This window comes from Pipistrellus hanaki, assembly GCF_964339955.1.
Source record: "Pipistrellus hanaki genome assembly, chromosome: 3".
Classification (NCBI taxonomy): Eukaryota; Metazoa; Chordata; class Mammalia; order Chiroptera; family Vespertilionidae; genus Pipistrellus; species Pipistrellus hanaki.
In genome coordinates, this window is record NC_140505.1 from 170,582,650 (window position 1) to 170,691,437 (window position 108,788).

Genomic DNA, 108,788 nt, shown 5'->3' on the forward strand with positions numbered 1-108,788 from the left:
CAATTACCATCTCCATCATCATTGTTCTCGTGGCCACTGGCATCATCTTCAAGTTCTGGTAAGCTGTGGGGATGAGGGCGCTAGCAGTTGGGAACTGGATGCTTGGCTGGAAGGAGGGAAGGAGCAAGGGCAGCAGTTTTGCTGGGGGTGGGATAGGGGTGGTAGATTAAGGCAAGACCTTGGGGAAAGGTAGTTAAGGATTTGGGTGGGGGGAGACAGGGAGAAACCTGGGCACATTCCTTCTCCAGGGACATCCAAGGATAAGGGGAGAGGTGGGGGAGGGGGTATTCTGTGTGCTAGGGCTTTGATGGGCATTCCTTGTCCCCATTTCCTCCAAGACTGAGAGCAATGGCCCAGTCTGCAGAGCCCCTTCTTAGGGCACCTGGGAATCTGGAGCTTGCTCTGCCTGTATTTAATAATGGGTCACCCAGTCCTTCACACTTTACTGAGAGAATCATTAAAGTGTTCAGGTCATTAGCTGACTTTGAACTAGAACTAAACCTGCCAAGGTGCTAGCTGAGGAGAGAATCGCTCCCCAGGCGGCGATTCCGGGGGGGGGGGGGGGGGGGGGGGGGGGGGGGGGGGGGGGGGGGGGGCGGGGGGCGGAGGGATTCTACCTGTTGGTGGGGAGGAAATACTAACTCTGTGGATCTGGACCAGGTTGGGAGGATGGTTTAGATCCCAGCGTCCCAGGGGGACAGGGTGGGAGAAGTGGTTTTACGGACACTTGGTTTCAGACTTAGTGAAGGGAACTGTTAGAGGCCTGTTTCACAGCCATAGGACCTTAGGGGTGCCTAAGGGAGGCTGGGGGTGACCAACCTTGCAGGCTCAGGATGGGGGCCTAAGTGTGTGAGAGAACCTCTTTCCTTCCGGTGCATCAGCTGGGACCGCAGCCAGAAGCGGCGCAGGCCCTCAGGACAGCAAGGTGCCCTGAGGCAGGAGGAGAGCCAGCAGCCGCTGACAGACCTGTCCCCGGCCGGGGTCACTGTGCTGGGGGCCTTCGGGGATTCGCCAACCCCCACCCCTGACCACGAGGAGCCCCGAGGGGGACCCCGGCTTGGGCCTGGGATGCCCCAGCCCAAAGGGGCTCCGGCCTTCCAGTTGAACCGGTGAGGGCAAAACGATGGAGGGCGGGGAAGGGCGGACGTTTAGGTCTCTGGAGCTGTGGTTGGGGGCGCTCCCTCCTGGGTGGGTGGGAAGGAGGTAGGCCTGGCCCTCCCAGAGCCCCTGGCTCTCCTTCCCAACCTGGTCCCTGGCCCTCCCAAGGAGCCTGGACCCCTCCTCTCTGGGGGGACCCTTCCTTCTCCTGCTCTGTGGATCTCTGTCCTATTCTCATGCTGCCATTTAACTCCAACTCCACCCTCTTAGCCTTGACTCCCTTTGTCTTGGACTCCCCTTTCAATTCTGGCTTACCCCTTGTTTCCTGACTGCGCCCTTTCCCTCTTCCTCTCAGGATTCCCCTGGTGAATCTGTGATGCCCATCAATGTTGGGGTGCCACCAAGCAGGAGGCCAAGGGGCCGGCATAGCCACCATCCCACTGAGGGTAGGGCAGCTGTGGGAGCTGGGGCTGCAGGTGCTCCTGGCCTCTGCCCTGGCACACCACCCTGGAACACTCACTGGCCCTGTAGGCAATCCCATCTGTTCACCCTCCTTTAAGTGGGGCCTCTGGTTTCTGGTGCCCCGTCCCCACCCTTGCACACTCACATGAAAGCCTTGCACACTCACCTCCACCCTCACGTGCCATTGCACACACTCATGCTCTTGTGCAGCCAGCCTTCTGCACCCTCTCCCCATCCACCTCTCTCTCCTCTGCTGACCCCCTCACATTCTCCCTTTTGTTTCTCATTTTTCATTCTCTCTTCTTCCCACATTTCATGCTCATCTCAGTCACTCAGTGGTCAGTGGGCGACTTCACCGTTCCTCTCACATGCATTTCCTGGCCCCATGCTGTGCTGCGTGTTGTGCTTACGTTCTCCCTCATGAACACCCACTGATCTGTTTTCTGGGGCTCCTGCATGCTGCCCCAGAGGTGGGTGGGAGGTGAGCTGGGGACTCCCTGTGCCCCCATCTGTCATGGCCCATCCTGTTCTACGTCATGCGTTTCACTGTCTCCCTCACTCCACTCCACGGGTGATCTCATACCCCGGGGGCTCCCATAAGGATGAGGGTAGTAAGGCCCCACACTTCTCCCCCACCCCACTGCTAAGTTCTGTTGTCTGGGAGATGGGTTTTGGGGAGTCACCTGCTGCACTACCCAAGAAAGGGGCTCCCATTTGCCCTGCCCTTCCTCCTAAGCCCCTTTTGTCTTATCTGTCCTGGCTGTCTGTGTGTGTGTCACTCTCTGGAATTCAGAGCCCCCTGAGCCGGTCCTCCACTTCCCAGCCTCTCTAAGGGCCTCCTTAATTCCACTGAGGCTGCCAGGGAATGGAGCCAGCTGGTTCAAGGCCATTGGGAGCTCTACCTCCCAAGTTTTCCCTCCCCTTGGGCTCCTTCACATCTCTCCTTCCCTCCCTCCTTTGTTCTCCCACTCTCCCTCCTTTTGTCCCCCTGCCCCCAAGTTTGTCCCTATTTTTCATAATTTTTTCCACCTTCCTTCTTCCTCTCTTACCTGGCTCCTATGCTGTGATATATATTTTTGTATTATCTCTTTCTTCTTGTGGTGATAATCTTGAATTCTTGTGGGATGTAAGTTTCAAAATTTTCAAATAAAGCCTTTGCAAGATACCTGAGTCCCCTGATTCTGTCTTATGAGCCCCGTAGAGTGGGCGTGAGGAGAGGTGATGGGCAGCCAAGAGGGAGAAAGAGGATGAACCGGGTATGTGACTGGCCTACTCTGACCTGGAGTTGGGATCCATGGGCTTTAACTTAGGACTAGCTAGAAGGAAGGGAAACGAAGAGAGCAGTCCTGATCAGGAGCAGACAGAGCAAGAGAAACTGGAAGAATAGCTTGCCTGTTACTTGCCAGTGCAGGTCAAGAGAGACCATGTGAAAGGAGACAAAATAAGGGCAAATTACATAGAAGGACAGGCCATGGAGAAGCAAGAAAATGAAGAGAGAGCTGGTAAGACAGATGGAGGGTGAAAGGTGAAAGAAAAGTGAGCAATGGGAAAGAGGCTGCCTTGCTTGGTTTATTTTCAGCCATGTTCCCTAACCTGTCCCCCAAAAGCTGTGTAGCATTAGAAGCCCTGTATTAACTCATTAGCTTCCCCTACCCTGCTTTCTCTGATAGGGTGTGGAGGTGGAATCAAGGGGTGTGTTTGGGGGGAGGGGAACCAAGCTGCCCAGCTGGGATCAGTCACCTCTGAGCCCCCAATTCTAGGTTTGGCTCTTGTAACAACCCTGCAAAAGCCCACACACACATCAGCCTCTCAGCTGTTGCTAGGCTCCGTTGCCATGGTAACCACCCAGGTCCCATTTCTCTCCCCACCCCCATCCGTTCCCCCTTTGCTCCCTGGAAATGGGGAGCTCCAGGGAGGACCGGAGACTGGAATATGCCAAAAGACATCTGGGCTGCCCCGGGCTGTGTATGCATACATGTGTTTATATTTGTAGCTCTGATTAGGAATGTACATGGGTTGGTAGGTGTGTGTTTTAGGTGTCGGGGAGCTTGACTGTGGGCTCAGGGTAGTAAGACTGAGTCCATGCAGTGCACAAAAGTTAGTGGGGGAGGAGGCAGCATATTTCTCAGGAGCAGAGCAGAGTGTGCATCCGGGATGTCAGGCTCCCTAAGAAAAAGACAGACTGTGACAGAGGGAAGAAGCGGAGGGGGGTCAAGGAGTGATCAACCAACTAAAAGCAGAGGTACAAAGCAAGCTGCTGATGAGGGCTCAGAGGCAACGCCGTGGGGCCTGAGGAGATCCCAGTGGGTAGCTGGTGGGTGGGATGGCTGGATGGGACCTGAGGGTCTGGAAGAGGCGCTGATGGGAGGGGTTGGAAGCAGTGAGAGAGGAATCCTGGAGGATGGGAGAGGAAGCCTCATTAACCTTTCTCTTCTTTCCCCACAGGAATCTAGTCCTTGTCAGGTGCAGGGAGGGGGAAGCACAGGACGGAAGGGGAAGGAGCTCAAGTGCCTGGAGAGCACACTCAGCTCTGTCACCTTCAGCAACTGTCTCTTCAGAGGGACAGTGTGACCCTGTGGCTCATCCATATGCAAAAGGCACACATGAAGGCCCCTGATGAACAGGGAATTAATTATTGCCTGATTAGACTGCTGTTTCTCTAAATTTAAATATATTAAAATACACCAGAAAAATACTGGAAATTCTCACCTGTTCCCTCTCCCTGAATGCTCCCTTCCCTATGGAAAGTCAGGTGGAGAGACAGAGGAGAAAGGAGACATCCTAGTCTTCTGAGTTGTCCTAAAGGAATTGCCCCAAAGAAATCACACTGCCATGCTAACCAGGAATAGGCTTGAGCCCACAGGGAACAGATCCTAACCTTTCTCTCACGGAGTTGAAAAGGAAACGATGGGACCTTGGAGGCCCTCAGAAGGCTGCCAATAAATGGTAGAGCAGAGTCATTGCATACTGACAGACGAAGAGCATGAACAATGACTATCCTATCCTTTTGGTTCTTGGATCGCAGGCACTACGGGGACCAGGGTCTCTGTTCACTGTACTTTCTTTGCCTCCCGAGCTGTGTGCATCAAGTGACTCAGCCAGGCTTCTCTTAAGCATTTTTCTGAAATGCTTACCATTGTGGCGTAGACCAAACCAGTAATGGGGAAGCCCCCAGGAGGAGGGATCTCCCAGGCAGAGAGCTCAGGGAGGGTGTGGAAGTGATTCAAGATGGTAACAGTGTGCCAGCTGGAAAGCCCCACGCTAAAATTAACAACCCTCCTCCCTCTACACCCCACATTTATCTCTCTAAAGCTTTCTCCAAGTTCAAGGAACCTAAGATTTGCTTCTTAGAGCAAGAGCAGGACTGACAGTTGCAGACCCTGAGGCCCAGGGAGTGTCGGTTAATGTAAAGAGGAAAAGAACTAGGAGAGAACCAGGACTTATAGTGAGGACTGCTTCTTTGCTCCCACTTTTTCTCTCAGCCCCCAAATTCAACACTTCTCAAATCATTGATCTATAACTCATTCAGCAACTGGGTCTGGTCACATCTGAGCTCTTAAGACGCTTACCCTGCTAGCTGTTGCTACCAGGTTAATACAGACAGTGCAGACCTCCAAAAGGTGAAAAGAATATGACATACTTTAAAAAAAAAAAAAAAAAGATATGAAAAGCAACAGAGTAAAGAATTTGGGCGGGAAGATGGGGTGGGTGGGAGGTAACCAACCAAAGATAACAGGGTGGTAAAGGCCTGGGGTTGGGGGTAGGGCAGGCTGGAGGGGTCAGTGGGGGGGGGGGGAGGGAGGTACATATGTAATACTTTCAACAATAAAGGTTAATTTTGTAAAAATTATACACAAATAATTACAGGCCAAAAATACATATGTTTTAAACATTTGTGTTTATTTTTAGATGTTCTTTTCTAGTTCATTGCTGTGATCTTGGGGGGAGGGGGAAATCACCTAAATCTTCAGTCTTATTTTCATTATTTGTAAAATGGGCATTTTAGTTATTTTGGGGTTATTTTGCCCTCTAACCCAGGGGCTGTTTCTGTTAGTAGGGGGGACTTCAATTCTGTTTCGCCAAGAGCTGAATCAGGGTGCAGGCTAGTGGCAGCATTCATTTACTCAAATACCATACATAGTCCCTCCTTATCTGCAGGGGATAAGTTCTAAGACCCCCAGGGGATGGTACGGAAATACACACACACACACAAAATGTGTGTATTTTTCCTATACATACACATACACACCTTTTTCTTTTAAATTTTTTTTTTGTTGATTTCAGAGAGGAAGAGAGAAACATCAGTGATGAGAGAAAATCATTAATCGGCTGCCTCCTGTATGCCCGACTGGGGATTGAGCCTGCAACCCGGTTATGTGCCCTGACTGGAATCGAAACATGACCTCCTGGTTCATAGGTCAACGCTCAACCACTGAGCCTTGCAGGCTGGGCCATATATACCTTTTCACTTAAAGGAATCACTTCCTGGCTTTTGAATTGCCATATCTAAGTTGCCAGCACCACCACTCTGGGGCTTTGGGCATTTATTAAGTAACATAAGGGTTACTTGAACACAAGCACTGCAGTACCTCCACAGTCAATCCGATAACCAAGATGGCTACTAAGGAACTAATGAGAGTGAAGAAAAGGTACATCTTGGAGAGCATGGACAAAGGGATGAGTCATGTCCCAGACTCAGCTGGATGGCTGGAGATTTCATCACACTACTGTGAAAGGCACATAATTTAAAAGTTATGAATTGTTCATTTCTGGAATTTCCCACTTAATATTTTTGGACCACAGTTGACCAAGTGTAACGGAAACAGCGGAAAGCAAAACTGAGTGACTGCTGAATAATTATTCAGCATCTACTACGTGCTCAGCAAAGCAGCAGGAAGATACTGTGTATGAGACAATTTCTTCCCCGAGGAGCCGGCAACCTTGCTGAAGAGTCACATATATGAAACAGATAAAACAGCAACGAAAGGTACAGACTAAATGCTGTAGGAATTCAGAGCAAAGCACTGGTATGGGTTGGAGCAATCAGGGAAGGCTTCCTGAAAGAGTTCATATTAAGTGTTCATTTATGCAACAAACATTTACTGACCACTAACTAAATGCCAGGCTCTGAGGATACAGCAGCAAACAATTCAAAGAGCTCGCCCTCACGAAGCCGAAATTCTAGTGGAAAGAGATGGAAACAATACAATGTCAGGTAGTGATGAGTGCCATGTGTAAAAGCAAAGCATGGAGACAAAGATGTGGACGTGGGCAAAAAGAACCTAGAGACCAAAGCAGAGAGTAAGGGGTGTGGTCAGGGAAGGATCGTATTTTTTGTTGTTAATCTTTGATGGAGAATACTTTCCCATTTTTATTTTTATTTTTTGGGGGGTGGGGGGGAAGTGGAAGAGAGAGGGAAAGACAAGAAACATCGATGTGAGATAAACTCATGGATTGGTTGCCTCCAGCAAGAGCCCAGGCCAGAGCCCGGGCGGGGGAGGAGCCTGCAACCAAGGTAGGTGCCCTTGGTCGGATTCGAACTCCGGACCCTTGGGTCAGCAGACCTACGCAGCGAGGGCAGCGAGGGCGGGGTGGCATTTTGATGACTGTGTTCTTACTCTCTGGGCCTAAGTAAGAACCTCAGAAAACGGACACATCCAGTCCTTACCCGCATATTCAAAGCACTGAAATATTCTTGAGAATACCATTAAAAAACAATAACTTTCTACATCGCCTGTTCCCACACCGAGGTAAGAGAGACGAGACCCTGGTCTTGAAGAATCCGTGCCCCCCCCCCTCCCCCAACCCCCCCCCCCCCCCCCCCGCTCGTACCTTGATGCATAATTCATGAACCTGTCGCGATCCCACCCTCCCACTTCCCCAGAAGCCCCTTCCGGAAGCCGGGGGCCCGCCGGGCGTTCGGGGAGGAAGGCTCCGCTTCTGCCCTCAGCAGAACCCGCCTTCACTTCCGTTGTGGCGTCACATCCACGGAGGGTTCCACCGGGTCCCGGAGCCGAAGCCACTTCCGCCCCTCCTCGGCGTCACTCGTCCTCTGGATTCCTGGCGCGAGCGGCGCCGGAAGTGCCCTACCGTTTCCGGAAGTGACTCGACCTTTGCATTTCCCCCCCCTTCCTTTCCCAATTGCGGGCCCCCCCTTACATTGCCTTTTCCCTCCCTCCCCCCCTTTTTCGTTTCCGTCGCTCCCGCCTTCTCTCGGTGGCTGCTCCACTTGGACCGTGCGTGGGGGGGAGGGGGGAGGGGGCGTGGAGGAATTGGGGTTCTCAGGAGCACTAGCGGCAGCACCACTTCCGGGTGAGTGTTCGGGGGAGGGAGGGCGGTGGAAAGGGGGCCACCCACTGCCCGGAGCCCCCGCCCTGCGGGTGTCTCGCACGCACTCCGTGTGAGTGCGTGGGTCTGTCTCGCGCCCAAAGTGCGTGCCCGCGCGCTCCACCGCGCGCCCCCCCTCCCCTCGCCCCCTGCGGCCCTCCCGCCCCAATCGGCGCCCTCCTCCCGCAGCCGACGCCGCCCCTCCCGCGCTCTGGCGCCGCCGCTGCCGTCGCCGCTGGGTGAGTCTCGCGCCGCTGCAGCCGGCGCGCGCCGAGCTCTCTGCTCCTCCCCCCTCCCCTTCTCGCTGTGGGGGGGCGTGGAAGGGGGGGCTTCACGGTGTGACTGTACGTGTGTCCGTCCCGGAACCGGAAGTGGTTGTGGCGGAGCGGGCGATGCGGAGGAATGGGGGGGCTTAGGGGGCGGGTGTCTGTGTGGTGGGTGGCAGAGTTCAGCTCCCTGGAGGAGGAGGAGGGACGTCCCAAAAGAAGGGTCTTGGATGAAGGGGTGGGCGGCGACCTCGGGAGAAAGCTGCCAGGGGCTGTTTCAAGGGAGCCGAGGTGTTGGGGGGACAGCTGGGGTCTCCAGTAGATAGACCACTGTGCAGCCTGAGGGAGGTACTTCTTGGTGCAAGGCCTTTGGTAGGCAGGGGCGAAGTGGAGGGGGGAGACCAGAGGAAGTGGCTGGGCCTGAACTGGCACGGTGCCTGACACAAGGGCTTGTGCATCCCCCTAGTCCCCAGCTTTCCCTCTGAGCCAGTCCTTAGGGCAGGGACCTTTCTCTTCCAACTCTTCTGTTCCCTGGCCCCTGGTTACCTGTGGCCCTGAGGATCCAAGAAGAATCAGTGTCCCCTTCAGGAGTGGAACCCAGACACTGGTGATAGAGATCATCTCAGTATCTGGGAGTTAGATTTATTTCCCTTGTCTCTGCATAGGGGTGGCACTGCACTCCTGCTATTATATCCTTGCTCTTTTGGATTGTTGGCTGGGGGTCCACCTGCCTTGGGGACTGACAGCTGACAGTCAAAGAATTCCTCCACAGTTCTCTGGTGTCTGCACCCTTAACTGGCCCGTGTAACCCAGACAATTTGTTTACAGAAAGTTCAGGAGCCCTGGAAAGGAGAAAGAATAAAACAACAGGAGGAAGAGAGAGAGAGGGTAAGACAATTTTGGGTTCATGGTTTTTCTGGTTTTTGGGTGGAGAAGGGGTCATAATAAAATAGGTTTCTTTGGGAGACAGTAGCACAGAATTCTTTAAGTAATAGTAATTGTAATACTGGTGTTTGCTGTGTGTGGGGGGGAATCAACCTTTTTCTACTACCTCTTGGGAGTACACAGGAAGTTTTTGTGTAAAAAGTTGTCTCTGTCCCCATCACCTTCCATTTCCACCAGTACTCATCAGGAATGAATTATGAAATGTGCATGTGAAATTGTGGAGTAGCGCCGCACTGCATTCATCCAAAGGAGAAACTTAGGGACAAATATAGTTGTTAGTATAGTTCTTGTGGCATAGCTTATTAAGTTGCTTTCCAATATTTGGAACCAGCAGAGTTGAGTTCAGAGTGGGGTCCATATCCTCAATATTACAGCTTAGTATTTGGAATGGGTCTGTTGAGTGAGTGAATCTATGGCAGTTATCTGAATTTGATATGACAGGGTGTCATTTTCAGGAAAAAACAGGCTCATAGTTTGAAGTGGGTAAAACTGTATGAAGAATTCAAAATACAAGATTTGATGGTGATAGAGGTTTAGGTAGCCTGAAAACGACAATGTATTGATTCAAAAGAGTTTTGAGTTCAGAGCTTATAATCCTAGAGATGTGTCTCCTAAGAATCAATTCCAGGCTGGTTTGTAAAATGTGTTTCCCATAGGTTTCTGAGCCAGGTTCATGATTAAATATTATTATAGGTGCATATTCCCTGAACCCCATCCTTTTTCCCCCCTGCCTCATATTGCCTACATCCATTATTTATAGTGGAATGGGCAGGGCAAGGGGCACCACTGAATTGTTCTTCCCCCAGGATACGGGATATGGTGGTCCAGCAGTGCCCAGGGGAGATGGTGATGGCCCAGAATGCCAGCTCTGTGGTGGTAGTGATCCTGTTGGACTCAAATAGATTTGGTGTGATGGTCTTTTCCAATAAAATTGGGATAAACCTGTTCAGAGTTATTTTGTACTTGGGAGAGTTTACAGGTAGTAGGAAGGCCGCAAATTCTTTTGGGACAGTCTTTGAATGTCCTTAGGACCTGAGAAAAAGACTTTGTCTGCTTACTGAGTTAAAAATGGTTCTCTGTTTCTTCACTTCAGGCCCTTAACTAATATTGCAACCTTTCTGCAGTTATGCATTTTGGAACAGTTTTGCTCAATGGAAGTGTCTGAGATCTGTGAGTCAAGTTCTTTCTGTAGTTGAATTTGAATTGATTGTTCTTTGCATCTCTATTTCTTGTAAGTGCTTCTGGTTGGTGATTACTGAGCTGGAGGCTATAGAACTGATATTTTGGGTTAGTTCCTTTGTAATTATGTGGTCTTTATATAATTTCCACTAATTGTTCCTAATAGTTCTCATCACACGGAAATATTTCTCTTTGATCCTTTCAGGAGTACTCGGAGCATTTTTTTTTTTTTTCTGTTTTGTGCTGCCTCTATTCCGTAATTATATGTTGTGTGAATTTTTTTAAAGGGGTTTATTCTGTTCCATCCTTTACCCAAATAAACACTTACCGTGTTTCCCCGCAAATAAGACATCCTCTGAAAATAAGACCTACTTACAGGTTTCCTTCTGAGTGAAATATAAGGCACCCCCTGAAAATAAGCCCCCCCCCCAAGCTAAACATGAGAGATTTGGTCCACTGATTCTGAAAGAAATGGAGTCACAAGAAATTCACTAGGAAATTCAGGAATTGGATTGTTATGATGATGTTCCAGAAGATGATGACATGATTGTCATTGAATAAATGAGTAAATTCTTCTTTTTTTTTTTTTTAAATATATTTTATTGATTTTACACAGAGAAGAATTGAGAGGGATAGAGAGTTAGAAACGTCAATGAGAGAGAAACATCGACCAGCTGCCTCCTGCACACCCCCCACTGGGGACGTGCCCACAACCAATGTACATGCCCTTGACCGGAATCGAACCCGGGACCCTTCAGTCCCCAGGCTGACGCTCTTCCACTGAGCCAAACCGGCTTCGGCTAAATGAGTAAATTCTTGATATTGTAGGATTCACAGTTTGTCTGGTTTGTGTTGACAACTACCATACTACCGTACCATATACAGGTAATAAATTTCCTTTATTTTCATTTAACAATAAATATGTACCATATTCTTTTTTATGGAAAAATAAGACATCCCCTGAAAATAAGACTTAGCACAAGTTTGGGAGCAAAAATTAATATAAGACACTGTCTTATTTTCGGGGAAACAGGGTAGTAGAGTTATAAGTTATTCAGTCATCCACCGATGATCCTAAAATTAGATTCCAGAAGTCTTGATTCCTAGGTGGTTGGTGTCTTTCATGATTTTTCTAAAGGTTGTGTTAAGAAAATATTATTTATCTGAAATAAGAAAATCATGCACTATTTGAAAAACAGCAAAAGATAGTAACTACCGGGAAAGAGGTGGTGGTCTTCATCATGTATACAAAAACCACATGATGGGGGCAGTGACATCTTTTTTTTTTTTTTTTTTTTAATATATTTTATTGATTTTATACAGAGAGGAAGGGAGAGAGAGAGAGTTAGAAACATCGATGAGAGAGTCATCGATCAGCTGCCTCTTGCACACCCCCTACTGGGGATATGCCCGCAACCAAGGTACATGCCCTTGACCGGAATCGAACCTGGGGCCCTTCAGTCCCCAAGCCAACGCTCTATCCATTGAGCCAAACCGGTCCAGGTGGCAGTGACATCTTTATTCCTGGATGGCTGGTAGCACCGTGGAAGGATGGACAGATGGATAGAGCTCTGGTGTAAGAGTTCAAGTCCTACTATGTGTTTCATGGATGCTATGTAATACTGCCTTTTTCTTCATTGTCTCAGTGCTTCCAAGATTTCTTTTGAGATTGAAAAAGAACTAAATATGTAGTTCCTTGAACCTCTTGAAAGGAAAGTACTGTCCAACTTAATTATAGTAAACCTCCCTTCTTATTAACAGTGCAGTGGTAAAGTTGAAATTAGAACCCAGATTTTTCAATCTGCCAATATACTTCTCCCCACTTACTGTGTTTTTCCTTCTTTCCTACTCTTTGGGACTATACTAGAAGTTTTCTCAGTCTAGGGTAAACCATTGTTGTTTTAGTATATTTGCATAGTCATCAAACCGCTGCTCTGTAGAGATGAGATTTCCTCATAGTATCATTGGATTTCTTAAGGTTTCGGACTGTTAATTTATGCCTGCTTGGGTGTCAGGATAGTTTGCTGAGAGTTTCATGCCAGAAAGAGTTAAGAGGATAAGTGGTAAAGTAAACAGGTATTTGAGTGGTCTTGTCCCAGGGGCCCCATTTATATGTATTTCTGATATGAGCCTTCTTGATTCTCCGTTTGATCTCATTTCAGGGATACAGAGTTTTAAGTTAGCCTTTTCAGAACAGCATTATAGCATGTATTAGGTGTCATTATACAGGCAAATATTGCTTGTAGTTGGCCTAGAAGTACTCTCCATGAACTCCCATTTTGGGCTGACATTTTTATCAGAAGTCCACAGAGCACATTTATCATTTTGTTCTAGGACCAGCTGTGGTCTGATCTTCAGCTTTGTTCTCCTAGGAACCAAAGCAGAGTGATAGATTGGGTATCCATGGAAGTGGAGGGGCCCCTCTAGACAGCCTGGCCTTTTTACTCAGACTCCATAATTCTAAAATCAGTTATTGTGGCTAAGTTTTCACAGGTTGTGGACAGAGAATATCATCTTTAATTGCTGTCATCAGAACTTCATTTTTTAAAACATTAATGAGAACTACCTGAAAAATGCATAGTCCATTCCTGGAAATATTCTTAATTTTATTTCGTGAATCAAATCACGGTGACAGAGAATATGTACTTCAGTTGTGTGGTTTTGAACCCCTTTCCCTAACTTGCTCTGTAATTTACTGTTTGCCTCCAGTTTCCTTGTTTGAAAAAACGGGATTACAGAACTCTGCTTAATAGGATTGTTAAATGGTGTGAAGTTGTGAAGTGCTTAGAACAGTATCTTGAACACACTAAGCACTTATAGATGTCAGTGGTGACGGTGGTGGTGATATTGTCCTCCACATCACTTTATATGCCCCCTCGTTCCCTCAGAAACTGCTTCACCCGAGTCACTTGCAGGGCAATATGAATAGATACCATCTTTGTCACAGGAATCCTATGTGAGGACATTCATATTTTCAGGCTCTCAGCTCCTCCCTAAAATTTCACGTCCGTAATGTGTTTATTTCTTTGAGTCTTTAGAGGGGTGTTATGTATTAGACCCTCCTTTCTTTTACTCTCCAGCCTGATTCTCTACTACTTTTCTTTTATACATCACCACTCTTGCTATTTCGTTTCTCTCAGCTGGAATGTTAAGACACAGTGGGGTTGTGAGTTAAGATTTGAACCCCTTGCAGTTGAATGTGTGGAGTCCACTGTCATTCAGTTGATTAAATATGGAGTTTCTTCCTGGGTGAGGAGTCCTGTGTTAGAGACTCTGGAGAAGGTTGGCAAGATTGGCTCCCCTAAACTAATTTGATTGTTTCTTGATTTCTCTTCCCTGAGGAGGACCTGAGGCCCCTAATGCTGGGAGGAAAGGGGCAGCACCTGTTTTGGAGACTGTCTGGCTTTGTTGTATTTTATAACTCAGGGAGCAGGATTTACCCGCAATCAATCCTCGGTCATTTAATATTGAGCTTCATTTGTGTGAAGCTGTTGTCACAGATTTGGTGCATTGCCTCTCTCCCTTGCTACTGTTTAGGAAAAAGTAGGCTGAAATTCAATTCTTCTTCCCTTTATAGGATTTATGAAAATTGAGGGTGCTGTTTAGTAGAGCAAAAAACGTGATGAGACTTCTGGAGAAAGATAAGGACAGGGTGACTTTTAGAGAGAGATCCTTGATGCCGCACTTTTGTTGAAGATCTTCCATATTTCCTTAGTCACTAAGTAGTTGAAACCAAGTTTCTGTGCTCAGTCTACCCTCCAGGTTTTAGTATCTCTGGCATCTGCTGCCAGCATTTCCTCTGCAGGACCTGTAGTTGTAGGTCACAGGTCCTTTCCCACCTGAAGCGTGGCTGCTCTTGGCTCAGAGTGATCATGTTTATTTCCTGCTGTTACTTGTTTCCACCTTCTACCAGTCTCATTCTCCCTCTTCACCTGCTTTCTCCTGGGCTGGATCTTCCCTGGTCCAGAATTTTGGGAAGCTGCTCTTGACCAACATACTGTCAATAAAGCCTTTCTAGAAGTGACCAGAATGTAAAAATGAGTGAGTGGTGAGATGCCTCGGTTCTTTACTCATCTGTGACTTGCAATGTGATTCTGAATGATTCTTTTTCTTGATTATTCTTCACTCCCAGTGTTTTAAGCTTAATTATCATCTCTGTATAGAGAAGAATCAAGTTCTGAAGTTCAAACTCTCAGAAACCTACTGCTTGAGAACTACAGAGCAGGAGCTTTGTATATGTGTTCTGGCCCACTGTTGTCCCTATTCTGAATCCCTTTAGGTGGAAATCTGGGGTTCTCTGCTACTGCTGGTGCTAGGACCCCTTATTTATTTATTTATTTATTTATTTATTTATTTATTTATTTATTTTTTAATATTTTATTGATTGTGTACAGAGAGGAAGGGAGAGAGATAGAGAGTTAGAAACATCGATGAACGAGAATCATCAATCAGCTGCCTCTTGCACACCCCCTACTGGGGATATGCCCGCAACCAAGGTACATGCCCTTGACCGGAATCGAACCCGGGACCCTTTAGTCCCCAAGCCGACGCTCTATCCATTGAGCCAAACCGGTCTCGGCTAGGATCCCTTTTTAAACTGGTAACTCCTAGGGTTCTCACTGCTCAGTCCAACATGTGTGGTGTCCAGTGTAGCACCATGGATGTTCTTAGATCTTGGGATCAGTGTGGTGTGGTCCCCAGGTGTCATATAGTACACAAAAAATACCTTAATTTTGATTTCTGCCATTTCATTCTTTAATTCCCTTGGGCATTTTGTGTTCTGGCCTAGAACCTTTTCAAGCTTCCTAGAACTATAGATGTGTCACTTGAAACTCAGAAATGTTTTATTTCAAGGAAGGAGAATTTAAGGAATAAAGGAAAAGAGGAACAGTGATAGGTACCCTGCTGGAGTACCTATGGAGTTTCTTCCTGGGTGATGAGTCCCGTGTTAGAGTCTCTGGAGAGGTCCGAGATGTGATCCCTGCCTCCTGAGAGAGTTGGCAAGATTGGATCCCCTAAACTAATTTGATTTACCTTGCCTGAGGAGGACCTGAGGCTAGTCAGTAGTTTGCTTTGTGGGACTTTGGGCATATCCCTTTCCCTCTCATGACATCAGTTTCTTTTCTTTCTTTCTTTTTTCCCCCAGTAAAGGAAAGTAATACCAGTTCTGTTTTCTTGGGATACGTGAAACATTCTGTGGGTAACTGAGATATGTATAAATTCTTTCATCAGCATCTTAACTAGGATAGCCTCTGTTGGACAGGAGTATAGCGCTGAGTGGTTCTGGCCAATGGGACTAATATGCTAGATCTTAAGATCTTGACCACTAATTCCCAGCCATGTTGTCAAAGAAGAAATCAGGAACTCCTCATCTCCACTTCTCCATTGCTAAGCTTCAGATTTATTCCTGAATGTGATGTGGTCTTTCTTTCTCCAGGTAGAATGGAAGAATCTCACTTCAATTCTAACCCGTACTTCTGGCCTTCGATCCCCACAGTCTCAGGACAGGTAGGTGGGGTTTGCTTTTTTGCTCCTCCCCCATGGTGTACTTTTTTCAACTCTGGGTAGTAAGTTCTACTTGCTACTTGGAAACTGAAGCAGGTGGAGACTGAAGCAAGACAAACCACCTGCTTTTTCATCAGGTCCCCATCACTGAGAATTGTATAGTGTTTCTGTTTGGCTTCTCTCTGGAAACACAAAGATAATAACTATCATTCCTTGATATCCAAGGAGGACAAACAATGCTAAGTGCTTAGGGAGCAGACAAAATCAGACTCTTCCTTAAGAGGCCACTTCCCTCCCCTCCTATTTATTTATTTGTTTATTTATTTATTTATCATTATAGTTGACACATTAGTTTTATTTTATTTTTTTATTTATTTTATTTATTTTTTTATTTTATTAAATTATTATCTGTGTACATATTTTACCATTGGCCCCCCCCTCCCATACAGACATATTAGTTTTAGGTGTACATCATAGTGATTAGACATGTATGTAATTTACAAAGTGACCTCCTACTCCCCATAAGTCTAGTACTCATCTGGCACCATTTATAAGTTATTTTATTATATTATTGACCATATTCCCTATGCTGTACTTTATATCCATAGCTATTTTTATTACTGGCAACTTGTACTTCTTAGTGCTCTTTACCTTTTTTTGCTCGTTCCCCTACTCGTGACCATCAATTGGTTTTCTTCCCTTTCCATTTCTTTCAGATTGAGAACACGATGTTCATCAACAAGATGAAGGATCAGCTGTTGCCAGAGAAGGGCTGTGGGCTGGCTCCACCCCACTACCCCACCTTGTTGACAGTGCCTGCCTCAGTGTCCCTGCCCTCAGGCATCAGTATGGACACAGAGTCCAAGTCAGACCAGCTGACCCCACATAGCCAGGCATCCGTTACCCAGAATATCACGGTGGTCCCTGTGCCGTCTACAGGACTAATGACTGCTGGTGAGCAACCCTGCTCTTCTCCAATCTGAGGTGTTGATCTTCCGTGATCAGTACCCCAGGCTGGAGGGCTCCAACAACATGGGGAGTGGGGAATGTGTTTGATTACTCAATCAGATTTTTATTAAGAGCCTACTGTGTGCCTAGCAATGCTCTAGGCATTGTGGGGGATACAAAGAAGTAGAAGATGCGGTCCCTGCCTTTGAGGAGGTGACATTCTTTCCTTCTCTGAATCAAGGAGTCTCCTGTTCTCAGAGGTGGAGAAGAGAAGGGAGTCAATCAAGGGGTAAATCTCACTGTTACTGGGGTTGGGGCGGGGACAGGGGTTAGGAGACCATTATTTTTGTACAGGGTTTGGGGTTTCCTGTATACTCGGGGCTGGGGAGGTGGTAAGGGTTCAATTAGACAATGGTCTGGGGAAATGAAATAGGATGAGGATCAGAACTGGACAACATGACACCATCTCCTTTTTCTCCCGATCCTAGGTCCTGGTTTGGTAATCACGTCCCCCTCAGGCTCCCTTGTGACCACAGCCTCATCCGCTCAGACCTTCCCCATTTCGGCTCCCATGATTGTCTCAGCTCTTCCCCCTGGCTCACAAGCCCTGCAGGTGGTCCCTGACCTCTCCAAGAAGGTATCATCAACCCTAACAGAGGAAGGAGGCGGCGGCGGTGGAGGTGGAGGTGGCAGTGTGGCCCCAAAGCCCCACCGGGGCCGGAAGAAGAAGCGGATGTTGGAATCGGGGTTGCCCGAGATGAACGACCCTTACGTCCTCTCCCCTGAGGATGACGATGACCATCAGAAAGACGGCAAGACCTATAGGTATGAGTCATCCTGGGGCAGGATGGGGTGAGGATCCCTGTCTCAGCTTCCCTACCCTATCTGTGTCTTGCCCCTAATCAGCCTGTATGCTCTGCCAGCTTTCCACCTCAGATCCACATGCATGTCAGGTATTTTGCCACGGGGCAGGAAGGCAGAGCTTCTAGCACTTCTCTGGTGCCTTTTCCCCCAGGATGGAGACCCTTTGGGGTCATCAGCATTGAGTTATTTTTGAGTGGCATAATGGAGGTCTTTCTTGTAATGAGGCTTTAGATTGGGTTTGAGATTCTATCTCCAGCTCCTTTTTGCTTTCTGCATTTTCCATTCCCATTTTTCCAAGAAACCTTTCTGGTAAGCCCCTCACCAGTATACCATCCACTGGTTTTTGAGCCATATTTGTGCATTGAGCCAGCCTGACCCTGCATGGTTGGGATAGTGGGAGGGGTCTATATAAAAAGGTGGGAGGAATAAAATGCCTCCCTTCCCCCACTTACGCTTATAAAATGACAGCTTACTCTCTGATTCATGGAAGTCGTTTTGATTCTTTACTGCCTTTAAGTTATCCATGGCCAAAACGCATTATATTTGCATGTGATAATGTACAAAAAAAGAATTACATAAGCAAACTCTCCTGTCCTTTGAACATTGGAAATCTTTTAATTCCCTGCAGACCTAGCAAGGACCCTAGTGGGTTTGGGGAGTTTGGTCCCAGTGTTTAGAGTAGGATAACCACTGCCACAGCTTTGACGCAGACAGGGGCAGATATGCATGGCTGGGAGACTGGGTCTGTCCTTAGTGTACCGAGATGGGCAATGTTGTTCCCATTTTAGGAGCGAAGGGAACTGCGGCACAGGAAATGGACAGAGCCTTGGGCTCATGGATTCAGTTCCCGGCTCCACCACGAACTTGCTGTGTGACCCTGGGCAAGTCCTTTTCCCCTCTCTGGGCCTCAGTTTCCTCATCTATAAAATGGGGAGAATTCTTGTTTTTTCCTCCCATTTGTTGGGAGTTTATATATATCAGATAAGATTTGAAATGTTGGGAACTTCAAAAGAAATAAAAGTAGTTAGCATTTATTATTGTGTTGTACACTTTTGTAGAGAGCAGCTACCAACTACAGAGACTTTAAATCCCTCTTTGTAAGTGAAAATGAGGGGAGTGTTGCTATGCAGAAAGTGTAGAGCACTACAGAATTCAGTTTATAATCTGAAAGTTCATTGCAGCTTTATTATTACAGGTATATCCCACTTTATACAATAAAAGTGTTCCTGGAAAATGTTTACATCATTTCATATTATAAAGGTACCTGATAAGTTTGATTAATTTAAAGGCATTATTTTATATATCATTTCATAAAATGAAAGTCCCTCTTAAATCTATTTTGTAGAAATCTGGATTTTTATGTATTTGCTTAGAGTGAGGTCACTGTGACATGGAGGTTCACCTATACAGAACTGGCTGTGTTAGAAGTAGTGGGGGGAGGGCGTGTTCTCTGGCACCCTATGGAACCCTTCACATGGGCCAGGGTCCTCTGATCCTGCCAAGGCTTTCTCGTTTGTTAGTTTTTTGGACCCACATTAAAGCTACCTCTGGACTTCCCAAATTGTCTCTATGGAAAGAAATGTGTATACACAATTAGAAGGAAGCCCTGGTGGGATTTTCTACACCCTCCATGTTTTTTGAATTCTTGACGTCCCTATTCCTAGGTGACTAAAGAGAACTCTGAAATTTAAGGGCAACTAATTACATTCTACAATAGATGGACAGGATTTCTTCAGAAACTCAGAACTCTGAAGTTCCAGTGAATCTTTTTAATCACAAAGAATCCCTCTTTCGATGCATATGTGGGTCAACCACATCCATTCCTCTGGCAGGTGGCATTTGGCTGTGTTGGGGGAATTGGGTTCTGTTTCTCTGGACAGGTCAACTTATTTCTGACTAAAGAGTTCCTATCTGTAAAATGGAAGGTCAGTCATGGCCCTCATCTGTCTTGTGGGACTGTTTTGAGGAAAAATCAGAGAATTTGAAATAGTTTTTGAGCATCTTAGGGAGAAAAAAATGGGATGATAATCCAGAATAGTTGTTGTAAGCAAGGCCATTGTATTTCATGCCTCCAAAGGGGCACCTTTCTCTTGTTGAATATGAATGGTGCCCCCTGGAGCTTATGCACCCTGTTATAGGGGGTGCTGGCTTTTCTCTGCCCTGTTAACTATTCACTGCCATAACTCTCCTAAATCAGATTTCTTTTCGACTACCCGACACTGCAGTAAAGGACTTGTATTCTTATTTAGCTTCATAAGATTTCATAGTTGGAAATACTTTAATGGTCACCTATGCTGTCTCTTCCCTAAGCTTTAGTTCTCTCAACATCCTGGAAGATGACTGTCCAACCTTTCCTTGATACCTCTAGTGTGAGGAACCTTTAAATTAGGCTGAAATCATAGCTTTGTAGTAAATAACTGTTTGTCCTTTGGCACATTACTTAACCTTTCTGAGCTTTTGTGTTCTTTTCTATGAATCAGGGTTAATACTTCTAGCTTGTTGTGAGGGTGGAAACAAGTTCCCTGGCAATATCAGGCACAGCAACAGATGGCAAACTTTTATTATCATCATCATTATACTTAGTACCTTTTGAGAATTCTGGTTATGTTGCCAGTCCATTATCGATTAATTTAAGATTTTCGGATTCTTGTCTAGTTGAAAACTTTGATGGTTATTTCTTTTTTTACAATTAGTTTCATATTAAGGATGTAAACAGCACTCATATATACTACCATGTTTCCCCAAAAATAAGACATCCTCCGAAAATAAGACCTAGCGCAACTTTGGGAGAAAAAATTAATATAAGACATTGTCTTATTTTCGGGGAATCAGGGTAGCTAAATGAGTTAAAATGAATGTATTGTTCCACTTTTAAGAAGTTTAGCAACTAAGGGGAATTATTTTATAACTTTAATTCACTTCCCCTCCCAAGTGGCAATGTGTCCAGTTCCTAACCTCAGTCTTAGTGAAACTATAGTAGCATGAACACAACCATCACATTGATGCTGTTAACATTAATGCAGTTTTGTTATTTTAAAAGATATTTTTATTGATTTTTAACCGGAAAGGGAGGAGGAGAGAAACATTGATGTAAGAGTGAAACATCGATCGGCTATCTCCTGCATGTCCCCTAGTGGGGATGGAGCCCGAGCCCAGGCTTGTGCCCTGACTAGGAATCCCACTGGCAACCTTTTGGTGCACTGGATGACACTCAACTAATTGATCCATACCAGCCAGCCCAATGCAGTTTTATTATTAGAGAATACTGGCTTACTTTTGACTGTTCTGTCTGCTGGCCCTTGTAGGGCAGATATTTAATTTATCTCTCTATTTACAGACCAGAACATTAAGGTCTGGATTGATGAGCAATCCTATAACTGAACCCTGAGTAGAGAGTCTAGGTATCCAGATTTCCTGTGGGGTGTCTTCCATTGGCTCTGTCCCTTAGACTGTGCTACCTATAAGCAGAACCTCCACGTCTCTAGAATGGTTGGGCATCCCAGAGATTGGTTAATTGGTAACTTAGTTTCCTTCAAGTTATCAAGTAGCTAGAGAAAACGAAATTGGCCTTAATGATTAGAATTTTAATAGAAGCATTAATAGAAACCATACCCCAGCTAACAGTGATATCTTTTTCTCTGAGGAGCTCAGAGTTCTTTGTAGCCTTGATCTCAGTTATTCTCCAGAGATTCTCCTAGAACCAGGAAAAAGTAGAAATCCCTCACCCCATCCCAGGCCCTCTTACAGTGATAAATTGGGAGGACCCAAAGAAGAGGGATTTGTCCCAGTTACCTGGCTTCTAGGTTATTGCCCTTTCTACCAGTCTTCGTTGTGCACTGGTGACTTGTTTAGAAATGTTAGGGTTCTAGCTCACATAGAAACACCGTTTATCCATTAATGTCGGAATAGTTGTGGTCTGTCTTCAGAGGCCTTCTTACTTGGTATTGTTGGACAGTTGCAGAGCAGGAAGATTACCAACTCAGGGGATGAATAAAAGTGTATTCAGATTCTATTGTTGTCAACCCAAAGTGCTAATGTTGGCTCCATGTGTGAGGAAAGGGGAAAGGCTTAGCACAGAAGCTTGGTGTTTTGCAAATCTGTTTCTCCTACCTATTTGAGGGACACAACCCACTTCTAACAGATACCTTGGCTCATTGCAAAAATGGTTTTTACTTGATTGCCTACAAGGTGGGGGTGGTTGGCTCGTGAAACATCAGATACAGGATGGAGGCTAGATAAACATGAGTTGGAAAAGCCCCTCCCAAGTAGTGAAATTCTAATACTTCCCCACCCCCATCCCTCTAGAAATCGTGGCAAAAAGGAAATAGGAGAAAATCTGAGAGAAGATGGGAAAGGAGACCAGGGTATTCTAGCCAGTTTGTCCTCATCATTTCAGGAGCTTGAGGAATATCTGATGGATGTACTTTTTATGGGGAATTGAAGGAAAGAGTTCTTTAAAATTAAAATTACAGGCAGAAGGAAAACAGAAGTTAGCTGATGATCCTAGCCCAGCGAAATTCACATCAGCCAAAGCCCATAATAAGATTTTCCTGTCTTCCTTGGTTGAATTCTTGTTTTTGTACACACTTGGCAATCCAATTTTTCAGCAAATATGTATTGAGTATTTGTATTGTACTGGGCTGTGTTAGAAGCTTCGACTATAAAAATAAATAAAACAGCTCCTCCTCTCATGGACCTTACAATGTAGTTGGAATAAGAGAGAGATCAGAAAGGTTGGCTTCTTTGGAAGTGGAGGGGAGGGTTCAGCAATGCCCTCTCGGTGGGAAAGGTTCTAACTGCTGCCCTCACTTGGCCCAGGTGCCGGATGTGCTCACTGACATTCTACTCAAAGTCGGAGATGCAGATCCACTCCAAGTCACACACCGAGACCAAGCCCCACAAGTGCCCACATTGTTCCAAGACCTTCGCCAACAGCTCCTACCTGGCCCAGCACATCCGTATCCACTCAGGGGCTAAGCCCTACAGTTGTAACTTCTGTGAGAAATCCTTCCGCCAGCTATCTCACCTCCAGCAGCACACCCGGTAAGGCTGCTCTTGATTTTACCCACTACCTGGCCTTGAACCCTCCATCCTGAGACCATGTTGCCTGTGCCTATTGCTCTCTCCACACGTTTCCTTTTCAGTTTTGCCCTTTGCGAGCCTCAATTCTCTCCCATTACTGTTTGTGAAAATTAAACTATGTCTTAGGAGTTTGGTGTGGGGGGCCTGGAAAATTGTGGTCTTCAATCCCAAAGTCTGGAACGATTTTTGTGGTTTCTCTCTGTGTCTGTGTTTGGAAATCTTCTGCAGAGCAGGCCCTGCATTTACTATATGCTTCAGTTCAGAGCCAAGGTGTGCATTCAACTTCAGGTCCATGGGGAACAGGCGGTATTGGTCTTTGTTCAAATTACAGTGTGGAAGCAGGGTATCTGTGGTGAGTGTGTAACCTTAGCACCAAACGGAGGGTTGACGAAACAAATCTTTAAGGCTACCAGGAACCAGGGGTTGCAGCTCTTCATCATCTCACTGCCATTCTAGCCACCGACTTAAGATGAGCAACAACCTAGATCTTGGTGTCCTCGTCATTAGCCTCTCCAGGCCGGATGTGTTTGGGAGGAGGGAGGAGGGGGTGTTCTCATCCCTCGAGCAACATCATTTCACCCAGCAGAGAGCTGAGCCCGTGGTATCGAACTGCTTCCTCCTCCCCCCTTCCTTCCTCTCCTCTCCGGCAGGATCCACTCTAAGATGCACACGGAGACCATCAAGCCCCACAAGTGCCCGCACTGCTCCAAGAGCTTCGCCAACACCTCCTACCTGGCTCAGCACCTCCGTATCCACTCGGGGGCCAAGCCCTACAACTGTTCCTACTGCCAGAAGGCCTTCCGCCAGCTCTCCCACCTCCAGCAGCACACACGGTAAGGGAGAGTGGCGGGCTACTGCCCCCGCCCTGCTGGCATGCCCTCCCCACCCCCGCCCCGGACACACACAACAACCCGCATGCGGGGGGCGGGGGAGAAACCTGGCTGGAGGAGAGACCTGGCTGGAGGAGAACACGACTGGCGTCTGGGAAGAAGAACAAGCAGCAACATGGAGCTTGAAAAATACATGGATGCTCAGAGAGAGCCTTTCTGAGGCAAAAGCTACATTGGGGAGATGCAGTGAATGATATTCCTGGATGCATGGGAGGAAGAGATTGATCTGGAGCAGAGACAACTTTATTTTCCTCATTTCCTTCCTTGAGAATACCCATGCACACATCTTGCAAGGTTTTCTCCTTGATGCCGAAGCTGGGGCATTTGAAGATGTTACCTCTAGTCCTTAGAACACTGCTTATGAATGGGAGATACAGACTTTAGCTGGGTACCAGCCTGGTGACAAAACAACAAGCAAGCTCCAAGGGATGCCAGGAGTAGAGAACAAAACCAAACATGTCTTAAATCTTAAAGAGCCACAAACAGTGAAAAAGCTCATACTTCGTAAGGATGTCTACTGTTCGTACCATGAATTGGAGTGACTAGGAGAAAGTGAGCCTGCCAACTAGAATTGATGTCATTTAATGTATCTCACGTTGAAGTGGAGTTCAAGACTCTTAATAGACACCTGGCTGCTTCTGGATGTGGTGATCTTAAAGTGGTCCGACACCTTGCTTTGTGAAGAGGAGTCCGGCTTTCCTCACAAGGAGACACATCCTGTGATGCTTTCAAGAGTTTATACCAGACGTCCAGAAAACCACCTGGTCACGAAGATGGTTCTGAAGTCCCTAATGAGGAGATGTTCATGCACCATCAAGTCCTTGGCTCATTTCAGTGGAGGACCCTGTAGAGATTGGAAAAGAGGTCAAATTGATACTAAACTAGACATTTCCTGCCATTAGGGGGCTGTACTGGGAAAAGCCTGAAGGAGTTTGTATAAGTATTCATATCACATACTTTCCGCAATTATCATAACTGTATTTTTCTTTGACAATAGGACTTTTCTCTGGGAGTAGTGCTTGAAGTTGAAGAGATAGTTTCTTTTTTTTTTTTTTTTTTTTTTTAATATATTTTATTGATATTTTACAGAGAGGAAGGGAGAGAGAGAGAGAGAGCTAGGAATGTCGATGAGAGAGAAGCATCGACCAGCTGCCTCTTGCACACCCCCTACTGGGGATATGCCCGCAACCAAGGTACATGCCCTTGACCGGAATCGAACCCGGGACCTTTCAGTCCCCAAGCCGACGCTCTATCCATTGAGCCAAACCGGTTTCGGCTGAAGAGATAGTTTCTAATTGGATAGTGGGGCCAAGGAAAAAGTGTTACGTGTTTCTTTTTTCCCTACCATTGTGTTCACCTTATGTTTCTGCGCATTCATCAGAGACAGTTACTGTAAGGGCTTTCTTGTATACCAGATTGTGACTGCCTGTCCCGGGGCTGCTGTGCCACCCATCCCTCCTCCCCCAGCAGAGAGGAGCCCATCTTGAGCTGAGTGATGGCAGGCAGTGAGCAGAAATCAGGCACTACAGCCTGACCCGTGTCAGAGAGCAGCTGAGGTATCCTGGAGACCCATCTCGTACTACTCCCACTCCTATGGGAGGGCAGGAGTGTCCTTGAGGAGGCTTGTTAAAGAGCCAATCCCCAAGTGGCCTTGCTGACATCCTTTTCCTTTCTTGTTTTCTCATCCCGTGCAGAATCCACACCGGTGATAGACCATACAAATGTGTACACCCAGGCTGTGAGAAAGCCTTCACACAGCTCTCCAATCTGCAGGTAAACTTTCCTCCTTCAGCATGAGGCCTTGACTTTAAGACTCGGGGTCGAAATGCCATTTGACTAATATAGCAGTTCTCAAATGTCTTCAGGACCCCTTCGCACTTGTAGTAGTTATTGAGGAACCCAAAGAGCTTTTGTTGATGTGGGTAATATCTATCTACATAGATACCGTGAAACTGAAAAACTGGAGAAGATGTTTAGTAGTTCATTTAAAAAATAGCAAACCCATTGCAAAAACACAAACAGCATTCCCAAACACACACACACACACACCCAAAAATTTAGTGAGAAGAATTACATTTTTCCACATTTCTTTAATATATGGCTTACCAGAAGATGGCTAGATTCTCGTGTCTGCTGTGTTCAATCTATTACAATATTATGCATCATTTAATCACACAGTCATGAGAGAATTAAAGTGAAAAGGCCAACATTATTATTTTGAAAATACTTTTGACCTTATAGACAGATCCCCTAAAAAGGTCTTGGTATCCCCTAACAATCCCATACCTCACTTTGAGAACCACTGGACTAGTGGGACCAAGCATATTCATCATTCTAACTTTCAGGATCCTGGTCTATGCTGCATGAGGTATGCTTCTTCCCTTAGCCTGTGGCTCCTAAAGTTTCATAGGAAGCAATTTCTACTGCTTTCAGAAGGAGAGAGAACCTGGGAGGCAAGAGGGAAAAGTCTAATACACTCATCCTCATTTCTGCCAATTTTCTCAGTCCCATAGACGGCAGCACAACAAAGATAAACCCTTCAAGTGCCACAACTGTCATCGGGCGTACACAGACGCAGCCTCACTAGAGGTGCACCTATCTACGCATACGGTGAAGCATGCCAAGGTGTACACCTGTACTATCTGTAGTCGGGCATATACGTCGGTGAGTGCTCAGTGTCTTCTCTTTCCTTTCTCATAGGCCTGTAGTCTAGAATCCACTTCACCTCATCTTTCTGGATAAAGACCTGTTGCAGTGAATCTGCTGTTTCCCTAGCTCCAACTTACAGAATCAGACAGAACAAAAACTAAACAGACCCATAGCTGAAGAATTTAGGGGATGCCTGATTTCTTAAGCCTACAGAGATCATTAAGCAATGATTCTTCATTTTACTTGAACATAAGGCAAAATAAAGCCACTTGAGAATTTGGGAGGAGAAAGATTTCAGTTACGTATTTCCATTAGACTCTAGAAAAGGGTTTTAAAGTTGTTCCATTCGAAGATGTTTGAGAAAATGACAGCCTTTTCCTGTGCCAATCAAATGTCCATGATGACTCTAAAGGTGTGGTCACCAACCTTTTGAACCTCACGGACCACCAGTGGTCCGGGGACCACCGGTTGGCAACTGCTGCTCTAAAGGACCCCCCCTTTCTAGCCAGTAGTGAGCCCTGAAAGTGGCTCGTGGGGTGAACTTGCCTATGGCTTCAGAATATATCTGAGTGTAAATACTGCTTTATTTAAACTAAGAGCCCAGGATGCTAGTTATATGTAACTTCTTTCCTTTTCTTTTCCCCTCTCAACTCTTTTTTACCATCTCTCCCAGGAAACGTACCTTATGAAACATATGCGCAAACACAACCCTCCTGATCTCCAGCAACAAGTGCAGGCAGCGGCAGCAGCGGCAGCAGTGGCCCAGGCCCAGGCCCAGGCCCAGGCCCAGGCCCAGGCTCAGGCTCACGCCCAGGCTCACGCCCAAGCCCAAGCCCAAGCTCAAGCCCAGGCTCAATCCCAAGTCCAGGCTTCCCAGGCATCGCAACAGCAGCAGCAGCAGCAGCAACCACAGCCACCACACTTCCAGTCCCCTGGGGCAGCCCCCCAGGGTGGGGGTGGTGGGGACAGCAACCCCAACCCTCCACCCCAGTGTTCTTTTGACCTGACCCCCTATAAGACGGCGGAGCATCATAAGGACATCTGCCTCACTGTCACCACCAGCACCATCCAGGTGGAGCACCTGGCCAGCTCCTAGAGACCTGTGCTGCCACCGCCCTGGGAGGAGGGAGAGGAAGCTCTGGTCTCCTCTCACTTCTCTTGGTGGGAAACGTCTTCTTCCTTGGCAGGCCTTGGCTCCACCTCCTTGGGCCTCAGGCACAGCCTTCCTTCACAGGATACCATCCTTATTCTCACCTCCTCTTCAAAAGGATCATCCGCCCTCCTGATTGGCAAAGGAATACTGAGCTGGTAGTGTAATCCAGCAGCCTCCCTCCTAAGCAAAGCTTTTAAAAATTGGGAGTTGGTGCTCAAGGGGGGGATTTGCTATGACCTCATAGAAACGTTTCCATTATGGGCACTTACTCTCTCCCCTTACCCTCATAACCTTCAAAGTTGAGGCTGATAGAAGACTAGAGGCTGGCCCTCCCGGATACCACAGAGAAGAAAGCCCTAAATGCAACCAGCCTCCTCTTCCAATCTTGCCTGTGTAAGAACAGAAGTTTCTCATGTGCCCTGACCACTGGGAGCCATTTCCCCCTCATGGTCTCACTTCAGTTTCTACCTAATGCTGGAGGAAGGAGATCTGGGTGGGGGTCAGACTCCCTGTATTTGTAAAGGGGCATGAGCTGAGATGTGGTCCCCAAGGGGCCGGTGATCCCCAAATGGTCGAGGGTGGCTTGGAAATGTGGGACATGGTTTTCCTTGGAGCTTCTTCCCTTCTCTGCCAACCAAGGCCCTGTACTTAGCATCCCCGTCCCAAAACTTAAGGAGCTGTGGGAGCTTTGTGAAATTCCGAACAAAGGAGTGTTGCACAGAAGGGAAAGTTCAGGGCAAACACAAGGACTGGACTTAGCTTCCTAGGTGCCACGGTCAGTTGCTGGACACGGATTTATATATAAATATATATATATATATATAAGTATATATATACCCACTCATCACGGCCATTTTTGTTGTAACCATTTCTGTGTTTATAAATGCATTATCGCTGAGAATTTTCATATTTGATCTTTTGTTTATTTTTGTCCCTTTCTTACCTCCCCCCCCCTGTCTTCTGACCAGTGACATTTTTATTTTCCTTTATCCTTTTTTTTTTCCTCCCCCCCAATCATGGCAGATTTCAGAGAAAAGAAAATTGAAAAAAAAAAATAGGAAACCAGTTGTTATAAAGCAATTTAAAATGAAGAAAAAACTTATGTACAAACCAAGGGATGTTTTTAGAGCCTTGTATAGAAATAAATTCATGTAAAAGGATCAGAGGCAGTGGAGCTACTGATGTGAGTGAGCACGGGAAAAGCTATTTGAAGAGATGTTAAAGGCCAGGACTAAGAGTTTACACTAGAGTTTTTATATGTGAAGAACGAATGCTGTGTGATGAGACTATCCCCAGCCACAGATGGGTCTAGCTTTGATATTTCTGAAGTGAAATCTTGGTTGATGAGATTTTCTACATACAAATCTTATGGGGACTGCATTGCCTAAATATGTGACAGCAAGGTTTCACTTGTGTTTAGACCACTAAGCTTATCAAAGAATAGTAAGCATGGCCTTTGGAAAGGACCTTGTACTCCTGCCTGAACATCAGTGGGCTCAGTGCTAATTCCATTTGGCATGTGTCTATATACATGTATCTTCATTATGCTATGGCACCTAAAATCATAGGTTTCCAGTGGTGGGAACCAAAACCGGGATTGAATAACATTGCAGGACAGTTTTCTGATGGTTAGAAAACCTGGACATTGGCCCTGGCTCTTCCATCAACCAGCAGGGGTCCTCAAACTTTTTAAAGTGGAGGCCAGATCACAGTCCCTCAGAGAGCTGGAGGGCCGGACTATATGAACTACTAATTCCTACTGTAACACCTTGGCTGCGCTCACTGCCCAAAAAACCTGGCGGGCAGGATCAGACTCCCCTGGGGGCTGCATGTGGCCCGCGGGCCGTAGTTTGAAGACCCCTGATCAACCAGTGTTGGCCAAGATCCATCTTCAGCTGTTAAATTAAGGGATTGGACTAGACTATCTCCAAGATTCCTTTCTGAGAATTAAACAAAAAACCTTTAAGCCCTAGCCAGTTTGGCTCAGTGAGCAAAGTTGGCCTGCGGACTGAAGGGTCACAGGTTCGATTCCAAAAAAGGGCATATACCTCAGTTGCAGGCTCCATCCCCAGTTGGGGCAAGTGTGGGAAGCAACCAATTGATGTGTCTCACATAGTTTATGGCTCTCCCCATCCCACTCTTAAAAAAAAAAAAAAAAAGGAAAAATATCCTTGAGTGCAGATTTAAAAACCAACAAAAAACCTTTAAGCACTGAAAGTGTGAAAAAGTTCCCACACCTGATAACATTGCTATCCTCTGGGACTGCTGGACAATGGTGCTCATTACTCAATGGCGTGAGATACTCAATGAAATTGACCCACTTGATTTATGGTTCACTCTTTTGTGTGGGTATCCAAGATAGTCTCTGTCTGTGGTGTGACATAATGCATATCACAGAATCAAATATGCCAGTACTGGTTAGCTTCCTGAGTATTAACTTCTTCCCCAGCCCCAGCTCTCACCAACAGTTGAAAAGACCTCTGTAGCCTTACCTTCATCACAGGTATTAGAACCAGAATCTACTTTTTTAAAAATGATAATGCTCTATGAAGTGGGTACTGTAGTTCTCATAAGAAAGGAAATAGGCACAATTTAAATTACTTGTCCAGGGGCATGACGCTTCAGAGTGAAGTCCAGGTTGAGTTGCCACATCTTACTGCATGCTCAGTAGAGAATGTGGGGTTTCACCTTATACTTTTTTCACATATTTTGGTCTAAATTATGTGGTTGAAAACCTGTTTCATTAAAAACCTACTATGTAACATTGATAATCCTCAAGAATGTATGAGTTAGGAGTGACATTGATCTCCAAAATATTGTCTTATGTCACCATTAGGTTATGGATTTTGAGTTCTGTTTCACTAATGTGGTGGCAGCCCGATTGCTTTCCATGCTGATGAAAAGCATAGTTTTAACTGTACTGTAGTTGAGTAGGGTGATAGCTGGCGTCTAATTGGCCCAGTTGTGACAGCTCCATGTTCCAATCTTTTCAGAATCCTGGTGCTAGTTTACATCATATATAAACTCGAATAAAAAGGGAGACAAAAACAAAAGGGGAAGGTCATTTTATGTGAGAATGTATTTGAATGTAAAATAGACAAGAATCCTGACCAAAAAAAAGTGTCGATAATGATAGATTTATTGTGAGGATTATAGACTTGTATGTATAAGCAAAGTTGATATGCAATCTACTTTTTCCATGTTAAAAAAAAATCCTGGCGAGTTGGAATCCGTGTGAGTGAACACAAATGCCGATGTTTTAATCTCGTAATTCTCAATTTGCCTCCCCAACTTCCTTAAGAAACTAGCAACCTTAGAGGAAGTTCTGACTCCGCTGGGATCAGCTCTGGTCACCAGATTTCTATTTTGCAAAAGGGACGAATGATCCCGCAGGTGCTGGAAAAGGGATATGTGTGGAAAATAATCCAAGAGACAGGTTTTTGTGGGTGGTTTTCGTTTGTTTTACCTCAAGACTGCACATGCCCGTTTTGGAGGGAGAAAAAGTTCGATAGAGGATGCAAAATGGCGATCCCCAGTGACGTCAGGACTGCCCCGGGCGGTCGCGTATGGGGCTCAGTGAGGGCGGAAGCGGGCTCCGCCGCTTCAGGCGCCTCTGCGGGCGGCCCGGATACTGACGCTGGAGGACTGGAGGACGAGTGCGGCCTGCGGGCGGCTGTGTCCCGGCCGGTAAGCTACTAAGGGCGGAAGTTCTCCTCTTAAGGGCGGAAGGGCCCAAACCCAAGAATAATAGCTTCGGCGCTTGTCGCGTTTCAGGCACTTCCGGGGTGGATCGGAAGTTGCTTTGTTTTGCTTCAAGATGGCCGCGGGGATGTATTTGGAACATTATCTGGACAGTAAGAGCAGTCTGGAGGAGGGGGTCAGGGGTCACCGAGTGGTGGGGCGGGGGTCGGGGCCGAGGAGGTCTAAGGCCCCGAGGTCCCGGTGGTGAGAAGGTCACAATTGGGAAGGGCTTCCGGGAGAGAAATCCTGAAGGGTGTGAAGAAAGAGGGGGCGGGGCAGCAGGGTCGAACCCTGGCTTTTGGTGTAAGATGAGGGAGGGGCTGCGCGTTGGGGCTGGGGCTTGTGGCTTGAAGAGGAAATATTTGCTGGCCCCATCTTCAGGGTCTCCAACCTCTGGGTATATATTTTTTTTCTCAAAAAATCATTCCAAATCTTTCTTCCTTTTTGCAGAATATAAATCTGGTCGTTTTAGCATATCACTCTGCCATTTGGAGCAGCGACAAAGATCTCGAGGCTCCTCCGCTTAGTTCTTTCTCAGGAATGGTTTCTCGTGGGGATGGGGGCTTATGAGTGACCACTGTCAGATGATGAACTGGAAGGTTTCTCTTCTTGGAGTAAAGATCCAATCCCCATCAAATGGAAATCTAGTGTTATATTTATACCGTTTATGTAACCCACCCCTTCACAAAGCCTGTGTTGGGAGTCATTCAACCATTCGTTCATCGATTCCTTTATTGAGGGTTTGCTATGGTTCAGACATAGTGGCAGGTACTGGGGATATAAAAAAACTAATAAGACACCCGTTACCCTCAAGTGCTCATAGTCTAGTAGGAAACAGATTCTGCTAATAAATATAAAAATGTGGCAAGTGGAATACTAAAAATATGTTAAAAAGACTCTTGGTAACAGTGGAGAAGCTAGTGATCTACCAGAAGAGTCTTGAAGGTTGAATATTTTGTCATGTGGAAAGAGAATGGGAGTTGCAGGTTGGGAAAAGCATCAGCAAAGGTGATGGGTTTGTGGCAAGGTTAGGGAAAAGGGAGGTCAAGAGTGTTTCCTATGTAAGACTCCAAGGTGAAAGAATGGGAACTGAGACTGGAGAAAGCGGCGGGGCTACCAAGGTCTTTTTAAAGCCAAGCTAAGAAATTTGCACTTTAGTGAGGAATCAACAAATTGTTTTAAATGGAGTGATTTTTATAAAGGAAAACAACTGATAAATGGTCAATTGGAGCATGATAGTCTTTGAAATAGGGAGATCAATTAGAGATAACAGTCCAGCTCAGAGATGAGAACCTTATCTCAGGGGGTGACAGAAATATTTAGGAGTTAAATATGACAGGACTGACTGAATGAGTAAAAGGGATAAGAGAGAAGGAAAGATCTAAGGTGACTTCTTAATTTGCTGTTTGGAAAGTAAAATAGGTAGTATGTCATCAACAAGATATGAAATTCAGGAGTAGCAGCAATATGCTTAATTCAATGTAGACTTAAGTATAGGAATGGTCATTGTATCCATAAGAATGAATGAGCTCGAGATCACTCAGAAAAAAACAAGTGAGAAAATGAGAAGGCTTGAGAGTAACCTCAAGAAAACATTAACATGTAAGGGACAGGCTTTGAAAACACCAGTGTGGGAATTACCAGTAAGTATATGATAAGAGATTCAGAATCCTAAGAGGAAGTAAGTTACTCAGATGAGGAAGATGGCACCAACTGTTGTAGATAAATAGGATAGGACTGATAACACCATTTGCTTTCATAAGTCATTGGTGACTTAAAGTAATCTCAGTAAACTGGTGATACCAGATCTGAGGTTATAAATTAAAGCAGTGGAGGCATTTTAAAATTTGAAGTATAGTCATGCAAAGAGATTTTTCTTTTATAGGCGAGACTTAAGAATTCATGCATTTCTACAAGTATTTATTGAGGATCCTCATATGCAAACCATAGTTCTAAACACTAGAGAAGAAGGAGAAGACAAGCATGTCCAGCCCTTCTGGAAAGCTGAAGAGACAAATATAAAAAAATTAATTACACAATTATTTAATGATAATTGGATAAGTGCAAAGTATAGAGATAGAATAACTTGACAGCAAAATTCAGGCACTTACTTGAGTATGGGAGAGTCGGGGTTGAACTGAATTTTGAAGAATAAACAGGAAGTTAACAGGCTGAGAGCTATGGTGGAGGTGGAATGAAAAAGACCAGGTGGTACATTCCAGGCACAGAGAGCAGCATGTAGGAAGCCAAGAGGCAAGAAGATTGCTGGCAAATTCCAGGCAGTCAGAGAAGGCCAGTATGATCAGAGCAGAGAGCACAGAGGAGGACTGACATGAATTAAGGCTGGTGTGAGGTAAGCAAGGGCCGGAAAGTGCAGAACAGGACTAGGAATCGTGCTATAGAAAGTTACTATTAGGTAAGTGACTTGATCAGATTTGCATTTGGCTCAGTGGTAGAGCGTCGGTCTGCGGACTGAAAGGTCCCAGGTTCGATTCCGGTCAAGGGCAGGCATGTACCTGAGTTGCGGGCACATCCCCAGTAGGGGGTGTGCAAGAGGCAGCTGGTCTATGTTTCTATCTCTCTATATGTCTCCCTTCCTCTCTGTAAAAAATCAATAAAATATATAGTTTTTTAAAAAGATTTGCATTTTAAAAAATATATATTTTATTGATATTGTACAGAGAGAAAGGGAGAGAGATAGAGAGTTAGAAACATTGATGAGAGTCATCGATCAGCTGCCTCTTGCACACCCCCTACTGGGGATATGCCCGCAACCAAGGTATATGCCCTTGACCAGAATCGAACCCGGGACCCTTCAGTCCCCAAGCCCCCCAAGCCGACGCTCTATCCATTGAGCCAAACCGGTTTCGGCAAGATTTGCATTTTTTAAAGGAACAGTCGGGCTACTATATGGAGAACAGATTGGAAGTGAGTATGTGATGAGTAGTGGAGGATACCAGGAGGATATTTGTACGTTGAGAGAAAGGAGCTTGGAGGCAGAAATTGAAAATAAGGGAAAGTGAAGAGCTAATTTGTAGAGTCACTGAAGGGGGAAAGAATTGAAAAGCTGTGCAGAGATGGAGAGGTTAGTTGTAGAGAGAGGCAGACACAGCCTCTTCTGAGGAAGGAGTGATGAATGCTGTCCCAGAGCCAATGGTTCAAAGGAGGGGAATTTGAGAACTGTTGTGTACTTTCAAAACAGCTATAAGGCCTATGAAGTCCAGTGAGTTTCAGTTACCCCTCTTCTTCCTAGGTATTGAAAACCTCCCCTTTGAACTCCAGAGAAACTTTCAGCTCATGAGAGACCTGGACCAAAGGACAGAGGGTATGTACAGAGTAAGGAGTCCATGTGAATATTGAGTGTATGTGCTATTTCTTTTTCTGTTCTGTGTTACCCTGTCATCTGGTCTGATCTGAAGAGCTCTGGCTTCTCTCTTTTTTTATTCTCTTGCATTTCTTAAAATGAGAGTAATGGTGATCTGCATTTCTATATCAGCCTTTCCGTAACAAATGGAATATTGCAACAATGCCTCAAGAATTCAGAGATGCTGTGTTCTTTATATCTTCCTCAAGAAGAATTCAACAAACTAAAAGCCCACACTAGAATCATGTCTGTTCTCCGTGTTTAATATATTTATAGGAAGGCGAAACTCTTTCTACTCCATTGTTAACGTAACTGTCACAAAATGCAGTGTGGCTTCAGACTGCAACTCACGTTGGTAGACAGGAGCTTTGCTGTATCACAAGTTCTTAAAGAGAGAGAAAGGAAAAAAGAAGAAAAAATTAATGTCAGGATCTCTACACTGTATTCTTCAACCTTACAGAAGCACTAGATACCATCTGTGGCCTTCCTTGGAAGTTGAACAAGTTTGGCTGCATTGAGGCATTCACTGGGAGCCTGAGGCTACACTGCAGTGGTCAGGTTGGTCTCTTCAGAGTCAAAGGTGTCTGTTGGAGCTATCCCACACACCTGCTAAAGAATATATAGGTCTTGTCTTCCATTCTTATGAAACCATGCTCAAGAATGTAACGTGCTGATAATACCGAAAACTGTAACTTAAGTTACTCTGGGTAAGTTTACTCGAAAAGGTGAACATCATCTGAAATCTGGATATATGCCCTTAAGAACTGCCTGCTGAATTCTGAGAACCAGCTTGCTCTCTTTGTAATACAGTTCCAACTCTTTCTCTTGCACAGAAAGGCCACTTGGAGATTATCAAAATTATTCTTCAGCTTCTTCCAAAGGCCTCGAAGAAATGGGGCATAAGCATAGTGTGTGCGCAGTCTTTCCTGTTCTCTGTTGCTGCACTGTTAGTCATGCTTCTGTCTCCTTTTTGTCGACATTTTTTTTTTATGAGTCCTATCAAACATTAGGCAGTAGATACCTATAGTCTGTGTCTTGGGACATCACCAGCCTTCCAATATTAAAATGTTTGGAGCAATATATGTAAGATAACAAACAGAAAAAAAGTGATGAGAACTATAAGCAAGTTGCAAATGATGAGCAAAAAAGGGTGGACAGTAAGTAGAAGAATTGTTATGTCTCATTTTAAATGATGAGCCATAAATGCACAGACCTGGAAGCCAGCAGCAGCAGATAACCCAATCTGTTTACAGCACTTAGCGCTGTCATGGCATATTTTTGTGACAAAAAACCTTAAAATTTTGGCTTTTAAGACAAAAATTCATTCAAGAAGCAGCAACAAGCTCTGCAAAGAAACATCTTCAGACAGCAACAAAAACATAATTTGTATTAGTGCAGTAGGCAAAGGATCCTCATTATGTTTCAGTAATTTAAGTTCCAACTCTGATAGCAAAGTTTGCAGCACCTGAAGGCACCTTTAAAACAAATATTGTCGATTTGTATTACTTGAGTACATGGCACAGTATCTATGAACGCTCAGTACGTTTTAGTTCAAAGGTTATGGTCAATGGAAAAGGTCCAAGGAAGAAGAGGAAGAAGTGTGTATCACCTAGCTACTCGGGCCATTGTGACCAGGCAGGCCTCTCTCTGTTGTAGACCTGAAGGCTGAAATTGACAAGTTGGCCACTGAGTATATGAGTAGCGCCCGCAACCTGAGCTCCGAAGAAAAATTGGCCCTTCTCAAACAGATCCAGGAAGCCTATGGCAAGTGCAAGGAATTTGGTGACGACAAAGTGCAGCTTGCCATGCAGACCTATGAGATGGTATGGCCCTGTTCATGGCTCCCCACACCTCCCGTCTATTCCTCAGGGTCCTAGACCCCTCCTTCATCTGTGTTGGGATCTGTTTTGGGTCTGGGAGATTCATAAAATCTGCCTTCGCCTAAAATCTGTTTTCTTTCACTGGAACCAGCCTTGTACCTCTATTTCTTCCTTTCCACCCAGGTGGACAAACACATTCGGCGACTGGACACAGACCTGGCTCGTTTTGAGGCTGATTTGAAGGAGAAGCAGATTGAGTCAAGTGACTATGACAGCTCTTCCAGCAAAGGCAAAAAGAGTGAGGAGGGGGGTGGGCTCTGAGAAGCGGGTCGAGGATTCAGAGAGAGAAGAAGCCAGCTCTTCAGCTCGGAGGGAGGGGTACCAGGTTGGAAAGAGGAGGAAGAAGGAGGACTTAACCTGTCTTTCTGTCTCCCTGCCTTTTGCCTGTCTCCTCTTCCCTAGAAGGCCGAACTCAAAAGGAGAAGAAAGCTGCCCGTGCTCGTTCTAAAGGGAAAAACTCGGATGAAGAAGCCCCCAAGGCTGCCCAGAAGAAGCTAAAACTTGTACGCACGTGAGTTATCAGGGAGCCAAATGACATCCTCTTCTCTCCCATGGCCCTTCTCCCACCCTGCACTGCCCCTTGCCACTTCCTCTGTCCTCTTCAGGGCTCTCCATAGACCTCCCACCTGTTCCTCAGGGTCCTAGACCCCTCCTTTCTTCTCCTTACCATTTTGTTATCTGCTGGACAGAGAGAAGCAGCACCAAATCACTTGCCCACCAGGATCTCCTTTGACCACCTCTGAGCCTCAAGTAGTAGCTTCCCTTCCTGCAGATGACACGTGCTTTTCCTCTTGGTATACAGAAGTCCTGAGTATGGGATGCCCTCAGTGACCTTTGGCAGTGTCCACCCCTCTGATGTGCTGGATATGCCTGTGGATCCCAACGAACCCACCTATTGCCTTTGTCACCAGGTCTCCTACGGAGAGATGATTGGCTGTGACAATCCTGATGTGAGAACAATTTTGCCTCAGGATGGCGGGTTCTGGGGACATGAGGTAGAAACAAGAGAGGGGAAAAATGGTTAAATAGTGGGACATCAGGATAGGAAGAAGGTGTTTGGGGTTTTGGGCCTTGGGACCTGTAAGAATTCTTCAAAGGAATGGGATAGGGGAACATTCGTGAGGAATTTATGAAGGGGGGCTTCTTTTTCCCCTCTGTCCCACCCTGCCTTGACTTCCGCTGCTTCCATCTTTTCTAGTGTTCCATCGAGTGGTTCCACTTTGCCTGTGTGGGGCTGACAACCAAGCCTCGGGGGAAATGGTAAGTGAGAGAGTTGTGGTAGGAGCTGGACTGCCCCTATGCTGAATGGCAAGAGGGCATTCTTCCTTTCACTCACTTTCTGCCTCCCCTTCTCTATCATGTTCTATTTGTTTCTTAGGTTTTGCCCACGCTGTTCCCAAGAACGGAAGAAGAAATAGATAAGGGCTTTGAATTCTGACATAGTTTCTTCCACATCCCCTGACCTGGACTAGCGGGGAGAGGAATGCCTGTGCTGGGCCAGAGGGTTCAGGGAGAAGTGAATGGTGCAGTGTTGCCATCCTTTCTCCTCCCCTGTCCCCACTACTGGTGCTGAGGCTGCATTCAGAGCCTAGTAGAGAGGAATTCCGTAGCCACTAAGGGTATATGCTCTCATCCAGCCCTCCCCCTTCAGAAGGAAGTGGTCTTGCCCGCTGTCCTTTGCCTCCATGCTGAGGTAGGTGCTGTATTTCCAAGGGATGGTCCTCTTTACCCCCCTGGCTTTGTATTTAAGGACTGGGGCAATGGCATGGGGGCACTCCCCCAACCCTCCTGATTCCCCCACCCTGTGAGGGGCTATGGTATATAAACTTTCATTGTTATCTTCCTTTTTCCATGGTGGGGGCTCCCCCAGCTTATCTGGGCTGTAGCCCTACTTGAAGGGCCACCCCTTCCTCTGTGCCAAGAGGCTTTGTCCTGGCCTTGTGAATGGGAGAGGGGGCAAGGTGGAATGCAAATAAGCCACATGTAAAGGAACTTGGGTAGGTGAATAAAAGCTATACCCATTGGCCTGCTGTGTTTTTTATAAGGATACCATTTTAGTATATGTGCTAAGCGTTTATTTATTTACTTACTTACTTTTGCATTTCTGGGTTGGAGAAGGGGTGAGAGGATGACATGCCAAAAAATCAAGACACAATAGGGAACCAGAAGGGAATGAGAATCCACAACTTCTCAACTTGGAAAGGACAAAGCTGACTGGCTGGGTGGGGTGTGTCTCAGACTAGGGTTTTCCACTGGGAAACCACTTCCCTATACTGAGCTCCCCACACCTGACCCTTACTCTTCGTTTCTCCTTTCGGCTCATATCTTACCTGGAGAATTCCTCTCTGGTTCCTATCCAGGTAGGCCCTGACTTTGTTTTGTATATTCCATGTTTGCTACCCCATAACCCTGCCTATACTTACATTTAGACCTCACTACCTAATAGGGCAATTTGTTTCTCAAAGCACGTTTTTGCATTTTTATACACCAATAATGAACTACCAGAAAGAAAAACTAAGAAGACAATCCCATTTGTAATTACATTAAAAAAGCAACACCCAGCTGAAACTGGTTTGGCTCAGTGGATAGAGCCTGGGGACTAAAAGGCCCAGGTTCGATTCCGGTCAAGGGCATGTACCTTGGTTGCAGGCACATCCCCAGTAGGGGGTGTGCAAGAGGCAGCTGGTCGATGATTCTCTCTCATCGCGATGTTTCTAACTCTATCCCTCTCTCTTCCTCTCTGTAAAAAAATCAATAAAATTTTTTTTTTTTTTTTTTAAAAAGCAACACCCAAACACTAGGAATAAACTTAACCAAGGATGTAAAAGACCTATACTTGGAAAATTGTAAGAAATTGAAGAAGATGAAAATAAATATGGAAGCATGTACCATGTTCATGAGTAGAAAGAACGTCACTAAAAATTTAGACTACCCAAAGCAATCTATAGGGTCAACACAATTTCTGTTAAGATACCTATGGTATATATCACAGAACTAAAAATTAATATGAAACCACAAAAGAACCTGAATAGCAACAGCAATCTTGAGAAAGAACAAACTTGGAGGAATCACACTACCTCATATCAAAGTATACTACAAAGCCATAGTAATCAAAACAGCATGTTACTTTAAAAAAAAATAATAATAGTTGAGCCTAGCCAGTGTGGCTCAGTTTGTTGAGCGTGGTCCCATGCACCAGGAGGTAGGTCACTGGTTCAATTCCAGCTCAGGGCACATGCCCAGGTTGTGGGTTCAGTCCCAAGTAGGGGAGGATGCAGTAAAATTTTGAACATTTCATGTAGTAATATTGTTTGTGATATATCTCCTTGGGCAAAGGAAACAAAAGAAAAAAGCAAATGAGACCACATCAAACTTAAAAGGTTTGGCATAGCAAACGAAGCCATCAACAAAGTAAAAACATAACCCACTGAATGGAGAACATATGCACCAATAAGGGGACATACAGATGGCCAATAGACATATGAAAAAAATGCTCAGTGTCACTAATAATCAAGAAATACAAATAAAAAACAGTAGAGATATCACCTCACACCTGTCAAATGGCTGTCATCAGTAAATCAACAAAAAGTGTTGGCAAGGATGTGGAGAAATGAGAACCCTTGTTCACTGTTGGTGGGAATGCCAATTGGTGCTGCCACTGTGGATATTAGAGGGCGTTTCCTCAAAAACTAAAATGAAACTGTCTTATGATCCAGTGATTCCACTTCTGAGAATATATCTGAAGGAACCTGAAACACTAATTCGAAAATAAACATGCACCCATGTGTTCACGGCAACATTATTTACAATAGCTAAGATTTGGAAGCAGCCCAAGTGCCAGCCATGGATGAGTGGATAAAGTAGCTGCGGCACATTTACACAATGTAATATTTGGCCGTAAAAAAGAAGGGAATCTTGCCCTGGCTGGTGGTGGTAAGTGATTAGAGCATCTGTCCATGTACGGAAGGATCTCAGGTTCAGTTCCTGGTCAAGGGCATGTACCTGGGTTGTTAATTCACTCCCCACTCTCCTAGTCTGGGCCCATTGTGAGGCAACCAATTGGTGTGTCTCACATCAATATTTTCCTTCCTCCCTCCCCGTCCCTTCCTCCCTCATTTCACTCTCTCTGAAAAGCAATGGAAAAAATATCCTCTGGTAAATATTAACAAAAGAAAAAAGAAGGAGCTGAAAAGGGTTTAGCTCAGTGGATAGAGCGTCAGCCTGCGGACTGAAGAGTCCCAGGTTCAATTCCCGTCAAGGGCATGTATAATACCTTGGTTGTGGGCACATCCCCAGTAGGGGGCGTGCAAGAGGCAACTGATCGAGGACTCTCATCAATGTTTCTAACTCTATCTCTCTCCCTTCCTCTCTGTAAAAAATCAATTAAAAAAAAAAAAAGAAGAAGAAGAAGAAGAAGGAAATTTTACCTTTTGCGACAGCATGGATGGACCTGGAGAGTATTATGCTAAGTGAAATCAGCCAGTTAGAGAAAGACAAATACCATATGATCTCACTTATATGTAGAATCTAATGAACAAAATAAACAAAAAATTGAAACAGACTTATAGATACAGAGTTCAGACTGACAGCTGTCAGAGGGAAGGGGATTGGGGACTGGGTGAAAAAGGCAGGCGGGGGATTAAGCTGGGGGGGGAGTACAGACAACAGTATGGTGATTACAAGAGGAAAAAAGGGGTGTAGAGGGTGAAGGATGGGTAAATGGTGACGAAAAGAGACTTAACTTGGGGTAGTAAACACACATTGGAACCTATTTAATTTTGTTAAACAACTAGAGGCCCGATGCAAGAAGATTCCTTCCCCTGGCTGCCGGCACCGGCTTCACTCTGGCCAGAGCTGCCATTCTGCCTTCACTCTGGCCCGGAGACACCTTTACACCTCCCCATGCTGCCCAGAAGCCTGGAGCAGCTGGGGCTGTGCGGAATGCCCTGGCCGCTCGGCACCTGTGTATGCAAATTAACCCATCTTTTTATTCTTTTTAATATATTTTATTGATTTTTTACAGAGAGGAAGGGAGAGGGATAGAGAGCTAGAAATATCAATGAGAGAAAAACATCAATCAGCTGCCTCCTGCACACCTCCTACTGGGAATGTGCCACAACCAAGGTACATGCCCTTGACCGGAATCAAACCTGGGACCCTTCAGTCTGCAGGCCAACGCACTGTCCACTGAGCCAAATTGGTTAGGGCCCACCATCTTTGTTGGGTTAATTTGCATACTCACTCCTGATTGGCTGGTGGGCATTGTGAAGGTATGATGAATTTGCATCTTAGTGTAGATGTCACCCCAATAAAGTCATTAAAAAATGTTAAAAGATATTTGAAAAAACACACACCGATTTTCCTCTAAGACCAAGATAAGCACAATATCTCAGACATTAGATGTCAACAGCCTGTTGGGCAGTCCAGTTTCATGTGTTCATTTTACTGCCATTTACTGAATGCCAGCCATGTGTCAGAAGAATAAGCTATGCCATCCCTGAGATCCCAAAGCCCACAGTCCAGGAAGGAAAACCAGACATGTAAGCAAACAATGGGAATATGTTGGAAGTGCATACTGCAATAACAGTGAACATGAAACCTACAGCAACATACAGGAGAAAATTCTCCCTTAGTAACCTTCTGGAGATATTTTATATTCGTTCCTGTGAATAGGGACTTTTTACTCACTGATATAGCTCAGGCACCTAAAGGAAAATGCCTAGCACCTATAATTAGTAGATGCCTAAAAGATATTTGGTTTTGTGCTAAAAATAAAAAAAGGAAAAAAAAAGAAAAAAGAAAAAAAAAACGTTACAGCGTCTGTGGTACCTTAATCATGATCCTCTCGAACTGGAATTGGACATGTGAGGACTCCTACGTCAGTTTCGGAGGCCCCGCCCCTGGGCATTTGTGACGTCAGAGCGCCCCTCTTCTCCAGGTCCCCTGGCCGCACCCGCTGGCTCTCTCTGGGTTGGCCCGTTAGAGGCCGCTTTGATCCAGGGAACGCGGGCGGATTGTCTGGGGCCATGAGGAAGCTCCGCGCAGGCTTCCTCCTCTCACTCCTGAAGGGTGAGGGGTTCCCATCTCCCAGTCTCTCCCTCCCTCCCGGCCAGGCCCCCCGCCCCCGGCCCCCCAGGACCCTCCCTTTACTGATTGGGAAACGTTTCTCACGGTGGATCTTCCCCCCACAGCTTCGGACCTGTTCTCCTCCCCATCTCCCCAGGGCTCACCTTTGCCTCTGTCCCTGGCCCCATCCCCAGACACCCCCCACCCTCAGATGCCAATTCACACGGGGCCCCGCTGGCCAGCGTGGGTCCATCCCGGGCCAGGAGCGGGTTCTGGAGTTCGGTCCGTCCACCATCCGTCTGTTCCCCGCCCCGCAGTGCTGCTCTGGCCTCCAGCTGCCCCAAGCGAGGATTCAGATCTGACCTCCACCCCCGGGAGCCCTCTCTCTCCCGCCGAATACGAACACTTCTTCTCACTGCTGACCCCCACCTGGAAGGCAGAGACCACCTGCCGGCTGAGGGCAACCCACGGCTGCCGGAACCCCACGCTCGTCCAGCTGGATCAATACGAGAACCACGGCTTGGTGCCCGACGGTGAGGGCCCGCCTCCCGGGGCAGATCTGTGCTCCTTGGAGACTGGGAAGGGTCTAGGACCCTGCGCCCATATTCTCCACTCTCCAGGCCCAAGACACCCACCGCCCTCAGGCGGGAGGTCCCCCTGTGTGTTCACCTTCTGCACCCCTGCCCCTTCCCAGGTGCTGTGTGCTCCGACCTCCCTTATGCCTCCTGGTTTGAGTCCTTCTGCCAGTTTACTCAGTACCGTTGCTCCAACCACGTCTACTACGCCAAGGCGAGTCCCAGGACAAAGATGGGTCCGGTGTCGCAGGACAAAGGGGGAGGCAGTGGCAGTAAGAAGCTGAGGAGGGCCATCCTGAGGGCTTTCTTCCCTGCCACTTTGCCAATCACTTACCCAGATTATGTGTGAATGCAGACTCCCTTTGGGCATTCAGATGGTCAGGTCACTCCTGTTACTGCAAGAAAAGGAGGGGAGAGGCAAAAAGATAAGCCCTTCCATTCTTCTAACAGTTGGCGATTCATTCAGATCACACATTAAAGACCAAAGACAGAGTTGTGTGTCCAAGACATGGAGTTTTATCTTGCAGGGGAACCCTTTCTCAGGTGTAGAGGGTCCCACCAGGGACCATGTGCCTTCATCCCTGCTCAGGAACTGTGAGAGGAGGCAGCCCGGAAGAGGGCCTGAGGAGGAAGTTGGAGTAAGGCATTCCTTTGGCAAAGGCATCCCCACATCCCTTCTCTTCTTGCAGAGAGTCCGATGCTCCCAGCCAGTCTCAATTCTCTCACCGAACACTGGCACGGAGATAGAGTCTTCTACGGAAGCACAGCCCACCATAATGGCCTCCCCGGAGCCATCCCACAACACAGGTGAGACCCTCCCTACCTAGGAGACTCCCAGCCACTCCTATAAATCCCAGAGTCCAGATTATAAGGCCTCCGTGGTAGGGATACGGGAAGAAAGGGTGGGAGATGGACACAGGCAGCTCTTTACGTAACGGAGAAACTGCCTTTCAGCAATAGAAGTTAGAGCTGTCCTGTCCCAGAATGTATTCTGGCATTCCTTCCCAGTCTGCCCCGACTCCATTTCTCCCAGCTCCCCAAAAACATTCCTGGGACTTTTGTAAGCTAACGTCTTCAGTCTAGAAAGGATTAGTTGCCAACTATTCAGGATATGTGCTATTTCCTCCGCGAGAGGAACAGCAGGTAGAATTGGAGGTGGCGGTTAAAGAGGGGCGCTGGATAGGGAGGTGGGAAGGTTTCCAACCACCAACCCCACAATCACCATGGTAATAATTATTTTTTATATTTGTATTATTTTCGGTGTCCTCTGTACTTGACTGTGTGAATAATTTGGACTGCGGCTGCTTTCTTCTGCCTTGGCGTTTATGTGTGTGTCGCTCTGAACAAAAACACTCAGAGGCCAGAAAGCTGACTGCCCCGTTCCTTTTCTTTCTTGGTCCCTCCCAAACTCTGCGGCAGCCACAGAACGGCAGGCCTTCCAGCCCTGGCCCGAATTGCTCAAGAACAACGTGGAGGAGCTGCTGCAAGCCTCCTTGTCCCTGGGAGGCCCAGAGCAAGGGTCAGGCTCCAAGCAGGACCAAAGGCAGGAGCGCCAACAGGAGCAAGGACAGAAACATAAACAGGAGGAAGAGCATGAACAGGAAGAACAGGAGGAGGAGGAAGAGGAGGAGGAGGAGGAGGAGGAGGAGGAGGAGGAGGAGGAGGAGGAGGAAGAGGAGGAAGAAGAGGAGGAGCAGGAGGAACAGGATGAAGAGGCGGGGAAGGGAGAGGAAGGGAAGGGGAAGCAGGCGGCGGAAGGACAGGGGATAGGGGAGAGACTGCATGCCTTGTATGGGCTGCAGTCAGACTCAGAGCCCAAGCACCAGGCTGGTTTGTCTTCCAACCCTTTGCCCTTCACTGCCCGGATGCGGGAAGTGAAGTCTACGCCTCTGATGATGGAGCACATGCAGGAGCTCATTCAATCTGCCCAGGAAAGGGATGAAATGAGGGCTGTCTTTGAGGAAGGATCTGCTTCGAGAAACCAAAACTCTGGCAGGTACAGGAAATTCTGACTCCTCTCCTGGCCCTACCTTTCCCGCCGCCGTCTTCGGGAATGAGAAGCCCACTTTCCAACTCTGACCTCTAGACCCACTCACGCCTGCTTGGGCTTCAGGCGCACCTAGTGACTGCCTGCCTCACCTGCTCTGTGGCCATCATTGGTTTAAGTCCTGCCTCAGATGTCCATTTCCTACCTGGCTCATTCCTAGTGGAATGAGTCTTGTACCTGGAGTTACCGGGCTCGAGTGCTGGTCTTGCTTATGGCCTTGATAAACATTGCAATTTTGAGGACGTTACTTCCCCTTTTTGAACCTCAGTTCCTCATTTTTTATTTTTTTTAATATATTTTATTGATTTTCTTACAGAGAGGAAGAGAGAGGGATAGAGAGTTAGAAACATCGATGAGAGAGAATCATCGATCAGCTGCCTCTTGCACACCCCCCACTGGAGACGTGCCCGCAGCCAAGGTACATGCCCTTGACCGGAATCGAACCCAGGACCTTTCAGTCCGCAGGCTGACGCTCTATCCACTGAGCCAAACCGGTTTTGGCTCAGTTCCTCATTTTTTAAAAGGAGGCTGTTTGTCCAGAGGCCTCTAGGGCCCCATCCAGCATGCTGAATGTGTGTGACCACGAACAGAGTCTGAGGGGAAGGAGAGAGAATGGATGTGGCTTTCTTCCCCACCAACCAGGCCTGGTCTCCTTGCAGCCTCCTGGAGCTGCCCCACGTGGAGGCCTTACTGGTGATGTGCTATTCCATTGTGGAGAACACCTGCATCATGACCCCCACAGCCAGGGCCTGGCAGCACTTGGAGAATGAAATCCTTGGTTTCGGGAAGACGGTAGGCCCAGCATGCTGTTTAATGAATACATGCTCACTGGGCATCCTCTGGGCCTGGAACTGTTAGGCCTTGGGAGTGGGGTGATGGGCAGGGATACAGACAGCATGAGGCATCACCAGCGAGGTCCTCTTCCAGTGGGAATCCCTTCTTTGGAAGGACATCTCCAGCTCACCTTAAAGGAGGAAATCTCAAGACTAGCCAGGAATCCATTCCAATTCAGAATTCATTTATTTTTTTAAAAATATTTTTTTATTTATTTCAGAGAGGAAGAGAGAGGGAAAGAGAGATAGAAACATCAATGATGAGAGAATCATCAATCAGCTGCCTTCTGCAGGCCCCCTGCTGGGGACCGAGCCCACAACCCAGGCATGTGCCCTTGATCAGAATCAAACCCGGGACCCTTTAGTCCGCAGGCTAACGCTCTGAGCCAAACCGGCTAGTGCCAGAATTCATTCTTCAGCTCTTTGAGTTGTTAGGCTTGAGTCATACTCTCATCCAGTCACCATCTTCAAACCTTGGCTTTACCGTAGATGCAGCTCTCCTTTCCAAATGGGCATAGAAGCCATTCCAGGGATCTGTAGAGAAATTCCAGTCTCAATGTGTCCTCACCACCCAGCAAGTCCTATTACCAGGAGCATACCCTTTAGGTTTTTAAGTAATACAAGTTAGCAAACATCTGTTGGGAGTTGGTATGCTATCTATTCATCCATTTTGTGCAACAAATATTGATTGGTCACCAACTCTGAACAGGTATTTGAGATGTTAGCGATGAGCACGATAGATCTAATCATCATGGGGCTCTTGAAGTCCTCGCGGGAGAGGCAGACGAGGAAACAGGCAGAACAGTGTGACAGGAGAAACGCTGTGATGGACCAATACAAAGTGCAGAGAGAGCGGAAGGGGATACCTGTCTGTGTTTGGGAAGATCAGAAAATGCTTCTTAGAGGAACTGATGTTTACACTGAAACCCGGAGAGAAAGGAAGTTAACCGGGCCAAAGAAAGGCCTTGGTAGAAGCTTCCTGCCAGAGGGAATAGCATCTGCAAAATCTGTGAGGCAAGAAAGAGATTTCATGAGGGATCAGAATGAGCACATTGCTCCTGGCCTTAAAGAACCTGGAGCCCACAGAGGACTCGGCAGCATTACAAAAGGAGTGTGGCAGGTGTTGGGGAGAGGTTTTTGAGTGCAGGTGGTTGAGGAGTCATGGAGAGCCCACTGGATTTTAGGGCCTGATTAAGGGAACCGTAAGGAGCTCGTTTTGCCTGGAGCAAAGCAGGAGGGGATAGAGTCAAATAAACAGTAAGGGTCATAACATGAAAAATCCCAGGTGGCAGTCTGAAGCCTTTGGATTTAATTTGGTAGGAAAAGGGAATTTAGTAACCATGTTTTGGTGAGAGACATGACTGTGCCTCCTTTATGAGCTGCTATGCAGAGTAAACAAGGGGATTTTTTGCACCACGGTGTGCTGCACCCATGGGTGGAGGAGGAGGAGGAGGGGAGGATGGGATTGACTGCGGATTTCTTGAGAAGACCGAGGGAGCTCAGTCAGGGCAAAGAATCTAGCCAGGAGATTGGTAGCTCCACTCTAAAGAATGTCTTCCAGGAACTTGGAGGTCTAAACCTAGTATAGGTTTTGTTTTTTGTTTTGTTTTGTTTTGTTTTTTAGACTTCATCAAAAGTTTCTAGTATAGGTTTTGAAGTTAGAAGGACTGGATCTATGTCCCACCTCCACCGTTTATAAGGCATATGGTTTTGAACAAGTTAGTCTCACTGAGCTTGTTTCCTTGCCAAATGGAGATACTATGAGTATCTGTGCTAGTGCAGGGCTCTTGGGGGAACTAAATGAGATGATAGCGTTTACTAGGTGCTTAGCCCTGTGTGAACCCTTTGTGACTATTATCACTATCATTAGGAAAGAGAGGAAAGGGGAACGTTGGGAGTTCTATCCAGATAGTCTTAAGTGAGAGGTGGTTGTAGGTCACCTGATGGTGGGTAGCTGTCAGGCACCTGGCAATCAAGGATTTGGAGCTTGGGAAAGAGATCAGCACTGGTGATAAAGATCTGGGTGCCACTTGCAGAGAGATGAAGATCACCTGGGAGTAGAGAAATCATCCAGGAGGAGGGTGAAGAAGTAGAGCGCTGAGGAGAGGAACCCTCGGGGAGGGGGGCAGGGAGAAAAGCTTTCGGAAGAGCCTGGATGCAAAGGCATTGTGGGAACTGCTCTGGAGGGCGGAGGTGTGGGACCGTCTCAGCCTTCACCTCTTCACCGCATTCCCGCCTCAGGTCTGTGACAGCCTTGGGCGGCACCACCTCGCTGTCTGTCCCCTCTGCGCCTTCTGCTCCCTGAAGCTGGAGCAGTGCCACTCGGAGACCAACCTGCAGCGGCAGCACTGTGACGCCTCCCACAAAACGTCCTTCATGAGCCCCTTCCTCTCATCCCAGAGCATGGCCGTTGGCATCCAGGTACCTAGCCAGCTGGGCAGCCTCCGTGGGGGAGGCCTCAGGCTCTGGACATCTACCCAGAAGGGAGACTTGCAGGGGGAGCCGGGATTCACACCTCTCCCCCATCCCCTCTGCCACAGGTGGGGACTGCAAAATCGGGCCGCTATTACGGGCTGGATTTTTACGGCGGGCTCCGCCTGGACTTCTGGTGTGCCCTGCTGGCCACGAAGGGCTGTGAAGACACCAGAGTCGCTGGCTGGCTCCAGGCTGAGTTCCTCAGCTTCCAGGATGGGGATTTCCCCACCAAGGTCAGAACCTTTCCCCAAAGCTCAACCCCACCTCCCTCACCCCCATTCCTGCTGGTCGTTTGCTCCAGGCAGCCCAGGATGTAAAAAAGGGGATTTGGGCCCCTGGCTTCTGAGAACCAGTCCTCACTAAACTGGCTGCCTCTCTTCCAGAGACCGACCACACACACACACACACACACACACATACACACATACACATACACACACATACACATACACACACACACACACACACACACACACACACACGAGCAGGATTGTGTTTGGCAAAGAAGGTAGGGTTTGGGAGTGGTGAGAGAGCAAGCGCAGGACTGGGAGGCAGGAGACAGGGCTTCTGGTCCCAGCTCTGCCAGTTACCTGCCAAGGGGCTTTGGCCAGCTTTCTTCCCACTCTGGGCCAGTTATACTCATCCCTACAACAGATGGCTAGGTGATGGGTGAAGGGCCACCCTCCCCTGATCCAGTGCTTCCCTGCCTCGGTCTGACAGTCTCCTCCCCTAACCCTTCCAGTGCTTTTCCTGCCCAGTGGCATTACTGTCTCCCCTTCTCCCCAAATTACCTTCTCTGTGGAACTCCCTGTTGTACCTGAGAGCCAGGCCCCTCCTTTCTGTGGTTTAACGGGAAATCAAGACCCTGAAAAGTAGGGGCAGCTTGAGAAAGGGCTGGTCATGCCGAAACCGGTTTGGCTCAGTGGATGGAGCGTCGGCCTGTGGACTGAAGGGTCCCGGGTTCGATTCCGGTCAAGGGCATGTACCTTAGCTGCGGACACATTCCCAGTAGGGGGTGTGCAAGAGGCAGCTGATTGATGATTCTCTCTCATAGATGTTTCTAACTCTCTATCCCTCTCTCTTCCTCTCTGTAAAAAAGTCAATAACATACATATATATTTTTTTAAATTACCTTTAAAAAAAAGAGAGAAAGGGCTGGTCACTGAACTGAGGGGCCCCTGCCCAGACCTTCTCCCTGGGCCACTAGACCTGGAAGAGGTCTCTGAGATCATCTCTGCTGCATCCCTGAGCTTGTAGATGGGGAGGCAAGGTCAACAGAGGGAAGGGATCCAGCCGAGGTCACACATTAGATGGTTCTACCCTCCCCCTCACTTGCCCATCACTAGGAGGCTCCCTGAGGCTGGCTCATGAATTGGCTCCCTTCCAATGTTCCGCAGCCTTAGTGCCCCCTTCCTCATTCCCCATTCCTCGGCCATTTTACCAGCAACGGAACAACGGGGAAGCCATCCCCCACCCTCCGGCTCCCAGCTTCTTCCCACTGACTGAACGGTGACTGCGGGTGGGATGGGAACGGCAGGGGGGACAAAGGCCTGTTCCTCGGAGAGGGGCACCCCCAGTGTGGAAGGTCTGGTTCCGAAAGGCCACACCCCTGCCCGTGGTTCTCTCGCCACCGCGGGCACTCTCTGGAGGGTTGGTGTCTCTTAAGGCTTCTGACATCTCCCCACCTTCCCATCCCTGGCTCCTGGCTTAGATTTGTGACACAGACTATGTGCAGTACCCAAACTACTGTGCCTTCAAAAGCCAACAGTGTCTGAAGAGAAACCAGGATCAGAAGGTGAGCCCGTCACCGTGTCCCCTCCCCCCTCCCACCAGCCCCTCTAAATCCGTCACCCTGGCTGGGGGTCCTTTCTGGGCCACACCCTAGCTCCTGCTCCACCCAGCTGGGATGCGGAGAGCAGTTTCCTACTTGCCTCTCAGGGCAGGGGCCTCCGCCAGAGAGAGCACTTGCTCTCCTCCACTCCCCCAGCCTTGGAGTAAGAGGAGAGGCGAGGGCCCTGAGGGCACCACAGGAAGAAGCTCGGCTGGGCTGGGAATTAGATGTTGAGGTTTCAGTTTTGCCTTCTGCTCTTACTCACCGAGAAGTCTGGGATAAGTCACTTCCTTCCCTTAGCCTCAGCCTCCTGATTTCTGAAAGGGGGAGGGGCCCCTTGGTGTGTCTGGCCACTAGAAAAACCCACATCTGAGTTTCCTCCTTCCCTCTACTGCCCTGTGCCCATGCCTGCCTGCCCCTGGTTCTCCGGGGACTTCTGACACCTGCCCACCTCCACGCCGCTGGCTCCTTGCTCTGTAACTCAGACTGTGTGTGTACCCGATCCCCCTGTAGGTATCCCGCATGAGATGTCTGAAGAACGAGAGTTACAATATCTTGACCCCAGCCAAAAGCGAGGACCTTGTGCTTCGATGGAGCCAGGAGTTCAGCACCTTGACTCTAAGCCAAGCTGGATGAGCTGGGCTTCTGTCTCCACCCCAACCCATTCTGTCCACACTCTCCATTGCTCTCTTACTCCACTCGCCATCGGTTTGCATCCAGGCTGCCCCTTTTGTGTCTCCTACCTGGTCCCTACTCACGTTTTCTCCTTGGGTCAGGGCAGGAGCCCCGGAAAGCGATGGGAACTCCCCCCGCCTTAAAGGATGTCTTTGCATAAAGTGTTTTATTTTCAACGTATGTGGCCTATGTTGGTTAGGATCCTATCCTCAGCACTGCCACAGTGCCCCATGGGGATCAACTCACCCCCACACACACACACCCTTGCCCAGGGGCTTATGGACCCGTCTGTAGGAGAGAGAATCTCATGGGAATGATGCTTAGGGAAGCAACCATTTGCTGGAAGAAGAGGCCCTAAAAATCAGGGAGTTGGATTAAAGAAGACCACAGCTAGGGCTCAGGGATTCTGTGGACCAGGAGGCCATGTGTGTCTTCATCTTGAATGATGTTCTTATCACTTTCTCTTCCTTCCTCTCTGAAATATATATATACACACACACAAATAGAATAGTACTAGAGGCTTGGTGCATGAAATTCGTGCACTCAGTAGTGAGGGTCCCTGTTTGGCCTGTGCCCTATCGCAGTGAGGGAGTCCTCAGGGATGGCCTAAGCTGTCAGTCAGACATCCTTAGCACTGCCAGAGGCAGCCATGGCCACTGCACTCGCCAGCTGTGAGCCAGGTTTCTGGTTAAGTGGTGCTGCCCCTGTGGGAGTGCACTGACCACCTGGGACAGCTCCTGCAGTGAGCATCTGTCCCCTGGTGGTCAGTGCACATCGTAGCGACTGGCCCTTCTGCTGTTTGGTCGATTTGCATATTAGCCTTTTCTAATATAGGATAATTCACCCCTATGCTTCACCCAGCTTCCCTCATCAACACATGGTCGATCTTTCAATGACATGTTCAAGGATCTGAGAAGACCTGTAATAGAGAAACCTGTTTAAGCCAGCATTTTCCAACCTCACTTGACCACAATATCCTTTTTCATTCAACCATTCAAAAACGTGAACTTATTTTTGTGTATTGAGCATGGGCAACTTGTCCAGCCCTGTTGATACAGAAGACAAGGCACAGAAAAGAGGGGCTGTCATCTGAGCTCTGCCCAGCCCCCCAGACCCCCCAACCCCCAGCCTAGGCAAGAGACAGAGGCAAGGAGGAACAGCCCAGCCTGGTACCCGCTGTGGTGGAGAGGCTATGCACACTCTGTAGTGAGAGTGGGCCCAGCAGCAGCCCTGGCGTGTAGGGAGGCCCTAGGCAAGGGGAGGTACAAAGCCACAGGTGGCAAAAGCAAAGCCACCTGCAGGGATCTGAAAGAGAGACACCCAGAGGGAACTGGAGAGAAAAAAAAAGGAGAGGCTGGTGATTAGTCATCGAATCAGTGGGTGGGTGAGCCAGTTAGGCTTCCCGGAAACTGTGGGGAGTATGTGGGCGATGGGCGATGGGCGGGGGACGGGGGAGGGGGGGCAGACATTAGTTGGCCCAGAGTTGGGGTTACATTAAGTGCCATTATCTGCTGGGGTTTCTTCTCTGGCCGGGCTGTGAAGACTGCTGAAGGCACTGCTTCCTCCTTTCTCTTCCTGCGAGTGGAGTGCAGTGCAGGGTTGGGTGAGTGCACGGAGCTGGAATCTGTTGAGATTTGCCCAGGTGGGTGTGTCCCCACCCGCCCCAGGAGCAGGTCCTTCCAGCCCAGCCCAGCGCAGAGCAGACAGCAGAAGCCAGCTTGGGGCAGCGGCAGAGCTCAACGGGGAACACAGGTATGGGGGTGTCACGGGTGGGCTTGAACCTCATGGGGGCATAAGGGGCCGCACCCCACTTTTAGAAATGGAGTATGTGGGTGGGGATGGAGGTGAGAGGGCCAGAAAACCTTTTGAACAGAGTGAAAAGCTAACAGGGGCTGCCGCAGGCAGAGAGACCGTCCCAGACAGAACACAGCCTAGAGGGCCCCTCTGAAGTGCGAAGCCCCACACGGGGGCATCTCGGGAGGCTGTTTCTCCCCTTTACCCGTGAGGTCCACTGTCAGGCTGAGCCCTGGGCTTCCCACGACCAATGAGGAGAGTCCTCTGGGATTGATTTCCAACCTTGTCCCATTCTCAGTTAGTACTTAACCCCTGATGCCCACTCACCTCCCAGGGCCAGCCCCTCCTAGATGAAAACAAACTTATCTGATTAAACTCCCTGAGTGGATTCACTGGCACAAATGTGTTCTTACGGTGATTCTTCCTAGCTAACCAAGGGGTATATCTATCTTTCTATCTATCATCTATCTGCATTGATTTTAGAGAGGAAGGGGGGGGAGAGAGAAAACACATTGATTTGTTGTTCCACTTATGCATTTATTAATGCATTCTTGTATTGCATCAATACAAGAGATTGAACTGGAGATTGAACCCATAACCTTGGTGTACACTCTAACCAACTGACCTACCGGCCAAGGCCTCCAAGAGGTTTTTTTCATGGAGTCTTTGAAAAACACTGCCTTAACCCAATGCATTGAACTCTATAAAAGGATTAGACAAAATTATTTCTAATGCCCCTATAGCTATGTTAGAATGTGGCTCATGGGTGGCATGAAGGAGATGCAATTTCAGATACCGAGCACAGGTGGGGGAAATATTTGAGGGTGGGCAAGGCTTTATGATACCTTTGTCTCACATCAATGAGGGCAGCCGCCTACCTGTTATCTATGCTTATGGGGGGCCTCCCTGAGAGAAGGGGACCTACCCCCCCTCCCCCAATTGTATCTCGAGCTCCTTTTAGGGAGCTGAAATTGTAGCCCTAAGGGGAGATGGAGGCAAGGCTTGAGGGGGAAACAGAATCTTATCCCCGTAAGCCTCGCCTCCTGGCCACTCAGACACTAGAGCCCAGCTCTGCCTGCCTGTGTCTGATGCTGTCAGCTCTCCCCACGCTGCTGCCCGCCGTGTACACCCCAACACAGGCCCCCGGGGGAAGAGACGGTAGAAAGGGTGAGGGCAGAAGCCAGTGGCGCATACTCAGTGCTGGCGGGAGTTCAGGGTGAGGTCAACAAGGCTGGAAGGCTGCAGGAGACTCTCTGAGGCAGGCAGGACCCTGCCAGGCTGATAAGCAAGGTGAGAGGCATGCCTACACTCTGAGCCCAGGGCCAGGACAGCTCCTCAGTGATTTCTCTTGATTGGGACTTGACTTCCTGTTTCTCCAGCTCTTGAAAGCAGGGTGGAGAGAGAGGTGCAGGTGGGGAGGTGACACCACACGTTGAGGAAACTCATTACTGAGCTGTCGGCCGCCTTTCCTTTCTGCCTTTCCCCAGAAAGCAATGGGAGGGATGAGGTCAGAACACCTGGGACAGGAGGAGACATAACTGGGGATGATGCAGGGAAGGCAGCGGGAGACAGGCTCAGGGTGGGGGCAGGCATTTTGGCTGCAGCAAGCAGAGCAGGCCTGACCCCGGGAGGAGGGTAGATGGAGATGGGACAGGGCAATCCCTCGGGGTCTGTGCCAGGGAGGTGCCTGTCCTTGGGAAGAGCATGGTCCCTGGGTTAGGATGAGGCCATCTGCTCGCTCAGGTGACCTCGAACTGTCTCCGCACACAGAGCCCTCAGACCCAGGACAAGCTGACGAGCAGGATTCACCTGTGTCCCTAAGGCAGCTCTGGGGCAGGTCTTTTCACAGAGCCTTTGGGTTGGGTTGGGCTTCTTGTCAGAGGCTTGGCCGTTTGGATCCGTGTGGGGAGTCTGAATAGACAGACACCGAGAGGCCTTTACAATGAAGCCGGCTGCTGGGGCGCATCCTCCCCATGCTGCCTGAGCCCAGCTGACGAGGCAGGTTAGAGCACACACTGCGTAGCGCAAGCATGTCAAACTCGCGGCCTGCACGCGGCCCACAATGAATGTTTTTGCGGCCCAGCCAAGATAACGGTGTGTAAGAAACGTTTTAATAAACATTTCGTAACTTGTGTTTTACCATATCCTGCTATACATAATCATTAATAACAACAACGTTTGCTAACGACTGATTACTGTAATCGTATTGCATTCATTTCCCTTATGCACAAGTGCATCTTTTCTCTCTTAACACGAGCAGCGAATGTTTTAGCCGATTGCCACGTCATTAGTCTTGGACTGACTTGTTTGGCGTGCGCAATAGGAAATATTTTGCTTTCGGAGAACAAAAATAGGTTTATTTGCGTTACGCTTAGTAAATTGTGGAGTTATGCAGTGTCTGGTAAGTTAATGTTCAAGAAAAAATATTACATTTTATCAAAATGTTCTATTGTTTTATGTTAACGATGACTCGTTTATCTCAGCCCTTTGTATTCAGTATGTCTCTATCAGAATAAACCTACATTTCTATGAAAATGGAAGTTTTTTATGTTTTGTTTTGTTTTTTTTTGCGGCCCACCTAAACTTAAACCTTGTTCATTGGGCCCGTCTTAGCCTTTGAGTTTGACATGCTTGGTGCAGCAGGTGGGACACACTGACAGGCTGGGACTTCAGAGTCTAAAATGAGGTTGGGATTATTCCAGAGCAGGTCTCCTGGGACAGGGAGGATGGGGATCTCTGAGATTCCTACCTTTCAAACTTCTGAAAGATGTGAATTAATTACTAAGAAGAAGAGGTGGAGAGAGAGCAAGGCATTTGACGAATGTGTGGGAGGGAAAGGGGAGAGGAGCTTGGAGGGGGTAGCAGAAAAGAAAGCTGGACAAAGAGGAGATATTTCTTTCCCGTCCCTGCCTCCTCCATGTCCCACATCACATATTTGTCTTCGGCTCTTGTCTGTGCTGTTGGTCAGATGCCAGAAGGGTGGGTACGCTGGCGAGTTCTGTGTATCGGGGAGAAGGAATGATCAGGATCTAGGCTCCTGCCCACTTTTACTCTCTCCTTCTTACTTCCTGCCCGTGGCAGAAAATAGCCCTGTCCCTCGCACTTATCTCAGCACAGAGCAGCGCCCAGCCCAGCTCAGAGGACAATGGGACAGGTCTGAGAGGCCCTACTGACAGGAGGAAGGAACCTGGGTCTGGAGGTGCACAGGGGAGGCTGAAGGACAGGGACACAGGGAGGAGGGACGTGGCTGCACATGCGGGTGTGAGTGTGCGGTGGGCGGGAGATGTGGGGAGGCCCAGCCTCTGGTGCCTCGATGTGTTTGGTGCCGCTTTGTCCTTCAGGGACGTGGCGCTGGGATCTGTTCGTGCACTTCCGTGTAGCATGTGCTCCTGAAGCTGCCTGACTCTGTCGGTGCAAGGACACGGTCCCTAAGGCAGGGGCTGTGTCTGCCCTTCCTCCTGGAGCTGTCTGTCTGTCTGTCCGTGCCTCCATGCATGTGTGAGTTACAGGGTGCGCAGCGACATGTAACTCACAAAGGAGGGACACGTTACCAGGAATCTGATGTTCCCCATCCACGCCTGTCGAGGTGGCTGAGCCTACCCGGGCCTCCGTGTCCTGTCCCTCCTCCCCTGTGAAATGAAACCCCGATGTCTGGTCTTTTCTGGGTTGGCTGCTGTTTCTTTACTTCCTGCGTCTCCCCTGCAACCCAACCTCTTCCTCATGGCAGGGCTGGGGAGAGGCCCAGGCTGCCCCTTTCCCACATCTAGAACCCTCCTTCCGTTTCCTGCGCGCCTCCTCTTGGCCTATTTTCCATCTTGTCATCCGGCCTGGCAGGGTGCCCATTCAGCTCCACTGAGGGGAGCCTCAGGGAAGCGGGCGGATGGGGTGGGGACCAGGGCAGGGGCCTGGCAGCTTTTAATGCTCAGCCTGGGCCATTCCGGGTAAATCTGTCAGGCAGGGGTGACTTTTTGGCAAATAGGTTCCACTACAGAGAAACCCAAGGACGCCCTTCTTTTGGAGCAGGAGCATTAGCATCAGCTAGAGGGTTCCTAACTTTACCTTTAAATAACAGCTCATGTCACACATTTTGGTCTGTTCATTGGTGTAACTTTGTCAACGGAAAGACTTGCAATTTTGGGGGAATAACTATTCATTCACTCTTTCAGCGTCTAGTAGGGGCCTCCTAATTGTAAGGAGTATTGATTGTCCACGTAATGGTTACGAATGATAAAGTGGCCGAAACCGGTTTGGCTCAGTGGATAGAGCAGGGGTCCTCAAACTTTTTAAAGTGGGGGCCAGATCACGGTCCCTCAGAGAGGACTATATGAACTACTAATTCCTACTGTAACACCTCGGCTGCGCTCACTGCCCAAAAAACCTGGCAGGCCGGATCAGACTCCTCTGCGGGCCGCATGTGGCCCGCGGGCCGTAGTTTGAAGACCCCTGGGATAGAGCATCAGCCTGCGGACTGAAGGGTCCCGGGTTCGATTCCAGTCAAGGGCATGTACCTTGGTTGCGGGCACATCCCCAGTAGGGGGTGTGGCAAGAGGCAGCTGATCGATGATTCTCATCGATGTTTCTAACTCTCTATCCCTCTCCTTTCTGCTCTGTAAAAAAAAATCAATAATATATATATATGATAAAGTGTGAACTGTTACTAAAATTTTAATGCAACCTGTTTCCAAACAGGCCTTTTAAGGGGCATGATCTACTAAGTGAGTTATACATGTGGACAAGATAGTCAAAAACGTGATAATAAGAAGTGGTTAGTTGTAAAAATATATATCTATGAAAAAGAAGAAGAAGAAGTGGTTAGTTGTGGTTAGCTGACTGATTTGATATATAACAGACGATGGGGGAGGGGGCAGATAGCCTGCCAGCAGGAATGAATTCCACAAGGGCCTGCTAAGTAGAGAGATGAGGTGTGAGCACACTTGGGAAGAAAAGTCTGTGAAAGTTGTGGTCCCATCCTGGGATCTTACCATCTAGTTGGGGAAATGGAACAAATAGACACAATACAACCCATGGAGTTCAAAGCAGCAAGCTAAGTGCTTAAGTAGATGAGTGGAAATTGTAAGGAGGGGCTTATTTGTGTGTGTGTGTGTGTGTGTGTGTGTGTGTGTGTGTGAAAGACAGGTGAGCACATGTTACCAGTGTTTGAAGTGGGAGAAAAAGAAAGATTATTCCATTAGGCACATGAGGAAGTAAAACCATTTCTCTATGGGCACAGATTTCACATCGGCATCTGTAAGGGACCAGGAGCTCTGTGCAGCCTCCACCCTCATCTCTCACCATCCACTCTTATTGGAAGTAGCACCAGCTTGGACTTTGGAGCCCGGAAGTCCTGAGATTGAGTCCTGACTTCGCTCCTCACTGACTGAGCTCTTGAGCTGTTTCCTTGCCTGTAAAAATGAGGATAGCCGAAACCAGTTTGGCTCAGTGGATAGAGTGTCGGTCTGTGGACTGAAAGGTCCAGGTTCGATTCTGGTTAAGGGCATGTACCTTGGTTGCGGGCACATGCCCACCCAGTAGGGGGTGTGCAGGAGGCAGCTGATCAATGTTTCTCTCTCATCGATGTTTCTAGCTCTCTATCCCTCTCTCTTCTTCTCTGTAAAAAATCAATAAAATATATATTTTTTTAAAATGAGGATAAACACGGACCTCCAAGGGCTGTTGGAAGGATTAAATACTGTGCATATAAAATACCCCAGGATATGGTGAACAATCAGTAAATGACAGCTGTTTCACTCAACATTTATTGACATTGACGTAGGTGCTGACAATACAAAGATGAGTAAGTCACAGTCAATAGCCCTTCCCACAAGGAGCTCACAGTCTAGTGGGAGGTGCAGATAAAGAACAGCTCATTACAGTACGGGCACGGCGGACGGGAACAGCTATGATAAACCTAGGCACGCAGGGGAAGCGCCAGTGATGGACCACATCTGCCTTGAAGGGAGGGACTCAGGAATGGCCTCACAGTCCTAAGAGGTGACTGAGTTTGTCCGTTGGAGAGTGGGAGGGGGCTCATTAAATCAAGAGGAAACAGCATGAAAACACAAGGTATGTGCAAATGATTAGTTTGGTGTAACTGGAGCAAAGGAGCATGGGAGATGGGGCATGTGTCAGGAACAGAGCCTGGTTTTATTTGCTTTTCTGCCCCAGTTAGTGTTATTTTCCTTGTTGAAATGGGTATTTTGGAGAGGAAGTGTTTCTTTAAAAAAAAACAACAACACACTATTTATTTATTTATTTATAATATACAAAACAATCAGTCTCTATGCAGTCTCCAATTTCGGTCCTCAGGCATCAGGGTTCTCTCCTGTGAGTTTTTCATTGATTATTCAGGAAGTTTTTCTGCATTTTAGTTGTAATACCAGTTTGTTCCTGGGAGCATGTCCATGCAGCATCCACTTACTCTGCCACCATTTTTATTCCTAGAAAGTGTTTCTTTATTCTCTTTAACTGTCCTACACCTCGCACAAGTCCTAAACTGCAGTTCATAGTGGTTGCAGGGAGAACAAATGAACAAAAAACCCACAAGAAAACTTGTGGCAGTCAGGTTTACAATGTAGTTTCATATGCATTCAAGCAGTTCCTCTGGAAAGGAGTAAGCCCAGCATCTTAGGAGAACTGCTCAGGGTCTCCGCACAGCTTTGCTCCCTAAGATGGCATGTGGATGCTCATATTCATAGCATTTATTCACAATAGCCAGCAGGTAGAAAAACCCAAGGAACTATTGACAGGTGGGTGAATAAAGAAGAGGTGATATACAGACATATGAACATATTACTCAGCCATGACAAACAATGCAATTTGACACATACTACAACATGGATGGACCTTGAAAACTTTTGCTACGTGAAATAAGCCAGACCCAAAGAAACACGACTCCACCCATGCGAGGTATCTGGAATGAGCAAATGCACAGACACAGAAAGTAGAATAGAGGTCACCAGTGGCTGGAGGGCAGGGGTGGTGGCGGAATGGGCAGTTACTATGTCATGGGTATAAAGCTGCTGTTTGGGATGGTGAAAAGGTTCCGGTGATGGTTACACAACATGGTGAAGGTACTTAATGCCACTGAATTGTACACTTCAAGATGGTGACAAGGGTACATAACTAAGTTAGGCATATTTCCCCACAAACACACAACATAGATGGCATCTGGCCTCGTCATGTCAAGGAAGGTGGGATCCTGAGACCATGCCCTGTCGTCTGCCTCCTCTACCTCTTTTTTTTTTTTTTTTTTAATATATTTTATTGATTTTTTACAGAGAGGAGGAGAGAGGGATAGAGAGCTAGAAATGTCGATGAGAGAGAAACATCAACCAGCTGCCTCTTGCACACCCCCTTCCGGGGATGTGCCCGCAACCAATGTACATGCCCTTGACCTGAATCGAACCTGGGACCTTTCAGTCCGCAGACCGACGCTCTACCACTGAACCAAACCGGTGTCGGCTGGCTCCTCTACCTCTTAACTATGTCCTTTGTCTGCCGGCTGTTGCCTCAGACAGTCTCATCAGTGTCCATGGGACTTTCTCACCTTGCTGCCTGGGCTTAGGGTCCCGCTGGGTCTCTCACTAACAAACAGCCACCTCTCCCTATCACAGAACCCCAGCTGGGGCGTTCCCTAGTCCAGCAGACACCAGCCTTTCGGACCTCACGGACCACTGGGCGGGGACCACTGCCTCGTCAGATCCTCCAGGGGAAAAGCTCAACCCCCAGAGCCTTGCCCTGCCTGCAGGGCTGTGTTGGTGTGTGGTCAGCCCCGGAGAGCCCTGTTATATTATTTCCCACACTTTACAGATGAAGAAACTTAGAGGTCAGCTCAGAGGCAGACCCAGGGCGCTCTGAGTGCAAGCCCAGCCCACACAGGAGCCAAGTGGGTGTGAGGAGTGAGGATGGGATTTTGTACTGCACTTGGGAGCTTGAACTTTATTCTTTAGATAGAAGGGAACCAGCAGAACACCTGTTCCAGGGGAGGAGCTCCATAGCACCTGACATGATACCTGTTTGCTTGCACTTTATGACCTGTTTCTCCCAGTGGATTGAAAGTTGAAAGTAAACGGGGGCAAGGCCTTTGTTTTGTTCACTGCTGTGAACATGCCTGAGAAAGCCTAAACACTTTATATATATACAGTAGTCTTATTTAATCCAAAAACCTATGAGCTCCATTCCTCGACCCCGACTCCACCCCCAGATAAAGAAAAACTTCAGCCGAGACCGGTTTGGCTCAGTGGATAGAGGTCGGCCTGCGGACTGAAAGGTCCTGGGTTCAATTCCGGTCAAGGGCATGTACCTTGGTTGCGGGCATATCCCCAGTAGGGGGTGTGCAAGAGGCAGCTGATCGATGACTCTCTCTCATCGATGTTTCTAACTCTCTATCTCTCTCCCTTCCTCCCTGTACAAAATCAATAAAATATATTTAAAAAAAAAAAAAAAAAGAAAAGAAAAGAAAAGAAAATAAACTTCAGCCCTAACCAGTTTGGCTCAGTGGATAGAGCGTCGGCCTGCAGACTGAAGGGTCCCAGGTTTGATTCTGGTCAAGGGCATGTACCTTGGTTGTAGCTACATCCCCAGTAGGAGGTGTGCAGTAGGCAGCTGATGTATGTTTCTCTCTCATCAATGTTTCTGATTCTCTATCCCTCTCCTTTCCTCTCTGTAAAAGATCAAATATATATATTAATGAACTTCAGAGAGATTAAGTCATTTTTCTGACAACTAAAGTTAAGTGAACTGGCTGAAACCGGTTTAGCTCAGTGGTAGAGCATCCGTCTGGGGACTGAAAGGTCCCGGGTTCGATTCCGGCCAGGGGCATGTACGTTGGTTGTGGGCACATCCCCAGTAGGGGGTGTGCAAGAGGCAGCTGGTTGATATTTCTCTCTCATCGATGTTTCTAGCTCTCTATCTCTCTCCCTTCCTCTCTGTAAAGAAATCAATAAAATATATTTAAAAAAAAAAAAGTTAACATTGTATTTAAAAAAAAAACAAAACATTTAGGTGAACTGGCAAAGCCAGGATTGAAACCCAGACAATCTTGCCCTAGCCAGTGGTCGGCAAACTGCGGCTCGCAAGCCACATGCGGCTTGCAAGCCACGTTTGCTGCTCTGTTGACTAATGAGTTTGCCGACCACTGCTAGGGAAAAACACATAAGCATTTTAATAATGTACTAATGTCTTTAACCTGAAGTCAAAACTTCTAGGTAAGAGTAATGCCTTAGCAAACTCATTAGTCAACAGAGCGGCATGTGGCTTGCGAGCCGCAGTTTGCCAACCACTGCCCTAGCCGGTCTGGCTCAGTGGATAGAGCGTCAGTCTGCACACGCAGGGGTACCAGGTTCTATTCTGGTCAAGGGCACATGTGGGGGGTTGAGGCTGGGTCCCCAGTGGGAGGTGTGCAGGAGGCAGCCCATCAATGATTCCCTCTCATCATTGATGTTTCTATCTCTCTCTTCTCCTTTCTTCTCTGAAATCAGAGAGAGAGAGAGAGAGAGAGAGAGAGAGAGAGAGAGAGAGAGAACTGCTATACAGCCCTGTTGCAAAAAGCTACTCTGGTGGGGAAAAGGCTTGAGGCTGAGAAGATTCAAGAGGCCAGCCAGTTTAGCTAGATACACATCTGTCCTCCACCCTGGCCTTGCATAACGGTGACTTTTGGTTTGCCTTCCTATTCCAGGTCTCCAGACGACGAAGCCCTGACCCAAGGCACCCTCCCCCTGGCAGCCACCTGCCCTGCAGCCATCACCCACCTTCTCCAGCCCTACCTCTGCTGGCTTTGGGACTGACTGTCTCCATGCAGCCTCCAGGCCCTGCCCTGGAGAGGAGGACTGCCATGTCAGGACCTTGGTGTGCCCCATGAGGCCCCCGAGGCTAGCTCCCCGGCACACCCTGGCACGATGTTGGCCAACTTCTCCGCGAACGCTTCCACCAACAGCTCCGATCCCCCGTGCCCTGACTACCGGGCCACGCACCGGCTGCACATGGTGGTGTACAGCCTGGTGCTCCTCCTGGGGCTCCCGCTCAACGCGCTGGCCCTCTGGGTCTTCCTGCGCGCGCTGCGCGTGCACTCCGTGGTGAGCGTGTACATGTGCAACCTGGCGGCCAGCGACCTGCTCTTCACCCTGTCGCTGCCCGTGCGCCTGTCCTACTACGCGCTGCACCACTGGCCCTTCCCGGACCTCCTGTGCCAGACGGCGGGCGCCATCTTCCAGATGAACCTGTACGGCAGCTGCATCTTCCTGACGCTCATCAACGTGGACCGCTACGCGGCCGTGGTGCACCCGCTGCGGCTGCGCCACCTGCGGCGGCCCCGCGTGGCGCGGCTGCTGTGCCTGGGCGTGTGGGCGCTCATCCTGGTGTTCGCCGTGCCCACGATGCTCGTGCACAAGCCAGCGTCCTGCAGCTACGGCGGCCTCCCGGTGCGCCTGTGCTTCGAGAGTTTCGGCGACAAGCTGTGGAAGAGCCGGCTGCTGCCGCTCGTGCTGCTGGCCGAGGCGCTGGGCTTCCTGCTGCCGCTCGTGGCCGTGCTCTACTCGTCGGGCCGCGTCTTCTGGACCCTGGCGCGGCCCGACGCCACGCAGAGCCGCCGCCGGCGGAAGACGGTGCGCCTCCTGCTGGTCAACCTGGTCATCTTCCTGCTGTGCTTCGTGCCCTACAACACCACGCTGGCCGTGTACGGGCTGCTGCGGGGCGACCTGGTGGCGGCCAGCCCCGCCGCCCGCGACCAGGTGCGCGGGGTGCTGATGGTGATGGTGCTGCTGGCGGGCGCCAACAGCGTGCTCGACCCGCTGGTGTACTACTTCAGCGCCGAGGGCTTCCGCAACACCCTGCGCGGCCTGGGCTCGCCCCTCGGGCCCCGGACCTCGGCCTCCAACGGGGACGGAGGGACGCTCGCCCAGCTGCCCCGGGAGGTCACCCCCACCGGCAGGCCCGCCGCCTCCAGCCAAGGACTGATCAGGCATTCCAGTCCCCGGACGCCCATCCCCGACGATTCTGTCCTCTAAACGAACACGGGGGCCCCAGTTACACCCACCTCCACCCCCTGGCGCACCTCTCGCACTGGAAAACGTGCGGGAGGGCCGTGGATCAGACACTTGGATTTTTCTGGGTGGCAACTCCAACTCAAACATGCAGAAGGAGCCAAGTGTGGGAGCAAGGGGCACGGGGAAGGAAGGTGTGCTGGTTGAAATGTCTTCTTCAAGTTAGTGGTGATGATGAGCCTGGAAAAGACCCCTTCCCCAGCCTATAGGCAGCGGTGGTGCTGGGAGCCTGCCAAGGCAGGGGCAGAGGAATGGGTGAAATGCCTTGCAGGGGACTCGAAACACTGCCCAACACTAGTCGATGTAGCAGAAAAATGGATGTCCTGGTTTTAGACTGGCCTCCGCAGGCTTAGGGCCGTAGGTGCCACCCACATTTCATTCCCACCTGGGCTTCCCCCTTCCCGGGCATTGAGGCATAATACAAGCGTTTACTGGATAAGACAGAATTGGTTTCCTTCTTGTTTCGAGATTTGTAATAATTTAATATTTTTTAAACAGTTAATGATACTGTGTGTGTGTGTGTGTGTGTGTATATATATATATATATATATATATATATATATTATTGATTTTTCACAGAGAGGAAGGGAGAGGGATAGAAAGCTAGAAATGTCGATGAGGGAGAAACATCGACCAGCTGCCTCCTGCACACCCCCTACCGGGGATGTGCCCACAACCAATGTACATGCCCTTGACTGGAATCGAACCTGGGACCTTTTCAGTCCGCAGACCAAAGCTCTATCCATTGAGCCAAACCGGTTTCGGCTCGAGACTTGTAATAATTTAGACCTGGCCTTCAACATGGGGTGGTTGAGGGCAGGGCAAAACTGTGAGTGAGAAGGTTTTGTTTTCTCCAGAATCTTGGTCCAGAATCTTCTTAGGTCTTTTCTTATTCTACACTCCAACCCCCTTTCAAGACCTCCTCCATTCTGGATCCTAAGTCTGCTCCTGCCACGCCCCCCCCCCCCCCCCCCACTGCTTCATCTGGAGTAAGGAAACAATTCTTTGTACTAAAGTAACAATTTGCATTTTTTTTTTTTTTGTCTCAGACCCTTTACCAGGGGTCCTCAAACTTTTTAAAGTGGGGGCCAGATCACGGTCCCTCAGAGAGCTGGAGGGCCGGACTATATGAACTACTAATCCCTACTGTAACACCTTGGCTGCGCTCACTGCCCAAAAAACCTGGCGGGCAGGATCAGACTCCCCTGGGGGCTGCATGTGGCCCGCGGGCCGTAGTTTGAAGACCCCTGTTTACACCCTTAAAAATGGAGAATTCCAAAGAGCTTCTGAATACACTTAGTTCTTTTGATACTTACCATATTAGACATTAAAATGAAAATTTCAAAACATACAGATCTGGCCACTGTGGTTCAGCTGGTTGAGCATCATGCATGAACCAAAAAAGGTCCTTGGTTCGATTCCTGGTCAGGGTACATCCCCAGGATTTTGGTCTGGATTCCCAGTAGGGGACATGCAGGAAGCAGCCAATCCAAATCCATGTTTTTCTCACACATCGATGTTTCTCTTTCTCCCTCTCCCACTCTAAAATAAATAAAAAAACAGAAATACATAGGCACACATTCCATTAGCTGTGAGAGCAATATCTTTCATGAAGCTTCTGGAAAACCATATTGTACATGCTTGTGATAGGATGAAAGTGAAAAGAACAAACGACAATAGTATTATGAAAATAATTTTGACCTCATGGACTTCTCAAAGAGTCAGTCCCCAGGTCACACTTTGAGAACTATACCTAAAGTATTAAAATTCTTGTGTAACTTCTTCCCAGGGCATTATATAGAGTGCTTTTTATTGCTGTAGAAGAGAGCAATGCTCAACAAATCAATAATTGTAGCCCTTAAGGCTTGGGGCTTGGGGTGGAGGTGGGTCAGTAGGAGCTGCACACCAATGGAAGGTGGCCTTGGGCTTGCCGGAGCGGCCGCCCTGAGGTGGGGGTGGAACTAGCACACGCGGGAGTAGGGGTGGGGCTTCTCCCAGGGGGAACGGGAACTGTGCCACAGCCAGGAAATAAGCTTACAGGGAAGTTAGAGTGTGATGGGAGGACAGGAATGGGCTGGCTGTTCTTAGCAAGCTGGAGGCAAAGGAAATGGAAGACTGGTTTAGGGGCCACCTACTGCTTTCTTCCCTTTTTACCGGAGTCGGAGTCGGGAGCTGGTAGGGGTTGCAGAGTTGGCACTCGGACATCTGGAGACCCTGACATTAGCGAGGGAGTTGTTGCCATGCCTAGGTCTTGTATGCCTTTCTGTGCCTGTCTCTCGATGCTGTATGTTCCTCTCTCTCTCTCTCTCTCTCTCTCTCTCTCTCTCTCTCTCTCTCTCTCTCTCTCTCTCTGTGTGTGTGTGTGTGTGTGTGTGTACGTGTGTGTGTGTGTGTGTGTGTGTGTGTGTGTATACACGCGCGCTCATTAAGTACATATCTGGGCCTTTTTGTCTCTGTGTGATCCGTCCAGAGGGTGATTTACAGGTGTAACCTGACCCCTAGTGGCCAAACCGGAGAACTGACCCAGATTCCTCCGCGACAGCCTCCAACTCCGGGCCTTCTACCATCTGGCGGGAGGTTAGAGTCCTGGAGCAGGCCCTCACCCCCTGCTGTTCTGAAAGAGGCCTGGAGGTTAGCACCTGCTCCTTCTTGCTTCATTCATCTTTAGGGTTCAGGACCCGTGCCCTTCCAACTCTGGGATTAACAAACAGAAGCGAACACGATTTTTAAAAACTACTTGATTATTTTTATTTGCGGATACATGAATAAATTCCAAAGTAATTAAAACTAGCATAGCAAGTATCTTCTACATACTATATAATTTCCTTATTTATTTATTATAATTTTTATAATTTATTGTCTGTCTCCTCCCTCTCCGCAGGAAGAATGTAAGCTCCCTGAGGGCAGGAATTTTTGTTTGATGGTTCTCTGATGGAGCTTAGAACAAATAAATGTTTGTGGAATGTTGCACAGTTGGGTCTTGCTGTGAAGTAGTTTACTATCCAGTGGGAACAAAAGAACAAATCAACTATAATTACCATTTAAAACAGAAGATGCAAGAATGCAGAGTAAGCCCTGGCCGGTGTTGCTCAGTGGCTGAAGTGTTGGCCCAGAGTATCAAAGGGCCTCAGGTTCAATTCCGGTTCAAATCAGGGGCACATAATTGGATTCCAGATTCAATTCCCAGCCCTGATTAAGGAAAGTTCTGAAGGCAACCAATCAATGTGATTCTCTCTCTTTTCTTCCTCATCTGCTTCCATTCTCTCTAAAACTCAATGGGGAAAATATCCTCAGGTGAGAATTTTTTTAAAAAGGGGAGGGGACACAGAGTAAGGTTAGCTGCTCATTTAGTGGGCAATGGGAAGCCCCTGAAGGTTTTGCTAACCTTGACACAGTGTGGGGTAAACCGTAGGAAATCAGGTGGAGAGAGTCTAAGAGAAAGGAAGACTGGTCAGGGAGCTGTTAAAATAGTCCAGAAAAAGTGTGACGGTGGCCTGCGGAGGTGGATGGAAGTAGGCTGTCTCCAGTGTGAAATCTGGTGTTTAAGCTCTGGTGGGCTGTTTCCCCACATTCGGTATACCCCAAGGGTTTCCATCACAAGAATCGATTAAGGAGATGTGGCAGGCAGAGGAGAAATGACCAAAACTTGACGAGTAACAGGCTGGGGAAGTTTAAGAAAACCCATAGCCATTACCATTTTCACAGGATTCCCCAATTACCGCGTGGACTGCATGATGGAGACAAGATGTGAGGAATCCAGAGTCCATGTCCTGGAGTTGCCTCAGTCGAAGTTTAGGGAAATCCAAAGGAGGAAACCTAAACGGAGGGAGGAGAGTTTTAACAAGTTTTTAGCATGCTCTCCGAATGCCTGGATCTCAATTTAGTGCTTAAAATGCATTATCTAACTTATTACAACAACTCACTGAGTTAGGGATGATGATTACCCCATTTTACAGATGAAGCACCCTGGGGAAGTTAAGGTCTTAAGGTCACACAACCAGGAAGTGGCGCAGTATCTCTGGCTCCCAACATCCTAGTGTATCTCCCCTTCCCGGCACACCCCATCTCATCCCAGCCTTTATGGCTTCCACCCTCCCTACTTTCCTTTCTTCCCTTTCCTTCCCCGTGAAGTCACCTCTCCTTCACCTCTCTTGACTGAATTCTCACTTTGGACCTACTGTACCATCTCAGCCTCCTTTCCCAGTGCTTCCTTCCTCCTTGCTCTCACCCACTGAGCCTCCGGCACACCTGAGCCTTTCCTCTGCTCTGGCCTTCACACCCCACCGCCCGCTGTGCAAAACACAGCATGGTGGGGGCAAGCAGGATGGCTCAGCCTTCGTGCAGTTGGCTGTTGGTCCCTTCCCCCAGTGAGGATGTGCCCAACATCTCCAAGGCAGCGTTCTTGCTGATCTACCAACTAAAGGAAAGAGACCTCCTCTGGGATCTCCACAAAGTCTGTCTCCAAAGGATGGTCCCGCCCGCTGCATGGCGAGGTTCGTTAGGGAAGTAGTGATCATTGGTCTGGAAATGAAGAGTTCAGGAGAACCGGGGGAGAAGTAAGGGAACCCAAAGGGGCCCTGATCCATCTCGAGGACCATCCTCAGGGGTTGCTACGTGGGGTCCTGTGCAAGAAAGGAGGAGGTGAGGTAAGCTCACACCAGGCCTTCCTTCTCCGTTCTCTCAGGAGACCCTGGGGACAAGCGGCTGGCTCCGAGAGCTGTCCTTCACAGGGGAGCAAGATCTCACCAAGCACTGAGGTTCCTCACAGGGGTCTTGGAGGATCCCACAGGTTCTCTGAACTTGGCAATCAGAAAAACCTAGGTACTCATTTCAGCTCTGACGTTTCTTGGCAACGTGACCTTAGCAATGACTTAGCCTCTGAACCTCTGTGTTCTCCTCTGAGAAATGGGGATCGGAATACCTCCCTCCCTGGGGTGCTGTGAGGGTCAACGAGCTCTCCTTTGAAAGGCACCTGAGAGGCACCCCAAAGGGGAGCGCTTTCCCACAAGAATACGCCTTGGGGAGAGTGTGTTGGCGATGCCCACAGGGAGGGTTTCTGGAGGACAGGGAGGGCCCCAGGTGAATCCTCACCCAGGCGGGGCTCTGCCAGCAGTGCGAACAGGGCCAGGCGGGTGCGTTTCCATGGTGCGAGGTCAAGTGCACAGGGTTTTTTTTTTTTTGGGGGGGGGAGCCGTGACTGGCTGGGTGCCCTGGACTTCATGCACCTCCAGCCAGAGGCGTGGGCGGCAGTACCTGAATGGGAGAAGCACGGGGCATGGGATAAAGAACCAGGCGAAGGAGAAAGGGCGAGGAGCCTGGAGGGGAAGTCAGGGCCCGGGCAGGCCCAGGGTGGGGCCGGGAGAGGGGCCCAGGGCAGGAGGGCGGGCGGGAGCCCGGGAGGCTGGGCGCCCGCGAGGGTGGAGGGGGCAGGGCGGGCGGGAGGAGGCTGGCGGCGCTGACACAGCCTCGATGTGCGGATCGGGCTGGGGTTTGGCCCACAGGTCAGGCGTCTGGCAGTATTATGGGATGGAGCGGCCTTAGGAGACAGCGGAGTATTATGGGCTGGAGCAGCCTTAGGAGACCGGGGAGTATTATGGGCTGGTGAGGCCCGGCTCCAACTGGAGGCGGGAGGAAGGGGTGCGGGGCGGGAAGGGGGGGGGGCGGTGGTGGAAGGGAATATTATGGGCTGGAGGCCTCCTGCGACCAGAGGCAAGAGTATTATGGGCTGGCAAGGCCTTCGGTGGCCAGAGGGGGGAGCAGCGGGGGATGGCACCGGCTGCATGTGACTGAGGGGGGGCCGGTTGGAGGGGGGGTAGCGAGGGGGGGTGGGGGAGCATATTATGGGATAGCTCTTTGTACCTACTGCGGGGACTGCTTCTCCAGATGATATTATGGGATGCCGGGTGTGGGAGGGGGAGTGGGGCCGGGGGGATTATTATGGGATGGTGGTGCAGAATGGGGAGGGCCCCGGGAAGCTCTTCCCTAACCCCCCACCCCACCCCATCCCTTCCTCTCTGGCCATCTTCTCTAAGGTCTGCTTCTCTCTCAAACGGCCCAAGGGGACCACCTGAAACCCAGCACCCCGCCCTACACACACACACACACACACACACACACACACACACTTTAGGCACCTCAACCCCATCGGAGCATCCGCCCTAGCTAGCAGCCACCTCCGGGCCCCAGGGGGGGACAGGCAGCCCCTAGGGATGGGGAGAAAGCCCCAAAGCAGGGTTGTCGTGGCCGGAGGACCACTCCTCTCATCCCCGCGGGGTCCCCGGGGCCGCCCTATCCCCTTGGGGCACTCTCCTCTCCCTTCGCCCTCCCTGTCCCAAAGTGGGGGCCCCGGGCCCTTCTCCCCTCCCCCTCCCCTCTGTCTCCTCTCCAGCTCCCTCCACAGCCTTAACCAGTAAAACAGGCGGCCGGCTATTATGGGATGGCTGCTCCCGGCAGCTCTGCAGGGAGGGGGCGGTCACCGCGGAATGTCTCTTGTGGGTGGCTATTATGGGATGGCCGCCTCTCCTTTTTTTGGGGGGGGGAGTGGGGGCCAGCAAGGAGAAGGATTATTATGGGATGTGCCCTGCACAGCTGGGTGGGGCTGTAAAGGGTAGGTGAAGCTTTAGGGAGGGGTGAGGGGAAAGGAAAGGAAGGAAGAGGGCAGGAGCTGGGAGGGTGGGTGAGCCCTGGAGCCAGACCGGAGGCCTGGCAAGAGTAACTGGCTGAAGAGGTTCTTGGGTGACAGCTGTTGGAAGGGGCCCCTGGGGCAGGCTAGAGCTAGCCACCTCCGAAACCCAGACACCTGGGTCCTTGTGGCTCGCAGCCTGGGAGCTGCAGGGTTGCGGAGTCCAGGGCTGCAGGCGTGCTGGCCGGACCAGGAGGATGCTGGGTCCCGGTTGTGTGGCACCCCAAAGGGAGCAGTGCTCTCCTGGGCGGCCACAGGACCCAAGTCCTCCTCTCCCTCTCTGCCTTCCTGGATTTGACCCTCGGGACCATCACTAAGGTTGAAGGGGGGGGTGATGGACGGGGGGGGGGGGCGCATCTTTGCCACCTTGCAGTCACACCTAGGGAATACAGGCTGGGTTGGGTCCTGAAGGACAAATGCCCCCCCCCCAAACCCTGCACAACCCGCATCCTGTCTAACCATCAGAACGCACTGTCACTGTGGCTTTTCTTCCCTAATCAATTGTTTTCCGAAAGAGCAGGAGAACTCTGGTCCCTTCGATCTCTTACAAGCAGGGTTTCTAGGGCTCACACAGAACAGATACAGAAGGAGGAACTACATACAGAGCATGTGCTGAAAACTCCATGAGCAACTATGGTATGCTGAGTGTTATTCTAGGTTCTTCTGTGCCATGGGATGGGAGCAGAACTCTGCGATAACTGGCTAGAGAGGCTGTCCCCCTGGATACATTAATCAGGAGATTATCCCACCCTTGGTCCCTGAGGGCCAATCATGCTAGTGGTTTATTTATAATTTATCTGGGAGGGTAGCTTGGAGCCAGGATAGGGAGGGGGAGCATAGATGCATAAAGACCACAAGAAGCAACACACACACACACACACACACACACACACACACACACACATATCCTAGCCCTCTGGACCTCCAGAGGAGAGGAACGGTCTTTAACCTTTTCCTTGTGGTATGAGGGAGAGGTGGAGAGTAAGAGGAGCAAGAGGGTGAGTTGGTAGAATCCATAGGAATGGGGCAGAGGGCTGTGGTGCACAAAGGGTACCCCAGCGTCTGTCATCACAGGCTGTGACTTCCATTATAAAACTCTCTTCCTGGTTTATATGGGGAATCACTATAGCAATGTGGTAAACATATAAGAAGAAAAGGGCAGATGCAGATTTACAGAAGGGAATTTGAGGCCCAGAGGCAGGCTAGATCCCCTGGAGAAATGGGGAGAGGGAAGGGCATAATAGGTGTCTGGCAGCACTATATACGAAGGAGAAACTTCGTGAGAGGAGGTATGCCCACATCACGGTATCTTAAAAGAGCTTCCTCCTTCCCCCCAGATGAGGAGCACAAGGTTCCTTCTCAGTACTCAGAATATGCATGGGGGGGGGGGGTTTTGCACAAATGAGTGGAAGGGGTGGGGGTGGGGGGGAGGAATGACCTGCATGTCACAATGGACAATGGATGTAGCAAAAGGGTGGACCAGGGAATTAAGTCAGGCAGGAACTGGTGGGAAGACTTATCAGGGTCTCGTCTCTGGAACTCTGCTTAGAAGCAAAGGGATAGTGATTTCCAGAAGCAAGCTTTGCCTTTTGTGGGCTCTTTTCTCCTTGCCAGTTCTCCAATCCCGCGGCTCCCAGAGCAGAGTGCTATCCTCTGGCCAGGCCCTTTCTCTGGGGAAGTGAGATCAGAAGGGCAATGTAGAGATGTATGAAGCTCTTCCCACTCATTTCTGGTCAGGAAGGGCTCCTCCTAGGAGGAAGTTCCGGTTTCTCTTCAACCTGTCCCACCGCCGTAGGTCTTGGACTTGTGTGAAAAAGGCACAAGAGAGCAGAGAGGAAGACTTTACCTCTGGCTTGGGGCCGGGGGCAGCAAGGCAGCGGTGCTGGGACATTGGTTTTCACTCAAGTCCTAGTTCTCTGGGGGTCAAGAAAGAAGAAGGCATCCTGGAATGTTGACGCGTACACGTGGAGGGGAAGATGGGGAATATTACACAACAAAGGGTTTTTTGGGGGGTGGAAAATGGGGCCTCAATGAAGTGAGGATGGGGGGCAGTTGAAAGTGATATGAGACTTCAGGATACAAAATGAGAAAGTGGCTGAAAAACCATGAGACGTTGAGGATAAGCGGAATTTGGTATTTAGGAATGAGGATAACAGTTCTGGCATGTTGACGAGTCACTCAGGAAGGAAGCACATGATAATATTATAGAATTTTAGTATTAGAAATGATGGCTGGATGAACATCACTTTCCAATCAAAATCCCTTAATGTGTAGGGAGCAGATAGATTACCTTGACCATCCACCCATTTTGGAATACCTTCTAGCTCTAGAAGGACCACCAAGAACCTCTATTGGGATGACCTCCCCTGAGACTAGTCAGGATTTGTTTTATTCTCTGTAACAAGATACTGGGAACTAGCACTCAATTGCTCTCCTTTGACAACAATTATTCTATCTGGTCTCAGAGTTTATTTGCTTGTTTATGCTTCTTGGAAGGAGGAACCTATGGTCCTTGCATTTCCCAGCTCTGTGCCTTGCTAGGTATTCTGTCAAGCCCTAGTGTTAGTGACCTGGGAGGTAGTTAGGCGGGGAGAGCACTGCTGGAATAGTCTTTAGATGGGAGTTTGGGCTTATTTGGGGATGCTTTGGGATGAATGAAACTTTATGTAAATAGCTCATCTGGCCAGTATGGTATTTGGTTGGTCTTACCCAAAACTTAAATCTTGTACGTAAGTATCTGGAGATACCTGCATTTTGGTGGGCTTGAGGTGGAGTTGATTCTCAGTTCCTGAGTGTCTGGAAATGATGGGATAAGGGAAGCTAGGGTCTGTCCTAGACATCAAGAAGCTTTATTTATGCCCGGATACTGCTCTGGGCCAGAAAGGTGTGTACAAGCTGGGGCAGGGACAAGGTAATGTGGGCAGCCTACTTCACCCTGGCTGCTCTAAGTGTTAGAAGACACTTTCAGCATCTGGAGATGAGGGAGGTATGAATATGAATATTATGGGTTGCATGGCTGGAAAGGTATGGGGTGGTGGAGTGGAGATGAGGGACTATGGGATGTGATACATTATGGGTTGTGCTGGGAGTTTTATGGTATATTTGGTTGACCTGGCTCCCTGTAGTTATTATGGGATGTCAGGGTATGGGTGGGGCAGTAAAAATTCTGAGCTATCTTTCCAGTGTTAAAGGAGGTTAGATGTCATCTGTAGGGTGACTAGTAATGATTATGGGATATCTCTTTGATAGGAGTGGTTATTATGGGCTGTGGAGCTGGAGTGAGTGTGTAAAGGTTGAGGTGGTGGTGTGAGGAGACCCTAGCATGCAGGGGTTGAGGGCAGCTCCAGGGGGTTGGTTATTATGGGATGTCTGCATAGAAAGTGGCAGACTGATCATTAAGGGATGAGGGTGGGAGGAGGCCGAAGTGTCCCTTGTAGTATGTGTGGGGTGAGTTTCTGACATTATGGGATATCAAATTGGGGTGGATGAAGAGTGGTTATTATGGGATGTCTGTGGGGGCTGGGGATGAATATTATGGGTTGCCAGGCTGAAGTGCTGGGCGGGTGCTTATTGCTTATTATGGGATGGCCCTGGGGAGGGAAAGGTGACGGAAGAATTATTGTGGGATGCTAGCATCAGAGCCAACTGTGAAGAAGTTGGCAAAGAATGCCTATTATGGGATATCTGGGGGGTAAGGGTTAGTTGCAAAAGGTCTGTAATATTATAAGGTGTCAACAGCCTTGGTATAGATGTGTATGGAGCATGTGTGTGTGCCGGGGGTGCTGGTGGCAGTGGTGTCCGAGTGTATTATGGGATGGCCAGGAGGTGGGTGGTTGCCCCGGTGACACGCGCGCGCGCTTGAAGGGGGCGTGGCCAATGGTTGCCTGAGCGACGAGGGGGCGGGGGTTGCCCGGGAGACCTAGGGAGGAGGGTGGCGGTAGTGGAGGGGGGGGTTGGAGTTGGTTGAGGTTATTATGGGCTGTCCGTGGGGGGGCGGGGCCTGTGCGGTGGGATTTCCCGGCCGGTGTTTCGGGCCCTTTAAGAGGCGACGCCGGAGCCGGAGCCATTTTCCCCCCTTCGGCCGCGGTGAGGAGGAGCCGGAGCGGGAGTGACACCAGGCCGGACCCTGCGGGACCTGCGGCGGCTCCGGGGTGAGGAGAGCGCGAGGTTCCCCGAGGGATGCCCCTTTTCAGCCCGGCCAGCCCCGAGGGGCATCGCCGGTCCCTCAGGCTCCCCCAGACCGGCGCGCCGCCCCCTGCCCCGCGGAGCCGACCCTTCCTCTCCCCACACCCGCTGCAGGGCGCCCGCCTCCCCACCCCCCGCCCCGACCCGGACCGGAGCCGGCTCCCCGCGACTCCCCCTCGGGCTCGGCCTCCCACAATGCCCGGCGTCCGGCCCCTGGCACTCCGCTCCCTTGCCCCCGGCACACGTGGCCCGACCCCCTGCCCGGTGGGAGCCCCGCGGCCCCCCGGGTCCTGCTCGCAGCCCCCCGGGGCGCCCGAGCCTCCACGCCCCCTCGTCCCGCCGCTCCTCCTCGGGGGGACGGGAGTTGTCCCGGAGGCCGGCCTGCGGGGAGCTGCCCTGCTGGGCACTGGCCCCTCCCCGGGCGCAGAGCGGTGCCCCCCACCCCCAAGTGACCTTGTGTCCCGGAGCGCCTCCCCGCCGGCCGCCTCCCCCGCGCCCGCCCGCCCGCGGCCGCTCGGACCCTCCTCCCCCTCCCCCGTCACCCCCGCCCGGCCCGCCGGCTCCCCTCCCCAGCCTGCACCGCTCTGCCCTCGGGGGCGTCGCTGCTCTCCCGCGGGGGCTCCGGTGGGGGTGCCGGCTTCCGGGCTGCCTCGGAGGAGTGTGGAACTAAGTTCAGCCTGAGCGGCTCGGTGCCCCGCCGGGCCGGGTGGCTGGGGGGGGCGGGGGGCGGAAAGAGCGGGCGGGTGGGGGAGGGGGCGGCGCGTCACTGACTGTTCTCCCCCCTCCCCCGCGCAGTGACTCGGGCCAGTGTCGAGGGCCCCAGGCCGCAGGCACGAGCAGCTGGGCCAGTTCCCTGGCCGGGAGCGGAAGGGGATGGCGTCGGGCCTGGGTTCCCCGTCCCCCTGCTCCGCGGGCAGCGAAGAGGAGGACATGGATGCACTTTTGAACAACAGCCTGCCCCCACCCCACCCAGGTAAGTCTTCCCCCCAAGGGCCCCGGGGCAGGAAGGAGGCATTCGGGTCCTCCCTAGGGATTCTGGTGAGACCGGGCTTAGTTTCTCTCTCTCTCTCTCTCTCTCTCTCTCTCTCCCCCCCCGTACAGCCTGAGGAGGTAGAGGGCACCCCGAAGGGAGTGGTTCCCTTCTGCGGAGCTCTTGGGGGTTGGGGGTGAGGGGAGAGCCATGTGCCTCCTGGGCTCCGAGGACAGAGATGCAAGCTTGCTGCACTGTCTGTCTTCAGGAGTGCTCTGCAGTTCCCAGTTGAGGGAGCTCTCCGGGCCGGCAGGCGTTAGGTTGTGTGGGTTCTTGGAGGAATGCAGGTAGCGGGGCCCCCTGGAGGCTGGGTGGTGGTGGGGAGGGGGGTGAAGATTGCCCTGGGATGAGACCAGGTGGGCATCTGTGCTCGCTGGGATCCTGTGGCTGCTGCTGTGGAAAGGAAAGAGGGAGTCTCCGCTGGTTACTCTCTATCTGATTATTTTTAGCTTCTGATCAGTTACCAGTTCTCTGTGCTGTTTCAACTCTGCCGAAGTTTGAATTGCGCTCCTTAGCTGAGATGGAGAGCTCTTTCAGCCAGGCAGATTGCTGGAAGGTTTTTGAGCTGGGGGAATGGTGGGGGCGAGGGGCAGCCTGACCCGTATACTAGGAAGTGTAAGAGAAGGGAGGTGATACTCGCACTACCCTCTTCTTCAGGCAAATGGACACAATCCAGGCTTTTTCCGCCCTAGAGGTTTCTGCTGTGCAGGTAGCCTGGGATTTGGGCTGATGGTGTGAAGTGTTTGTGTAGGTGTGTTGGGGGTTGTGCCGGCTGTATTTTGGGGTGGCTCCTTGAACTGGCCAAACCTGTATGGTTATAACTAACCGTGCCTTATTGGCGTAGCCCTTGTCTATCTCCAAACGATGATTGATGTCTTGCTTCTAATCGGATGAGGTCTCTTCTGTTTCTCCTTCAGAACCCCCAGCTAAGTCACCTGCTTATTTCCTTGATCTTTTTTTCTAGTTTCGTTTTTTTTTTTCCTACATGCCATTTCTTCATGCTCTCCACTTTTTTTTTTTTTTTTTTTTTTTTCCCATTCTGGAGCCTGCTGGTCCTGTTTGTTTCCCAAGGACCATCTTTCACTTCTGCCTTCTCTCTCCTCAGCTCTGGCGGCAAGTTGAGGTGGTCTGGGAGAGAGTTGTTTCTACATTTGGTATTTTCTGAGTTGGAAGTCTTCACTTCCACCTGAGGCCACTTAGGAGAGCGGGCAGACTTGTTACTGAGCCGTCAGCTGTGGCGATAAAAACCTTAGGCCTGAGCCTCCTCACTGCAGGGCAGGGTGCTGTTGCCCAGGATGGCGGCGGAGTGGTAGTCACGATTCCACCTTTTCTGCGAGGGGCATGAGAAGTAGTGACATCCGGCCAGAGCTGGTTGCACATCTTGGCTTCCCGCTGGCCCCTTGGTCTGGAGTTGCCCCCGTTTTATTGGGAGCCGTGCGGGCTGCCCAGGGGAGCTGTGCCCCACGCTGTAGCATGACCCAGTTTTCCCACTTGCCACACCCATTCCTGCCCCTTTCCCAAATCCTCCTCTGTGTCTGAGCCGGTTTGCTGCTGGCCACACCAGTGTCGGTATCTTAGCTGCCTGAGGAGTTTGGGGGTCTTACGTGGATTGGAAGGTGTCTCCTCTGCCTGCATGGGTTTGTCCTTGTCTCCACTTCCAGCGTTTATGGAGGTAGTGAAGAGGAAAACCCCAGAGATGTAGCTGATTGAAATAGGGATTGCTGAGAAGAAGCCCTTAAAGAAAATGATTCTTTCTGGTGAGATCCTGACTGGTGTTCCGTTCCCCAGGGAATGGGAGGGGCTTTCTGGTGCCTGGCCTGATCCTGGGCTGAGTGGGGGGAGGCTGATGGTGCTTTGTCCAGCCTAATGTCTCATGTTCCCGAGTATCTGCCTGGCTCAGGAAGGGTGGAGCCAGAGGCGTTTTAGGGCTACTTCTGAGGGTCAGGAGCTGAGAGCGTGTGTAGGATTGAAGGAAGCATGTTGTCCACCACATCTAGGGACTGTTCTTTTTTCTTGGTGAGGACGTGACTCCCAGATATTGGATAGGTGGCAGGAGGTGGTTTAGGATCTGGACTCCGGGTGGGGGTGATGAGGAAACTGAGTTTCAGAGATTTCTTGTGGGCTCCCCGGCCGCCTGGTAAATCGCTTGGGTATCAGAAACTCGAGGAGAAGGTTGTATGCTCTGGCCACAGCTCCATTGAGCCTTTATTAAATCTTTGCTCTGAGGATTGAAAAAAAAAAAAAAAAAAAAATAGTTATGATGGAGGGAGTGCCAGTCCCTCTCATAGTATTACCTTCGTGTTTGTCTTGGGTTTCCCTGACTTGGATGGTAGGGTAGCCGCCTGAGAACTGTGTCATCCCAGAGGAGGTGTGGGGAGAGGTGGCATTCTGACCAGGTAATGATTTGGGAAGACTTCTGTCAGGGTAGTCTTTCCCCAGCTACCTCTCTTCAACCCATCCCCCTCCCCTGCCACTTCCTGTCTGTCCTATGTTGGCAGCTGGGTGCCCTGGCTGGCTTCTGCGGTCAGGAGCCATTTTCCCTCTCCTCAGTGGGTGAGGCACTCCCTCCTTCTCTCCACTCCCTTCTCCACTACCCCCCTCCTTGGGCGGGGGTGGCTTGGGAAGAAGGAGAAAGAGGAGGGAGGAGGGAGCTGGTGTGCTGGTTTGAATGTCTGTTACAAAGGAAGCTGCCTCCTGGCCTTCTCCTCCCCCTCCATGCCCCTTCCCACCTATCCCTGCCCAGGAGCTCTCTATTACCCCGGGCTTTGTGTGTGCGCCCAGCCAGGGGAGGAGGTGGAGCCAGATGGGAGGAGGGTGGGGGTGGGGGGAGAAGGAGATGGTGACAGCTGGGCTGATTTGGGCCCCTGGGGAGAAGAGACTACTGACCCAGGAGAAGCTGGGAACAGTAGAGCTGGAGATGGGAAAAGGAAATTACATTTGGGATTGGGCTGGCAACAGAACCTGGGACTTGGAGGTTCTGGTTGTTTTGAGCTGGGTCGACCCAAAAGGTGGTTGAAAGGTGTGGTTTCTGGGACCTGTGAACCAGAGATGTAGCTGATTGAATTGGGAATGTGGTGAGATATATACAGTAGTTTTTGCCATCTGGGTAAAACTCCTCATTCCCTGATTGATAGAGTACTTGGTAGCCAGTTACAGGAGGACAAGACCTATTTGTATTACTTGGTTAAATAAGCAGATTGATTTAGCTCACATGTGTCAAACACAAGGCCCGCGGGCCAAATCCAGCCCGCCAGGCCTTGCAATGTGGCCCGCACCGCGCTGTCATCACTGCACTCCGCTGTCAGTTTATGACATTGTCAGTTTATGACTGTTCAGTAAACCATTCGGCCCGCGATTTAGGCTGGATTTTAGATTTTGGCCCCTTCTCTGATTGAGTTCGACACCCCTAATTTAGCTGCATTAAAGATAAGCATATAGAAGACCCCTGTTACGAATAGGGAGAGGAGGCAGGGGTCTGGACAGCTGCCTGAGATGGGTCTAGTCTGGCCTGGCAGGCCTATTTAGGGTCTATCCAGCTCTCTCTCTCTCTTTTTTTTTTTTTTTGTCCTGAGTCTCAGCTTCTTTCTGTGGGGTGTATAGCTGTCTCTTCAGTGGAATCTGGGATAAAAGGTGGGGGAATAATGTCTAAAGCCTCTGGATTAGGCGCTAACCTTTGCTATTGATCTTTTCTATGACTTCCTCTCTTTGCCAAATACATGTAGAAAACGAAGAGGACCCAGAAGAGGATTTGTCAGAAGCAGAGACTCCAAAACTCAAGAAGAAAAAGAAACCTAAGAAACCTCGGGACTCTAAAATCCCTAAGAGCAAGCGCCAAAAAAAGGAGGTGAGTGGGTGACTGGATGCTGTGGGGGAATAAGAGGAAGAAGGGAGGAGCTTTGAAGAGGGTTGAAGGGCTGGGCTGCCTGTTACTTCCTCTGGAGTGCAGGCCACAGGTCCAGGGGACAAGCCTTTAGGGCAATCCTGAGGTCAGCATGTGTGTAGCGTGTGTGTGTGTCTGTCTCCCTCTCCTCCCTTCCCTGCTCCAGCGTATGCTCTTATGCCGGCAGCTGGGGGACAGCTCTGGGGAGGGGCCAGAGTTTGTGGAGGAGGAAGAAGAGGTGGCTCTGCGTTCAGACAGTGAGGGCAGCGACTATACCCCTGGCAAGAAGAAGAAAAAGAAGCTTGGACCCAAGAAAGAAAAGAAAAACAAATCCAAGCGGAAGGAGGAAGAAGAGGAGGATGAAGATGATGATGATTCTAAGGTACCTGGACCTCCGTCCTCAGTACTGATTGTTAACGTTTGTCCTTTGTATCCCAGACACTCTGCTGCCCATTAGAACATTTTCTCCCCACCTATTTCTAATGATTTCCTTTTACCTCTCTTCCTCTGGTCTTGCAAACCTTAGTTTTAACTCAGTTCCCTTAGCAGGTGTAGGCCTTAGGAGTCAGGTCTTTGACCTTGTTCTCTCTGCAGGAGCCTAAATCATCTGCTCAGCTTCTGGAAGACTGGGGCATGGAAGACATTGACCATGTGTTCTCAGAGGAGGATTATCGCACCCTCACCAACTATAAGGCCTTCAGCCAGTTTGTCCGGTAAACAGGAGGGTCTGGGGGGCAAGGGAAGCAGAGGTGGTCTATCATCTCTTCTCACTTCTCTTTCCCTCTCTTACTCATAAACTTTTCTCTTTTTCTTTTTTCTGTTCTCATTCATTTGTCCACCAGACCCCTCATTGCTGCCAAAAATCCCAAGATTGCTGTCTCCAAGATGATGATGGTTTTGGGTGCGAAGTGGCGGGAGTTTAGTACCAACAACCCCTTCAAAGGCAGTTCTGGGGCTTCGGTGGCGGCCGCAGCGGCAGCGGCAGTGGCTGTGGTGGAGAGCATGGTGACCGCTACCGAAGTGGTGCCGCCGCCTCCCCCGGTGGAGGTGCCTATCCGCAAGGCCAAGACCAAGGAGGGCAAAGGTAAAGTGGGACTTGTGGGCGGGCGAATAGCGTGGGCCTAGGATGGCGAAGACAGAGTATGGAAATGCTATTCTGTCAGCCCAAAGACAGACGATAAGAGGGAGGGATTAATGTTGGATTTAGGAGGGAAATTTGGGAAGCTGAACGTGGGGCAGCCAGCTTAGATGGAGAAAATTTTATTATTTTCCTCATCTTCTGCCCTGTGATGTGTATTTGGATAGAATCATCTTACTTTGCTCTCTCCTGATTTTAGGTCCCAATGCTCGGAGGAAGCCCAAAGGCAGTCCTCGTATACCTGATGCCAAGAAGCCTAAACCCAAAAAAGTGGCTCCCCTGAAAATCAAGCTGGGAGGTTTTGGTTCTAAGCGTAAGAGATCCTCGGTGAGAGCCCAGCCCATCCTTTTGGCTGAGGGTGCCATATCTGATAGAGAGGACGCTACCTTCCGTCAGGATCTAGGCTATACAGTAGGCCCTTAGGATGTAGGGAGCTGGCCACAGAACAGGTGACTAGGTTCCATGTACAACAGTCCTTGCTGGGATTCTAGTGCCCCTAGTCAGAGAGGGAGGGATTCCTTTTCTACCTCTCCCCTTGGCTTGAACCTCTAACCTTTTATTCTTCCAGAGTGAGGATGACGACTTAGATGTAGAATCTGACTTCGATGATGCCAGCATCAACAGCTATTCTGTTTCCGATGGTTCCACCAGCCGTAGTAGCCGCAGCCGCAAGAAACTTCGAACTACTAAAAAGAAAAAGAAAGGTGAGTTTCTTTTCTGAATCCATTTGTGATGTGATGGGGAGGGACTGACCGGGGAAGAATCTCCCTAAGGAGATAGGGGTGGGTTATTTTTAGAGTAGAGGATGGTGGGAGGGGGGAGGTAGTTTTTTTCTAATAATTGGGCTTTCCCTCTTCCTTGCCCAGGCGAGGAGGAGGTGACTGCTATGGATGGTTATGAGACAGACCACCAGGACTATTGCGAGGTGTGCCAGCAAGGCGGCGAGATCATCCTGTGTGATACCTGTCCCCGAGCCTACCACATGGTGTGCCTGGACCCGGATATGGAGAAGGCGCCGGAGGGCAAGTGGAGCTGCCCGCACTGTGTGAGTACCTGGCCACCGTGGCCCTTTGGGACCCTCGGGGGAAAGGGTGGGATGGATAAAGCTTTTTTGGGCCTTGGGGTGGGGGTAAGGTGGTGGTGTTGGTGTGGGCTTTGGGAAGCATTCGATGGAATGATGTGTGGTTCAGCCTTGGGTGGGGGGGTGGTAATAATCTGACTCTGCTTTTTCTTTACTGCAGGAGAAGGAAGGCATCCAGTGGGAGGCTAAAGATGATAATTCGGAGGGTGAGGAGATCCTGGAAGAAGTTGGGGGAGACCCTGAAGAGGAGGATGACCACCATATGGAATTCTGTCGGGTCTGCAAGGATGGCGGGGAACTGCTCTGCTGTGACACCTGTCCTTCTTCCTACCACATCCATTGCCTCAACCCCCCGCTTCCAGAGATCCCCAATGGCGAGTGGCTCTGTCCTCGTTGCACGGTGAGTGACTGACCCCAGCCAGGATGAGGGATGGGAGGGGTTTCCAAACCTTCTGTGTGTAGGCATTGTGAGGTGGAGGTGCAGTAGAGGTCGTTGGAGAACTGTAAGCCTTTTAGCCCCGAGACAGGCGTTTTCCTTCCTCAGGTAGACCTGGGAAAGGTATGACTGACTGACTTTGAACGGAGGAATTATTTGCCAGCTGTCTTGAGGGGGATGGTGACTGTTCTTCTAGTCTAGTCTGTCCCAGTTTTGCCACTCAGCCTTGGGGTCATGGTGATTTAGAATGGTTAAAAGGGTCACTTACTGCTTTGGGTTGCTTAAGAGGAATTCTGGGCTATAGGTTTTGTGGGTTTTCTGTTTTCTTTTTGCTTTTTTTTCTGTTTTCTTGTTCTGGGTTATTGCCTTTTTTTTTTTTTTTTTCTTTTTTTCCTTTTTATTTTAGAGAGAGAGAGAAGAAGAAAAACCCCCACATATTGATTTGTTGTTTCACTTATTTATGCATTCATTTGGTTGATTCCTATATGTGTGTGACTGGGGATCAAACCTACAACCTAGCAAATTGGGACGATGCTCTAGCCAACTAAACAACCCGGCCAGGTTATTGTTGAAGTCTAGCTAGCTTTGTTAAGCAGATAGTAGTGATTATGTCACACAAGTCCTGGGGAAAGTCCAGAAATGGAGAGGGAATTCTATTCTCTCCCTAGAAGGGTCCTTGGATTATATCTTACTTGCAATGAGATTTTAATAATTCTTGGATAAGGCCAAAACCGGTTTGGCTCAGCGGTAGAGCGTCGGTCTGCGGACTGAAAGGTCCCAGGTTCGATTCCGAAGGTCAAGGGCATGTACGTTGGTTGCGGGCACATCCCTGGTAGGGGGTGTGCAAGAGGCAGCTGGTTGATGTTTCTCTCTCATCGACGTTTCTAGCTCTCTATCTCTCTCCCTTCCTCGCTGTAAAAAATCAATAAAATATATTTAAAAAAAAAAAATAATAATAATTATTCTTGGATAAGGTTGAGGCTGTGGGCTATACTATCTCCTCCCCATGGTAATGATTTGGTGTTTTTCTCTCAGTGTCCAGCTCTTAAGGGCAAAGTCCAGAAGATCCTAATCTGGAAGTGGGGTCAGCCACCATCTCCCACACCAGTGCCTCGGCCTCCAGATGCTGATCCCAATACTCCCTCCCCTAAGCCCTTGGAGGGGCGCCCAGAGCGACAGTTCTTTGTGAAATGGCAAGGCATGTCTTACTGGCACTGCTCCTGGGTGTCTGAACTGCAGGTAAACCAGGATAGGCCAGAGATGTGGGGGTTGCAATAAAAAGGGTGGAGTGAGTAAGAGTGACTGCAGCTCCTTGGTGACCTCTTTCTTTCTGCTTGCAGTTGGAGCTGCACTGTCAAGTGATGTTCCGAAACTATCAGCGTAAGAATGATATGGATGAGCCACCTTCTGGGGATTTTGGTGGTGACGAAGAGAAGAGCCGAAAGCGAAAGAACAAGGACCCTAAATTTGCAGAGATGGAGGAACGCTTCTATCGCTATGGGATAAAACCTGAGTGGATGATGATCCACCGAATTCTCAACCACAGGTACTAGTGGAGCTGGGCCAGACTGTGGTTGTCTTGGGCATATGGGAGGGTAGGCAGCATATCTACTGGAAGATTGCTGCCAAAGGGATTATGAAAATGGACATTACCAGTAACTTACACTTGGAAGACATACACATTCTATGGTTATTAGCTGGCTGAATCCTGGTTTTTGAGCCATAGGAGACTTTGTATTAGAGATAATTTTTGGTCCAAAGACTAGTATAGTAGAGGCTCTGAATACATATCTGGCCTACTTCCCGGTTTGGTTGGAACATATGTTATTGGAAGTTTTTGAGAGGAAGGCTGATGTAAGAGGAGAGAAGGGTAGCCTTCTGGCTCTGAGGATTTCTCTCCTTAATATTGCAGTGTGGACAAGAAGGGCCACGTCCACTACTTGATCAAGTGGCGGGACTTGCCTTATGACCAGGCATCCTGGGAGAGTGAGGATGTGGAGATACAGGACTATGACTTGTTCAAGCAGAGCTATTGGAATCACAGGTGAGTCACTTTGGTGTGGAGTAGAGTTGCTTCTTATTGAGGACCTGGACAGTGGTGTGATATCTGTCTTTTTCAGGGAGTTAATGAGGGGTGAAGAAGGGCGACCAGGCAAGAAGCTCAAGAAGGTGAAGCTAAGGAAGTTGGAGAGGCCTCCTGAAACTCCAACAGTTGATGTGAGTTGGGGCAGAAGTGGGAGGACACAAGTTACAGGGTAGGACAATGTATCTTGTGTGCTCCAGTCTAGTGATGGTGCAAGTAATAAGTTTATAGCTGAGAATGCTTCATGAAGTCGTTTGCTCTTTTCGTTGTCAGAAAAATAAAAGCATAGGAGGTGGTGGTGTTTTGTTTTTAATTGATTTTTAGAGAGAGAGAGAGAAACACATTGTTTTTTCTAGTTATTGATGCATTCATTGGTTATTTTTTGTATGTACCCTGGCTGGAGATGGAACCTGCAACCTTTGTGTATTGGGACAATGCTCCACCCAACTCAGCTACCTGGCTAGGGCCAGGTGGTGGTGTTTTAAATGACTGAGGAAGTTTTGTGGGATAGGGGACAATCATACAACCAAGCTTTTATGAAACATTGGAACCTGGGTCTTCTTGATCCTTAATTCATGGCTCATTTCCTCTGGGAGTTTTTGTATGAGATGTGGAGATGATTAAGGTTAAAAAGGTGGATTTTGGGGACAGCAGTGGGGATGAGGGAAATAGGATTATCTGGTCGGTCCTGACTAGCAGAATTAATTTATTGCTAAGGAAGCTATGATATGTCTTTTCTCAGAGATCTGTGGGATCCCAAGACCTCCGTCTGCCTGATAAGTTATCAAACACAAAGTTACAATAATTGATGAGGATCTTTTACTCCACAATTTTTTTGTGGCTCCCCGACAAGGAGGCTGTAGTGAAAATGTGTGAGGAGGAGGCAGCTCTGTTATGAAAGGAAGGGAATCTCTTGCTATCTTATGACTTCTTTATTTTACCCTCCAGCCAACAGTGAAGTATGAGCGACAGCCAGAGTACCTGGATGCCACAGGTGGAACCCTGCACCCATATCAAATGGAGGGCTTGAATTGGTTGCGCTTCTCCTGGGCTCAGGGCACAGATACCATCTTGGCTGATGAGATGGGCCTTGGGAAAACTGTCCAGACAGCAGTCTTCCTGTATTCCCTCTACAAGGAGGTAGGAAAGTTGGGGCTGTTACTTTCTTTGTGGGGGTATTTTGTGTTCATCTTCTTCTCTTACACTCTGAGGAGAGAAGAAAGAAGAAAAAATGATTGCTAACTTTGAATGACAGTAAGATAGACACATGTGCACAGAGAAAGATTTGGGGGCATGGAACCATGGGTAGGATTAGTGGTGGGTACGTAGAGCCTCTATGGATTTGTGTTGAGATCAGCAGAACTGTGGGTGGAATTACTATAGAAAGACTTAATGGAAGAGGTAAGGTTTTGCGTTCTCTATAATGGTGGGTAAGGCCTGTGGAAAGGAGTGGGCAGGGCGTTTTCATACATAGAGAAGGTCAGGGTAGGAATAGCAGGCGTGTGCCAATACTTGGATAGTTTCTGGGGCATGGGGTATCGGTGGGCTCTGGGGTTGTAGTGGAATGGGCCCTTTGTCCTTACTCTGTCCTTTGTTTCTTCTCAAAGGGTCATTCCAAAGGCCCCTTCCTAGTGAGTGCCCCTCTTTCTACTATCATCAACTGGGAGCGGGAGTTTGAAATGTGGGCTCCAGATATGTACGTGGTGACTTACGTGGGTGACAAAGACAGCCGGGCCATCATCCGAGAGAATGAGTTCTCTTTTGAAGACAATGCCATTCGTGGTGGCAAGAAGGCCTCTCGCATGAAGGTATCTCCGTGGAAGGGTGATCACTCTCCAGGGGGAGTTGTTATGGGCTTTGTCTGTCTCCTGTGACTGGGTTCCTGGGATGAGGCAAGAAGGATGACAGCTGGAAGGAGGGAAAAGCCCCATAAGTCCCTTGGGTTTGCTGACACTGAAAAAGTTGAACAGTAGTAACCAGGTTGTCGTCTTGTGCAGAAAGAGGCATCTGTGAAGTTCCATGTGCTGCTGACGTCCTATGAGCTGATCACCATTGACATGGCTATCTTGGGCTCTATTGATTGGGCCTGCCTCATTGTGGATGAAGCCCATCGGCTCAAGAACAACCAGTCTAAGGTGAGGGGGGAGGGAGGGAGATTATGGCCTCCAGTATCTATCTTTTTAATACCCCTTACTCAAAAGAGGAGACCTAGGAGGAGAGGAAAGGGAAACACGGTCTTTGCTTTTCTTCATTACTGATAGCCCTTGGTGGCCAGACCTTAAAAGAGAGGTGGAGTTGGGGGTGGGAAACCGAAGTATTAGGCAGTGAAAAAGCTGGGAGTTCTGCAGAGATATACTACAGCCCTTGTAGCATTGAGTTTCACCTCTCTCCATCTGCTTCTCCAGTTCTTCCGGGTCTTAAATGGTTACTCACTCCAGCATAAGCTGTTGCTGACTGGGACTCCATTACAGAACAACCTAGAAGAGCTGTTTCATCTGCTCAACTTTCTCACCCCTGAGAGGTTCCAGTAAGTGTGTGTTAATATATAATCGGCTCATAATTCTGCTTCTGCTCTTTCTGTTGTCCATTTCTTATATCACTTCCCTTTTCCCTCTCCAACAATGTTTTCCTTTCTCTTTCTGAAGCAATTTGGAAGGCTTCTTGGAGGAGTTTGCTGACATTGCCAAGGAGGATCAGATTAAAAAACTGCATGACATGCTGGGGCCTCACATGTTGCGGCGGCTCAAAGCTGATGTGTTCAAGAATATGCCATCCAAGACAGAGCTGATTGTGCGTGTGGAACTGAGCCCTATGCAAAAGTGAGTCAGAAAGAACAAAATATTGACTCCATTTTGCAAATACTGTTAGACATCAGCCAGTCTGCAAAGTGTTTCTTTTTTAAATTTCCTTATTGATTAAGGTATCACATATTTGTCCTCATCCCTCTATTCCCATCCCCTCCATCCCCAATCATGTTGTCACCCCCCTGTCGTCCTTGACTACTGGTTATGCTCATATGTATGCACACAAGTCCTTTGGTTGATCTCTCCCTTTTATCCCCTCCCTCCCTCTGAGGTCCAACAGTCTGACCCATGGCTTCTTTTCTCTGGGTCTGTTCTTGTTCATCAGTCTATGTTGTTCATCATTTCCCCTAGATGGTCTTTTTTTTTTTCTTTTAAAATATATGTTATTGATTTCAGAGAGGAAAAGAAAAGGGAGAGAGAGGTTGAAACATCAATGATGAGAGAGAACCACTGATTGGCTGCCTCCTGCACACCCCCAAGTGGGGATCAAACCTGAAACCTGGGCATGTGCCCTGATGGGGAAATTGAACCGTGACTTTCTGGTTCATAGGTTGATGCTCAACCACTGAGCCATACTGGTTGGGCTGCAAAGTGCTCCTTATTCCTCACCACACTGCTTCAAGGCATCTGGTGACAGGTGCAAGCAAGGCCTAAAGACATCCAATGCCAGGCAGCTGGAGTTCTTGGCTCTTTTTATTTTTTTCTCTTGGTTCTTATGTAGTTAGTCCTACCTTACCTTATTTAAAATGATGGTGGTAGTGCTGGTTAGGTTTCCTTAGATCCAAAGTGAGATATATTGGAAGACCTCAGATCTTAGGACTGCATTTTGAGCCATATGAAGACTTGAGTCTGACTTGCCTTCCTCCCTTGCCCATGCAGGAAATACTACAAGTATATTCTCACTCGAAATTTTGAAGCACTCAACGCTCGAGGTGGTGGCAACCAGGTCTCTCTGCTGAACGTGGTGATGGATCTTAAGAAGTGCTGCAACCACCCATATCTCTTTCCCGTGGCTGCCATGGTACGTTGTGCCACCTCTTGTTCCTCCCTGGGTTGGAACTGCTCTGTGGGCTTTCTTTCAATGTTTTTTTCTTCTTTGCTTCTCTCCTCAGGAAGCCCCTAAGATGCCTAATGGCATGTATGATGGCAGTGCCCTAATCAGAGCGTCTGGGAAACTATTGCTGCTGCAGAAGATGCTCAAGAACCTTAAGGAGGGTGGGCACCGTGTACTCATCTTCTCCCAGGTATTATATGGATTGAGCTGGGACCTTTATGGGATAGCAGTAGACACCCTCAGTGACATGAGGGAAAGAATTTTCATCTGACATTCCCATAATTAAACTTTGTCCTTTTCCAGATGACCAAGATGCTAGACCTGCTAGAGGATTTTTTGGAACATGAAGGTTATAAATATGAACGTATTGATGGTGGAATCACTGGGAACATGCGTCAAGAGGCCATTGACCGCTTCAACGGTATGAGGGAAAGAGTGGCATTGCTCTAGGCATCCTCAATCACTGTGTCTTTGGACCAGCCACTTGTTCTTCTTGTGTATCTGCTTTTCTGTATAGTTTTAGGTCTTTGTCAATTCATTTGAAAAAAAAATTTTTTTAATGTTTTGATTGGAAGAGTGTATTGGACTATTCCTATGAAGTTTTTTTCTTTGAAGTCTTCATTCTTTTGCCTGAAAGAATATTTTCTTTAATCATCTTCATTGTATCTTCAGGCCAAGGAGGGACCAGGATTTATCCAAGTACTTATCACAAGTTAGTGGCAGACCTGTCTCAGTAGCCACCACTTTTTTTAATTTTAGTGGTTTTTTAAAAATTCTCATCTGAGGATATACTTAGAGGAAAGGGGAGAGAGACATTGATCTGTGAGACAAACATTGATTGGCTACCTTCCATATACTTTCTGACTGAGCATCAGACCTGAAACCCAGGTATATGCCCTCACTGAGACTTGAACCAGTAACCTTTTGGTGCCCGGGACAACTCTCAACCAACTGAGCCACTGTATCTGGGCCCTACCTTTTCTTTTTTTAAAAAATGTTAGACTTAACAAAAAGTTTCAAAAATAGTACAGAGAGTCCAAGCATACTCTTCACACTTCTTCTCTTAATAAGTTATATAACCACAGTACAAGTCTCAAAATCATGAGATTAGCACTGGTATTATATTGTTAAATAAACTATAGACTAATTGAAATGTCACCAGTTTCCCCCCTAAGGTCCTTTTTGTATTTCAGGATCCAAGTCCAGATTCGGCATTAAGTTGTTGATTTTTTTCCTGTATATGACAGTTCTTCATTCTTTCCTTTTCTTTCATGACATTGATACTTTTGATGATTACTGGTCAGCTATTTGTGGAATGTTGTTTTTCTCATGTCCAGATTGAGATAAGACATGTTGGGCAAGAATACTAAGAAGCGATGCTGTGTCGTATTGAGGGAGAGGACATGATGATGTGAATGTCTCATTGTTGGTGATGGTAACCTTGACCACTTGTTCAGGTGGTGTCTGCTGAGTGTCTCCCCATGGTAGTTGATAAATATTTTGAGAGATGTTTGAGACTCTGGTGATACCCTGTTTCTCCTTAAACTTTCATGCTGATTTTAGTATCCATCAGTGGACCTTGCTTACAATGATTATTTCTGTGGTGTTGGCTCATGAGGTTTTTTTATTTCTGAAATTCCTTCTATATTTGTTAATTGGAATTCACTAGACACTTCTAATGATGTTTTTGTTTTTTTTCCTAGCACCGGGTGCTCAACAGTTCTGCTTCTTGCTTTCCACTCGAGCTGGGGGTCTTGGGATAAATTTGGCCACTGCTGACACAGTCATTATCTATGATTCTGACTGGAACCCCCATAATGACATTCAGGTGAGCAGAGGTAGCAGTCTTGGTATACAGTAACTTACTAGAAGTGAGGGCTCCACCATCTGGAATTAGTTGTTTTCAGGGGAAAACAATAGATTCTTTTTATGTCTTTTAATGTATTGTAAGCCAAAAATTTTGGGTTATCTGTGGTTCTATTTTTGGTAACATGATGGAGGGTGGTGTTTGGGGGCAGTGATACAAAAGGAAGTTCTGTATGAAGGCAAGCTGCAGCTCCTGCCTAGTTCTGGAATTTGTTTATAATGTAGAACTCTTGGCGAGAGTGAAAGCAGGAAAGTGTGGTTACTTTAATTTCTGGCTTCATTCTGTGCCCTCCTCCAGGCCTTTAGCAGAGCTCATCGTATTGGGCAAAATAAGAAGGTGATGATCTATCGGTTTGTGACCCGTGCGTCAGTGGAGGAGCGTATCACGCAGGTGGCAAAAAAGAAGATGATGCTGACGCATCTAGTGGTTCGGCCTGGGCTGGGCTCCAAGACTGGATCCATGTCCAAACAGGAGCTTGATGACATCCTCAAGTTTGGCACTGAGGAATTATTCAAGGATGAAGCCACAGATGGAGGTGAGCTGGTCAGGAACTTGTTTTGGTCTGGGGCTTGGCTTCTAAAGGGTATCTTTGATACCTAGGGTCCTGGGACTTGGACCTAGGGTCCTGTGGAGCTTGCTTTTTCTACTGGAGCTGCTGAAGCTGACTTTGGGCATATGGATCCTTGATTCTTTATAGGAGGAGACAATAAAGAGGGAGAGGATAGCAGTGTTATCCACTATGATGATAAGGCCATTGAACGACTACTGGACCGTAACCAGGATGAGACTGAAGACACAGAATTGCAGGGCATGAATGAATATTTGAGCTCATTCAAAGTGGCCCAATATGTAGTGCGGGAAGAAGAAATGGGGGTGAGTATGAGTCCAAGGTGTTGCTTTACTTGGTGGTTGATCCAAAATTGCAACTGATACCAGGATGGTATTTAAACAGGAAGAAAATATCTGTAGGCAAATTAGTACATCGATGAGTTGAATATATGTCTTCTTTTGAATATAAATACTATAACATGATTAATCACATTTTTATCTTTGCTGTGGCTGTCAGGGAACCCACAGTTTATTCACTCAAAACAGTTATATTAAGTCTTTATCATAATCTCATTTTCTCTTAGGTTATTTTGTTAATCCTACAAATAAACTGTTTGCTTTTCTTTTCTTTTTTTTTAAAAAAATATATTTTATTGATTTTTCACAGAGAGGAAGGGAGAGGGATAGAGAGCTAGAAACATCGATGAGAGAGAATCATCGGCCAGCTGCCTCCTGCACACACCCCCACCGGGGATGTGCCCACAACCAATGTACATGCCCTTGACCAGAATTGAACCTGGGACCCTTCAGTCTGAAGGCCGATGCTCTATCCACTGAGTCAAACTGGTTAGGGCTATTTGCTTTTTTTTTTTTTTCTTTTCAATTTTCATCTAAGAATATTTTTTCCATTAGTTTTTTTTTTTTTTAGAGAGGGAGGAGAGAAAGAGGAAGGAAGGGAGGGAGGAGGGAGAGAGAAAGAGAGAAAGAGAGAGAGGTGAGAGAGACATCAATTGGTTGCCTTCAGTTCATGGGTGAGGGTGAGGATAAATCTGCAATCGAGGTATGTGGAGGTATGTGCCCTTTACTGGGAATCAAACCTTGGAACCTTCATCTGCTGGATGATGCTCTACCCACTGAGCCAAACTGACCAGGACTTGTTTGCTATTTTCAAGTCTATTTGGAGAAAAGACAGGAAATAAGATACATACCTGTAGACAGCCTGTCTCTCTGTGCCTTTTAAAATACTAATTGTTGTTTTTTCTTTTTTCCCCACTTTCCTTCATTTTCTTGGTCTTTTTAAGTAAAAAAGAAAACAAAAAACGGAAAAATACTAAAACAGTAATAAAATGTGTGGCATCTGTAATAATTCGTTTTCCCAAATGATAATGTTGGGTGTAAAATGAAAAAAATTTGCCTTCTCTGATGGTCCTCTTTAAACCACTTAGCTCAGGGTTCTTTGAATTGACAAAGGTTATGGTGATCTTTACCATTTTTTCTCAAAGTTTCAACTGAGAACTATCTCTCTTGCTGTGTGGTTGTTTTTTTTTTCAATTTTTTTTTTTAAATTTCTTTATTGATTAATTGCTGTGTTTTTCTGATATGTATCTATTATCTTTGTCCTTGAAGGTGATGCTACTAACCTTAGTTATGTGTAACTGGTTGAAAGCCTGACATAGGTCTCTAGATAGATTCAATCAAAACGGCCTTCCTGAAGGTGCTCCACAGCACGTGATTGGGAAGGGAGGGGTGGCACTCTCCCTCCCATTGATAACCTCTGCTAAGGATTACTCAGGTATATAAGTGACCTTCTTGTCGGTGGCTGTAGTTACTGTTTACTTTATAATATTTTAAATTTTTATTTTTTTATAAGATAGTAATTTACATGGTTCAAGATTCAAAAGATACAAAGTTATCTCTCTCACCCTGTCTGGCTACCTAATTCCTTCCCTCCCTATTGATAACTTATGTATCCGGTTTCTTTCCTTTTTTTTTTTTTTTTAATTCTTTGTTTTTTAAATATATTTTTATTGATTTCAGAGAGGAAGAAAGAGATAGAAACATCAATACTGAGAGAGAATCATCAATCAGCAGCCTCCTGCATGCCCCTCTACTGGGGATCAAGCCCATAAACCAGGCATGTGCCCCGACTGGGAATCAAACCATGACCTCCTGGTTTACAGTTTGATGCTCAACCACTGGTCAAGGTGTTTCCTATATGTCTTTCTAAAAGTGTTCTATGTACATAGAAGTTAAATACGTATTCATCCATGCACACACATAAACATACACACAAGTGCATTTTCTCTTTTCCTTTTTAACACAAAAGTAGCTGATTGTTGTTTTTTTTTTTATTGTTGTTATCACCCAAGAATATTTTTCCATTGGTTTTTATTTTTTTTTATTTATTTTATTTTTAAAAAATATATTTTATTGATTTTGTACAGAGAGGAAGGGAGAGAGAGAGTTAGAAACATCGATGAGAGAGTGTCATTGATCAGCTGCCTCTTGCACATCTCCTACTGGGGATATGCCCGCAACCAAGGCACATGCCCTTAACCAGAATCGAACCCGGGTCCCTTCAGTCCCCAAGCCGACGCTCTATCCATTGAGCCAAACCGGTTTCGGCTCCATTGGTTTTTATATTTTTATTTTTTTAAATATTTTTATTGATTTTAGAAAGGAAGGGAGAAGAAAAGAGAGAAAGAAATATCAATGATGAAAGAGAATCATTGGTCAGCTGCCTATTGCACACCCCCTTCTGGGGGTCAAGCCTGCAACCTGGGCATATACCCTGACCAGGAATTGAACCATGACCTCGTGGTTCATAAATGGACACTGAATCACTAAGCCACTCCTACTGGCTTTTCATTGACATTTATTTATTTATTTACTTATGTATGTATGTAGGTATGTATGTGTATTGTTTCCCCCCCACTGATATTTAGAGAGAGTAGAATGGAGAGGGAGAGACAGGAACATTGATGTGAGAGAGACACATTGATTGGTTACCTCCTCCACATGCGCTCCCTCATCAGGGCTGGGGATTGAGTCTGCAACCAAGGTACGTACCATTGACTGGAACCGAACCCAGGACTCGTCAGACCAACGCTCTGTGCACTGAGCCAAATCGGCTATGGTGGAAGTAGTTTCTTATACATAATGTTCTCTACCTTGCTTTTGTCTGCTTAATAAATCTTGAAGATGTAGTCTAAATCAGCACATAAAAAACTCTCCAACTTTTTCCCCCTGCATAGTATATCCTTGTTTGAAAGTACCTTTATTTATTTATTTATTTATTTATTTTTAAAAATATATTTTTTATTGATTTTTCACAGAGAGGAAGGGAGAGGGATAGAGAGCTAGAAACGTCGATGAGAGAGAAACATCGACCAGTTGCCTCCTGCACACCCCCTACTGGGGATGTGACCGCAAGCAATGTACATGCCCTTGACCAGAATCGAACCTGGGAACTTTTTGTCCGCAGACCGACGCTCCATCCACTGAGCCAAACCGGTTTCGGCACCATAATTTATTTTAAAAAATTGAGATATAACTGATATATAATGTTGGTTTCAGGTGTGCACCATAATAATTTGTTAATTTGTATATATGTTGTGAAATGAACATAATAAATCTGGTTAATCTCTATTGCAATATAGTTACAAATTTTTTTTTCTTCTGAGAACTTTAAGACTGACATTCTAAGCAACTTTCAAATATGTGATATAATATCATTATAGTCACCATGTACATTATATTTCCATTACTTATTTATTTTATAATTGGAAGTTTGTACCTTTTGATCCCTGCATCCACCCCAAACCCCAACATTTATTTTATTAATTTAATAAATGATGGACATTTAGGTTGTTTTTAATATTATGCTAGTAGCAGCAGTTTAATTCCTTTTTAAAAATTGTTATCTTATTTTTATTGATTTCAAAGATAAAGGGAGAGGGAGAGAAAGAAACAATTGATTGGCTGCTTCCTGCACTTCCTACACTGGGGATTGAGCCTACAACCCAGGCATGTGCCCTGACCAGGAATTGAACCATGACTTCCTGGTTCATAGGGCAATGTTCAACCACTGAGCCGTGCCAGCTGGGCTAATCTATATATATAAAAACCTAAGCGGCTGAATGAACAAACAACCAGTTGCTATAATGGGCACTGACCACCAGGGGGAAGGCACCCAATGCAGGAGTTGCCCCCTGGTAGTCAATGTGCTCCCATAGCAACTTCTCGTGGTCCACCAACCTTCCGCCGTCCCTCCCCACCAGCCCACAGGCCCTGATAAGCCAATTGGGAATGGCAAGAAGGCCTGATCAGCCCTGATGATCACTACTCAGGTCAAGGGACCCCACCCATGCACAAACTCATGCACTGGGTCTCTAGTTCTAACAAAAGGGATTTGGAATCAGTTAGTGCCGTGATGGGCAAACTGCGGCTTGTGAGCCACATGCGGCTCTTTGGCCCCTTGAGTGTGACTCTTCCACAAAATACCACGGCCTGGGCAAGTGTATTTTGAAGAAGTGGCATTTAGAAGAAGTTTAAGTTTAAAAAATTTGGCTCTCAAACGAAATTTCAATTGTTGTACTGTTGATATTTGGCTTTGTTGACTAATAACTTTGCAGACCACTGAGTTAATAATCCTGAAATGTCTGAAAAAGTAATAAGACTTTCAGAGGAGCATAAACTGTACAGGGACATAGGATACAGGGTGTCCCCCCAAAAATGTATACATACTTTGAATGATTACAAAGTCAGTATTTATTAACATATAGTTCACTTTTGAATTTAAAAGAATCTACAGAAATGAATAATTAAAATTTTATTGATTTCTGAGAGGAAGGGAGACATCAGTGATCAGAGAATGATTGCTTGGCTCTTTCCTGCAAACTCCCTACTGGGGATTGAGCCCACATTCTGGGCATGTGCCCTGACCAGGAATCGAATTATGACCTTGTTCATAGGTCCATGTTCAACCACTGAGCCACACAGGCCAGACAGTAATTTTTTTTTTTTTTTTTTTTCAATGTCTGTTTTCAAACTGATGACCGTCTATTCTGGTCCAGGCACTGCTAATGACTGGTGCCAGTTTTGTACTATAAACTTTATTATGTATTCTCATAAAAAAAAATGGCACTTTATGATAAATCATCTTTGTTCAAAGCTTAGTCTGGCTTCATCCATTATTTCAAACCAGTTAAACCTGAAAAGGAGTTTAAATTAAGTGAGTTGTCAACTGTTAAAGTTTGCATACAATTTTTGGGGGTACCCTATACGTGTAATTCTGTTTTTTGCGCACATTTGATAAACATTGTGAAGTTTAGAAGAGCACAACTGTCCTACTTTATCTGTTGTGAAAATCTTTTGCAGGATTTCAGGAGTGGTTCCATTCTGTCTTGCTAAGGCTCTAACTTCTCTTTTCTTCATTTGCTGTCTCCCAACTGTGTATGTGTCAATAAAAAGGGTAGAAGAAACACACTATATCTTTACCCATCTCTTGTGATAATGGCTCCATTTCATGTTTGACTTTTTTTTTAGTTATGTTGACTGCCGATCGACACATAATTATGAGGAGCCATGTTGTGTCACTTCAATTTCTTTTAAGTTCTTAGGTTCAAGCAGGCACACCAAGTATTTCAGAGTCCAGTCATGCAAAGGAGCTAGCAGAATGGGAACTGTGAGGACCAGGGGTAGCTGGTGGTGCTGACTTCAGCACCCCTGAGTCCTGGCCCTCCCTCTGTCCCAGGAGGAAGAGGAGGTAGAACGGGAAATCATAAAACAGGAAGAAAGTGTGGATCCTGACTACTGGGAGAAATTGCTGCGGCACCATTATGAGCAGCAGCAAGAAGATTTGGCCCGAAATCTGGGCAAAGGAAAAAGAATCCGTAAACAGGTCAACTACAATGATGGCTCGCAGGAGGACCGAGGTGTGTGTGGCCGGCCCCGCCCCCCACCCATGGGCCGTTCCACTAGAGCAGTGGGCCCCGCTCATCTGCCCTCTCTTCCTCCAGATTGGCAGGACGACCAGTCCGACAACCAGTCCGATTATTCAGTGGCTTCAGAGGAAGGTGATGAAGACTTTGATGAACGTTCAGAAGGTGAGGGCTGTGCTTCTCTTCTTGTTTACATATTGCTTGTCGAAAGCCCTACCAGTGTCACTCATGCATTCTTTTCTTCTTGCAGCTCCCCGCAGGCCCAGTCGCAAGGGCCTGCGGAATGATAAAGATAAACCATTGCCTCCTCTGTTGGCCCGTGTGGGTGGGAATATTGAAGTAAGTGCTTTATGATTCTGGGGAGGGGTGGGTTCGTGCTGATATGGGGTCTTTGGTGGAATAAGACCTGCTCCCACTCACCTAGGTTCCTTCTCCCCCTAGGTACTTGGTTTTAATGCTCGGCAGCGAAAAGCCTTTCTTAATGCAATTATGCGATATGGGATGCCACCTCAGGATGCTTTTACCACTCAGTGGCTTGTGAGAGATCTGCGAGGCAAGTCAGAGAAAGAATTCAAGTAAGTTGAGAGATGGAATAGGATTGACAGAGTGCAAGGGCTTCTGTAGCACTAGTCCAGCTGTGCAGGGAAATGGGCTGTTTCCTCTGAAGCTGGCAGGTGAAGCTCTTAGTAATAAGGTTGTGTTCCTATCTGGGACATGGCTTGGAGTTTGGCGACCAGCTTTCACTGTGGTGATGGGCTTTACCTCAGGATGAAGCCATAGTCATCTGGGATAATACCTAATTGGTGGTGTGGAAAAAGCTGGTCTAGGAGTTGGCATAATCGCTGTTTAACTCATTTCTCTATTTCTTCACTACAGGGCTTATGTCTCTCTTTTTATGCGGCATTTATGTGAGCCAGGAGCAGATGGGGCTGAGACCTTTGCTGATGGTGTCCCCCGAGAAGGCCTGTCTCGCCAGCATGTTCTTACTAGGATTGGTGTCATGTCCTTGATTCGCAAGAAGGTGAGCCCTGAGCTTCTCTCCATTGTTGAGGGTTTCTAGGGGAAACTGGAGAGCCATAGGTACGGAACCTAGAGCTGGTATTGGATCTTCAACATCTTGTCCTGTTGCTGCAGGTTCAGGAGTTTGAGCATGTTAATGGGCGCTGGAGTATGCCTGAACTCGCTGAAGTAGAGGAAAACAAGAAAATGTCCCAGCCAGGGTCACCTTCCCCAAAGACACCTACACCCTCCACTCCAGGGGACACACAACCCAATACTCCTGCACCTGCCCCACCAGCTGGTAAGTCTGCTCTACTGTCATTTCTGTTCCTCTGCTCTTGTCCTGGCCTATGCTTTCTCTGCTCACCTGTGCTCAGCATCACAGGGGAGTCTGGCAGGACACACAGCAACCTCCCTCTCAGTTTAGGAGGGCCGTCCTGAGTATAGGGCTGGCTCTTAAAGGCACGAGAGGACAATTTAAGATAAGCCAGACTGAGAAGATATGGCATTCTCTCTGATCTAGGACCTTCTTCCTAATCAGTTGTCTTCTGTTGGTTGCAGAGGATGGGATAAAAATAGAGGAAAACAGCATCAAAGATGAAGAGAGCACAGAAGGAGAAAAGGAGGTTAAATCTGCAGCACCTGAGGCTGCTGTTGAGGTAAGAGATGGTTGTGACTGGATTCTATACCAAAGACAGATGGATAAACCCACACCTTTTCATTGCTGGCCTGTCTGCTTCATCTTTTGTCTTTTTTCCTTTAAGTGTCCGCAGCCCCCTGCCCCTGCCGTGGAGGATGAAAAGGTCCTTGTTGAACCTCCTGAGGGAGAGGAGAAAGTGGAAAAGGCAGAGGTGAAAGAGAGGACAGAGGAACCCATGGAGACAGAATCCAAAGGTATCCACGTTTTCAAGCACTACAGATCCCTGTGTAAATGAGTTGTTCATGGAATTCCAGACAGGCTGTAGGATGTCAGGAGGAAGTAACACACTGAAGAATCCCATACACCACTTATGACATCTTTTAAGGTTTTAATCAAAGATTTCGGTTTAGGATTGTTCCAGTTGGATGTAAAGTGGAACAGCAGAGAACATTCTTCTTTCGATACATTCTCAGTGTGATCTGTTCCTTCCAGGTGTTGCTGATGTGGAGAAGGTGGAGGAGAAGTCAGCAATAGATCTGACTCCCATTGTGGTGGAGGACAAAGGTTGGTGTTTGAAGAAGCTGATTGTAGTTTGGGAGGACTCTAAAACTAGAAGCAAGGACTTTATCTCTGGGATATCCCCCTTCCAACCTCCCCTTCCTATCCACACCCACATATCCGTTATCCCAGGTGACTGCTCCATTTGTCCCCACATTTAGTTGTCATTGGGCCAGTGGCACCTTTTCTGGGTTTGAGAAACACCTGTGTGGAGAAAGGGTGGAGGTGGATGATATCTTGTAGCACATAGTGCTATGGATAAGGGCCACAGTGTCTGGAGCTAACGTTTTCTCCTGCATATCCTGTAGAAGAGAAGAAAGAAGAAGAAGAGAAAAAAGAGGTGATGCTTCAGAATGGAGAGACTCCCAAGGACCTGACTGATGAGAAGCAAAAAAAAAACATTAAACAGCGTTTCATGTTCAACATTGCCGATGGTGGTTTTACTGGTAAGAAAATGAGGGGCCCTCTGAGGTTACAAGGATCTGACGTGAAATTATGGTGGTTATTAGAAACCAGGGTGCAGTGGTTTAACCTCTAGTAGATGAGGAAAGCTAGGCTGATTGCATTCTCCTCTGGGTTCCATGTTAGAAAGCCACAGGCATAGTATTAAAATGGTATCGGGGGGATAGGAATAAATAGCATTTTGAATTCTCACAGATGTGTACCTTTCTTTTTCTCCTCAACCTTCCTTAAATTCCTCTTTAGAGTTGCACTCCCTCTGGCAGAATGAAGAGCGTGCAGCCACAGTCACCAAGAAGACTTATGAGATCTGGCATCGGCGGCATGACTACTGGTTGCTGGCTGGCATCATAAAGTATCCTTTTCCCGAGTCTGGGTTGTGATTCTTAGTGAAGGTTTCTGAAGGGTCCACAGACTGAGGTTCTTACTTTCTTTGTTTTGTTTTTCCTGAGCAATTTTCCAACAGCCATGGCTATGCCCGGTGGCAGGACATCCAGAATGACCCACGCTATGCCATCCTCAATGAGCCTTTCAAGGGTGAAATGAACCGTGGAAATTTCTTAGAGATCAAGAATAAATTCCTAGCACGAAGGTTTAAGGTGAGCAGGATGGGGAGGAATATCATATTGAAATGGCAGCCCTTTAAGTACAGAAGGGACTGCAAAGGAGGGAATCTGTTCATTCAACCGTACTATTTATTGTGTTCTGTGAGCTGAACTTCTTCTTCTTTTTTTTTTTTTTTTTTTTTAAGGAAGTGGAACTTTACTGTTTCTTTTCTTTCTTTCTTTTTTTTTTTAAAATATATTTTATTGATTTTTTTACAGAGAGGAAGAGAGGGGGATAGAGAGAGAATGAGAGAGAATCATTGATCAGCTGCCTCTAACACACACCCCAATCGGGGATGTGCCCGCAACCAAGGTACATGCCCTTGACCGGAATCGAACCTGGGGCCTTTCAGTCCGCAGGCCGACGCTCGTATCAACTGAGCCAAACCGGTTTTGGCTGTGTGCTGAACTTCTGTATTCTGTGAAAGGCTTTGTTTCTAAGTATCTTCAGTGTTAAAGATTAAGACATATAGACTTGAAAATTAACCAGCTGTTCAACGGCTGAAGATGATTGTCTAATGAATGATGCAGACTCTAGTGTCGTGGGTGTGTTGGGGAACACTAGGTTGGAGTGTTCAGGAAAGATACAGAGATGGATTGAGTTGGCTCTCCGAGGAGGCAGGGCTGTCAGTGGGCTGGTGGTACTTTATTCTGGGTCTGAGAGTACCTGTGTGGATAAGGGGAGGAGTGGATACTAAAAGAAGATGCAAAGTAGAGAGCTCTATTTTCAGAATCAATAGGGCTAAGAAGCCCAGGACTGGAGAAAGTCTTAAGTGGAAATTAGCAAACATGTATTGAGAACACCTGTGTGCAGACCATCAAAATGGGAAAATGGATACCATGAAGACAAGACATGTGGCTCTAAACTAGGGGTGTCGAACTCAATCAGAGAAGGGGCCTAAATCGCGGGCCGAATGGTTTACTGAACAGTCATAAACTGACAATGTCATAAACTGACAGCGGAGTGCAGTGATGACAGCGCGGTGCGGGCCACATTGCAAGGCCTGGCGGGCTGGATTTGGCCCGCGGGCCTTGTGTTTGACACATGTGCTCTAAACCCAAGTACAATTTGGGGAATAAGAAATGTACACTAATAGCCCCAGCTGATTTGGCTCTGTACGCTCCCAGGTCTGAATCCAGTCAAGGGCACGTTTTTGGGTTTCCGGCTCAATCCCCTGTAGGGGGCATGCAGGAGGCAGCTGATGAATGATTCTCTTCATTGATGTTCTCTTTTCTTCTCCTTCTACAAAATATATATATATATTTATATATATTTATATATATTTTATATATATATATATTTATATATATTTATATATATTTATATATATTTATATATATTTATATATATTTATATATATGTGTGTGTGTAAAAAGAAATGTATACCAATAAAACTTCAAACATTATGTATCAAGCAACGAGTGGCACAAGGATACAAAGACAAATAAGGCATAGTGCCTGTTCTCAAGGTGCTTTCAGTTTAAAGTAGAGGCAAATATGGGATTAAGTGAATGCCATTCTGGGTATTGGGAGGGAGACTGCTGAATCCGTAAGAAAGTTATCCAGCCCTAACCGATTTGGCTTAGTGGATAGAGCGTCGGCCTGTGAACTGAAGGGTCCCAGGTTCAATTCCCATCAAGGGCATGTTTCTTGGTTGTGGGCACATCACCAGTGGGGGGTGTGCAGGAGGCAGCTGATCTGTGTTTCTCTCTCATCGATGTTTCTAACTCTATTCCTCTTCCTTCCTGTCTGTAAAAAATCGATGAAATATATTTAAAAAAGAAAAGAAAGTTCTCCAGATGGAATTTGGGGAGTGAGGAGAGTTCACAAATGGCTGCATGGGGAGTTAAGTTTTGATGAATGTAATTGGAGATTGGAATGGATAGAAACAGAAGGCTAAACTGAAACTGAAACGGATTAAGCCAAGCGAAGACATAGAGGCAGCAGAGCTTAGGGTGCTTGGAAGCAAGTTGGTCCAGTTGGGTTATCAGGGGTCTTCAAACTACGGCCCACGGGCCACATGCAGCCCCCAGGGGAGTCTGATCCTGCCCGCCAGGTTTTTTGGGCAGTGAGCGCAGCCAAGGTGTTACAGTAGGAATTAGTAGTTCATATAGACCGGCCCTCCAGCTCTCTGAGGGACCGTGATCTGGCCCCCACTTTAAAAAGTTTGAGGACCCCTGGGTTATATTATAGAAAACACTTGTGGGAGGTTGTAGAGAGAGGTAAGGGCTAGAGGTCAGTAGGTAGGTTTTTGGCACTGGATAAGAGTATGGACTTTACCCTATAGTTAATGGGTAGCCATTAAAGTTTTGTGAAGAGTTTTGATACGACTAAGGGAAATGGGAATAATATTCATGAAATTGTAGAACTTCTAGAGGCCTGATACACGGAATTTGTGCAAGGGCAAAGGGCTCGCCCTCACAGCCCACTTGTTCTGGAAGATCGTTCAGCCATCTGGACTAATTAGCATATTAGCTCTTTATTATATAGGATCATATTGTGAGGTAGTTAGGGCTGATCTATGATGCTGGCTGTGGAAAATGAAAAGGATATGGTAAAGGAAATAAAAGAATTTATGGAATTTACTGATTTATTGTAGGGATCAGTAAACCTTTTCTATTAAAAGGCCAGAAAGTAACTATTTTGGGCTTTTGTGGATATATGATCTTTGTTGCAAATACTCAACTTTGTGGTAGCATGAAAGCAGCCATGCGTGATAAATAAGTATGAATGCGTTCCAATAAAACTTTGTCAACACTCAGATTTGAACTTCATATAATTTTTATGAAATGTCACAAACTATTTTCACTTCCCAGCTATTTATAAACTGTAAAATAAAAATTCTTAGCTCATATAAAAATAGGCAGCAGACCCAATTTGGCCTCCAGGCCATAGTTTGCTGACCTGTCACTTACTGGATTTGAGATACAAAGGAATAAGCCTTCAAAAATAACTGAAGTTTTGAGCCTGAGTTATTGAGAAAATTAAATTATCATTGGCAGATCAGGAAAGTGAGGAGGAGAGGGAACAGTTTGTAGAAAAGAGGAAGTTCAGTTTTAGGCAAGTCAATTGGTGTTTCTCACCAGCAAATAATTTCTCACCAGCAAATAACCCTCCCACTACCTGTGCCACCATAAACAAGTGGGATCAAAGAGTGACCATCATACATGAGTGCAATCAGAACAATCTGTGCTTGACCTGCAGGTTTGAAAAGTCATTTGTATATAGGTTCTGGCTGACCTAGGAGAGGAAGAGATCTCTTGGAAAAAATGATCTCTTGGGAGAATACTTTAAAAGCACAGCAGCAAGTTAAGAACTGATCCTAGACGAAGCTAGTTTGGGGCAGGAAGAGGGAGTTGGTGAAGGAGACGGGTGTATGGATTGAAAGTGGATGCTTGGTCTGTTTGGAGGTAAATGAGTAGGCCCTGCTGGAGCCAAATCTTATGGAAGAAACAACAGCCTATTATCCTCACGCTGTCCTTTTTCCTGACCCCTAATGCATTCTTTCTACCAGTGGATGTGTGAGCAAATTAAGTCTCATAACTTCTGAATCAATATTCTGTCTTGTAATATAGTTCAAAGACCCTTTTATACAGCTCCATCAGGTGACAGCTACAAGAGTATGTTGCAGTATGATTTTTGGTATTTGGAAGCAACCTGGCTGTTTGAAATTGGGAGTGTGGATAGATAAAATATGGATTCACATCATGGAGCACTAAGCAACAGCTAGAAGCAACAAAATACATAACAACATAAATGGATACTTTAAGAAGATAACATAGTGGGGAAAGGAAGAAAAGCATTTTATATACGTAGAACATTCTGTAAATTAGAAATGTGCACAAACTTCAAGAACACCCACCAAAAGACACACAGTAAGTATATTAGAAGGGTTACCTATTGGTGAAGCGAGGAATGGAAGTGAGATGTGAGACAAAGTAAGCAAAAATTTTTTTTGAGAATTTTTTTTAAGAGAAAGGGAGAGGGAGAGAGAGAGAGCAAGACATTGATTAGCTGCCTCCTGCATGCCCCCTATGGGGAATCAAGCCTGCAACCTGGATATGTACCCTGACTGGGATTCAAACTCACAACCTTTTGGTGCACAGGACAACGCCCACACAACTGAGCCAGGGCCAAACATTTTAAAGAGTAAAACAACTGAAATGATACGATGTAGATATATCCATGGGATGGACTACCATGCAAACCATTAAGAATCTGTCTTAAAAAAAAAAAAAAAATCTTTTATTAAGTGCAGCTAAGAACAAAGGAAGATGCTTACTATGTAACATTCAGTGAAACATAGATATGTATATATAGTTTCAATTACGTAAAAAATACCTATGGGAAGAAAAATCTCAGAATGCTAAACAGTATCTCTAGGAGGTAAGATTGTTTGTGATTTTAATTTTTTATGCATTCTGAGAGACCCATCAGAAATAAGCAGTAGCCCTAGCCGGTTTAGATGAGTGGTTAGAGCGTTGGCCCATGGACTGAAGGGTTGTGGGTTTGATTCCTGGCCTTGGTCAGGGTACGTGCAGGAAACAACCAATTGATGTGTCTCTCTCACATTGATGTTTCCTTCTCTCTGTCTCTCCCCCTTCTACTCTCTCAAAATCGATGGAAAAAATAATCTTGGGTGAGAATTGACCAGAACAAAAGAAACGAGCAAAGTGAGTATAATTCTAAATCCCATCTCCTCTATCCCTCGTCCAGCTTCTAGAACAAGCCCTGGTCATTGAGGAACAGCTTCGGCGGGCAGCTTACCTGAACATGTCAGAGGACCCTTCTCACCCTTCGATGGCTCTCAATACCCGCTTTGCCGAGGTGGAGTGTTTGGCAGAGAGTCATCAACACCTGTCCAAGGAGTCGATGGCAGGAAACAAGCCTGCCAATGCGGTCCTGCACAAAGGTAGCCAGTGACCCCTCTGCCTCCTGCTGACTCAGAGTCCTTCCTCCTCCGCCTCTCCCAAAACACATTTCTTGTTTCCAAAACCTTTTTCAGGGTCCTTTTGTCTGCATGCTTAAGATGTACTGGGGATCTGTGCCTTCCTCCTTGGGAAGCTATTATCTTAGAGGCAATTAAGGATAGTAGTTTTTTTTTTGTTTTTGTTTTTTTGCCTCTTTTAATAAATTCAGGTTCTTGGAGGTAGGAAGCAAAGTAGAATAATATAGTGTCATCTGGGATACTTTAGCAGTAACCTAAGGTGGTTTAAGATCCTGACAAATCTAGACCCCTTTCTAATTAAAGTTAAAACATTGTGAGGGAGGTGGAGGGTGAAATGAGGAAAAGAAGGCATAAATAAAGGAAAAGGAGACAGCTCCAAAAGGTGGAGAGGAAAGATAGTGAGAAAAGGAAACAACGGGAAGTCAAGAAGTAGAGGAAGTAGAGACAAGAGGGAGCAAATGACAGTGAGGGTTAGGTGACTTTAAAAGGCATAGATACCAAATAACCACGGATGTGAAGCACAGCACAGGGAATATTGTCAATACTGTAATGACAGTGTATGGTGTCAGATGGCACTAGACTGTTATCAGGGGTATCACTTTTTTTTTAAAGTAGCTCTCACATCTTTTTTTTTTTATTATTTTTTTAAAAATATATTTTATTGATTTTTTACAGAGAGGAAGGGAGAGCGATAGAGAGCTAGAAACGTCGATGAGAGAGAAACATCGACCAGCTGCCTCTTGCACACCCCCTACTGGGGATGTGCCCGCAACCGATGTACATGCCCTTGACCGGAATCGAACCTGGGACCTTTCAGTCCACAGAACGACACTCTACCACTGAGCCAAACCGGTTTCAGCCAGGGGGTATCACTTTTAAAAGTACATTATCATCAAGCCACAATGCTGTACACCTGAGAATAACATAAAATAATAGAATGTCAACTGTAATTAAAAATAAAAATTTTAAAAAGGCCAGGTCGGGAGACTCTAATAAAGGACAGTACTCCACATCAATCACTTGGTCATTGAGAAGCCATGGGCAGGGCACAGGTTCACCGTAGTCTTCACCACAACTCACCACCATTTTTTCTCCCCATGCAGTTCTGAAACAGCTAGAAGAACTGCTGAGTGACATGAAAGCTGATGTGACTCGACTCCCAGCTACTATTGCCCGAATTCCCCCAGTTGCTGTGAGGCTACAGATGTCAGAGCGTAACATTCTCAGCCGCCTGGCAAACCGAGCGCCTGAACCTACTCCGCAACAGGTAGGACCATTTTCTTTCTTCTTCTTCTTCTTTTATATATATATAAATATGTATTTTTATGTATATTTTATTTTATGTATTATATATATATATATATGTTTTTTTTTTGTTTTTTTTTTTTACTGATTTCAGAGAGTAAAGGAGAGGGTGAGAGAGAGAGAGAAACACCAATGATGAGAATCATTGATTGGCTGCCTCCTGCACGCCCCACACTGGGGACCAAACCCGCAAGCCGTGTATGTGCCCTTGGCTGGAATCGAACCTGGGACCCTTCCCAAGCTGACACTCTATCCACTGAGCCAAACCAGCCAGGGCTGGACCATTTTCTCATGGTCCCTGTCCCAGCAGAGCCATTTGGAACTTGTAACTTTCACTCTCTGTCCCTCACTGGGCAGGTGGGGGCTTCCTACCAGGGAGTTCTCTTGGGACCTGGTGAATACCTTGGTTTGGAATTCTGACGTCCATGTCTCTGTTGCTATAGGTAGCCCAGCAGCAGTGAAGATCCAGACTGACGACGACCACCTTCACCGCTGAGCAATGACCTTCCTCACTTTCCCTTGCCCAGCTTCTTCCTTGGGGGCCTGAAAGACCCTCTCCTTCCTTCTGCCCATCTTCCATGTTGTAAAGGAATGGCCCCAGTCTGCTGGGGGAGGGGAGGGGTGAGGGCAGCGGTGCCCTTCCTGCTGGAGAGAATGCAGCAGTAGCGCCGGCGCCATCTGCAGGAAGCTGGCGGGCTGGCTGGCCTTCTTCTGGGCCCTGGCTTTCCCCACTGTAACGTCTGTTACACACAAACTGTTGTGGGTTCCTGCCAGGCTTGAAGAAAACGATCTGAATTTCTTCGTTCTTTTGGTTTTATCTTGTTGATTTATTTTGTGTTTTCTTTTCTCCTTTTTTGGGGTATTTGGAGTGGGCTGGGCCCCTGGGTGAGACACAGCTACCTCTGTTGGCATCTTTTTAATACCAGGAACCCAGCGGCTCCAGCCACGGCTAGAATGAAATAAAGTTTGGAAGAAAAAAAAAGAAGAAAAAAAAGGAAAAGAACCAAAAGCATAAAAACCACAGCAAAATTTCTTGATGAAAATTGAAAATAAAAGTTTCCTTGTATTTTAGTGCTCTGGTCGAGTGTGGGTTGTAGGAGCAGGTGGATGCATGTGTATGACCGGAGCCCTGGGAAATGTGTAATTGGAAACTAAAGGTTTCCATGGGTTCTGATAGTTGACAAAAGCACTCCTGTCGTGTGCATGTGCCCTGTGCTCCAGACCACGGGAGACGCCTCATTCTCCTCGGGAAAAGAGGGGCTCCCAACTGCCTGGGCGCATACCCTGTCCTACCTGCCATTTCATGGCTGTGTGACCGAGGTAACTTTTCTGGGCTTAGGTTTCCCGTGTATAAAATAATCTTCAGAAAGTTGGGAAGGTAAATCCAGTAACAATGCTTGGGGCAGTGTTTAACAGCTGCTGAACACTATCTTATTGTAAGTGGGAAGGCTGAAAACAGTTTTTCCTTGCTCACTTGTATGAAGTCAAGATGCAATATGTTCCCCTGAGCCCCAGATATGAAGCTAAGGTGACCAGATGTCCCGCTTTTGGCGGGACAGTCCCAATTTTTAACAATTTGTCCTGCCGCGTTTTAAAAATCCCAATTTTTGGAAGGAATGCACGACAAGCTAGGGAACAACAGGAGAATGGGAAGGGAATATACAGTTTTCGGTGGCCATGTGGCTATTTAGCCAGGATATGAGTTTTATATTATTTTTGTTAATTTTATAATGTTAAACTTTAATAATAACAAATAATTGTTGAGAACTGCTTATCAAAGTTCGCAATGTTGATAAGTTGTTAGAATTCGACCACCATTGTTTGGACTTAATGAACAATGGCATTTTTTGGGATTGGCAACGATGAAAACATTTTGTAACTCTCAGACGATACACGTACTGGTGCCAGTAAGCTAGTTAAACAAGTGATGTCATTATAAATTAGCTATTCAGATAATTTAGGTATTTCATAAATACATAAATTTTCTTGAATTTAGCAGACAGTACTCGTATTAGTGGCAGCAAAAAGTCTAGCTCCCACCTTGAAAATGACGTGACTTATGTTACGACAGATTCAGAGGAAAAATAATACCAGTTAGTATTGTTGTTATTTAGAAAGAAATATAGGATTAAAATTAAAATAATTTTTAAAATATAGTTACTTTATAACAAATTAATTTATAAACAATAAAATATGTTCATGTAATTATGTACCGTTTCCCCGAAAATAAGACAGTGTCTTATATTAATTTTTGCTCCCAAAGAGGGATGTCTTATTTTCCCATGAAGAATACGATACACATTTATTGTTAAATGAAAATAAAGGAAATTTATTACCTGTATATGGTATGGTAGTACGGTAGTTGTCAACACAAACCAGACAAACTGAATCCTACAGTATCAAGAATTTACTCATTCAATGACAATCATGTCATCTTCTGGAACATCATAACAATCCAATTCCTGAATTTCCTGGTGAATTTCTTGTGACTCCATTTCTTTAAGAATCAGTGGACCAAATCATGTTTAGCCTGGGGCGGGGGGCTATTTTCTGGGGGATGCCTTATATTTCACTCAGAAGGAAACCTGTAAGTAGGTCTTAATTTCGGAGGATGTCTTATTTTGGGGGAAACAAGGTACCTACTTACTGTGTTTTTAAGCAATATGTATATAATAATTTATAATATAGACCAAATTTTTAATCAAGAACACCCCCTCCCCCTCGTCAATGGTGTCCCGCTTTACCAATGTTAAAATCTGTCACCTTAAGCTAAGCAGAGTAACTACCTAATAGGGTGAACAGGGGTCCGTGGGATAAAGGAAGAGGGTTCATAATTATGGGTTGGGAGAAGGCC

General features: G+C 47.6%; 6 protein-coding genes and 1 long non-coding RNA gene across 44 annotated transcripts in view; all 7 read left to right on the forward strand.

Annotated features, from left to right (window-relative positions):
- The window catches only part of PIANP (PILR alpha associated neural protein), a 6,882-nt gene extending 4,157 nt beyond the window's left edge, over window positions 1–2,725 (forward strand). Inside the window, 3 exon segments of the mRNA XM_084878107.1 lie at window positions 1–58; window positions 882–1,109; window positions 1,454–2,725. The exon segment at window positions 1–58 is cut by the window's left edge and continues 12 nt beyond it. Coding sequence (XP_084734233.1) covers window positions 1–58; window positions 882–1,109; window positions 1,454–1,475 — 308 coding nt within the window. The 3' untranslated portion in view covers window positions 1,476–2,725.
- A 4,949-nt stretch (window positions 2,726–7,674) lies between these two features.
- On the forward strand, window positions 7,675–28,269 carry ZNF384 (zinc finger protein 384). Of its 13 annotated transcripts, XM_084878000.1 has the most exons (13): window positions 7,675–7,872; window positions 8,077–8,126; window positions 8,982–9,041; window positions 15,715–15,785; window positions 16,499–16,736; window positions 16,972–17,019; window positions 17,219–17,555; window positions 18,383–18,475; window positions 22,413–22,637; window positions 23,327–23,509; window positions 25,261–25,339; window positions 26,072–26,230; window positions 26,889–28,269. In XM_084878000.1, exons 4-13 carry the CDS (start codon window positions 15,720–15,722, stop codon window positions 27,309–27,311), a joined length of 1,851 nt encoding a protein of 616 aa, XP_084734126.1. In that variant the 5' UTR covers window positions 7,675–7,872; window positions 8,077–8,126; window positions 8,982–9,041; window positions 15,715–15,719; the 3' UTR covers window positions 27,312–28,269. The 13 variants fall into 13 exon arrangements, with proteins under 13 accessions (XP_084734126.1, XP_084734129.1, XP_084734121.1 ...); XM_084878003.1 differs by lacking the exon at window positions 8,077–8,126; XM_084877995.1 differs by lacking the exon at window positions 7,675–7,872 and having other exon boundaries at window positions 7,880–8,126.
- A 2,817-nt stretch (window positions 28,270–31,086) lies between these two features.
- Window positions 31,087–38,378, forward strand: ING4 (inhibitor of growth family member 4). 12 transcript variants are annotated; one of them, XM_084878061.1, is made up of 8 exons: window positions 31,087–31,222; window positions 34,363–34,434; window positions 36,130–36,296; window positions 36,477–36,591; window positions 36,756–36,864; window positions 37,156–37,303; window positions 37,552–37,613; window positions 37,732–38,378. In XM_084878061.1, exons 1-8 carry the CDS (start codon window positions 31,186–31,188, stop codon window positions 37,769–37,771), a joined length of 750 nt encoding a protein of 249 aa, XP_084734187.1. In that variant the 5' UTR covers window positions 31,087–31,185; the 3' UTR covers window positions 37,772–38,378. The 12 variants fall into 12 exon arrangements, with proteins under 12 accessions (XP_084734187.1, XP_084734180.1, XP_084734191.1 ...); XM_084878054.1 differs by having other exon boundaries at window positions 31,137–31,222; window positions 37,156–37,348; XM_084878065.1 differs by having other exon boundaries at window positions 31,137–31,222; window positions 36,756–36,856; window positions 37,265–37,348.
- A 3,764-nt stretch (window positions 38,379–42,142) lies between these two features.
- ACRBP (acrosin binding protein) lies at window positions 42,143–51,029 on the forward strand. Its single transcript, XM_084878012.1, has 10 exons — window positions 42,143–42,422; window positions 42,737–42,952; window positions 43,114–43,208; window positions 43,684–43,801; window positions 44,414–44,990; window positions 45,701–45,833; window positions 48,116–48,295; window positions 48,415–48,582; window positions 50,061–50,144; window positions 50,694–51,029. The coding sequence occupies exons 1-10, from the start codon at window positions 42,380–42,382 to the stop codon at window positions 50,814–50,816; spliced, it is 1,737 nt and encodes a 578-aa protein (XP_084734138.1). The 5' UTR covers window positions 42,143–42,379; the 3' UTR covers window positions 50,817–51,029.
- A 1,314-nt stretch (window positions 51,030–52,343) lies between these two features.
- On the forward strand, window positions 52,344–64,210 carry LPAR5 (lysophosphatidic acid receptor 5). The gene is made up of 2 exons (XM_084878038.1): window positions 52,344–52,607; window positions 62,326–64,210. Exon 2 carries the CDS (start codon window positions 62,546–62,548, stop codon window positions 63,650–63,652), a length of 1,107 nt encoding a protein of 368 aa, XP_084734164.1. The 5' UTR covers window positions 52,344–52,607; window positions 62,326–62,545; the 3' UTR covers window positions 63,653–64,210.
- Window positions 64,211–74,256: 10,046 nt separating this feature from the next.
- CHD4 (chromodomain helicase DNA binding protein 4) lies at window positions 74,257–107,005 on the forward strand. 15 transcript variants are annotated; one of them, XM_084877941.1, is made up of 40 exons: window positions 74,257–74,521; window positions 75,351–75,528; window positions 79,308–79,429; window positions 79,653–79,847; window positions 80,060–80,178; window positions 80,308–80,549; window positions 80,803–80,930; window positions 81,172–81,307; window positions 81,470–81,648; window positions 81,845–82,084; window positions 83,156–83,359; window positions 83,461–83,666; window positions 84,033–84,164; window positions 84,241–84,337; window positions 85,152–85,343; window positions 85,811–86,011; window positions 86,201–86,338; window positions 86,609–86,730; window positions 86,849–87,022; window positions 87,887–88,028; window positions 88,120–88,251; window positions 88,365–88,482; window positions 89,765–89,889; window positions 90,226–90,463; window positions 90,626–90,801; window positions 96,233–96,413; window positions 96,498–96,584; window positions 96,670–96,758; window positions 96,861–96,994; window positions 97,296–97,440; window positions 97,554–97,719; window positions 97,980–98,077; window positions 98,183–98,312; window positions 98,551–98,622; window positions 98,925–99,062; window positions 99,322–99,430; window positions 99,542–99,674; window positions 104,398–104,596; window positions 105,733–105,896; window positions 106,378–107,005. In XM_084877941.1, the coding sequence occupies exons 2-40, from the start codon at window positions 75,429–75,431 to the stop codon at window positions 106,393–106,395; spliced, it is 5,721 nt and encodes a 1,906-aa protein (XP_084734067.1). In that variant the 5' UTR covers window positions 74,257–74,521; window positions 75,351–75,428; the 3' UTR covers window positions 106,396–107,005. The 15 variants fall into 15 exon arrangements, with proteins under 15 accessions (XP_084734067.1, XP_084734068.1, XP_084734069.1 ...); XM_084877942.1 differs by having other exon boundaries at window positions 104,398–104,593; XM_084877943.1 differs by having other exon boundaries at window positions 96,236–96,413; window positions 104,398–104,593.
- Window positions 100,412–100,953, forward strand: LOC311619559. Its single transcript, XR_014794535.1, has 2 exons — window positions 100,412–100,552; window positions 100,744–100,953. It is a non-coding gene; the product is annotated as an uncharacterized lncRNA (long non-coding RNA).
- Window positions 107,006–108,788: the final 1,783 nt, after the last annotated feature.

What these genes read in the sequence shown, in the direction of transcription:
- CHD4 (XM_084877929.1), top strand. Translation starts at nt 75,429, where the DNA reads ATGGCGTCGGGCCTGGGTTCCCCGTCCCCCTGCTCCGCGGGCAGCGAA. An exon ending in GGCCATTGACCGCTTCAACG is followed by an intron (nt 88,483 to 89,764) that starts GTATGAGGGAAA and finishes TTTTTTTCCTAG; the next exon opens with CACCGGGTGCTCAACAGTTC. An exon ending in CACCTGAGGCTGCTGTTGAG is followed by an intron (nt 98,078 to 98,182) that starts GTAAGAGATGGT and finishes TTTTCCTTTAAG; the next exon opens with TGTCCGCAGCCCCCTGCCCC.
- ACRBP (XM_084878012.1), top strand. Translation starts at nt 42,380, where the DNA reads ATGAGGAAGCTCCGCGCAGGCTTCCTCCTCTCACTCCTGAAGG. An exon ending in AGAAACCAAAACTCTGGCAG is followed by an intron (nt 44,991 to 45,700) that starts GTACAGGAAATT and finishes GTCTCCTTGCAG; the next exon opens with CCTCCTGGAGCTGCCCCACG. An exon ending in GCATGGCCGTTGGCATCCAG is followed by an intron (nt 48,296 to 48,414) that starts GTACCTAGCCAG and finishes CCTCTGCCACAG; the next exon opens with GTGGGGACTGCAAAATCGGG.
- LPAR5 (XM_084878038.1), top strand. Translation starts at nt 62,546, where the DNA reads ATGTTGGCCAACTTCTCCGCGAACGCTTCCACCAACAGCTCCGATCCC.
- ING4 (XM_084878054.1), top strand. Translation starts at nt 31,186, where the DNA reads ATGGCCGCGGGGATGTATTTGGAACATTATCTGGACA. An exon ending in CCTGGACCAAAGGACAGAGG is followed by an intron (nt 34,435 to 36,129) that starts GTATGTACAGAG and finishes TCTCTGTTGTAG; the next exon opens with ACCTGAAGGCTGAAATTGAC. An exon ending in CCATGCAGACCTATGAGATG is followed by an intron (nt 36,297 to 36,476) that starts GTATGGCCCTGT and finishes CTTTCCACCCAG; the next exon opens with GTGGACAAACACATTCGGCG.
- ZNF384 (XM_084878000.1), top strand. Translation starts at nt 15,720, where the DNA reads ATGGAAGAATCTCACTTCAATTCTAACCCGTACTTCTGGCCTTCGATC. An exon ending in TCCCCACAGTCTCAGGACAG is followed by an intron (nt 15,786 to 16,498) that starts GTAGGTGGGGTT and finishes CATTTCTTTCAG; the next exon opens with ATTGAGAACACGATGTTCAT. An exon ending in CACAGCTCTCCAATCTGCAG is followed by an intron (nt 25,340 to 26,071) that starts GTAAACTTTCCT and finishes CAATTTTCTCAG; the next exon opens with TCCCATAGACGGCAGCACAA.